The 124,689-nt window shown below is 39.3% G+C and overlaps 2 protein-coding genes across 5 annotated transcripts; one reads left to right on the top strand and one right to left on the bottom strand.

The window, feature by feature from the left end:
- Positions 1-7,587: 7,587 nt before the first annotated feature.
- Positions 7,588-15,120, bottom strand: FPGT (fucose-1-phosphate guanylyltransferase). 2 transcript variants are annotated; one of them, XM_065554060.1, is made up of 4 exons: positions 14,984-15,120; positions 12,614-12,781; positions 10,938-11,030; positions 7,588-9,697 (listed from the first exon to the last, which is right to left on the bottom strand). In XM_065554060.1, the coding sequence occupies exons 1-4, from the start codon at positions 15,060-15,062 to the stop codon at positions 8,250-8,252; spliced, it is 1,788 nt and encodes a 595-aa protein (XP_065410132.1). In that variant the 5' UTR covers positions 15,063-15,120; the 3' UTR covers positions 7,588-8,249. The 2 variants fall into 2 exon arrangements, with proteins under 2 accessions (XP_065410132.1, XP_065410131.1); XM_065554059.1 differs by having other exon boundaries at positions 14,548-14,987.
- A 22-nt stretch (positions 15,121-15,142) lies between these two features.
- On the top strand, positions 15,143-83,699 carry LRRIQ3 (leucine rich repeats and IQ motif containing 3). 3 transcript variants are annotated; one of them, XM_065554058.1, is made up of 8 exons: positions 15,143-15,266; positions 22,078-22,375; positions 25,765-26,088; positions 30,126-30,259; positions 56,003-56,171; positions 62,159-62,300; positions 74,035-74,234; positions 82,353-83,699. In XM_065554058.1, the coding sequence occupies exons 2-8, from the start codon at positions 22,115-22,117 to the stop codon at positions 82,422-82,424; spliced, it is 1,302 nt and encodes a 433-aa protein (XP_065410130.1). In that variant the 5' UTR covers positions 15,143-15,266; positions 22,078-22,114; the 3' UTR covers positions 82,425-83,699. The 3 variants fall into 3 exon arrangements, with proteins under 3 accessions (XP_065410130.1, XP_065410128.1, XP_065410129.1); XM_065554056.1 differs by having other exon boundaries at positions 74,035-74,752; XM_065554057.1 differs by lacking the exon at positions 82,353-83,699 and adding an exon at positions 77,782-82,346 and having other exon boundaries at positions 74,035-74,752.
- Positions 83,700-124,689: the final 40,990 nt, after the last annotated feature.

The raw sequence follows: 124,689 nt of genomic DNA, 5'->3' as shown, positions 1-124,689 counted from the left end.
AGGTTGCCACCCACTTCTACTTCCCCTACCAATTTTTCCCTGTTTGTAAGCAGCAGGTCAAGAGGAGCACAGCCCCTAGTTGGTTCCTCCAGCACTTGTACCAGGAAATTGTCCCCAATACTCTCCAAAAACTTCCTGGATTGTTTGTGCACTTCTCCCCCAGCAGATGTCAGGGTGATTGAAGTCCCCCATTAGAATCAGGGCCTGTGATCTGGAAACTTCAGTTAATTGTCCAAAGAAAACCTCATCTACTTCAGCCTTCTGTCCAGTGGCCTATAGCACACGCCCACCACATCATCACCCTTGTTGCTTTCACCTCTAAACTTAACCCAAAGACTCTCAACAGGCTTTTCTCCAGTTTCATACTGAGCTCTGAGCAATCATACCGCTCTCTTACATACAGTGCAACTCCTCCATCTTTCCTGAACAGTTTATATCCATCCATGAGAGTGCTCCAGTCATGAGAACCGCCCCACCAAGTTTCTGTTATTCTAATCACATCATAGTTCCTTAATTGTGCCAGGACTTCCACTTCTTCCTGCTTGTTTCCCAGGCTTCTTGCTTTCGTGTACATGCACCTGAGATAACTAGCCGATTGCACTACTTTCTCAGTATGAATAAGGAGGCTTCCCATTTTGTACCCTCCTCTTTGTGTTTCCTCCTGGTATCCCACTTCCCCACTTACCTCTGAGCTTAGGTCACCATCCCCCGGCAAATCTAGTTTACTTGTTTTAGCTAGTCTTCTGCTACTAATCTCAGCTCACTTGATCCCACTGCAATCCATCTGCCTGTTCACATTAAAATGATAGAATTCATTATTTTTACCTCCCCCCCCCCAAATTAACATAATATATCTCAACTGGTCTTCACAGCAAACACAAACACAGGACCAGATTGTGAGCTGCTTTTCCACAGCTGAACATTTAGTCCCATGAGTCCCATTGGATTCAGTGGTAGTACTCATGTGAGTAATTACTCCGCTGTGTGAGAAAAGACTCAAGCTGGGCCACAGCAAACTCTCCCAGCATTTGCCTCCTCTCCTTTTCTTTGTTCCATTCTACTAATTCTTCAGATCGTAAAACATGGTGATGGTGAGGCTTTTACTTCTGTAAATTTCTATCTAGAGAAGACTGTAAAGGCCAAAAGGGCTGGAACCATGTGTTGTATTATGCCTGCAAAGCAATACAACACCTTCCCCCAACCCATGGCACTACCTCATTATAATATCAACAAAGAATAATCTCATCCCCAATTGAAGATGCTTAACCCCTAGACTATCAACAGAGCACTTAGACACTGGGTTAGTGTCCACATTCAGCCCCCTCTGGGGTATGGCTTTGTTTGTTAACTCAAAAATGGGATCACATCAGCCTGAGACCAAATTTTTTCCTTGATATTTTCCTCCAAGTCTCCTGTGTCCTTGCTCCTTACTCTAGTGAGCCACTCCGACTTCCTTAATGTTCCACAGGAAGTAAGGAGCTGCACTGGCCCCAATAAGTCAGTAGAGCTTCAGCTTTATACCATTTGCTGACAAGGTGGTCAACAGAAGCGCCATGAACCCCTATTACACTTTGTTTAAAGAAATCATATTCCTAATGTAGTGAAGAAACCTTTGATGCGCATCAACAAAATACCAGAGGTTAAATCCTGGCTTCATTGAAATCAATGGCAAAACTCCCAGCGACTTCAGTGGAAGCCAGGATTTCACCCAAGATATTAATGATAGTAGCTATTTTTTGTATGACTTTGCTATGGTTGAACACGTGGCACTCCCACTGAAGTCAATGAAAGGATATGGTTTTAAACAACCAAAAATATTCAAGAGAATCCAGCAGCTGGCAACTAACAGATGCTTTAATGTTTTTTAAATGGACTAATGGAGATCCCTTTGGGCATAGTCACGTGTATGCTTTTTATTCCCACTAATCATAATTTTTCATACAGAAATGTTATATCATAATTCCTTTTCTCCCCTTTTTGAATAATGCAATAATATAATAATCTGATATTGTATATTACAATAATTTCAATGTAAAGAAGTCCACATAAAATTATGGGTTTCTTGAAGAGTTACTGGGCAAAAATTTGTTTTCTATCATGACTCAGTTGAAATCAATGGATACATACGTAAGTGCTTATTCATAAATGATGGATACGGCTCCGTATCTGTCACAGAGGTCGCGGAAGTCACGGAGTCCGTGACTTTCCACAACCTTCATGACTTCTGCAGGGGCCGGGTGGCTGACCCCACAGCTGCCGAAGCAGCTGGCTCTGGGGCCAGCTACACCAGCTGCTGCTCCGGTGGCCCCAGGCAGCGGTCCCTGGCTGGCCGGAGAAGCTGCGGTCCGCAGCCCCTGGCAGCTGGTGCTGCTGGCCCTAGGTGGCCCCCCGAGCAGTGTCCCCCCTCCCACCTGATTTAATCACAGGTATTTTTAGTATAAATCATGGACAGGTCACCGGCAGTTAATTTTTGTTTATTGCCCGTGACCTGTCCATGACTTTTACTGAAAATACCCGTGACTAAATCGTAGCCTTAATGATGGATCTGCAATTGATCACGCAAAATATGTGCATCAGCCATATATACTTATACATGTACACATAAAGCAAAACACTGCATATGAAAAAATATTTATAATATTTTATTTGAAGTAGTATATGGAAAACTATAGTTTATTTAAAACATAGCTCTGTAAATGATTGCTTTTCAGAGGTATTACAGTAAACCTAATTGTATCTTAAATACTAGAAACATGAAATAAATACGTGAGGAAACCCAATTTTATTAACCGCAGCTCTATCGATCCCAATTTGCTTTCTGAAAACTCAAGGCCAAAATATATAGTGTAGAAAGCAATCATGGACTGCCACAAGCCCATAAAAAAGTCTAATCTTTCTCACCCCATAAAAGAAATCTACACTTATTCTGTTACAAAAAATCTGCTTTTATTAAGCTCTCTGCTTCAACATTTAAATGTTTTATTTCCTCTCAGGGCAATGCATTGACAAGCTACATGTTAAATGAGACCGGACATGAAACACCTCACTGGTTTGCAAAGGAAAAAGAGTGGACATTTAACGAATCTATTCAAAAGTGATAGGAAAATAGGAAATTACTTAGCCACAAACTGTTCCAGGCTATCACATATTTTAAGAGCTGTAGACGCAAGTTAACATTTGAGCAATGAATGCAACATACAGTATACAGTCAATTGTTTGAGCAATCTCTACTTTGGTAATAGTAGTACTACAAAAAAAAAAAGTAAAGAAGAGATCCTGCATAGGATTCCTCAATATTCTGAAGCCATAGTCAACCTGTGGAACTCCTTGCCAGAGGATGTTGTGAAGGCCAAGACTATAACAGGGTTCAAAAAAAGAACTAGATAAGTTCATGGAAGATAGGTCCATAAATGGCCATTAGCCAGGATGGGCAGGGATGGTGTCTCTAGCCTCTGTTTGCCAGAACCTGGGAATGGGCGACAGGGGATGGATCACTTGATGATTACCTGTTCTGTTCATTCCCTCTGTGGCACCTGGTATTGGTCAGTCAGAAGAAAGGATACTGGGCTAGATGGACCTTTGGTCTTACCCAGTATGACCATTCTTATGTTATGAAGCACGATACAATTAAGTGCAACTCTTTTTTACTGTGTCCAGGTAATGGGCCAAGTTCTGTAAAACTGAATAAAATTATATGCCAGACAATAATTTCAGGCAGACAGGTAAAACTAAGCCTATCTGTTACTTTTCATGGGGGATGAACCTGTAAAACAATTTTGAAATCTTTAGCCCACGTTGTTTGAATTAAAAGCGGAAAAAGTAATTGTTGCAGGGTCAAGTGCTGCAGCATTCCTTTGTGGCCTGCCGTAGTACTACTCACCATGTCTCAGTTTCCTTCTGGTTCTTCAATAGTCAGCATCCGCCTCCAATGTGGTTAGGCCCCATGCTGACTTAGCTCTCCAGCTAAATCACACCGAAGTTCCTTTTGGGGTATCCAAGCTCCAAAACAAATACAACAAAACTAAAACTGACAGTCATCTGTCTTGGACCCAGGCAGCCCTTCTATTCAGTTTGTCTTTTCTAGTTAACACTCATCTGGGCTCCGTTTCAGCCAACTTTTCCTCACAAAGGCTCCGACAGACAGCAGTCTCACTCAGCTCCCAGGCTTCCATCACCCAGTACAAGTTGGAGATCTGCTTCCCTTCTCCATCAGCTATCGACTGAGCTAGGCCAACCTCGATGCAGATGTAGTGGAATGGGGCTGATTTGAACCCACAGGCTCTTGTAAACCCCTTGTAGGCCAGTGTGGGGTTTACACCCCTGCACAGAAATGTTAACACAAATTGTCAAACTGTTTAAATCCACAATTTTTTTCCCAAGGAACATGCTCAAACAGCTTGTGCTGTTGCCTTTCCCAAAAAATTCCTCTCTGATAAAACAAAAAACAAAGCAAAACAAAAAGAGGAAAGGATGTGTGTGGGCTTCAAAAATCAGATTTAAACTAGACACTGTTTTACAAACTATGCAATTACTGTCCTACCGTGACACCATAATCAAAATATACATATTTCCATGTTAGGAAAAAAATTAGGCACAGATTTGTGAGCATATTTTGGCAACAACAGATTTCAGTGTAACTTGGCCTTGATAGGTTATATCAGTGCTGTGATGAATTACATTGAGCCTGGCATCCCACCAGCTCTTACACCACGAATGCATTATTTCATAGCTAGTACTGCTAATAGGATCCTGACTGAACAGCTCTACATAATAAGAAACCTTGTTGGGGACGATTATTTTCTTTGTCATTATCAACAGTTCTGCTTGTAAAACTAACTAGCAGAAGCAAAGGAAGCTGTGTGGATTATAACAACACAAAGGAAAAACAGAGATAAGATCGACCTTTAACCCTGCAGTGTGTTTTAACAGACACCCTCCGGCTTTGTAAAACTGCTGGGTTCTTGCAACCTGCCTAGTGCAGGGAAGCATGCGTAAATGCCGGGAACAGAAATATTATTGAACACAGCAAGTAAGCAGCACATTCGTGCTTCCACATTCTGGGACAGATAGTGCTTCCTCTTCTTAAGTGGAAGAAGAGTCCTCAGGGAGATTTTTGCTTCCGCATGCACCTGTGGGGGGAGTGAAAGGTGGGCTACTACAGATATGTGTACTTGGGATATGTGTACATTGCAATTAAACACCCACAGCTGGCCTGTGTCAGCTGACTTGGGCTTGTGGGGCTCATGCTATGGGGCTGTAGACATTCGAACTCCAGCTCAAGTCCAAATGTTGTGGAGTGCTCCGAGGCACTCCACAAACCACAGAGGCAGGCTGGGCAAGGTGGGGTCTGACCAGGATTCTACTCCTTCTGTCCTCCCTGTTGGGAGGAATACAGACTGCAGTCTTTTCAGAAATGCTGCCGCTCCATTAAGAACTCTTCAGAGACTATTTGGTCAGTGTGCCTCTCTCTTACCTCCTCATCCCCAAACACCAGCTGTGGATACAAAAACCCAAATCTCTGTCTTTACACTAAAACTAATTTCAGTGAACAAAGTGGTTATTAATGCATTATGTTTGGGGACTCTCTTAAAATAAATCTTATAATAGTTACGAATGAATGAGTCTGTTAAAAGAATACAATTACTGGTTACCGGGAATTTAAGTCTTTAAATTGATGAGGCAATTCAGCATGAAAACTATCTAGGAGCAAAGTCTGGTCTCTAATTGAAGATGCAAAGTCTGTATGTCAAACATTTGTGTTTTCCACAATGTTTTGTATAACATCACAATAGTTAATGACACAAAGATTATGCAAATTTGAAGATAGATTAAGCATTCTCATGACTTCATGCACCATGTTCTATGACTCTTTTTACTTCTTGATTTGTATGGTGTTTGATTGTAAACTTTAATCTCAGTCTTCATGAACATATGCCTCTGCAGCCATTTAAAAAAACAACAACATTTCACTAACATTTTATCCTGTTGCCTAAGACCTTTTTTTCCTTGGCATCCATCCTTATCCCCATTGCAAATTAAATTCACACTCTCAACCCCCCCCTTGCAAGTCTCTGGGGGGGGTCTAGTTCTTCTGTACCGATTCACATGCAGAAGACTTTTAACTCAAGTAGAGAAACCTTCCAAAAGAAGTAGTGTCTTACCAGCGACACATGATGAAGGTTAAGGAAAACTTTGGTATGAAATAATATTGGTGAGACATTCCATTGCCTTGGAACTGGCATCAAGAAATATCAATAGGAGTTAAGAAAGCAGCCTACAAGCACTTTGTTACTGTGAGATATGTCAAAAAGGTTGGTACAAATTTAATCTGATAATATTTAGTCTTTGATTACAACTCACAAGCACAGGAGCTTTTGTGAACCATGGCACTCACTCATTAGGTTCCCTCCCCTAACAAGCCAAACCTCAAATTCCACATTATAACCCTATGCTTTCCCTTCATCTAAAACCTCTGGAGAACTCAACAAGGGATAGTTTTATTACAGATAATTCCATGATATGATCAACATTATTTTGCACTCAGTATACATTGCCTTGTTTAGTCATTAAAACTATTGTTAAACATTAAAGATATTGGGCTCAATTCTGATCTCCGTTTTACTAGAGTAAATCCAAGGAGTTCCTCCAGATTTACACTAGTGCCAGAGATCAGAATCTGGTTCCATGCTTATAATAGAAAAATAATTAATTTTAGGGGACTGGAGTCTGACAAAAATAAAATTCATGTTTGACTTCAAATATATTTTTCATGAGAAATGCAGTTCTATTTTTTGCTCACATTTCCGGTTACTGAACAAATACCTTTCACTTATGCATAGCAGAGTCATATGTTGGGTTAACTCATTTGCCCTAGCATTGTGACAGCTTAATGGGCACATTCTAAGGGGAAAAAAGTTAAAATATTTTAAATTGTAACAATGTAATAAAACAATCTGAGAAAAAAATATAGTTAAAATTACTTTGTGGAGTGTGCAGAGTTAATTAGCGCAGCATACAGACACAAAATGGACAGCCAGGGCACAGGATCATCCACAGTCAGCACAAGAATAAAAATGCATGATGGAAGGGGTGATGTGGGTTGGGAAATGTGACTGCATGTTCCCGGATGATGAAAAAAGAGCAGGCATATTCATCAACTAAGAAGCTTCTGGAAAGTGTGTAAGGTCTAAAGGGGGCAGGAAGAGTTGTCGGAGAGGAGACTGTGTATGGTTACAACATTCTAAATTCTGGGCAAAACAGCTATGCCCAGTGCCACTGAATATTGTGAATGTCAGTATTATAGAACGAAAAGGGACGTTATTTTGAAGGAGAGACTGCAGGTAGCAAGCGGACACAGCTGAACATGGGACAATGAAGGGGACATTACCACAGTTTGATACTCAATGTTGATACTGAACCAGAACATTCTATTGGCCCTGGTCTCCTTTGAGAACTGAAGTTATGAAATGACCACAAGTTGTAAGAGTCCTGAGAGCACCATAAGGGGATTCAAAGAATTGGAATCATAAGTTAATGAGCCATTAGATTCTGGAAAGCTTTGATTCAGAAGGGACCATGATGCAGAGATATGGAAAGTGCATTTACGTCAATTTACTTATGATACAATATTTCAGATCACAGCTTTTTAGATAAATTCTTTCCACAAATTATTCGGTATTCTGCAAGAAGATATATATAGCACACATACACAAAATTTCCCATTGCTTGTAAAAATGATGACGAGCTAAAGTTTAAACAAATATAAAAAAATCTTTTGTTTTGCTTTGCATAATGAAAAATTACCTTAGCCTCTTAAAATACCCATTTTAAAAGGATACCATGAAAAGAGGGAAATGTAACTCATTGCTATGCCACACTATGTTGCAAGAGCCAATATTGAAAACTACTTAAAACTTCTTCAAAGTACAATCAAACTCTTAAGTAATGTTCATTCCATATTCTTAACAAAAACTAAAAAAAAACCCCACCACATAATGGATACCCCAAGAAAATTCAGTTTTTTCATAGATTTCAAATATTTCATTAATTCTTTCATCAAAAGAATAGTTTATCTGTGTTTTTTGCATTATTAATGTTATGCTACAATAACACAGCTAATGCAATTTCATTATTTCTACTTCAATGAAATCAGAAAAGATGTGTACTTTTTGCTTCTGGGTTTTACAAGCTTGAAAACAATCAATCATCTTCATATTAAAGAAAGACAAAAGGGTAAAAATACTGTACATTTACAAATCAGATTTCTCTTTGTTTCTTTGTAGAGTGATTTCTCCGTAAATTTGCTGCCTGAACTTCAACATGTCTTCTACATCTTTGTAGAAGAGCATTTCTTCAATAGACAGGAGCTTCCAGCCATTCAGTTTAAAAGCTGACTTGTTTTGCACAGCATTTAACATCTTTAATGACACTCTAACTGAATCACTTAAAGTAGAACAAACAGGGAAAATCCGAGCAGTCCACAAACCCAAACTTGTCTTGTCACCAGAGAAGAGTTGGTCTGAAACTCTCAGGTCCCAGAGGTCCAAGCACTGCAGTAAACTGATTCCAAAAAACTGAAGGGAATGTATGTCTGACAACAATTTCACATTCTTTTTCAAGTTGTCTTCTACACCAAGCACCATACTCACATACATTACTTTTCCATTAACCCTGATGCTGAATGAACTCACAAAAGAGTTTGGTGGTACATCTATGTTAGCACTTATGCAACAACCACTGACAATGCTGTTTGCCCCTACTGAAACCTCAGGTCCCAGCCTAGAGTATTCAATAACAGAGGCAGGTGCTACAACACATCTTGAATCCAGTACGCTTTGAATGATACATGCCGATATATCTGAGTTTTCTGCTTTATCTGGAAAGATGCTAAAAGCTTTAGATAGTAAGCCAAGCTCCAATTTCAATTTACTATCAGAAGTAAAATGAAACAAATACTCTTGTGTAGTCCCAATATGATAGAACCTGGAGTTATTTAAGACTATAACATTAAGTGATGTTCCTTTAAGAAGACAAAATAGCTTCTGCCTTATTTCTCCTAACTGTGATCCTTCTTTTGTGACATTATCTGTGATTTTTGTGTAATCATGAGTTGCTCCAGGTCCCAGAGCCTGGAGAAAATCACCATATGCATCTATTTCACAGGAAAGAGTATCCAGCTGCTTAAAAAATGTTAGTAATTGTTTTGCAATGCTATGATCAATGTAAAATAAGCTGTCTGTATACACATACTTGTAGTCCATTTTTAAGTCATAGTGTTCTCCAGAGGAGTTTGGTTGAGAGCAATTCCTCCTTATGCATACTGCACCAGACTGATGCATCTTTTCAATATTAGGTTTATGTAGGAAATGATGACAAGATCTGTATTCAAGCTCTTTTTCTGATAAAGCAGATGAATCTAACACAAATACTCCATGAGTGGTACCAATAGTCAAATCTGAAGGGTGAGCTAATGCAGTGAACCCAGGTTTATCAAACTTGATGACGTCTGTTGCTCCAATACTATAAAGTTCAATATCATCTGCACAAGTAATGAGAATTCCTGGATTCATATGGGTAGGAAAATCAATGTACATTGCCAACTTCAACTCCAACATCTGGTAAATAGGGTCACCAAAAGGCAAAGCTGTGAAAATTTTTCCCAGTGCACTTGCATGTGGTAAACGTTGACTATAACCACCTTAAAAAAAAAAAAAAAAAAAAAAAGATAGTTTTATTATATACAAGTTTCACACACACACACGCTCCTCTTTAAAGATCTCTCTTATTGGTATATACAATTATCAAGAACTAGTTATGAGTTACAATATCGAAGTGGCTATTTTACATATGCACGTGGCTGTATTTTAAGCATGCCTTTAAAAAGAAAAATTAAGATTTAAAGAACTGATATTTCTAATGTCAGTCAAACTCTTTCAGACAGAACTAATGCTGGATCCTGATCTTGATCCTCAGAGTGTCCAAAAGACAGTATGCGTTAAAGAGAGCATTTCCTAATTTATTGACTTTATCCTCTACAGCAGTGTTTCCCAAACTTGGGACACCGCTTGTGTAGGGAAAGCCCCTGGCAGGCCGAGCTGGTTTGTTTACCTGCCCCGTCCGCAGGTTCGGACGATCGCGGCTCCCAGTGGCTGCGGTTCGCCGCTCCAGGCCAATGGGAGCTGCTGGAAGCGGCGGCCAGCACGTCCGTCGGCCCGTGCCGCTTCTAGCAGCTCCCATTGACCTGGAGCAGCGAACCGCAACCAGTGGGAGCCGCGATCGGCCGAACCTGCCCAGCCCGCCAGGGGCTTTCCCTACACAAGCGGCGTCCCAAGTTTGGGAAACACTGCTCTACACTTTGTGCTCACAGTAAACTAGGAAAAGGACTTTTTGCATACAATGGAAACAAGAAAACTGAATTACTTCCATTTCATCTTTGATTTGGTAGATAAACCCTCCCACTCTCCTGTCCTTTTCTCCCATGTCACCATTTTTTATATTTACTTCTCCCACTCCCTTAAAATCAGCAAATATCTGGCATAGAGCCAAACTCTGTCAGCAAGCGACTGGCATTCAAGTCTCTCTTCTTTCTACATGTAAGCAGTCCCTTTTGCAATTTCAAGCCATAAATGAGCCAAACAACCCATCTCCCCCAGAGGATGTTGCTGTATGATGACATAAGGCTTCTTTCTCTCAAAAAGCTGAGGTTGCTGTTTCACAGCCCTTCCAGACTCTTTTAGCTGAGATAGTTGGACATGAACTGCAAACCCACATTCAGATGCCATTCGACTGCCAAGTCAGCCAGCCAAATCTGAGCTTACTTAAGAGAGATCCCATTTGACAACTTCTTCTTCCCAAAACCACCACCACATTTTCATTCAGGGAGAAAAGAAAAAAATAGCATAGTGTCACAGAAAATTTAAAACAGGAAAAGGATTTACCAGAATGAATTAATATGATAGTAAGAGAAGTCCATTTATCACCATACATTTCTTCCAAGCATTGAAGGACATGAAGAGTTGATCCACCATTTCCTACAAAATATTCAATATATAAATTAAGAATATAAACATTAGTTACATAAACATGTCAAGTGTATTAAATTCATGTGCTATCGGTACCAGGGGTTGAAGTGGGCTGCTTGGGGAAGCTGGTCACGTAAGTGCTTTTTAAGATGCTGACCTCTTGCTCCAGAGCATAAATTGTCAATTATTTTTAAATGAAGTCTCTAGTCCTCATGGCTGCAAAGATAATTTTTAAATTGTGTACTGTCTATTGATGCAATGATATCTACCTGAGATTGCATAAAACAACTCTGAAAGGATGGTACTATTCATCTCCATGTCAATACCGTTGATCAAACCTTGCAGGAAGGAGGTTGGGCAGTCACCTAATGATGCTCTGCACAATCCACTATAAAGAGCATCTCAAATGGGCAGGTCTTGGGGGGAGAGGGTGGAAGAAGAACATTTCCCCCCCCTCCAATTCATCCCCTGAGTGACATAATTAAAGATCTGTCATCAGTTCCAGAGGCTATAAAAATTGGCTCTAACATGTAACCTGTCACACAAAATCTCACTAATGATTTTAAGCAAGTTTTCAAGAGACCTTTTTGACATGAAAAGTACAGAAAAGGAAAAAAAATAGATGTTTACCAGTATTCTGATATTTATTGTTCTACTATAACATAAAATGATTTCATTTCTGAAAATTAATGTTTGGAGATTATACTATATATATTCTAATCAGATTTGTTACTTTCTAAACAAACAAATGGCTGAGCTAATGAAATTTACAAGATGACACTGTGCATGTGCATGCTCAGTGGCTACTTTTCATTAAGACTCTTGCTGTGTTTTCAGTGTTATGGATCTAATAGGTGTAAACGTATTCCATTATAGACCATAATGGATCTGTTGTGATGTACAATATGAATATATAAGAAACAAGATGAATCAGTGACATTCTGTGTTATGCACTTATATTATTAACATACAATCGAAGTCTAAACCACCATGATATATACTGTGAATGCTCCTTAAGGGCAATATATAAATGTTACTAGGTAAATTTTAATATATCTGCTGAACTGATATGAGGTCCAAAGGAGCACCAGACTCATTAATGCTAATAATTACACATTTGAATCAAAATACACTGCTTAATGCCATTAGAACATTTTTTGTGATTTAATTAATATAATTGTGCTTCTAACAGCTTTCTGGAAATCTTTCGCTGTAAGAGATACAACTGTCATAATACTTACTACAATGAGCACTTTTTGTCTGTCTGAAAATTAGTCAATTTATAGTGAAATCTTAAACTATGAACCTTACCAATGGCTGAGGTGGCTTTTGCATCACTGGAAATTTTTAATCAAGATTGGCTATTTTTCTAAAAGATACATACTAGTACAAATATAAATTAATTGAGGGAAGTTCTATGGTCTATATTATACAGGACAGACCAGATGGTAACAATGGTGCCTTCTGGCTTTATACTGAACGTAGTCAGAGATTGGCTAAGTTAATTTCTTTGACTGATTGTCAGAAAAAGGTATGTATCAACTGCTATGTCATGTAAGAGAAAACAGAAAAATTGGCAATAAAATACCCACCAATTTTTGGTCCAGGAGGATCCACAAAAACATGGTAATGAACTCCAAGAGGGAGTTCCTTTCTTTTCAACTTTTCTGATAGCTGTTGCTGATAAGCCAATTCCTGTTTTTTGTCAGCTGCTGTAATTACAACAACATCCCAGAATTCTCCAGTTTGTGTGACTTTACCTATTTGAAAAGTGAGTTAACCAGAGAGACCATCACAGGGTAGAATAGTGAGAGATTAATGACATTCTCCGTAGTACGACATACAAAAACTACATCAAAGGAACTTACATTTGTAAAATCAAGCACCCAAATGTTATTAAATGTCCAAATAAAAGTGGCAATATACAACGTTAATTTTGTTGCCTCATGAATATTCATTATGACAGACTTTCCCAACAATACTTAGGAAATCCAGAAATCTTAAACTTCCTACTACAAATTCCCTCGACTGGCTACATTAAGATAAAACAACAGTGTGCCCTATTTACACTAGGGGTGAAATAGGGGCCTCACTGAAGACAATGGGAGTTTTACCATGGACTTCAGTGGAGCCAGGATTTCATTTTAGGATTTTATGTATGTATCTTGTTATAAAAACCTTAGTGTGCTTAAGGAACTGTTAGTGTGTGTCAGCAGTAGTAGATTTATCCCCCAGCCTGCTGCGAACTAAGTGTTGTTGGTATGGACAAGCCCTTAGTCTAGACATGGCCTTATAGCCTTATTCATGTAACAATTCTAGCCACTTTAACACTCTGTGGTGTACAGTGTTGATCTCGCTCTTTATGGGTGCATCAAGGAAACTGCATACTCTTAACTAGACCCTAAATAATAAAACAATACTATACTACATTTGTTCCTTAGAGTTAACACGAGTGATGCTCTCAGCTCAGAGCTATCCATCAACCCGCTGTAATTCAAATCCCATGAAAATTAAATTATCCTTTGTCTATATAACGATCACTCTTAATGGAATAATTGTTTTATAAAACATGGGTACATTCATATAGGGCAGTTCATATATTCAATATGCAGCATCTCTCCTGTAATCTGAGTCTCCGTAAACCTTCTCAGATTCAGAATTGTAACATCATGTTGATCTGCAGAACTAGCAGTTGTAGGAAACACTATTTCTCCACTCCTTTTTAAAAAAATTGACAACAAAATGGAGAAATTTAAAAATAATCTGTAACCCTCCCTACTTACTCTTCCCTTTGTCCCCTAAAACTCTTTGTAGAATCTGCTGAAGTTTCCCCCTCAGAACTCATTATTTCAGACCAGATCTGAACCTTTTTTCTCCCCTACTTTAAACACCACACTTCATAAAGTTGTGAATGAGCCAAAGGATCTATATAGCAGAGTCAAATCGATGTAAGAATCTACCATGTGGATTCTTTTGAAGGACTGGGGAGTAAAACAGTGAATATAGAAATGGAACTAGGAATCAGAAGACCTGGGTTCTATCCCCATCTTTACAAATGACTTGGGCCTTGATCCTGCAAACATTGATGCATGTGTTTAACTTTAAATATGTGAGCAGTTCAAATGAAGTCAGTGGGAATCAGGGCCGGCTCCAGGGTTTTGGCCGCCCCAAGCTGCCAAACAAAACAAAACAAAAAGCCGCGATTGCGATCTGCGGCGGCAATTCGGCGGGAGGTCCTTTGCTCCGAGCAGGAGTGAGGGACCGTCTGCCGAATTGCTGCCGAACAGCTGGACATGCCGCCCCTCTCCGAAGTGGCCGCCCCAAGCACCTGCTTGGTAAGCTGGTGCCTGGAGCCGGCCCTGATGGGAATACTCCCATCCTTAGAGTTAAGCATATGTGTAAGTGTTTGCATGATTGTGGTCTTGCTGAGTGACCCTCTGGGGTGCTTACTTGGACACAACTCTCCACCTCTCAATTTCCCCACCAGTTACAAAGAGCAAGAGCCAGTGTCGGGGATATCACTTACCTTCCATGAAAACAGCTTGTCTTTCACATTTACAGGTAGAAAACGCTACACGAACAAACGCCGGATCCTGCAAACACTTACACACGTGCTTAACTTTACGTCTCATGCTTTCAGCTGAGATCAATGGGGTCACTGAGGGGAGTCAAGTTCAGGAGGCGCCCAAGTGTTTCAGCTGGGGGGGGCTGGTTAACGCCGCCCAGGGGGACACGGGTCTCTCCTTGCAGGGTCAGGGCCTATGCTTGGGACTCTTAGTCTAAGGAAGGGGAGCTTGACACTGCGGTTCCGGGGTGACTCCCCTGGGCGTGAGGCCCCGCTGCTGAAGCAGGGGAGGGGAGGGGAGGGGAGGGGGGGGGCGTTGCCCAGTGTCGGAGCCTGCGGGGCAGCGGCTCCACCCCAACACCCCGCCCCAGAGGCCAGCAGTGACCCCGGCCCCTACCTCTCAGCTCGTCAAACTTCGCCAGTCTCCGCCGAGTGGCCTCTTGGAGCAAAACATCGAGTTCTGCCTCCGCGCGCATCTCGCCGGAGCAAGGCCTGGCCTAGCAGGGGCCTTCCGGGTTCGGTTAGCGGCCCCGCCTCCCCGCACGGCCCGGCCCGGCCCAGCTCCGGGGCTGGGAGTAGTGGGCGGCTCTCGGGCCGGTTCCCATGGTAACCGCCAGACAAACAAGGCCGCAGCTCCCGGCAGCTCCGCTGCCGGCCGGGCTGGGAGCGGCGGGGCGCGGGTGAGTGCAGTGGGGTGGGAACCGAGGGAGCCCCGCCCCGCCCCGCCCCAGGGTTTCGCCTAGGCGGGGGGCTGAACCCGCGGGTCTCTTAACGGACCCGGAGGAGGGCGCTGAACCCCGGGGGACCAAAGGAGCCTAGTCCCAGGGTCTCGCCCGGGCGGGGGGCTGAACTCCAGGGTGTCGGACAGGCTGGGATGAGTGAAGATTTAAAGCAGCGCCCTCCTGCTCGCTAAGGGCTAAGTGTGTAGTCCCGGTTGGTAATTTCTCACTACAGAGTTTGGGGGCAAATTAGAGTCTGTATCTGAAAATTTCACCCTTAATATCGAAGTCTGCCACTGAAACTGACAACACATCCCAAAGATTCCTTGGCATGTTTTGGAAGAGTCAGGTTGTCAAACTCCATTCCCTGGCTGGAGTCCCACTTGAGTGTCTGTGGCATAGCTCCCTAATTCCCAATATACACCGTCCAATAGCTGTGGTGTTCTTCACCTCCTGGCTCCAGCAGCAGTGTCCTGGCCCAGAACTGGCTGCATGTCAGTAGTGCACAAAGTCATCCGTGTGTCTTGGTTTAAGTTTCTTAACACTTTGTCAGGGTTCAGAGTAGCAGCCGTGTTCATCTGTATCCGCAAAAAGAACAGGAGTACTTGTGGCATCTTAGAGACTAACAAATTTATTTGAGCATAAGCTTTCTCTAAGATGTCACAAGTATTCCTGTTCTTTTAACACTTTGTGTTATAAAATATGACATAATACCTGATGGTCTGTGTACTGTACTGAGAAGTATAGTAATAAATGATGTGTTAAAGTAGCACAGTAACTTTTGTCTTTAAATTATTATTATTTAAATTATTTGATTCAGAAATCTTTTATAATACTTACATACATCTCAATATTTTGGCCCAGTCTTACAACTGGATTCATGTGGGTGCACTTGAGTGCACACGGACACATAAAAGTCTGCCTAAGTGGTTCAGAGCCCTAGTTTTCTGTTTTTACTAGTTGAATTTCAAGAACAACATGAGTAGATTGTATGGTTCTCTTTCTGACGCACACTGATAGGAAACTTGGAATTTACTAAAATGTGTTCATGCTGTGTTGTATCATTTATTTTCCCTTTGTACTTGCTCTTTGTTATTTATTGAAAAAGAAAGGGTTGTTTCTTTTGCTATGTTCTAGTGTCTAAAGATGTCACAATTGATAAAGAATTACAATGTTTATTCAGTTTGATTAAAAACATCTACAAGAAAAAAACAAACTATGCATTTAAATCATAAGCATTCTTCAGTTACTGTATACCAAACTTTTGAATAATACTGCTCAACAATTTGTATATAAATGCACTTTTTAGTGGTATTTTGGTTATTCACTGGAACCAAGGATTATCAATTAAAGAGAAAAATAACTTTCCTTCCAGTTTAAGTAATGGGTGGACTTTGTAGAAACCTATGAATGTATCTTCTGTGCTTAGGCTCAAACCTACAAAGGCTTGGGGTATGTCTACACTTAAAATGCTACAGCGGTGCAGCTGTTTATGTAGATAATCCACCTCCTTGAGAGGCAGTAGCTAGGTCGATGGAAGAATTCTTCAAGGGCAGTGCTGTCTACCCTGGGAGTTAGGTTGGGATAGCTACATCTCTGGCTATGTCTACACTACCGCGATAAGTCGACCTACGCTACGCAACTCCAGCTACATGAATAACATAGCTGGAGGTGACGTACCTTAGGTCGAGTTACCATGGGGTCTACAACGTGCGGGGTCAATAGGAGAAAATCTCCCATCGACTTACCTTACTCTTCTCATCGGGGGTAGAGTACAGGGGTTGACTGTAGAGTGATCTGCAGTCGATTTGGCGGCTCTTTACTAGACCCACTAAATCGACCACCGGTGAATCAATCTCAGAGCATTGATCCCGGCTGTAGTATAGACTTACCCTCTTAGTGGTATAGATTTTTCACATTCCTGAGTGAAGCAGCTATCCTGAAGTAAATGCCTAGTGTAGACCAGGCTCTGGGCACATAAATAGCTTTATTCACAGGAGTAAACTTACTCACAAACCTAAGGGTATGTCTACATGTAAAATGATACAGCAGCACAACTGCTTTGCTGTAGCGCTTCAGTGTAGACACTACTTACACCGATGGGAGGGGTTCTCCTGTTTGTGTTTTAGGAATCCCCGAGAAGTGGTAGATAGGCTGATGGAAGAATTCTTCCATTGATGTAGCACTGCCTACATCGGGGATTATGTCGATTTAACTATGCTGCTCAAGGGTTTGGATTTTTCACACTCCTGAGAGACATAGCTAAGACGACTTAATTTTCTAGTGTAGACCAGATAGGCTAGTTTTAATTTTCTAGTGTGAACTGCTGTTGATTTATCAACACCAGTCTAAAAGAAATGCATCATCATTGTGAAGCGGGGTTGTTTTGCCCAGTACTCAATTAGTAATTTATAGGGCTGTCAAGCCATTAAACGCACTGTTAAACAATAATAGAATACCAAAAATAGTTTTGGATATTTTCTACATTTTCAAATATATTGATTTCAATTACAGCACAGAATACAAAGTGTACAGTGCTCACTTTATATTATTATTTTTGATTACAAATATTTGCACTGTAAAAAACAAAAGAAATAGTATTTTTCAATTCCCCTAATACATGTACTGTCATGCAATCTCTTTATCATGAAAGTTGAACTTACAAAGGTAGAATTATGTACAAAAAATAACTGCATTCAAAAATAAAACAATGTAAAACTTTAGAGTCTACAAGTCCACTCAGTCGTACTTTCTTGTTCAGCCAATCTCTCAAACAAGTTTGTTTACATTTGCAGGAGACAATGCTGTCCGCTTCTTGTTTACAATGTCACCTGAAAGTAAGAACAGGCGTTTGCATGGCAATGTTGTAGCCAGCGTTGCAAGATATTTATGTGCCAGATGCCCTAAAGATTCATATGTCCCTTCATACTTCAACAACCATTCCAGAGGACATGCGTCCATGCTGATGACAGGTTCTGCTCGATAACAATCCAAAACAGTGTGGACCGACGCGTGTTCATTTTCATCATCTGAGTCAGATGTCACCAGCAGAAGGTTGATTTTCTTTTTCGGTGGTTCGAGTTCTGTAGTTTCCACATCAGAGTACTGCTCTTTTAATACTTCTGAAAGCGTGTTCCACACCTCCTCCCTCTCAGATTTTGGAAGGCACTTCCGATTCTTAAACCTTGGGTCGAGTGCTATATCTATCTTTAGAAATCTCACATTGGTATCTTCTTTGTGTTTTGTCAAATCTGCAGTGAAAGTGTTCTTAAAATGAATAACATGTGGTGGGTCATCATCCGAGACTGCTATAACATGAAATATATGGCAGAATGTGGGTAAAACAGAGCAGGAGACATGCAATTCTCCCCCAAGGAGTTCAGTCACAAATTTAATTAACACTTTTTTTTTAAATGAGCCTCATCACCACGGAAGCATGTCCTCTGGAATGGTGGTCGAAGCAGGAAGGGGCATATGAATGTTTAGCATATGTGGCACATAAATTTTTGCCAGCTACAAAAATGCCATGCGAATGCCTGTTCTCACTTTCAGGTGACATTGTAAATAATAAGTGGGCAGCATTATCTCCCATAAATGTAAACAGACTTGTTCCTCTGAGCAATTGGCTGAACAAGAAGTAGGACTGAGTGGACTTTTAGTTTTATAAGTTTTGCTTTGTGTGTAGGTATGTAACAAACAAGCAAAAATCTACATTTGTAAGTTGCACTTTCACAACAAAGGGATTGCACTACAGTACTTGTCTGAGGTGAATTGTATTCTGTGTTGTAATTGAAATCAGTATGTTTGAAAATGTAGAAAAACAGCTACAAATACAGTAAAAGCTGTTTTACCCGGTACTTCATCAACCAGAAAGCTCTATAAACCGTCATTTCTGATTTTCATTGAAATTCCGGTTTATAGTCTGGTTGGCACTGGGCCGACAGAGGGTTGGGGCGCAGGAGTGGGTGTGGAGCGCGGGCTCTGGGATGGAGTTTGGGTGCAGGAGGGGGCTTGAGGCAGCGGGTTGGGGCACGGGAAGGGTGTGGGGTGCCAGATCACCTCGGGCAGCTCCCCAGAAGCGATGACCTGTCCCGGCTGCTCCTAGGCGGAGGCATGGCAGACGGCTCTGCGTGCTGTCTCCACCCACAGGCACCACCCCCTGCAGCTCCCATTACACACACAGCTGTCCCCTAACCTACAAACAGTTGTTCAGTATTGATATAACCCATGTTGCTGAGAGTTTTTCTTGCCTCATTACTTTCTTTTGGATGTTATGGCTCCTGATCTGCGATCTTCATTTGTTTTTCTGAATTTGTATGTGTGTATATATATCTCCTCAATATATGTTCCATTCTATATGCATCCGAAGAAGTGGGCTGTAGTCCACGAAAGCTTATGCTCTAATAAATTTGTTAGTCTCTAAGGTGCCACAAGTCCTCCTGTTCTTCTTTTTGCGGATACAGACTAACACGGCTGCTACTGTGAAACCTGAATTTATATTCTGCACCTGTAGAATCTAAACAGAGGAAAACGAAATGGTGGTATCTTTTGATAAAGTCTCACCATACACAAATCTTGCAATAAAGGAAGCCTTAAAAGTAATACAAAAACTGCTATAAAGAATTTAGGAAACAAAGTATGTCATCATGAGAAAAGTATCCTAGTTCTACCAAAAAGCCAATTTTTTATCACCTAGTTATAAAGCCCTAAAAGAGGTGTCTTAGAGAGTAAATGCTGATGGACCCTAAAATATCAAAGTGCCACTGATCTGGAATTATCAAACTTCTTCAGTGATCCATTAAATACAGTTTGACATCACTATGGCAATATAGATTGGAAAAGCTTTTAAAAAAATAATTTAAAAAATTACTTGTTTTTGCTCAGTATAAGGGATCCTTTTGACCCTTCTTAGTTTTCCCACATTACTGAGTAAACGTAGGTAAAAGATTGAAGTGCTTTTATAGAATGCATACTTATTTATTTTTCCAGACTCCTATTGAAGCCAATAGCAAAACTTCCTTTTACGTCGGCGAGAGAAAGTTTGGATCCTTCATTAACTGTTGCAGATATAATTATACAATTTGTTTTTAATTAAGGTGAATATGCCTGCAGTTTTAGGTTCTTGGTACCATTTTCATTCTGTTCTGCTAGTTGGCAGAAATGTAATATTATTAATGGATCCCATTAATTTGCCATGTTTCATGAACACTGTATCCTTGTTCAAAAGTACATTGTACAAAATGGATTAAAACATGTCCCAGGTAATAGATAAACATTTTAAGTAAAAAGCTAGTAATAAGTGCCTCTTGTAACAGTGTAGGACCCTCAGCAGATAGCCAGCAAATTTTCATGTATTTTATTCTCTCCAGATGGAATAGTTCCTTTAAGAGAAAATTCCCATCCTTCTGAACTGGAGAATGATTTGCAATCCTGTTTAATACTTTATCGTAGTCTTTCATTTATTTAACCCTTGTTTCCTTCACATACACCTCTGCCACATGTACTTCACCTAACTGTATATAATGAATAAAGATTGAGAGTAGAGTGGTGTCTGTTGTAACTAGTATGCACTATACTCTACAGAGGCATAGTTTTCACAGTGTGATTAAAAATGTATAATAATTTACAAGGAATTTAGGAAACTGCTGAAGATATAAAACTCATGAAAGGTTTACTGACAATAATATGATTTCTGTTCAACTGAAATCTTTGAATCTATAATTAGATCCCTAATATTGGAGTAAAATATTTCTGTACTTATTTTTTATTTTTAATAGTGTGGCATTAATTGAATTTGATAATTCATACATTTATGTGTGCATTCCTTATGTTACAATAATCAAAGTCTAAAAAAAATTGCTGAATCCAGCTGTTCTTTGCAGTTACATTTTTTTAAAAAGATAATTTCAATTAAAGGGACATTCCTACCTTTATCAATAAAACCACATCAAATTGTGCCTAATTCCAGCAAATGTCATACAGTAAGTAGTGTTGGATTGTCTCAGTATTTGAAAAGAAAACCTTCTTAGCTGATGCAGCAAGTGGTATTGATGATTCATTAAGAAACACTAGCGGCAGGGACATTTGTGCTGCTTTCGATGCTCTCTTTTGGATAAGATGTAAAACAGAGTTGTTCACCATTTGTGGTTATTAAAGAATTCATAGAAGTTTTTTTGTAAGAGCAGGGCTGTTAGCTCTTGTGTCCTAACTAGACTGTAACTCAGGAAGTTGCATTCTGCCAACAAATTTCTCCATGCAGTTTCAATGGTTCATGTTATTCTTTGCTTTTTCCAGTCTAATTTATTGTGTTGTGTTGCTGTGCATTCTTAAACATTGCCTCTCTTCCAAAGTGACTGCATTTAGCAGCTGATGAATTCATCCCTACAACCCTTACTCATGTTAACAGGGAAGATCAACTAATAAACAGCCAGTACATTTATGTATGTACTATTCATTGACTGCTTGATTGAATGAATACAAAATATAAAGGGTTGCATAATCAAGCCTCAGTTTGCAAAGCACTTTTTGGGTTCCTTTGGAATAAAATGTACTATATACTAGTAACATGCACGTGCACTTTTTCATTCACTTTTATGTTTTCAAATTAATCCCATAAGAGATTCCCCACTCCCCCCCCGCCGTGACTGTGTAAAATTTTACAGAGCAAGCAGTGTTGTAACAAACAGTTGTATATTTATTTGGGGTATTTGAAGTTTTTCTTTTGAAAGTTGAATAAGTGCAACCTACTGTGTAGTCCTTCTTCTTTTCTTAGATCTCTTGTGGATGAACCACAAAGCAAATAACCAGCTATGGAGGAATTAATGGAACGCCTTGTTTCTACTTCTGAAAATCTGTTACTCAAATATGGACAAACTACCAGTCAAGCCCACGTAAAGAAGCTCAAAGATCTTGTTATAGTTCAGTTAAATGGGCTATATTTAAAGAATGTGAGACATTTGCAATACTGTGTTTTGCTTAAAGTATGCATCCTGTCTAATAATTATATTACAGATATTGATGCACTTGAATGTTGTACTCATTTAGTTAAGCTGGATCTCCATGGAAATCAGGTAAACAGTTGTTTTGGAGCTATGCAAAACAGAATAGTTCAATGAAGTAAATTTATCTGTAAACTTGTGTGTTTTCCCAGTATTTCTTAGAAGCAATTTAGATTTTAAATGCAGACTTTAACAGTATTATTTGTACATAGCAGTTGCTCTTCCAGTTTAATATTTTAGATTTTTACTCTAAAAATATCTGTTCAGGAACAGTTGGTATAATCTTGGCTGCACTGAAGACAATTGGATTTTTGCCATTGACTTGAATAGGGCCAGGATTTCACCCTATGTCTACCTTTTTCTAGCACAACACCTAGCACAAGGGGGTTCTGATTCTTATTGGGGCCTCTGTACATTACTGTAACTTAAGTCTTAAGTAATGATAATAGCTCAACACATCTGCATATGAATTTATAAAGGTATGTCAAGATTATATAAATATAGAATTTGGTTGACTGAAGAGTGATAGCATGAAATGGAGTTTTTCCCAATAAAAATTTCCCATGCATTGTCTAATGCATAGATGTTAGCAGTGGAAAAGACCCGCTAAGATAGGCCATTTAGGGTATATCTACACTGGAATTAGACACCCTCAACTGGCCCCTATCAGCTGACTCTTGATGCGGAGCTGTTTTATTGTGGTGTAGATGTTCCGGTTCAGGCTGCAGCCCAAGTTCTGGGACCCTCCCACCTTGCAGGGTCCTAGAATTTGGGCTTCCGACAGAGCCCTGCGAGCCAGAATCAGGTGGCATAGGCCAGCTGTGGGTTTTTAATTGCAGTGTAGACGTACCCTTGGTTTTCTCCCAGTATTAAAGGATTGTTCCCTGTTGTATGTTAACATGCTTTGTCCAGTCTAGTTTTAAATTATTAAAACATTAGGGCTTCCACTGCTTTCTTTGGGAGGCTGTTCTTTAAAAAGTGGAAGATAAATCCCAGTGAGGAAAATAGAAAGGAGCATAAACTTTGGCAAATAAAGTGTAAAAATATAATTAGGAAGGCCAAAAAAGAATTTGAAGTACAGCTAGCCAAAGACTCAAAAAGTAATAGCAAATTTTTTTTAAGTACATCAGAAGCAGGAAGCCTGTTAAGCAACTTGCGGGGCCACTGGACGATTAAGATGCTAAAGGAGCACTCAAGGACGATAAGACAATTGCGGAGAAACTAAATGAATTCTTTGAGGGGGTCAACAAGCATGGACAAGGGAGAATCCAGTGGATATAGCGTATTTAGATTTTCAGAAGGCCTTTGATAAGATCCCTCGCCAAAGGCTCTTAAGCAAAATAAGCAGCCATGGGATAAGAGGGAAGGTTCTCTCATGGATTGGTAACTGGTTAAAAGATAGGAAACAAGGGTAGAAATAAATGGTTAGTTTTCAGAATGGAGAGAGGTAAATAGCGGTGACCCCCAGAAGTCTGTACTGGGCCTAGTCCTATTTAACATATTCATAAATGATCTGGAAAAAGGGGTAAACACTGAAGTGGTAAAATTTGCAGATGATACACAACTACTCAAGATAGTTCAGTCCCGGGCAGATGGCGAAGAGTTACAAAAGGATCCCTCAAAACTGGGCGACTGGGCAACAAAATGGCAGATGAAATTCAGTGTTGATAAATGCAAAGTAATGTACATTGAAAAACATAATCCCAACTATACATATAAAATGGGTCTAGATTAGTTTTTACCACTCAAGAAAGAAATCTTCGAGTCATTGTGGATAATTCTCTGAAAACATCCACTCAATGTGCAGTAAGAAGCAACAGAGGGTCCTGTGGCACCTTTGAGACTAACAGAAGTACTGGGAGCATAAGCTTTCGTGGGTAAGAACCTCACTTCTTCTCTTGCATCTGAAGAAGTGAGGTTCTTACCCACGAAAGCTTATGCTCCCAGTACTTCTGTTAGTCTCAAAGGTGCCACAGGACCCTCTGTTGCTTTTTACAGATTCAGACTAACACGGCTACCCCTCTGATACTTGACATCAATGTGCAGTGACAGTCAAAAAAGTAAACAGAGTGTAGGGAATCGTTAAGAAAGAGAGAGATAATAAGACAGAAGATATCATATTGCCTTTATATAAATCCATGGTACTCCCACATCTTGAATACTGCATGCACATGTGGTTGCCCCATCTCAAAAAAGATATATTGGAATTGGAAAAGGTTCAGAAAAGGGCAACAAAAATGATTAGGGGTATGGAACGGCTGCTGTATGAGGAGAGCTTAATAAGACTGGAACTTTTCAACTTGGAAAAGAGACAACTAAGGGAGGATATGATAGAGGTCTATAAAATCATGACTGGTGTGGAGAAAGTAAATAAGGAAGTGTTATTTACTCCTTCTCATAACACAAGAACTAGGGGCCATCAAATGAAATTAATAGCCAGCAGATTTAAAACAAACAAAAGGAAGTATTTTTTTCATACAATGCACAGCCAATCTGTGGAACTCCTTGCCAGAGGATGTTGTGAAGGCCAAGACTATAACAGGGTTAAAAAAGAACTAGATAAATTCATAGAGGATAGGTCCATCAATGGTTATTAGCCAGGATGGGCAGGGATGGTGTCCCTAGCCTCTGTTTGCCAGAAGCTGGGAATGAGCGACAAGGACTGGATCACTTGATGATTACCTGTTCTGCTCATTCCCTCTGTGGCACCTGGCATTGTCCACTGTCGGAAGACAGGATATTGGGTTAGATGGACCTTTGGTCTCACCCAATATGGCTGTTCTTATGTTCACATTATTATAGAATTTACTTTTAAGATTTGTTTGTTTATATTTGGTCTATATGCTTCCTTTACATGGTTCTATTCCATTAATACTCTTAAAATATAATAGATTGGAACTGGATTTTTTTTTGTTTTTTTTGGAAATAGAAAAATCTATTCTCCTTGGGTTGAAAAAGTGTCATCTACTGGGAATAAAGCCTTTGGCATGTGGCATTGGAAATGTCTTTTCAATTCATGGAGCAAAAGTTTTCAACTAGATTTGGCCTTCTGATCTCTTTTTGTGTGCTGGAGATCTGTTGAGACAAGCCACAAACAGAAAGATGCTGAAAAACAAAGTTCAGAAGAAGCAAATCCAAAATTGCTGCCTAATGTGGTTTGTGGGGACTTGTGGTTTGATAGATATGTGAACTTATGATCCTGTAAATAATAATTAGCTTCAAAATGTTTAACCTTTTTACATTGTTATAGCTCATAGCCGTGATGCCCGGGGAGGGTTACGTATTTGGTGACATCCTGGTCACATCATGCAGTAGCTCTAAATAATAATTAGGGTCCAGATACAGCCCCGGTATAGTTAGTGGAGTTTCAGCTACTTGCATAGTGTATTGGTCATTGTGGCATTTTATAATTTAGGATCTAATAAACTACACAATTCAAAATTTCATTTTCATTATTTCAGATACAGCATCTTCCTGGCCCAACATTTTGGGAAGGCATGAAGGAATTAAATCTACTCTATCTTCATGACAATGGAATTGGAAAACTGGATAATGTGCATTCGTTATCTTTCTGTCCTAATCTGATAGGCCTCACCTTGTTTGATACTCCACTGAGTCTAAGAATAGCATATAGGCATATTGTTGTTAACAGCATTTTATCACTCAAAGCACTGGATTACTATGTAATTTCTGATGAGGAAATTGTTGAGAACTGGAAACTTCCCCCAAAATATAAACCATTTAGCCCTAGCTTTTTCCTTGATTTTTGCCATGCTTCTCGAAAGGTAAGCAATTATGTTACATCGAATTACATTAGATATTCGTTAATAAAATGTTAATGTTTTATATGACTGTGTTACACTGATTTATACATTTTATGATAGCTGTGTTAAAACTGTGTTCCATATTTTTTGGGTAGAATAAAGCACTTTATATATCAAAACAGTTGTATGTGATCAAAATGCTTAGTCTATCTATATAGTACACTCTCATTGGTTTGCCATTGTATTCCTATGCTTTCATCAAAAACAAAATTCAGTAATCTGTCATACAGTATATGAACATTTCAAACAGGTTGTGTTGCTCCCCATGAGTACCAGGGTTGTGCAGCATCTCACAACTACCTGCCCTTAGCATAGTCTTGTCTGTGCCAGCTGTAGATCAGCTCCCTGAAACCACCAGTCTTTGGCAGCCCAAGTACTATCTTTCAGGTCTCCCTCTCTCTGTACAGGTAGCGACAGGCACATACTAACCCCTGAATATTCGGTGTGTTACCTGTATTGTCCAGCCCCTTATCCAGTGAACACTCACAGAATTACCAGGGTTGCTATTCCCACAGGAACAGTACACACCAGCTCATAAGATTCAACACTTGACTTTACACCACAGCACTTAAATATATCTATAGTGAAAGCAAGAACAAGTTTATTGTTAAAGAATAGAGATTCAAGTAATAGTGAGTAAGAATATTGAAAACAAATGATTATATGTAAATCAAAATCATAACATGCTTTCTAGAGACTAAACTCAACTAACAAGTTACTGTACTCATCTGTCTAAAGAGGCTTAACTCACCCAAAATGCTCTTTAGCATTTTCAAACCCCTTTTGCATGATGCAAAAACACTGTTCTTTTTCTTCCTAAGTAAAGGGTGCCAGGATGTCTATTTTGTCTCTCAAATATAGTCAAGCAAACCTCTAATGTACAGTTTACGATAAGGTTCTCTTCCCCCACTGTATTTCTCTTCCTATTAGATCCTTTCTGAAGTTCTTTCTTATCCTCCTTACTTCGCATTCAATCAAGACTGGTGATGGGGACTCACTATGAATGAGACAATACTTAATTTACACATAAACAGATAAATGCAGAGATATGTTCTGTCTGACAGTAAACAATATGTTTTTCACCTTTGCTGGTGACTAATACCTTGATACGAACTTTAAGAATATATTTTAGTATACATGCATAAATCCTTACAGTCTACCTGTGCATACCTTTAACAATGATACTGATGACCAGTATGACACCAACTTTCATTTGAGACCTCATATGACATTCTTTAGTGAACAAGAATATATGTGCTAAAATCAAGAGAGTCCAGCAACCCCTCTGCACTTGTCAGTTGGCATTAAGAGGTTCTTCGGTCACACAGGTTAAAACTTGACGCACGTATTTAAGAAAACCTCTCGATTAGTACCAGCACATAGGACAATAAGCACTGATTTGCCATACGAAATTTCTAAATGCACAGTGGCTATGGATAATAACTGCACCATGTCAGAAACTCATTCATCCAAGCTAATGTCTTCTGAGGTTGATGACTAATGTTTTGTAAATGACTGTTTTACTTAATTTTATTATACCATATACCATTGAACTAAATCTGTTGCTTATGCAGATAATTTCCAGAGTCTATTTATAATCAATCACTCATTTTTTCCCTCTGCAATGTGCATCCTACTGGTAGTTAAAAATGATAATTCTTTGAAATTTTCACTTGAAAAGTAATGGAAAATTGTGTTATAAGAAACACCACACTTTTGTAGTAAAATAGCACAACACTGACTTCATAAAATAAATCTGTGGTGCAGAAATGTAATAATCATGTATTACATTATATGACGCAAAAACTTCAATATCATTTACTATTTCAATAGGACAATTAGCTGCTGTATCGCAACAAAAATTGAAAATATAGTCATATATTATTCAGCAATGGTGCTGAGCCAAAACCCTAGAGCTGAACAACATTGAACTGGGGTAGATTTAAGATTCTTATCTGAATCCAAATATTATAGTTTGTTCTCTTGCACTGTTGCTATGGAACATGCGCCACCTCTCATTTTGTGAAAATAGGTATTGAGACAGTGGATCGGACCATTAGACCATGTAGTTTACTAGTCTCTCTCTCTCTGACAACAGTCAGTACTAGATGGTGCATGGATGTTTCTTCCTAGCTCCCCATCAATTAGAGGTGGATTTTTGCAGTGGGAGACAAACATGTTAAACCCAACTAGAAACATGAATATTTTCATTACAATGCACTAGAAATTAGGTGCAACTTGGAGCTGTGATGATCAGAGATGTGCATAACTCATCTGTACTAAAATAAAAATAGATTCTGTCTTCCTACAATATTTTTTGCCTAACATAAAATTTATAACTTTAAAGAAATTGATATATGCTATTAGTTAAAGTGGTTTTTGAAAACACAATCTTTGCCTTAAGAGGAATAACTTTCAGAGGTGGTTTTTGATGCTCGTAAACCCTGCATTTCTGAAGTTCCAAAAGCATAGAAAGAATCCCAAAGGTGACAAAATATATTTGGATGAAAACAATATGGGGAACTTAAAGTATTAACATATCTTGAGAAAAAACATTCAGTAAATGCAGACAATAGGAAAACCCCTCAAGAATGTTATTTTCCCCTCCTCCTTTTGGAACTATTTTAGTGGAGATGGGACTATGTCTTACTGAAGGTGGTAGCAAAAGGTTATAATGATAAAACATTTGTGCAGTTAACTTCACAGCTTCTTTGGATGGTTTACAATAGAAAAATTAAAAACAGTAGAAAATGTAACCTTTCAAACACCAAGCTACTGAACGGGGTGATACCATTTGATTTCATTGGCACTACTCACATTAGTAATAGCTAGAGTATTGGGCTCTGAAATAGGAACCAGTTCTATTTTTGGGAGGGATAGACACTGAAAATATTATCTTCTATCATTTTTTTCTAAATTATACCTAGGATATTGTAATAAAACCATGGTTGAAAATGTTTAATGTGCTTTTATATTGAAATCTGTTTGAAACCCACCCATATAAGGCATCTTTCTGATTTAAGAGACCTCTTCTAAGCATATCTAAATGTACTATGCATAATTCTACTCCACTTATGGTAGAAGACCACCTCCATTAAACAACCAATTTTGTCAGTCCGTTTGAGTAGCTGCTGAAGATATGTTTGATTGTAGTAACATTTTCTGAATTTGAATGTTTGTAACTGCTGCAGGCTGTATAAAGTAGCAGCAACCTGTATTTTAGGCCAACTCCGTGTGGGTTTAGGCATAAACAGTTTAGTAGATGGAGCCTTTAGCTGAGAAGAGAGAGAAAATTTTGTGAAAAATGAGAAGTATATTTTTTTTCATTTTAGGCTTGATGAAGTAGTATAGAAAAGTGAGCTGTGTCTTGTTTTACATTACTTTTTATTGTATTTATAATCAAACTATATTCTCATGTTCATAATTCCTAATAATTCATAACCCGTTCAGTTATTCAGATATTTTACTAAAGAAAGAAAACAGTATTTTTTCATTGTCCTACAGTAACAATAATATTGTAATAATGTAGGGTTATCTTTATGTTCATAGCGCTAACTGGCTTTTCTGTAACTTAAAATGAATTACATTTCTACAATAAGAACAGGAGTACTTGTGGCACCTTAGAGACTAACAGAGTGCCACAAGTACTCCAGTTCTTTTTGCGGATACAGACTAACACGGCTGCTACTCTGAAACATTTCTACAATAGGCAGAATAGTCTCACCGACAGGTGTTTGTTTTATATGGGAAGGAGGGTACTGACTCAGCTTCTGGTTATGAATTATTTCTCAGCTCTGTTTCAATAAAAATTGACAGTTTTTTATTCTGCTTTTGTTTTAAGTTTTCTTCAAGCAAAATACATTGCTCTTCCCCTTCAATTGTTAGCTATAGAATTAAAATAATAATCGTTTTTAAATACATTGTTTCAAAATTATATATTAGAGAAGTACAGATTTTAAGGCACAATATTCAACATATTTTCATTTGAATTCATACAGGAAGCAACCGTTGAGGAGGAGATAAATGTGGTAAAAGATATCATTGCAAAAATCAATCATATTCTAGCTCATCACTCACCAGTTGTGATTGTTCAAAGATGGATAAAGGGATATTTAACTAGAAAAAGATTTGGGTATGTACATTTTTTTTATTTAATTTTTTCAGGATGGAAATGGAGATTTTTTTTTAATGCAGAAGAATAAGTACATATTTAGAAAACCTATAAAATACTTTATCACAGTTGTAATCACTTTATATAGCAGGTAAATATTTAAGGACAACCAAGGTATAGTCAGGAATGATATACCTATGGCTATTCCAGAAATAAAAAAAGGTTCTGTGTGCTTACAATATACAGTATTTGAAGAAATCATTCAACAAAATTCTTCTGTGTTGCTTGATGGCTAAAGTGCAGAGTCTCCGAATGTATCTTTAGTTTACTGTATAACAATCAACTAAATGTCATAAAGCACAGCTTTCATAAATAGTGTTTTTGCACTGCAAATAAAATTTCTAGTGCATTATTTATTTCTATTCTATTTTCATTTTATCTTAATCTCTATATATCTTACATGTTGATTGAACGTTCCTGTAAGATGTAAAACAAATTCATTTTCATATAGAGTTGTCTATACATCACATCTGTACAACCCAGCCAATCAATAATAATGATAATAAGGACAAGATGTTTGGTACTTATATTGTAGAATGTTCACTTGGATGATTGTGCCAAAAATAAGTATATCAGGGGTTTTGTCATTATGCAAGTGAGCCAGGCTAATTCTGAAAGTATTCACAGCATTTATTCACAATTGTTCATTTTTACTATCTGCTGAAATAATCTGCTCTCAAATCATACTCTCACAGTCTGATTCTACACCTGCTCTGAATCGATAATGGTTGGAAATTGCAGCCTAACCTGGAAAGTGTTGACAGAGCAAATAATGCCCACCATGCATGTCTCTTTGGAAAATGGTCAAAGAAAGAAACTGTAAAACATGAAGCACTAAGGTGGCAGAAGTCTTTTTATTTTAAATGTGATTGTAAAATGTGGGTATTATCTGAGAAGTGAATCATAACAATATCTGTATTACGAGAGAACAAATTATTTTGATTTAAGCACTTGTTTTTTAAAAATTTTGTGAATCCAGTATCCCACATATTGGAGGACATATCTCCTTGATGTGGGTCTGCTAGAGAGCCAACTCTTCCTCAGTCTTCCAGAGGTATGGAAGGTTTTGACCATAAAAGGAGGAGCGGATTTGGGAATCCAATAATGGTGTATACCTCCGGCCTGCCACAGAGTAGAGTCCTGTGTGGAACTATTATTTTTAATCCCGCTCCTGTCTTGCCCCGCAATACCCAGTCCCACCCGCTCCTCCATTGTTTCTTCCATTTTATTGTACTCCCACTTGCAAAAACCTTAGATCACGCAAATCATGCAAGAGAGACAGATTCCCTCATGCTACAAAAAACCCCCACAATGTTAATGTGGTTAATGTATCATGCAGGATAAGCTTTATCTGGCATGTTGGGTGAATGGGGGGTTCTGGTTAGTCAAAAATTCCAGTTAACTAAGAGTTAAACTTACGAATGGAGGGAGGGAGTTTGGGTGCGTGAGGGGATTTGGGGGAGGGGATTGGGGTGCAGGAGGGGTTTTGGGGTGCTGGATCCGGGTGGCGCTCACCTCGGGCAGCTCCCAACAAGTGGGAATATGTCCCTGCTGCTCTTAGGTGGCGGCGCGGCCAGGAGGCTCTGCACTCTGCCTCCATCTGCAGGCGCCATCCCCACAGCTCCCACTGGCCACAGTTCCCAGCCAATGGGAACTGTGGAGTCAGCGCTCGGGGTGGGCTCTGCCTAGGAGCAGCAGGGACATGTTGCTGCTTGCAGGGAGCTGCCTGAGGTGAGCACCGCCCGGATCAGAAATCAGAGATATTAGAAATGCTGGTTTCTAGAGCTTTCCAGTTGGTAAAGTGCCGGATAACACAGTTTCTACTGTGTCTATTGTGTTCCTCCTCTATCTTGGTGGGTCCTGCGCTTATTGGCGGATTTTCTTGCCTCAGAGATTTAGCTTAAAGAACTAATGGCTCACCCCCTCCAAACCAGGCTCAGTTCAATAATAAAAAGCAACATTACATTTAAAAAAAAATCCTCATCAAACCAATGAAAAATCCTGAACAGTTACATGAACCTTGCAGTGTTCCCTAATGGTTAACAACTTGGGTTCTGTCAGGCCAAGTGTAGAAGTGACTTTGAGAATCAAGCACTATTTACAGAAATGCCCTGCTATCTGTCTGTCTCTTCTAAATCACATTAGAGCTATTAGAGCATCCCAGTGATCACAGCTTTAGTAATATCACAGAGGGAAAGAGGCCCTTGGGCTGCCTGGATCCAAATCAATTATGACTTTACATGTAAAAGCCAACACCTGAAATTCTACCAAGAAATTAATTGGAAGCCAGTACAGCTCATTCATGTATTCTCTGTGTGAGGCATTTCTTAATAAATGAGCATCAATATTCTTCATGAACCTAAGTTTCCAAATAGTCAAAAAGTTCATGTAATTGAGATATAGAAAACTTTCCCCCCACTAATTTCAATTTGAGAAGAAATTGACAATGTTATTGTTTGGCACATTTCAACATCTATTGATAAATTTGGGTGAGTAGTTAAAGGTTTTTAAAGACTCCCTAGTTAAAATGCTTTCATTAGAATGAGTGGGAGCATGCAGACTTTAAGATGACCAAGCAGTTCTTAGTCCTGAATCAGTGAATTTACACTATCCATTGGTATTTGCAATGGTATTTTTAAGTTCCTGAGTTAAAAGAACTGCAGATGTTGTTTTTTTCATTGTTTCCTTTAAAAAAGTGAAATAAAATGCAAAAACTAGTAATTGTGCATTGTTGAAGTTAGATATATCGAGTTAGGAATTTTCAAAAACTAAGCTTGCTTCTGTAACATTAACTCAGCCGCATTGCACATATGCAGTGTTTTCTATTCCCATTTCATTTGTTAAATGTAATTTAACTTATTTTTGTGTGTTAATGTATACTATAATTACAGCATATGCAGCATGGCAGAGTTTATGTTTTAGGAGCACAGTATATGTTGTAAATTCTGAATTTTGATATGTTCTTCGAGTTTCATGTCTCCTGGCAGAAGAAAGGAAAACAAGTTGCTAACAGAAATGTTTTAATTCCCACGGCTTTTATTCTAACTCCACAATAATTAATAAAAGAGTTGTCTGTAGTATGGAGTAGTACTATACAAAAGAAAACAAAATATTCATGCAAAAATTTGGCATGCTTAATTTAAATACCAATAGCCCAATCTTTCTGTCTGTGGATAATGGGGAAGGAATTTAGGAGAACTATATCAATAGAAGTGTGTGTATGTGCTGTGGGGATAGAAGTTTCAGTCTGTAAACTAAATAAAAATAAGTTAATTTTAAAACAAAACTATTGGTACACCAAATAACCCCTTTCCCCCAACTCTTCCAATTTAAAGTATATATACCTTATTTTAAAATGGAATTCAAAGTTGACTGTTTTCTCCAATGGGAAACAATTCTCTGTCTCACTAGAGCTTTCTGACACAAGGACATGTCAGCCATGCTGAAATAAATAGCCATTTTTGACATAGAAACATGGACATTTCCACAAGTATTTCTTTAACGCTGTTTGTTATTTTTGAATGTTACTTATTTAGGCAAAGTCAAGTTTATTAATTTAGAACCTTAGCTTTAGCAAAATAATTTTTTTTAAATCAACACAACTTAGTAAAATAAATAAAAACACAAGATTGGCCCTTCTCCAAGAATCAGTTACATGTTTTAAGAATGCTCCCACCCCCATCAACATATGAAAATAAGATGATAAAGGTTAGAAATTCATTGGTTCATTTAGTTTATAAGGAACTTTTCCTTCACATTTTTTTTTTTCTAATTTTTGCTGCCGATGAGGCAAATAGAGCGACAACCCATATAACCAAAACATTTTCATTACATAGTGAGTATGCTAGTTTTTGAGCTGGTGTAGCGAAAGGCTTCTAAGGGTAGGTCTACACTTACCTCCGGGTCCGGCGGTAAGCAATCGATCTTCTGGGATCGATTTATCACGTCTTGACTAGACGCGATAAATCAATCCCGGATCGATCCCGGAAGTGCTCGCCGTCGACGCCAGTACTCCAGCTCGGCGAGAGGAGTACGTGGCATCGATGGGGGAGCCTGCCTGCCGCGTCTGGACCCGCGGTAAGTTCGAACTAAGGTACTTCGAATTCAGCTTTGTTATTAACGTAGCTGAATTTGCGTACCTTAGTTTGAAGTGGGGGGTTAGTGTGGACCAGGCCTAAGACAAGTTATGGAGGTAAAACGAAAGTAGATCTTCTGGTAAATCTTCAACTTGGCCAGACCCACATGGGCAAAAATGATTTTGTCTCTCAGTTCCAGTATACCTCCTTTCTAAATAGGCCAACTGCATAGGTAGAAAATGGAGAACTGTAAAGGCCCTCTGTAACATATTGTTGTTCAAAATAGCCAAATGTTCTTTAGAGGAGGAAGCCAAGGGGACATATTTATATTATGGATGACTGACATATCCAGATGTATGTAAATATCTTTTATTCTAAGCTTAATTACGGATTTCACACTCTTGCACACAGTCCTAGTCAGGTTCTGAGAATCCCAAGGAATGGGCTTGCAAAAACCAGAGGAAGTCTAAAGTTTGTGTCTCGTTAAGATGTTCCTCCAGATTTTACCTTGTTAGGTGCTCTAAATTTATATGCAGAATACACAGCCTGTAAGTGCTATAAATGTATTGAGCTTTGATCAAAGTAGTGAATTCTCTTACCTGTGCCCTAAGTAAAGCAGGTGAGCTGTAGGTTGGGAGGCCAGGCATTCTTCTTAAAAATTTGTTTTGCACAAACTGTTAGCAATTAAAATCTCTTCAGCCCCAGATTTCCTAACCATATAATATTTGGGCACTGACTTGAACCAGCCACTGCAATTAAATTGCCCCCATGGACATGGATGAAACGAAGCACTGCTTACACATACCTTAAGGCTCTCCTCTGTTTGTCTCATTGATCATTATATTTAAAACAAATATCAAAAAGGTGGGGAAAAAACGGACCTGTTCAATATAATGTCCATCAGTCTTCCATTTATCCTGCTTTGGTCTGTAGACTGTGGCCAAAGGAAATTACTTTAGTTTTCTTATAATTTATGGTCAGGCAAAAAGCTAAAATCCCATAACATATGCTTCAAGTCCTGAGGAGTTTGGGAAAGCAAAATCCTGTCATCTGCATAAGGAAAGATTGGACACAAATCAGTCCAAAATTTTGAGGGTAAACAACTGTAACCCTTCTAAAATAGCCATAGCCTCTTAAACAAAATAGAAAGGAAAGGGGCCAATAAATTGACCTGGTGGACACCCTTTGTGATGGGATCAGTTAGGTTACCTTTGCTATGCTAGCACTCTATGCTAACTCTGGCCATTGGCTGTGAAGGGTTCTCAAAAGATGGAGGAAAACTCCCTGTACTATTTATATTAGTAAATAATTTTGCTACAACAGGTCCCACCAATCAATATTGTCCTTGTAAGCTACTGCTAGGATAAAATCCTCCCCAGGAGCTTTGTTATAGCATTTTTGGTTGATCAGTATTCTAGCTTCCCTGGTGGAGACTGGGGCCATTCTAGAGATGATGAGGTTCACTGAGATAGATCATAACAAACGATTGATAGAGAGAATGTCATTACAAAAGGCAGAAAAATGTGGGACTCCCAAGCATGTTTGGTGTTAAGATTGAATCCCATTCCCACCAATTCCAAAATAGAGATGATTTTTTTCTTTGAGGCAGCAAGTTCAAATTCCTTCCAAAGGGCCCTCTAATCCAATTTTTTTCCCAGCAATTTTTTATAGTCCCCTCTAAGGTTAAATAATTTCTTAATAGAATCAGCAGAACCATTGTTACTAACTGTCCTTATATTCTGAACAGTGTCTCATAACAGAAGCAATCCAAGTCATAGCACATTCTTCTATCTTTTGAATGATGGAAAATATCCCATTTTTTCTGGTCAAGTCATCCTGTAATTTTTTTAATAATCTCAGTGAATATGGTGTGGGCTTGTGGGTCATTAAGGTCCAAAAGCTGGTTCTCCAAAGCTAACAAATAATTGGATGTGAGTTTCTCTCTGATTTTAGACTTGGATTCCACTTAATTTGGCTTGAGTTTACAGCTTCAAAATCAGGGGTGAGATACAATTTATATGAGGCTAAAGTAGTGAAAGATCAGAAATGCACCCACATAGCAGTTGATGATCACTGTCTGGTTTAAAAGCTACTATAAAGTTGAGAAACAAGACCATTTTAAAATAGAACTGATTGATTATATCACACTGCTCACTCTAGAAGAGATGCATGCGAAATAACCTTTCAGATCATCACCTCTTCTATTATTCAAAACCTCGAGCCAAAATCTATTTAAAATTAAAAGAAATGTACATTGTGGGATATATCTCACCCTGTCCATAAGAATGACTAGGGAAAAATAAAGGCAACATCCCATTTACTGAGCTGGACGAAAAAATAAAAAAAAAATCCTTATCTCCAGGGCCTAGTTAGGCATTAAAATTTCCCCAAAGCACAAAGATTGCTAATGGAAACTTTTCCAGAAGCAGTTTAATGAGAGATTCTAGCTCTGCTGACAGACTCATTATAAAAAGGGGAAACCAAAGAGACCAAATAAACATGCAGGACTAATAGAATAGATTAATCTGGGAAAATATTATTGTAGGCCTGAAAACATGGATTGTCAGGTGTTAACTTGCTAGTTATGACATTTAATTTAGTAGAAATCAGAAGGCCAGACCACTTACTGGTCTACCCCCTTTGCACGCTTAATACCCCCTCTAAAAAGAGTCAAAGCCCAATAGCTGAAAGCCAAATTTCCTGGAGAAAACTAAATCAAATTGAGATAAATACTTCCTAAATTCCAAATCCTGGGATTTACTTTTAAGTCCAGTAATATTCACTGAGACAATTTTGATAGGAGTTTTACTGGAATCCAAATTGGGTCCATCTAATCAATCGACCTCTCTCTTTCTAGGGCCTCATTACAAACCTCTATTCAAGATTTGATAGAAAAATACTTGTACCTTCACTTAAAGGCAATATTGATAAATGTTATGCACAGTTGCTCTTATGGTTCCTGATAATGTGAGGCAATATCCAGTAACTTTTTTCCTACATAGAGCAATTGATCATTGTGGGTACTCTCTGAAATATAACAGCCATCTCACCTTGATTTATCAGAACTATTCACTGGCCATTGTAGTGAAGAAGTATGAGTTAATTGATGTAAGCTCTGCTCTCAGAGGAAAAGTTGACAGAATTCCCTGTTCCTTACCAACATTTGAATTATTATTGATGGGTTAGGGAAGCTGTAGTCTAGAAATGGACTGAGTGTGAAGCTGGAAGTTAGGAGACTGGGTTTCTACTCCAAACTTTGCCACTGATTTGCTGTGTGACTTTGGGCAGGTTACTTAATCATACTGTGCTCCAGCTTTTTTCTCCATTTGTAAAATGGGAAAAACTACCTACCTTTTTAAAGCACTATGAAATCTATGTATGAAACTGCAAAGTATTATTATTAAAGGAAAATTTTGTCCTCGGTTACATCCATGAGATCCCAACAGACTTTGGTGATGGATCACGTGGGTCATTAAGGCAGAATTTGGTTCTAAGCCATTTGACTTCTATCCTTCTCTACTCTGGCAAAATAATTGTTTCAATTAGTAGATACTTTTTTTTTTTTTGGCTTAATCACTTCTTCACTCAAGTCTGTTATGGAAATATAGAATGCTGCATCTTTTTTCTCTAGATACTACATATTTTGGTTTCACCTTGTTGTTTGTGTGTTTTATTTGTGTTTTTACAAGGCTTGTGACAATTTGGATTCATTCTCTTACTCTTTGTGTTCTTGGAGCAATGATTTTAGTGAGCCTTGAACTTTTGCATAGTTGGCATTTTAGCACACAGTTGTTCTTCTATCATTGTCATGATGTAGGTTATATTCTCATTGTCTTCTAGAACAGGGTTATACCTTTAAAGTTTTTATTTATCATTTGTGATGTCTAGAATAAGAATGTATTCATGGATCATCAAAGCAATATTACATCAAAAGGGAGAAAAACTCTTCTCCCTTGAATGTTTAGATTATATTTCTGAAGAAAATACATTTATCCAGCAAGAAACACAAGGAGCTTCAAAGGGACTAGGTGCATCACATAGAATTTACTACTTGTAATTCTCATAAACTTTCGATTGCTCTTACATATTTATGCACTCTTCCCTGCCTGCTTATCTCTGGAATGAAAAAGTGTTCTCCTGAGATGTTTGAATGAATGCAATGTCAAGTACAATAAACCATAGGTAGGCAGTTCTTATCCAGGTCATGATTTCATAGACAAAGACCAAAGGCAGGCCCTATACAGTAGATACAATATTAAAATAGTGAAACACAGACAAATATAGGTTAGTTTTGAGACTAGACAGAAAACAAAACAAACAAATCCTACACATCATCCTGAATGGCTTAGTTCACTAAGCCTCAGCTTTGAATATAAAGACTCTATAGATTTCCAGTTTCAAATTACAGTGGGGTCAACTTTGTTCTTCATCTTTCTGTAGTAGACAAGATGAATAGTGTACTCTCTGTGTGATTTTAAAATGACATATTAAAAACCATGATCCTGTTTGCTGTGTATGGCCATAAAAGAGCCCATGGCATCTTTTATAAGAATAGGAGTTTCCCACAGTTGTTTTTTTATTATTTGTATTACAATAGCACTTAGGAGCCATAGTCTTGAACCAGTTTACAGTTCCTTGCAATTAGTTGTAAATCTGTTGGTTACTGCTCTCCAATACACAACTGTCTAGAGAAAAATGTGTAGTAATAACATTGCACACTCCAAGACCTTTTTTAGGAATCCTGAGCTCTTTATTGCATTCTGGAGGACTAAGATGATGGTACCACACATGCTATGGCATAGTGCCATCTTATGGGAACTGAATGTATCTATAAGGAACTACAGAGGCAGAAGGAACTAGTATAGAGACATGAAGACATTCCGGTTAAATTCAGGTCTCATGGAAGTCAGTATTCGGGTTCCCAAGGCCTTAGCTGCCCTTCTTTCCCTTTTTGTCTTTCTACCCTGTCTGGGAGTGGAGAACAAATCTGGGGATATTTCAGAGAAGATTGGGGGTTGACAGTCTGCTGTGGATGCCTCATCAATTTTAGGGTCCCCATCTTTCTCCAGTCCCCCTACTGGGAGTAAGTTTCCAAACCTTGGGAAGTCCCTCCCTATGAGCACTGGGTATGGGAGTTTAGGGACTACACCTGCTGCTACCTCAGTAGTGTTCCCTTGGATCTCGATTTTTACTGGGATGGTGGGGTAGTAACTAACTGTCCCATGGACGCATGTTATCCCCGTACATTTAGCCTGCAGCAGCTGACTACACTTCACGAGCTTCCCTGAGATAAACGTGATAGCACTCCCCGAATCAACCAGTGCCGTGGTCCCTACCCCATTTAGTTTCACTGGTCTGGTATACATATGTGGGGTTAATGAGACCCCCACAAGGTGGATTAGGGAGTATGGATCTGCCCAGTTCCCCAGGTTACACTGCATAGGCTCCTCAGCATTGGGACACACTGCAGTTATGTGTCCCCACTCCCCGCAGGCATAACATCTGTATGGAGCCCTAGGCATTCCCCGGTCTCTCAGTTTGGGCAGTCTAACATCATGATCCTCTGCTCCCTCAGTGCTCCGACTCTTTGTGGCCTCTAATGGGCCTTCAGCCTCTCTCTCTCACTGGGACCAGGATTTCACCATTGGAGTTTATGGATTCTCTGAGTAAGTCACTGAATTTGTTCTAGGCCCTGCATTAAGATTCAGGGTAACTACTGCTGATATCTGGGTCCAGATAGTTCCATCCTTATGAAGAGTGACAGATTCTGTGTGATTTGGGACATAGATAAAGTTTTTCTCTGGGAAGGTGACAGTTTCCCATTTTTCAACTAAGAAAAAGTCTGTGGACTAAGCATTCCCAAAACATTAAAATGATGGAGCTGGTGGGGCTGGTGTAGTTAGGTATGCTTTAGTGTCAACCTCTGCTATATTGAGAGTCTCCGAGGGACACAAGTGTGGTCGTCCATGTTCCTCAGAAGCTGAAGTTGAAATGAAGGAAACAAGTTCTCCTTCTCTTCCCTTTTTGGATTTATGGCTTTTTAGTAGGTGAATTGTGTGTAAACTTAACAAATGTAATTTGTTTGACCCAACATAACTTTAAAAATGGCATTTTGACAGTTTGGGAAAAATTGTTTTACTATGGAGAAATAATGCTTCCTGTGCTGTAACAGGCCTCATGATTTTGCTTCCTGTTTTGTGTCATCCTATAGTTATTGGTAATTATTGTATCCAGAGTAATCCCAGGTAACAATATTTATTAGCTCATTATTAGTAATATGGAAGATAAAGCATATCACCACTATAAGGCTGAAAAATAACTACTACACAAGATTAGTACTGAGTTTTAGTGAGATTTTTATTACACGAGAGCTCCAAGAACTTTATTTTAAACCAAACTTTGGATAATTTCCTCCCCATTGCAATATGCTAGAAAGTAAGTTTAGCAAGAAGAATCTGATACAACACCAAGGTGTCTTTATGGTACAAGAATAAATGCATGTCACTGAGGACCTTATAATGATTAGCATGGCATGAACAACAAAAGGCATGAGAACTGATTCACTTAGTGGTGCTTGTAGTGTGCTTGTTTATTTGGACATGTTCATCAGCCCAAAACTTTTTTTAGCTCCTTGGCCATCCTCGGATCCATTCTCACATCTGTCAAATTCTCTCTTAAGTCAGTTTAGATTTTAGTAGTCCTGTACTAATCTTTCCCTCTTATACCATTTAATAGATTCAAACATAACTTGTTCTTCCTAATGCTGTCAGCTAGCACGCTGTCCTCTCATACTTGCTTCTGCAATTATTCTTTCGTGCCCTAAACAACTCACTGAACCTTGTCTTAGTTTCTTCCTCAACTATAATTTTGGGTTCATTTATACTATGTAGGCCACATTTAACCTTTCCTTTCTCCCCTTGGGGCCATATGTAACTGAACCAAAAATTAGTAACATACAAAATAAAGCCTGTTTTAACTGATTCTGGGATCAGAGGGCAATACTTTTGCTCAGATAAAATAAAATACTCCCCATGTAGTCTTACTGAAATAAGAGGGACAGCTTTAGGTGTAAGGCACTATTCTTTTTGAGTAAAACTGTCACAGTGTGGCCTTTTGTGATAAAGTTAATTACCTTAAAATAGTAACTTCCATCCCTCTTACACAGGTTCTTTTTTAATCTAAACATCATTAATAGCCAAGGATTCAGGGGTTAAATCAGGCTCATCTAATATTCTTATTGGACTCAGAGAAACTCACACAAGGTACAAGACCCAGTGCCTCGCCCCACCCCACACTTGAGGAACAATGGCAACTGTTGCCCCCTGACAGCATCATTTATCCAACCTTGAAAAGAGTGGCAGAACTGATATATATCTGCCATCTCCCTGATCACTTTGCTTGGACTTGAACAATCTGCTCTATCTTTTCATCTCAGCTTTCATTTTTGGGCGGTAGGTTTATTTTTGTCGTCTTAGATTGTAAATTCTTCTAGATCAGGAACTTCCTATATGTCTTAATAGTGGGTTGGGGCCCAAGCCTAACTGGGACCTTTGGAAGTAATGAAACACAAAAGATAACAAGTGCTCTGTAACTGAATTGATGTTCCCAGTCAGCAGGAATGCACAAGCTGTGTGTTACTTGAAGACTCAGGAAAAAAAACACTCAGGTTCAGATCCTTAGGTGTTCCAGGCTTCACTTAACCCTGGGTTAAGTGGGGGGGGGGGGGAAAGGTAGCGTAAAGCTATCTTCATGTTTCCCCCAGTGCCTGGAATACTTGGGGTGCCTTGATGCAAGTTGGAGTAGCCTTAAGGCTCATATAACTTGCTCTGGCTTCTGATGGCCCCTGTTCAAGTGGAATTCCCAACTGCCCTTCAGATATTAATCCACAAAAAGAAAAGTGAATGATTTAGCAAATGACCCTGCAGTCATTATGGTGTTGGAGGAATAAAGACTTTTGGCAATCCATTAGGATCTACCTGTAGGGGAATTCAGGGAAACTGCCATCCCAGTTACAGTGCATCAGAAAGTCTGTACCACAATCTTTTCAGGAATCTCTAAGGAATTATTAATTATTCTGATAGCTCCTAAAAGCCCCAGTCAGGATGAGGTGCTGTGTACTGTACAAACATATATAAGTTACAGTCCCCACCCTGAAGACTGCTGCTTCTCCTTCCTGTTGCAATGAGCTGTTGACTGTCCATTCCCAGCTGAATATCAGAGCAGCAATGTGTGACCAATTAGCCAGCAGTGTGGGGGATAGCACAGTGCAGCACTTCTTCAGCCCATCAGGGACTTGCCCTGGAATGGGGAGAAAGCAGTGGAAATACTGGAAAAACAAGAGGAAAGTCAGAGGAGATAATGAGAAAATTAGAGGAAAGTGGGAGCAGGAAGAGCCAGGAGATTTAGGGAAACCAGAAGAAAGAGTGATGGAGCCAAGACTTGTGAAATAAAACTAGGGGGACCAATGCTAGGAGACAAGGGTTCAGAAGTCAGCCCTGGAACCAGTCAGCAATAGGTAGTGGGTTAGGATAGAACCAGCCCACAATAGGGTAATAGTTTATGATATAATCTATTAATCAATCCAAGTATCAGAGGGGTAGCCATGTTAGTCTGAATCTGTAAAAAGCAACAGAGGGTCCTGTGGCACCTTTAAGACTAACAGAAGTATTGGGAGCATATTATGTATTGGGAGCTACCAATACTTCTGTTAGTCTTAAAGGTGCCACAGGACCCTCTCTTGCTTTAATCAATCCAAGATATCTACAAAAAGAGACCATTGCGATAATCCAATCTGACCTCCTCTATAATGCAGGCCATAGATCTCACCCCCCCCCAAAAAAAAATTCCTGAAGCATATATTTTTTAGAAAGTCTGATCTTGATTAAAAAATTGCCAGTGATATAGAAACCTCTACGGCCCTTGGTACATTTTTCCAATTTTTAATTATCCTCACTGTTAAAAATGTATGCCTTATTTTCAGTCTGAATCTGTCTAGCTTCAGCTTCCAGCCATTGGATCACATTATACCTTTGTCTGCTAGTGTGAAGAACCCATTATCAAACCCCCATAGCATTATAGTCTGTAACCAAGTCTCCCTTAACTTTCTCTTTGTTAAGATTAATAGATTGATCTTCTTGAGTCTATCACTATAAGACATATTGTCTAATCCCTTAATCATTCTCATCATTCTCTTCTCTGAACCATCTCCAATTTATCAATGTCCTTATTGAATTGTGGACACCAGAACCAGTATTTCAGCAGCAGTTGTACCAGTTCCAAATACAGAGGTAAATTAGCCTCCCTACTTCTACTCAAGGTTCCCCTGTTTTTGCATTCAAGGACTGCATTAGCCCTTTTGGCCACATCATCACACATGTTCAGCTGATTATTCACCGTGACTCCCAAATCTTTTTCAGTCAGTGTTTCCCAAGATAGAGTCCCTCATCCTGTAAATATGACCTACATTCTTTGTTCCTAGTTCAGGGGTTCTCAAACTATGGTTTGGGACCCCAAAGTGGGTCATGACCCCATTTTAATGGGGTCGCCAAGGCTGGGGTTAGACTTGCTCGGGTCCAAGGCCGAAGCTGAAGCCTGAGCCCCACCACCCAGGACTGAAGCCCGAGGGCAGGGGTACTAAGGTTACATGCCCTCCACCCAGGGCAGCCAGGTTTGGGTCCCCCCTCCTGGGGTCATGTAGTAATTTGTGTTGTCTGAAGAGGGTCACGGTGCAATGAAGTTTGAGAACCACTGTCCTAGATGTATACATTTACACTTAGCTATTTTAAAGCACATATTGAGTGCTTGTGCCCAGTTTACCAAGCGAGCCTGCTCACTCTGTGTCAGTGACATGTCCTCTTCATTATTTACCACTCCCCCCATTTTTGTGTCATCTGCAAACTTTATCAGTGATGGTTTTATGTTTTCTTCCATGTCACTGATAAAAATATTAAATAGCATAAGGCCAAGAACTGATACCGGTGGGGACCCCACTAGAAACACACCCACTGGGTGATCATTCCCTGTTTGCAATTACATTTTGAGACCTATCAGCCAACTTTAATCCATTTCATTTTATATTGTTCCAGTTATTTTAATGAAAATGTCAGGTGGTACAAAGTCAAACACATTACAGAAGTATATTACATCAACACTATGAGCTTGTCACTGTGCAAGGCTTCTTCTAGCTCCAAAATATATGCTGCCACACCCAGACTCTTGCATGGAGGTTTATTTTCTTAATAGAAGGAAACAGAAAAACAGTCTTAACTCAGTCCTTACTTTCAGCTCCTCCCATCAGGGGCCTCTAGCAGCTTTCCCATTTCAACCAGCTCTACTCCCTCTCTGGAGCAGCAACCTCAGAGCTGTCTCCATGACCACCTGGCCCCTTGTTCCAGGAGACCTACCACACAAGTTAGTTCTGCTTCACTATGGCTTTTCCTACCCCCAGCACAGCCTGTTTCAATCAATCCCTCTTTCTTTTTATGTATTATCAACCCTTTATAGGCCCAGATGTAGGCCAGCTCCCTTTAATTGGTTGGATTGGATTTATCTGCTCTGGTCCAGGGGAGCTCGGTTTAGTCTGTCCACAGGGACTACCTACCCTGTGACAGACCTTTATCAACCAAACTTGTAATCTCATCAGAACAAGATACAAGTTAGTTTGACAGGATCTATTTTTCATAAACCCATTGATTGGAATTAGTTATATTATCTTCATTTAATTCTTCATTAATTAAGTCCTGGATCAGTGCTCCATTATTTTGCTTGGGATTGATGTCAGATTGACAGGCCTATAAATACCTAGGTAATCTCTTTTGTCCTTTTTAGATATTGACACAACATTAGCTTTCTTTCAGTCTTCTGGAACTTCCCTAGTGTTCCAAGATTTACTGAAAGCAACAGTAATGGTCCAGCAAGCTCCTCAGCCAGCATTTTTTAAAGTTCTGAATGCAAGTTATCTGCACCTTCTGATTTAAAAATGTCTGACTTTAGTAGCTGCTGTTTAACATCCTCCTGAGATTCTGGTGGTATGGAATGAGTGTTGTAATATGATATAATTACATCTTCTGTTTATGTTCCCAAATACAGAACAGAAATATTTATGGAACATTTCTGCCTTTTCTGGATTATTATTGATAAGTCTACCATTTCCATCTGGTAAGGGACAATACTATTGTTAGGTTTCTTTTTGTTCCTAATATCCTTAAAAAACTCCTTATTGTCCTTAACTCTGCTGGCCACAGATTTTTCCTTATGTCCCTTGTCTTCCCTTACCAACTTTCTACAATTCCTAGCTTCTGATTTATATTAATTACTATCAACTTCTCCTTTATTCCATTTACTATATAATATAGCTGCCTTTACTTTCCCTCTAAATCAGGTTGGTTTCCTCAATTGTGGGATTGTGATTTTTTTGGGTTTCTAGTGAAGACCTCTTAAACAATTTCTAATTATCATCATATTTTTCTAATTCTTCCTCCCAACTGATCTGGCTCATAATTGTTTTCAGCTTTGTGAAATTGGCCCTTTTAAAACACTAAGTACATAGATTACCAGTCTGGACTGCTGTTTGCACATTATAAATGTGATTGAGTCATGATCACTTGTGCCTAAGCTACCGTTAATTCTTAGTTCTGTGATCAGTTCCTTTTTATCTGTCAAGACAAGGTCTAGTACAGAATTCCCCTGTGTTGGATGTAACACATTTTGAGTTAGTAAATTGTCATCTATAATAAGAGGTGGAAAGAGAGAAGAGGCAGGGTAGGAAGGCAGCCCACTTTAAAGTTGTGCTTCAGAGATCATCCACATGTCATTATGCCCCAGAGAAAGGCTATACAATTTAATACTCTTTTGCAGTGTAATCTATCTCTGCTAGTAAATACCCAACTTAGATTACAGTAGCATTGCACATCTCTAATGAGCTACATTGGGAGCTTAAAGAACATACCAGGGCTGTATATTTTCATTCCCATGCTCTCAAAACCTGTACATTTTTTCCAAGTCTTTGCCTCAAAATGTTCTATTTTATTATTTATTACAGTTTTGTATTTTTTTAAGTAATTTCACTCTCTATTACAAAAGGACACTGTTGAGTTACTTGCTTTTCAGCATTTTCTGGATGGGTTTCTTATTGTTATTCTGGAAGAGAAATGCTCTGAAGTGGCTGCAATGTCCTAATCATTTTCAGATAGAGACAAGTAACCCTAATGCCTAAACACATAATAGCACAGCTGTACTCTCTTAAACTAATAGCCGTTCAAAGTATAGACCTTTAAAAATTTTGTCCTTCATGCTTATGCATTTTACAGGTTATTAATGGCACATTACATATTACCATAAAAACTTCAATGTCTCCATAATGGCTTGAAAACTCTTTAATTAATATGTTAATATGAAGCCCTTTGCAGATAATGTGTTGTCAATCTTTTTAAAGTACTGTATGTTACATTCTAAAAATTATACACTTATTCTTTGTACCAAGTAATTACTGTGACCAGCAAGGGTTTCCTTAAGATTTGAGGATCACTTTCAAACAGTGTTTCTTATAGTTAAATTCCACCCCCAACTTTTTTTTTAAAAGGCTAGTGTCAAAGTTGTCAGGCCTAAAATTTTCTCAATTAGATAAGAAACACAAGTAAAAAATTAAATTAGAATGGTGGCTGACTCTATAATAACAAACCCAGTGTTTTGTTGGAACATAGGATTTTCTGTGCTGTATTTGACCAGTGGTCCAACTGTCTTTTATGATGGCCTGTACCAGGTGCTTCAGACAAAGATACAAGAAACCCTGAAAGGCGCAATTATGGAATTACTCACCCACAGGAGACGTTTCTTCCCAACCACCCATCAGTTAGAATTGGGTTATTCCTTGAAGCACAAGGATTTATATCCCTTTCTGCCTTTTTCTTTTTAAAAAATCCTATATAATATAACTGGATATTCTCATTCATATAAATGTCCAAACCTTTTTTGAATCCTGCTATGCACTTAACATCAACAACATTTTATGACAATGAGTTCCACAGGCTAAATTATACATTGTTTTAAAATAACAGCATTTCCTTTTATCAGTTTTGAATTTGTAGTATTTAAACTACATCATATGTTTGCTTTTTCTTGTATTATGAAAGTGATTATGAGTGCTCAGTCTACCTTATCTATAGCATTCATCATGTGAATTCTTCTGTTATGTTCCCTCTTATCTATCTCGTTTCTAAACAGTTCCAATCTTTTCGCTTTCTCTTCATTTGAAAGTTTATCCATGGCAGGTGGAAACCGGAGGGCGACTTGTTGGTCAGTAATAATGTGCTTGTTTGAAATGGTAGGTGAGGATCCAGACACTTTGCCATTCCCTGGCCGGATCCAGAGACATGAGGTGTTCATGTGTGGTCCATAGTGGTTTTCATGATTTCAGGCATTGTTGAGATATGTTATCCATTACCTGCTGATGGGAAGATTTGGGTAGTCTTCGGTGTGTTTAAGTTCTGCACTGTGGCTATATTTCAGTGGATAGGTTGGGGTTTGTTATTAGCTCATACAGAAAGCCATTGTAAAGGTGTTGATTTTAAAGTTCCCATGATGATTCACATGGTCAGATCTAGATGCCTATCCACAAGTTGGGTATGGCAGCTTCTTGTCCGCCCCGTGCACAGTATTCTGCAACTGAGTACACCAAGGCCAAGGTCGATGTTTGTAGCATTAGGGCAGTTGATTTCCAGCTTGTTCCTGCTAATTTTTGAATAATGTTGCTACAAGTCTTCAGTTTGGAGGCTACTTTCTTGAGGTGGTCATGAAAGTTCAGTGTGCAGTCAAGAATGACACCAAGATATGTTGGCTTTAGGTCATGATGCACAATTTCACCACAAAACTTGACAGAGTTTTTGTGCGATTCTACTGTCTAGGTGGAAAGCAGAGACTACTGATTTGCTCAGATTTGGTCTCAGCTGTCACTTTTGAAAGTACTCCTCCATGATCTTAAGGTCAGATATAAGGTTCACTTCAAATTCTTTAAAACTACAGGCCTGAATTGCAGATGACAAATCATCAGCATATGCTTACTTCTGTGCTATCATTTCAGGCATATCATTCATGTATCTAGAGTGTCAGAGCAAGTACAGAGCCTTGTGGTAGCCCATTATTCCAAGTGCACGGTTTGCTGGTTTGACCTCCAAGGTAAACGCATATCCTTCGGCCCCTAAGAATAGTGTTCAGCAGCCTGAGAATCCACACACAGTGGATCACTTTGGCCAGTTCAGTAGCAGACCATCCTTCCAGACTGTGTCATATGCTGCTGACAGATGGATGAAAGCAGTACAGTCTTGAGTTTTGTTGGAACCCAGCCTCAATGTTTGTAGTGAGAACCAGGATCTGGTCGCAGCAAATTCTGTGTGGTCGAAAACCAGCTTGCTCCTTGGGTAGGCTGGCATCCACAGTGGACCTGACTTGATTCAGAATCATGTACTCTATCACCTTGTATATGGTGCTTAAAAGGGACAATGGCCTGTTATTAGAAGGGTGATCTGCAATTTTCCCGGCTTTAGGAGTGCAATGACCTTAGCTTCTCTCCACACATGGGGGATTTCACTGGTCTCCAGGATGTTGGTGAAAAGCTGAATAATAGGACTGAAAGGGACCTCTGGAGGTTATCTAGTCCAGTCCCCTGCACTCATGGCAGGACTAAGTATTATCTTCTAGACCATCCCTGACAGGGGTTTGTCTAACCTGCTCTTAAAAATCTCCAATGATGGAGATTCCACAACCTCCCTAAGCAATTTATTCCAGTGCTTAACCACCCTGACAGTTAGTAAGTTTTTCCTAATGTCCAACCTAAACCTCCCATGCTGCAATTTAAGCCCATTGCTTCTTGTCCTATCCTTAGAGGTTAAGAAGAACAATTTTTCTCCCTCCTCCTTGTAACAACATTTTATTTACTTGAAAACTGTTATTATGTCCCCTCTCAGTCTTCTCTTTTCCAGACTAAACAAACCCAATTTTTTCAATCTCTCCTCAGAGGTCATGTTTTCTAGACCTTTAATCATTTTTGTTGCTCTTCTCTGGACTTTCTTCAATTTGTCCACATGTTTCCTGAAATGTGGCGCCCAGAACTGAACACAATACTCCAGTTGATCAGCATGGAGTAGAGCGGAAGAATTACTTCTCATATCATGCTTACAACACTCCTGCTAATACATCTAAGAGTGATATTCACTTTTTTTGCAACAGTGTTACACTGCTGACTCATATTTAGCTTGTGGTCCACTATGACCCCCAGATCCCTTTCCACAGTACTCCTTCCTAGGCAATCATTTCCCATTTTGTATGTGTGCAACTGATTATTCCTTCTTAAGTGGAGTACTTTGCATTTGTCCTTATTGAATTTCATGCTATTTACTTCAGACCATTTCTCCAGTTTGTCCGGATCATTTTGAATTATAATCCTATCCGCCAAAGCAACTCCTCCCAGTTTGGTATTGTCCGCAAACTTTATAAGTGTACTCTCTATGCCATTATCTAAATCATTGATGAAGATATTGAACAGAACCGGACCCAGAACTGATCACTGCGAGACCCCACTCGTTATGCCGTCATCATCCGCTTCCATGCCAGTGGACCCAGGTTATATAGAAACTCAGGATAGATATCATTTCTTCCTGTTGCTTTTCCCAGTTTCATGTGGGAGTTTTTATTGTTCATAGTCATAGTGAAAGTGGCTCTGTATGCTTGTTAGAAACGCCACTGGTTTTGAGTAGAGAACTGGGATTTGTATGCTAATACGGGTCAGTGCTGGCTGTTCAGAAGTCATTGAGGACAATCCACAATGCAGCTATAGGTGTGCCTGTATCATCTTTAGAGATGAAAGTCAGGTCAGGGCAGTATCCTGTAGAATAGAAAGTGATGCGCTGTGTTGTATCAAAAAGAAAGAACATATTATTTGCCAACGCTCAGTGTGTCAGTTCTTCACCTGCAATGTTGTTTGCGGCATAGCCCCATTGCCCACAAATATAGCAGGGTTCCTATGCATTATGCAGAGCTGGTTGAAACCACTATGTACCAGCTGGTTTATATGCATTAATGATGGTTAGCTTGCTGATGCACACAGAGATTGCAATTGGTTCTTTGTGTGCTGTAGGAGGTAGAATCACATATTTGTTGATCTCCTGTTTTATGTAGTTGCCAGTCCATATTTTGGGTGGAAAATGATGACCGTCATGTGATCCACCCTGTTAAGTGAGAAACCATGACTAACGTCCAGCCGGTGACCAAATGTCAACTGTCAACCTTCTGGTCAAAAGAGCAACAAAATAAGCCTAATGCTTCCTATGACAGAGTAGGAATAGCCTAAGGCTGACTCATCAGTTTGTAAGCTAAATTTGTGGGCTAAATTGGGAGATAATTGATTAAAGATTGGTTGATTAACTAGTTAACAAGGGAATCCAGCTCATCAGCTGGGGTCAGTTAAAAGGGAGACAGGAAGGCATAAGGAAAAGGAAGGGCAACAAAGCCCAGGATCTAAGGCTAGGTCTACACTACCCGCCTGAATCGGCGGGTAGAAATCGACCTCTCAGGGATCGATTTATCGCGTCCCGTCGGGACGACACAATCGATCCCCGAATCGACGCTCTTACTCCACCAGCGGAGGTGGGAGTAAGCGCCGTCGACAGGAAACCGCAGAGGTCGATTTTGCCGCCGTCCCTACAGCGGGGTAAGTCGGCTGCGATACGTCGAATTCAGCTACGCTATTCACGTAGCCGAATTTGCGTATCTTAAATCGACCCCCCCTGTAGTGTAGATGTAGCCTTAGACAGGTGGGAATCCCCCAGCTCTATGTATAGGAAGTAGGGTGAAGCTTGGGGAAAGTCTTATGCTGTGGGGACACAAAACTATACAAGACATTGTAAATAAAGCACACTGTGGTGAAACTACACAGGAGTGTGTGAGGACTGCTTGCATAGTAACATGCAGGGTGTGGGGCATGCATCCAGCAACAAGAATGATTAAAGGTCTTGAGAACATGACCTATGAAGGAAGGCTGAAAGAACTGGGTTTGTTTAGTTTGGAAAAGAGAAGACTGAGAGGGGACATGATAGCAGTTTTCAGGTATCTAAAAGGGTGTCATAAGGAGGAGGGAGAGAACTTGTTCACCTTAGCCTCTAAGGATAGAACCAGAAACAATGGGTTGAAACTGCAGCAAGGGAGGTCTAGGTTGGACATTAGGAAAAAGTTCCTAACTGTCAGGGTGGTTAAACACTGGAACAAATTGCCTAGGGAGGTTGTGGAATCTCCGTCTCTGGAGATATTTAAGAGTAGGTTAGATAAATGTCTATCAGGGATGGTCTAGACAGTATTTGGTCCTGCCATGCGGGCAGGGGACTGGACTCGATGACCTCTCGAGGTCCCTTCCAGTCCTTGAATCTATGAATCCTGTAGCACTTCCTTTGTTCACTAAATCAGTTAGTTTTCAAATGCAAAACATGTTTTGATAAATGTTTTTTCCCCTTACATATCCCACACATTTAAGGTAATTTTATTTAACTAATACATTTTTTTTTGAAAATGCTGTTTTTGTTCATTTTTAATTGAATTTCTATTTCCATCCAAATGCTTTACACAAATTGTCAGTAAAAAAAAGTAAACATCATCTAGTAAATAAGAAATGCATCATTCTCCATTTCCTAACATAATTTATAAAATCTAAAAATTAAGAATCTGAATAAATGTATATTAAACTGTGTAATTGCTTAAATAAAGATGTATAGATATAGCATATCCTGTTGGTTAGCAAAAAGAAGTACCAAAATGAGTGTAAAGGTTATATTAAGTTGCAAATCAACATGTTTTAACCGTTACCAACCAATGAGAATCAACATTTTTAGTTTAGGAAAGTAACTAAAATGTACAAATGCAAAAGAATATGAAAATAAATTATTTAAATCAAGATTTCCTGCTTGTTGTTTTAAATCATGATTTAAAATTTGGTTTAAATCCTTCCACCCTACATTGAGCAGAGGTGTTCATTGACACAGTTACACCTAGGTCTTTCCTAAACTGTTCCAGTTACAGGATTGGTCCTGCTTTGAGCAGGGGGTTGGACTAGATGACCTCCTGAGGTCCCTTCCAACCCTGATATTCTATGATTCTATGAAACCAGTAAAGTTTATGAATAGTTCAGATTTTTCCTTCAAATATGCATCACTTTGCATTTATCAACACTGAAATTCATCTGCTGTCCATTTATACATCTTCGATAGGTCCCTCTGAAGTTACTCACAGTTGTCTGTAGATTTTACTAACCAAAATAATGTTTGGTTGTCTGCAAGTTTTGCCACCTCGCTACTTCCTGCCTGTTACAGATCATTAATAAGTCTTTGACAAAAGTTTTGTGTATATCCAAGTAAATGATGTAAATCAGTTCTCCTTTACGTACTATTTTGTTGATATGTTTAGAAAATACTAATAGTAAGTAGGGAGGCTTTTTTTTTCTTTATCAGAAACTATTTTTCTTTGTCCCTAGCATATCATGATCATCTAGGTATATTATAATTCTGCTTTTAATGATTGTTTCAACCAGTTTACCTGGTACTGAAGTAAGTCCCACTTATCTGTGATTCCCAAGATCACCACTTGTGCCTTAAAAATAGGTAGAACATTTGCTATCTTGCAGCTCTCCTGTATAGCAGTTGATTTTAGTAAGAGATTGTTTATTTTTGTTAGCAACTCAGCCACTTCTTTCTTAAGTTCTTTCAACAATAAATGTGTTAGTCTCCAAGGTGTCACAAATACTCCTGTTCTATCTGAGCATTGTAACTTGTTCCTCCTTAATTTATCAATTTGTTTTAGTCCTTCTTTTGATATTTCAGTCAGATACTACCTCACCTTTATTACCTGAAAAACGATGTCCAGGGGAGGTATTTCCCCAATGTCAGCTATAATGAAGACTGATGCATATAAGTCAGTTAGCTAACCTGCAATGTTGTTGTCCTCCTTTTTTGTCCCCTTGACTTGTTAGTTTGACCGCACCACACCTTTAAGCAGGGGTGAGGGGGGTATTGTCTGCTTGCTGAGGGAGAGGATGCTTTATGGGTATATGTGTGTGTGGGGGGGAGGGGAGGTTACCCACACTGTACAGTTTTAAGCAAATAGTAAAGTTGCAGCCTAATTAAAACCATATCAAATGTCTCCTGTCCTTCTTTCAGTATAGCCGGACAACAACTGAACTACCAATTCTCTTGCAGAGATCCAATGCCCGATATACTGAATATTTTCTTGGTTTTTATACCTTTGGCTTTTTGCTCTTTAAATTCCATTTTAACCCCCCTAATTTCCATTTTACATATTGCCTTAAGCTCCACTAGTGTTGGATTTCCATTTTTGTAATTATACTTGTTTGGCCTGAATAACCCTCTTGAACCTTGCCATTTAGTTATACTGTATTTCTTACCTCTAATGGTATATTTATATCACCTCAATGCTGGGTCTAAGGATTTTAATTTCCTAGTGCTTATAATCACCTCCTCCTATATTACACCCTTTTCTACATTAACAGTAGTCATTCCTACTTGTGTTATGATTTGTATTGTATAGACATCTACTAAATGGCTCTTGGGAATATCTTCACTGCAAACAAGATATGTTTTTTATATTAACATAGAAAACTTGAGATAGCTATCTTGTTGTAAAGTCCTAGGGTAGACAAGGCACATGTAGTTTTACCTCAGTGTAGTTGAGGTCAACACTATATCCCCCATCTGTGACTTATCAACTAACTACAAATTCCAGGTGGGGGCGGGGTTTAGAGGTTGATTTTGACTAGCTACATTGACATGAAGACTTCTTATGCCTTGTCTACACGAGGGTTTTGCATGAAGATAGCTATCTTGATGTAAAAATACACATTTTTTTTTGCAGCAAAGACATAACCTTAAGTGCTGATATAAAATCCCACTGAAGTCAGTGATAATGGATGGTGCCCCCATTTGCCCTCTGTTATAAAAAGAAAACCAGTAGCAAGCAAAAGCTTGTTTTTTCTGATCCTACGATTCAACATAAATATTACATTTTCCATTCCAAATCCCCTCTTCATTCCCCACAGATGTAAATTAATTTGTCTCAAGCCTATGCCTCTGAAATACTTCCTTTTTTGAAAGAGTTCAAAATTGTAACCCTGCGCCCTATTAGCAGAGGTAAAATATATTTGTTCTTGTTTTCTTCAATCCATTAAATAGAAAACTCACAAGATACCATATTACTGGAATTTGTACAGTTATTTGGAGATCTTTTTCCTAGTTAGTTAGATGGGCGATGTAAATTGCTTGCTTCCAGAGTGTGAGTTGGCTTTTATCTAAATATTTATTAATAAAATTTAACAACACTTTGGGCTTTATTCATAAGAATTTGATTTTTGTCACAGGTATTTTTAGTAATAGTCATGGACAGGTCACAGGCAATAAACAAAAATTAATGGAAGCCTGTGACAGGAGGAGGGACAAACTTTGGGAAAAGGAGCTCATGTGTACAATACACAGTGAGTCTGAGTTTCATTTACATTACAGCCCTTCACACCACACTGACAGTATAAAGTATCCTTAAAGTGAATGTAACTTGGAAGGATTAGATTTTTTTTGGTAACTATCTGTAAACATTGATTTTCACTGTACATACACAGACAAAAATATTTCCATTGATAATAATCAAAATTTACAGGTAGGCAAAGTTAGAAAAATGCTGCTTGAGAATTTATTAGAATTAGATTTAAGGATATTTATTTGTATATTTTGATGTGATTTTGACAGTTTGTGTTAACATTTTAATTGTTGTAAAATGTTAACTTTTTGAATTTCAATGTCTGTCACTAAATTATTTTCTGATACCCCCCTAACTTTCTGTAACTATGAAAATTGAAATAGATAAAAATCTAAAAAAAGTTTAAAAATAAGTTTAGAAATCAAAATGATTAAAAAAACAAATTCTGCCAAACCTAAATGTAATTAAAGATATATAGCATGGAATTGAGAGTTGTAGAGTCATTTAAAAATCAGTATAGAGAGGAAAAGCAGAAAAAAGTCAGAAATCCATGTGTATATCTAAATGTATATTTTAACTAGCAATAAAATAAATTAATGTATTTGATTTACAAGTTTAGCTAATAAAAATCAGGGAATATCTATACAGCTAGACACCACTTCTAAAGATCCAGTTTTAAAGATACAGTTTTCCTAGTTTTTTTCCCTTTTAAATACACTCTTAATACAACTGCGAGACTTGCATTTAACTCAAGGGCCTTTCCAGCTTTTCTTATTTTATATGTAGAAAAACATCTTATTTTACTGCATATATCAGCTAGGGAACCGAATTAAGTTAGAAGTGGGAATCAAACTGTGCATTTTTTGTCTTTTATGCCAATAAGATTTCAACCTAAATATTTAATTAACATTGTTTTTGGCATATAATTCCCTTTCTTTTTCTTTCTTCTTAAGTAATAATGATGTACAGGAGGAAATTATAAGTATTGCGGTTCACTTTGTTCTTTAGCAACAATAAAAGAATCAACTGTCCAGATTATTCTGTCATTCAGAAGTACCTACATTTTTATTTACTGTGAACTAAAGTAACAGAAGTTCTGTTTTTACAGCAAAATTCCTTTGGATGAAGTTCTTCCGCAGAGATATTATATCAGAGATGGAGCGAAACAAATTTACAGTCAAAGCACACTTCCAGTATGTTATAGTAAAAGCTTTATGTATCACATCATTAAACCAGAACAGAATACTGAGGACAAAAAGCTTATATCTGGGAAACAAGTAAGTGTACTATTAAATATAAATTTAATAACTATTTTCAGAAAAATCTGGACTCTGCATATAGTGCTGAGGATCATTCTAAATATTCCAGGAAAATCTGTTACGAATAAAGAGCATCTATTGAAAAACTTTGTTCTTGACATTTAAGGTTCTGTGTTACAAGCAATATTGCAATCCATACAACCTCAAAGACAGGATGGTCTTTGTCTAGACTTAGAGGGGGAAAGGAGTACTGTCTCCTTTAGGGGTTCCCCCTCTCTTAGGGGTTGGGAGAGAGGCAGGGAAGGCATCAACTGAACAGGTGGGCAGGTGAGTGGGGCAGGTAAAACATTGGCCCCAGCGCACCCAGGGGAGGGTATTTACACCCAGTCCTTCCACCAGGAGCCCCCTTCTTTAGGGAGAATGAGGTACACCTCTCTGACTGGGGAGTGGGTATATTTTTGGCTGAAGTTGGTGACAGAAATTTTAACTATCTGGGAAACCAGCTGAGGGTGGGGAGGGAAGCAGCCAAGCTAATTACTGATATCTCCTTATGTCCAGTGCAGGTACTTATTCTATAGGGGGACCAGTTCCCTGATTAACTGGAATTGAAAGTAGATGTAGGGTATGCTGATGTCTGGTATTATGAGGAGATAGCCCCATAACACATATTTGAGGGCAGGGTGGTGAGGTCCCAGCAGCTGGCTGGGGAACAGCTGTGGAAGGATGATGCAGCCCTCTACAAGGTGGAAATGATTAAGGAAGGAATCATCACCTGTATTGTACAGTATGCTGCTGGATAGTTCCCAGATGAACTAAGTTGACAAAGTTATGGCCTAATTAAACCACATCCCTCACCTCTTGTCTTTCTTCCTGCTTGTCCAGAACAAATAATGTAAAATGACGATGTGTGATACAAATGGATGATAAAGACAGGAATGCTAATGTTTAGTGTACATGCTGTAGCTCTAAATATTATATTATGTTGATTGTTAGTGTTGTGCAATTTTGTAAAAACTACATGCCATTCAGTGCACTTCCATTATTTAAATATCTTTTTCATATCTTTTCACACAGTTTAAAGGTAAAATGCTGCTATTCTGTGAAACAAAAGTACAGAGCATTAGAAAACCCACTTCTACAAATAGAAGAGCATATTTGTTTCCTTTTTGCAAATAGAATTTTCTCTGTTTTCCTGCTTTCTCTGTGCTTTCTTCCTTTTGTTAGATACTACATAGGATTCCATGTCCCACTTTTGCACGTAACTGCAGTTTTCCTCCTCATAGAAGAGAATCAGGCATCTTCTCTTTTTGGAGTTAAAACCAAAATAGCCTCTTTTTATACAATAAATATGGTTGTATGTTACCACTTTAAATATAATTGCTGAATGAATTTAATGTGGAAAAATTTCTTAATGTTATTTTTGATTAAATTTAAACCACCTATTTTGTTAATTTGAACTTTAAAAAAAAATCATACATTACCAGAGGTGGTTCCAATCATAGCTGCAGGCACCCCAAGAGTCTGGAAAGGTATTTGCCAATTGCCAACGATCTGATATTGGCTGTAAATTTCCTTATCTGATTCTAGCTTTTTGTGTTTCTTTTATCCTGAACCTGACACAGAGCTCCTTTAATAACCAGTTTTATAGCCTTAAACAATGTGCTTTCCTTGTCATCTGTTTTCCAGTGAAAGCCATAGATCTAATCCTTTCCTTTCTGGTCACTGGTCTAGGAGCAGTAATTAGAGAAGCTCACACAGTATTTCCATCCCTAGTAGTGTGAGATATCCCACCTTAAAATCTGCAGTTAGATTTTTAACATGATTTTAACAGATAATATCTGGTGAACATGTAATACAGTTAATGCTTTATTGGTGTGATCCTTCTTTCTTCAAGATCTGTGGGAATTTGGCCTTTCAGTCAATGGGTCATGCTCTATAACATTTGAATGATAGGTTCAAAGGTTTCAGATGTATACAACTCCAATTTTAGCTTTTAGCTCTTGCAATATTTGGTATAACTGGTGTTGAAATAAGGGAGTGGAAATGAAAGGAAAAGCAAACAAGTAGCCAGAATAATATAATTTCAAGTTCCAGGATTCTATGACTTGCCGGCATTGATATATAACAGTGGAAAAAACATGCCTATGATATACAGCATTAATTTCTAGCTCTGATCATATGTGAGTTATTGAACTTTAAAACTGTCACTGATCCTTTAATCTAGCAGTGCTTTTTGCACTGGTCTAGAATGAATATTACAAATCTCCATAGAAATGTCCATAAATAAATAAAGTTCTGAACTTTGGAAAAGGAAATTTTGGACCACAGAGGAAACTGCTCCTGAAGGTTGTGTCTTTCAGCAGAGTGGTTGCTTTGTTTGCACTCCAGAAATAGATACATTTTAGTGGTGGATGATATGATCACTGTACATAGAGGACCCAATTCTCATTTATAGTAAAGTTCTTTAAACCACGCTAAAACTCTTTTACCATGCCAGGGCCTGAGTGTAAATTAGGCTCAGGCCCAGAGTCTAAGGCATTTTGTCGTTTCTTAAGTCTATGAAAAGTACTATTCTAAATGTATACTATTTTACATTGTTACATATTTTTTCTGTTAAATGGCATGTCTTATTTTTTTTCAATATTAATCATCATCAGCACAGGTCAGAATGGAAAACTCCATAAAACAGTGTGAATGTAATGACAAAGTGCAGTGAATTTCAAACACCCTGAGCTGATGATTCTTCCACAAGTGTTGATGAGTCAGACTCTTAAGGCCAAATTCAACCCTACTTTAAGCAAGTGGAATTCAACTGACACCAGCAGAATTGCTTCCTCTTAAATTGGAGCTGAAATTAGCCATTGGAGTTTTCGTTTCTGTTACAGTACTTTTTAGTTCTGCTTATGAACCTATAAATGTTGATTTACAGAAGTCTTCTAAAAACACTGGCCTAAGAATCTTGAGTTGAATGGCTTAACAAATGGACATATTTAGGTTAGTGTCTGTACACACAATTAGCATTTTGTTTCTCTTTAAAAAGTGTAACAAAATTAAACATTTAGTTTACAACAAATGTAGATGAGATGCTAATAAAAAGTGATTTTAAGAATTAGAAAGAAAGAAAGGAAAACTGCACTCATTTTCCTTAGCCTAATATTTACATTTTTAAGAGGTAAAAATACTTTTCATCGCAAATGAACTATAAAATATTGTTTTTTAACAGTTAATTAAGATTGACATTTTATAGAATAATGCTAGAGGTGGACATTTTGTTGAGAACATATCATTTTTATATTAGTACTGTTGGAGCCTGGTGTAAGATTGCACATAATTTTTTCAATTCCCTTAGAACATATTTATTTAATGTTTATACATATTGAAATAGTTCTTGTGATCATTAAGCCATTATTACAGCAGATCACAGTCATCGTTATTGCAGATGACACTACTTTTCAATAACATGGCTGCCTCCACCACTAGTTTCAGAAATACTGATTGTTTACAAAATACGTATTTCAGTTTATTCAGTGAGAATTGATTCTTACCCTGTGAATTTGCATACTCTGGGGGTGAGGGGAGGGGAATTTTCCTTTTAGAGGAAGGAGGAAATGTTTCTCCAGTAAGAAGGATTATAAAAGCTAATGGCTGTTTGAAACTGTTCAATCATCTGGAATTTGGGGGAGCAGGATAAACTAATTATCACCCTGCTGTGCAATTTATGTGGCTATCACTTCCATATGTGTTGCAAACATAAAGTAAAAGAAAATATTACAAAAACAATTTATTAACCAGAAAAAATATTAGTTGTTAGCTATCCTAATATTAAAAACTCTTACCAACAGCCTCTTGAAAGGGACTTACTAACAATTTAGTTGCTCTGGGAAACTCAGAATATCATAATAAGATTCCAACCTTGATTAGGCTATTGAGAAGTCTCTGCTCTCTTTCCTGTACAACTTAACCAGAGAATCTAAACTACCAACATACCCAAGCCAGGGTAAACACTCAAGGTCAAATATAGGCTTGGCTTGGTGTAAAAGAATGTAGCAACCATTGACCTTGTAGTGTTCAGGTTTGCTTTTCAGCCTCTGAATACTTCTGCATCAGTTGGACTCAAACAAAAAGATGCTTTATACCATGTATCACTTAGTTGTTCTGGAGACACTGTGCACACATCTTCAAATTCAATGCCTATCAGCAGGACATGCTTTCATTACTTTCATATCTTGTTATTCAGCATAGTGGTGATGCCCCACAAGTTTTACAGTGAGCAGTTTGTAATGCTATTCCATATTTTCTTCCTTATTGCTGAATCTTTTATTGAACTTTTAAAATGTCTTACTTCAAGCTTATGATGATTTTTAATTAAAAAAATATGTACTGTATCTTATCAAGTTGTGTTTAACTTTTGTTTTTAACTAGTTAAAATGTATTCCTAAATAAAAACATCCTTTATGAATTTAAGTTATGGCACCTATTAAATTGTCCAGGAGTTGTATTTTCTTAGTACTGTGGAAGATTAGAACTGTGAAGTAAAATATTAATCTGATAATGTTAAGACTGCTCCAAAATAATCATACACATAAATTGTAATTTCTTGAAAGAGAAGGAATATTATAAGAATATGAACATGATGAAGGCAGACTTATCAATCTAATAAAGCAGTGAAGCAATAGTGACAGAGTTCTGAACAAATGGTTTAAATTGAGAATAGCATCCTGTGGTATTCAAAGGAAATATTAGTGATTATGGTGAAAAATTGTGAGTATTTCAGAAGTAATCTAGGAAGCTAACTGGATCACATTAATAACTGATGAAACTCCAGGAGAAAGAATGAAACTCAAGTATGTACCTGCCATCAGTCTGTTGATATAATGTAGAAATATGCAAGCATTTTGTCTGATTTTACAAAACCAGTGAAATATGGATGCAATGCTACTGATAGGCGTTCTGTTCCTGAAAGCGTTTTAAAGGCATAGGCACCTCCTTGCAGCTCGGATTTAGGCACCAATCTCTGAGAGAGGGGCATGACTTAGGACACACTTCTCTCGTTTGCATCTCCCACTGGCTAGTTTAGGAGGCTGTCTGCCTAGTGTGTTGGCTTTTGTGGATTGCCTATGTCTCCCCATTAGTGTATAGGGAGCCTAGGCACTTAACTCAGGCTTTGTGGATTGTAGTGTAGTTCCTGTGATTTTCTAGGTGCATCTGGGCCTAACCCCTACAAGAAAAGAATCATGGCTCTAAGAGAGAAAAATGTTATCTGATAGTTGTTTGGCAGTGTACGTGAAATGAGTTTCAGTCCAATTTCCAGTTGGCTGGTATCTACAGCATAAAATGCATCACCTCAGTTAGTATCAATTGGCATCCTTGTATGACAGTCTCAGCAAAAAAGCCAGAATGCCGGTGGGCACAGAAACAAAAACCGCCTCTCACCCTAGAGTTGGAAACAGTAGGTCAAGGATTAGACACTTTTGCATGACAACGTGTCGTGAACTGCTACTGTGTATCATGTACCAGTTCTGTGGATAAATAAAGGGTGTGAGCTTCAAATGTGTTTTACAAGCAAGCACTGTATTCACTTAAAAAACTGAGAATATCGTAAACTGTTCTTTAGGGCTCCTTGTTTGTTCACACAGCTAAAGATAAGGTGTCCTTGTCACTGAAAAACTACAAAGGAATGCATCTTGGTATAACAGATGATGAGTGAAGAGTTGTTTAGACTAAAAGCTGGGATTTTTTCCAGGATTACAGAGGTGTGGGGTTGGAACAAGTATTCACCTAGCCAAGCAAATAGAGACTCTGCCTAGTAACAAATAGTCTTGCAAAAAGGGGGTAACAGCCTACAAAAAAAGGAAGGATTTTTTTTTGTCAAATCAGTAAAAAAGTATATAGAATATCTAATTGTTTATAGGAAAAAGTAGTATATGCTGTATTATTGCTACAAATCTTCATTTTCTTGGTTATAATGGCATGTTTAATTAAAATAAAATTTGTTTTGTTAACAGGTCTTATATATGAATAATTTTAAAAAGCTTCCTGTTTTATGTCTGAGAAGAAAAAAACAACCAGTTTTCTCCATTTCATCCACATTGAGGAAAAAAGAAAAAAAGAAAAAACTAGAGGAACAAAGAATTCCAGTGAGGAAGGGTTAGTAATCTAATCCTTTTGTAATACTTTATAAAATAAAAAAACTAACTAACCATAAATGAGAAAAAGCTACTTGGAAAGATTTTAGCAACGATATTACGGTAACTCCTCACTTAACGTTGTAGTTATGTGCCTGAAAAATGCAACTTTAAGTGAAACGATGTGAAACGAATGCAGTTTTCCCATAAGATTTAATGTAAATGCAGGGGGTTAGGTTCCAAGGAAATTTTTGGGGGGCAGACAAAAGGTATTATATACTGTACTGTACTGTGGCGGGGAGGTGCCCCTGGCTTACCCCTGGGGCTCAGGGCTGGGGGTGCAGGGTCTGGGAGGGAGTTAGGGTGCCGGAGGGCACTCTGGGTGGGGATGCAGGAGGAGGCTCAGGGCTGGGGCAGGCAGGAGGTGCAGAACACTTAGCTGGGGCAGCTCCCGTTTGGTGCAGGGGGTGTGCAGGTGGCTCTGTGCAGTGCTGCACTGCCCCCATGGCCGCGATTCTGGGAGCTGCCCCGCCCCCCCAGCATACAGGGCCACCCGGAATGCAGGGGCTTTAGGGGCTGCAGGGCCCTGGGATAAGGGGGCCCCGGGGCCCTGGCCTGCAGCTCTAAAGCCCCTTTCGGAATGTGGTCCTGCGAGCACGGGTTGGAGGACTCAGGAGGAGCAGGGGCAGCCGCGCAGCCAGCGGCCGGAGAGAAGCGGCGCTTTCCCCTTCAAAGCCGTCCAGAGAGAACCGGCGCTCGCAGGGCCGCATTCCAAAAGAGTCTTTAGAACTGCAGGCCAGGGCCCCGGGACCTCCTTAGCCCAGGGCCCTGCAGCCCCTAAAGCTCCTGCGTTCCAGGTGGCCCTGCCTGCCGGGGATGGGGGGGGCAGTTTTATCGCTCCCTTCCTCCCTCTCTCCCTCCCAGAAAGTCCTAAGTTATAAGCAACTGTTTGCACAAGTTCCTCTTCTCCCCCTCCTCCCCCTCCCTTCCTCCCTCCCTCCCAGCTGTTTGGCGGTGGGGGAAGCGCTGGGAGGGAGGAAGGGAGGGGGAGGAGGGGGAGAAGAGGAACTTGTGCAATGCTCCCTTGTAAAGTCAGCCAAACGACATTATAAGGGAGCATTGCACAACTTTAACCGAGTATGTTCCCTAATGGAACAGCGATGTAACTTCGAAACAACGTTAAGCAGGAGGACGTTAAGTGAGGAGTTACTGTAGTTATTTATTATAGGCGGGGCTGGTAGTGTCACTTCTAATTAAAGTTGGTCGATACTTCACATTATCAGACCCTATTTTCAGTTGCTTATAACTTTGCCAAACTTTAATTATTTAGGCTTTTTCCATCCATGTGTCTGACTCAAGCTGTTTTTTTTTGTTTTTTGTTTTAAATTTCATAAGAACATAAGAAAGGCCATACCGGGTCAGACCAAAGGTCCATCTAGCCCAGTATCCTGCCTACCGACAGTGGCCAATGCCAGGTGCCCCAGAGGGAGTGAACCTAACAGGCAATGATCAAGTGATCTCTCTCCTGCCATCCATCTCCATCCTCTGACAGACAGAGGCTAGGGACACCATTCCTTACCCGTCCTGGCTAATAGCCATTAATGGACTTAACCACCATGAATTTATCCAGTTCTCTTTTAAACTCTGTTATAGGCCTAGCCTTCACAACCTTCTCAGGTAAGGAGTTCCACAAGTTGACTGTGCGCTGTGTGAAGAAGAACTTCCTTTTATTTGTTTTAAACCTGCTGCCTATTAATTTCATTTGATGACCCCTAGATCTTGTATTATGGGAATAAGTAAATAACTTTTCCTTATCCACTTTCTCCACATCACTCATGATTTTATATACCTTTATCATATCCCCCCTTAGTCTCCTCTTTTCCAAGCTGAAGAGTCCTAGCCTCTTTAATCTCTCCTCATATGGGACCCGTTCCAAACCCTTAATCATTTTAGTTGCCCTTTTCTGAACCTTTTCTAGTGCCAGTATATTTCAATCAAACCAGTTCAGCCATTTGCAAGAACGAGTCTAGGGAGCAATACATTATTTTGCCTATGTTAAAAAATCCTGGTGACCCTTTCTTTGAACAGCACTAGTGCCCCCATTCTTTGGAACAGGCACTTGAAATTTGCCTGGGGGTGGGGGGGGGGGGGGGGAAGGGTTGGCCTTTGTATCAGGAATGTGCATTTTGTTACCCCAACAAAAATCCACCAAAATTGTGCCAATTTATAAGCCTTTGGAAAATTTCAAGAAATTGTACTTTACACATGCTCTGTGGAGACTTGCTAGAGTTTAATAGCTAAAATCTCTGAAAATTCCATCCTCTCTGAGCATGCTTGAGTCTTTTACAGCTGCTAGCACTGACCACACTGTGCATGCATCATCCCTACAGAGCAACGGAGCATTCTCCATCCCCTCACAGCTCCTGTGAATGACTGAGCACATTCTCTCCAGCCCAGGGCTATAGGAGCAAAACAGGTCTGTCCCAGTAATGACTGCTCTGAGCTGAGGATGGGCCAAGCAGTGGAACTGGGAGCATGGAGCCTGCCTTTCCAGTGTTCTCAATGACTCCTCCCAGACAGTGTGGAGGAGGAGACCATTTGATTCAAATGCAAAGGGGACAAGAGCCAGACTTAGGGTGTTGCAAGGGAAGGCTGGGGGAATAGAGTGGAACAAGGAGCCTGGGTAGTGTGGACTAGGCCTGGAGACTTGTGGGGGTGGTAGAGACTGGGTCTGGGAACTAGGGGGACTGGCTGGGCAAGAAGACTGAGCCTGGGAACCAGTGGTGCACTGAGGGACAGACCTGGAAAGAGGCCAGAGTGTGGGGGAAGAACTGGAACTGGCTAGGCAAAAAGATTGGGACAAGGAGCAAGGAGAGGCCCGGACAATGGGACTGGATGAGAAACCCACAGAGGGAGACTGGTCTGGGAACCTGACTTTCCCTGTAATTGCTGCTCTGAGTCAGACTGGGGCTGGGCACTGGGAGTGAGAGCAAGTAGTCTATGTCTCCTGTGCTCTCAATGACCCTCTCACTGGCACTCTGGCAGCATAAAAGAAAAAGTTGTCTGGTGAGACTGGAACTGGAGGTGAGAGGAAAGAAACTGCCTGGGAGCTGGGAGGAGAGGCTGAAATTAGACTTGACGAGGCTGGGATAGGTTGGGCAAGGAGACTGGGACTGGAATTCAGTTTTGCTAGGGGAAACATGGAAATTGTACAATGAATTGGGGGGAAGGGGAGACTGTCTGGACAAGGAGCCTGGGACCAGGAACCAGTGTGTGAGGGAATGAGAATGAGGGCAGGAAGAAGGGGAGACAGATCTGATAAGGAGTTAGGATGCAGGAGCAGACTGGGGAATGGCTAGGCAAAGAAACGGGAGAAGCAGCCAGGGAAAAGAGAGGTCAGGGCAACAAACTGAGGATGAGGTGGGTGCGGAGTCTGAGACGGGATGAGGAGCCTGGAGAGGGGAGATTAGGAGTGAAAGCCAGTGTGGGAAAAGAGACAGACAAGATGCAGAGCCAGGAGGTAGGAACTGAGACTGGGTGTAGGGAAAGGGAGAAACTGGGAGTGTGTGTGTGGAGGTGGGTTGGTGGGAATTGGAACTTGGATAGTAAGCCAACATGGGGAAACTAGACTAGATGGTCAAAGATATTGGGATTGGGATGAGAATCCTGAGGGGTGGAGATTGGTTAGGCAAGGAAAATGAAACTGAAAAAGGGAGCCAGGGGCAGGGACAGAGACAGGTTGGAGGGGAAAAGGGCAGGAGGGATCAACCTTAGGGGAAACAGGCAGAAGAATCTGTGCCCACTAGAGCACACTTCCATCTAGAGCTTTAAATAGAACCGAAAGTTCCGGAGTTTCACTATTGCTCTGCTGTCAGCAAACAACTGACAAAGTGTGTCTCTCATCACCTACTAGTGCTGGTCCATGAGAGCGGTCTGGTGCGGCTTTACATTTGTGTGTCCTTGTCTGTGAGGAGCTTGCTTTTGAAGATGAGCTTGGAGAGGTTGGGGGGTTATTTGAAAGCTAGAAGGGGTTCAGGGAAAGATTTCTTTCAGGATGGGGTCCACATTTAGCATGGGTTGTAGTTGTTTGATGATACCCTGAATGGGTTCCAGTGTGGGGTGGTAGGTAACAACTAGAGATATGCATTCTCAGAAGGGTGTTTATCTCTGTATGAAGCAGGTTCTCTTGGGGTATTTGAGTTGCCCATTCCATGATGTGACCTACTTCTCTGGTGGAGTGTCCTTGTTTGGTGAAGGTGGTTTTGAGTGTGTTAAGGTGTATACAGGGCCAGTGCAAGGAAGTTTCACGCCCTAGGCGAAACTTCCACCTTGCGCGCCCCCCCGCCCGGAGGTGCCCCCCCCGTGGCAGCTCCTCCTCCCCCCCCGGGATGCTGTGTGGCAGCTCCCCACCCCAGCTCATCTCTGCTCCGCCTCCTCCCCGAGCACGCCGCCTCTGCTCTAATTCTCCTCCCCTCCCAGGCGTGCGGCGCCAAACAGCTGATTGGCGCCGCAAGCCTGGGAGGCAGGAGAAATGGAGCGGTGACCGCGCGCTCGGGGAGGGGGCATAGGAGCGCTGTAAAAAAATTGGGGGTACCGCTTTTTGGCGCCTCCAAATCTTGGCGCCCCAGGCAACCGCCTAGTTCGCCTTAATGGTAGCACCGGCCCTGGGTGTATATCCTGGACTTTCTATTTGGAGCATATTCTGTGTAATTTGAGTGGTTGGTGGCAGATAACAGATTTCTTGGGGTTTTTGGGGTGGTGCTATGGATCTATGAAGGTAGGTGTGGTGATCCGTGGGTTTCTTGTATACACTTGTCCATAGGGTTCCATTGTTGAAGCTGATCGTGGTGTCCAGGAAAGTGGGTGAACAATTTCCACAAAGTGATCACTCTATATCTGACCTATCAGTCCTCATCCAGAAGGGAAACCTGCACAACACTTTCAAAACACAAGCTTGGGAGCTTAAATTCATAACTTTGCTAGACACTAAAAATCATGGTCTTGGTAAAGACACTGGATTTATGGTTTATTGCAACAATCTGCAACCCACTAACTCCCCTTTTTGTCCTGTGTCTGCAGAGGTGCTAATGGGCTACTTCACCTTGAACGATCCCTTAAAATATGTGCTAACTACTTATGCTAAACTATCTGTTTGATCGTGTATTTAGCTGACACACTTAGGCTATGTCTAGACTACGCAGCTTTTAGCAACACGACTGTGTTGTTACCGCTGTGCCGCTAAAAGGCACGCAGTGTAGCTGCTGTTTGTCATCTCTCCTGATGACAAAAACTTCTACCACCAAAGAGCGGCGTTAGCTGTGTCGGCAGGAGAGTACTCCTACTGACAAAGCGCTCTTCCCACCGGTGCTTGTTGTCAGCAAAACTTTTGTCTTTTGGGAGGGTGTTTTTTTAACACCTCTGAAAGACAAACATTTTGTCATTCAGTTGCCAGTAGACATAGCCATTGTGCCTTTCCCAGACCTTAACAAGAGCGCTGTGTAGCTTGAAAGCTTGTCTCTCTCACCAACATAAGTTGGTCCAATAAAAAATATTACCTCAACCACCTTGTCTCTCTTAATATCATAATCTTTAATTTTTATTTGAATGGTGAAATTATGGAGAATATGGTGCCTTATAACATCAACAATTTTTATCTTCCTCAAACATGGGTTTTCAGGGGACTTTTTACTCAGTCTAATGTCAAGTTTGTAAATTATTTAAAGGACCTTGTCAGTACTTTCACCGGTTGCATTTTGAGGTGCTTCTTATTTTAATATAATTCATGATATTTAATTGTATTTAATTGCTCCCCAGTACAACCTACTGTTGCTATTAGTTATTCTGCAAAAAGAAGAACAGGAGTACTTGTGGCATCTTAGAGACTAACAAATTTATTAGAGCATAAGCTTTCGTGGACTACAGCCCACTTCTTCGGATGCATATGTAAGTGGGCTGTAGTCCACGAAAGCTTATGCTCTAATAAATTTGTTAGTCTCTAAGGTGCCACAAGTACTCCTGTTCTTCTTTTTGCGGATACAGACTAACATGGCTGCTACTCTGAAACCTTAGTTATTCTGTTAATTCAAGTGACTAATTTAAGTTACGATTGGTTGTCTGCAATGTAGGCCTAGCGCTTTCATAAGAGACTTGTGCAACCATAGCGGTGTGATCATTCCAGGAAATCAAAATAATGTCTATAATAACATCTTGTTACTGAACAAAGTCTTTAAAGCATTGTAGACATTTAAAAAATCTAGTATACATAAGGAAATGTTGACTCAGTAAGTGATGTGCTAAATAAACACAGGGAGCCACTCTGTCTCCCTTATATGTATGTTGGGAGTCCCTCTTAACAATAAAAAGAAGAACAGGAGGACTTGTGGCACCTTAGAGACTAACAAATTTATTAGAGCATAAGCTTTCGTGGACTACAGCCCACTTCTTCGGATGCATCCGAAGAAGTGGGCTGTAGTCCACGAAAGCTTATGCTCTAATAAATTTGTTAGTCTCTAAGGTGCCACAAGTCCTCCTGTTCTTCTTTTTGCGGATACAGACTAACACGGCTGCTACTCTGAAACCTCTTAACAATGAATAGAATGATTTCAAGAAAAGCATTTTTGAATTCCCACATACCTCAAAGAGTAAAAGAACATCCTAGTAGACATACTGAACTATTCCAGTTGACATAGTCAAAGGATTATTGTATTCAGGATGGCAGGGGGGAAAATATCTGAAAAATGAGACATGAGCTTGATCTACATTATTTGCCACAAATCTTAGGTAAAACTCATGTATTCTATTACTGACATGTAGTTATATACCCTTTTCAAAAGGAAACTTAACGTAAACCTTTCTCCAGTTTTCACCCACAGAAAAACCTTTTCAGCTTGAAAAGGGAGAATGTTTATGCACATTTCTTATATGATTATGATCAGAAAAATGATTCTGTAAAATGACATTTTGGTGTTTGATATTTATTCTCCTTAAGTCACTCTGTAACAAAATTGCTCAATTTTCAAATCAAAACAAGATTTTTTAAACTGACAGAACTTCAAGTGTCTTGAAATCAAGGCATTTTCTTTTTACCCTCATACATTGTCAACAATAAATATTCTACAGTCAGTATATGGCTTGTTTTGCATGATGATGCGTGAGGCAGAACAAAATATAGCATGCTCCTATGCAACTACTGCATATTGACTCTGCAGTTCTTACAGTACTTAAACTTATTTTATCAGTTAATGAGGCAATCTGACTGGCACACATGTAAGAAGTGGATTTGATCAGAAAACAGGTAAAACAAAAAATACTTTTGTGACCATGGCTTTATATTGCAAATGCAATTATTGCATAAAAATAAGAGTAAGTCCTTAAATGAAAGCCACAAAGGCCAAAAAATTCACTTCATGCTTCTTACTATGTTCCTTGGCACTGTAAAGCTTTGAGAGAAGTGCATGAGCTGAACATAGAATCATAGAACTGGAAGGGACCTTCGGAGGTCATCTTGTCCAGTCCCCTGCACTCCAGGCAGGACTAAGTATTATCTAGACCATCTCTGACAGGTGTTTGTCCAACCTGCTCTTAACAATCTCCAATGATGGAGATTCCACAACCTCCCTAGGCAATTTATTCCAGTGATTAATCACTCTGACAGGTAGGAAATTTTTCCTAATGTCCAACCTAAACCGCCCTTGCTGCAATTTAAGCCCATTGCTTCTTATCCTATCCTCAGAGGTTAAGAAAAACAAATTTTCTCCCTCCTCCTTGTAACAACCTTTTATATACTTGAAAACTGTTATCATATCCCCTCTCAGTCTTCTCTTCTCCAGACTAAACCCATTTTTTTCAATCTTCCCTCATAGATGATGTTTTCTAGACCTTTAATCATTTTTATTGCTCTTCTCTGGACTTTCTCCAATTTGTCCACATCTTTCCTGAAATGTGGCACCCAGCACTGGACACAATACTCCAGTTGAGGCCTAATCAGCGCAGAGTAGAGCAGAAGAATTACTTCTCGTATCTTGCTTGCAATAGTCCTGCTAATACACCCCAGAATGATGTTTGGTATTTTTGCAACAGTGTTACACTGTTGACTCATACTTAGCTTGTGACCCACTATGACCCCCAGATCCCTTTCCACAGTACTCCTTCCTAGGCAGTCATTTCCCATTTTGTATGTGTGCAACTGATTGTTCCTTCTTAAGTGGAGTACTTTGCTTTTGTCCTTATTGAATTTCATCCTATTTACTTCAGACCATTTCTCCAGTTTGTCTGGCTCATTTTGAATTATAATCCTATCCTCCAAAGCACTTGCAATCCCTCTCAGCTTGGTATCGTCTGCAAACTTTATAAGTGTACTCCTCTATGCCATTATCTAAATCATTGATGAAGATATTGAACAGAACCGGACCCAGAACCGATCCCTGTGGGACCCCACTCATTATGCCCTTCCAGCATGACTGTGAACCACTGATAACTACTCTCTGGGAATGATTTTCCAACCAGTTTTTCACCCACCTTATAGTAGCTCCATCTAGGTTGTATTTCTTTAGTTTGTTTATGGGAAGGTCATGCAAGACAGTATCAAAAGCCTGACTAACGTCAAGATATACCACATCTACCACTTCCCCCCATCCACAAGGCTTGTTACCCTGTCAAAGGAAGCTATCAGGTTGGTTTGACACGATTTGTTCTTGACAATCCATGTTGACTGTTATGTATCACCTTATTATCTTCTAGGTGTTTGCAAATTTATTGCTTAATTATTTGCTCCATTATCTTTCTGGATACAGAAGTTAAGCTGACTGGTCTGTAATTCCCCGGGTTGTCCTTATTTCCCTTTTTATAGATGGGCACTATATTTGACCTTTTCCAGTCTTCTGGAATCTCTCCTGTCTTCCATGACTTTTCAAAGATAATTGCTAATGGCTCAGATATCTCCTCGGTCAGTTCCTTGAGTATTCTAGGATGCATTTCATCAGGCCCTGGTGATTTGAAGACATCTAATTTCCATACCAAGATGTGGCCCTCAGGCCAAAAAGTTTGCCCACCTCTGCTCTACATTGGATTGATCCCAGGGGCATGTGAAATTAGATTTGACCACCTCTGAAGTCCTGGAGAATCCCTTGAAGAATTTTCTGCCTTACTGAGTTGGTTTTCATCATATACATGTTTATTTTTGTGTTTCATGTTTGTGTCACAGCTTGTTTGGTGTTTATTGAGTTACTCTGACTTTTTATAGTCAGTTGGTAGTGTTTCAGATAGAGCATGTTCCAAGAGAATAGCTGGATTAAGTGACCTGGCCCCTGTATACATAGACTCGGGGGAGAGGCACACAAATTTAAACTGATTACTATGTGCAGCATAGAGTCTTGCCATTTGCAACAGATGAGGGAAGGGAGCACACCTGTACTAAAGCCAGTGTAGTGGGTTGTTGTGTCACTGTTAGGACTTGCATAGCCTGTTCCAAAACGGAACCTTTCGGAACCTGATGGATGCTTGCTCAGGTGAACCATTGCATGGGGAAGGTGGGTGTCCAGCCAAATAAGCCACAGATCAAGAGAGTGTCATGATTTTTGCTGAAACCTGTGATGGCATGGGTCATCAAGGCACATGGGTCAGGCTGCAGTTCAATAAGGATCACCCTGTCTAATTTAGTTCAGTTGATTTGATTGAATTAGTTATTAAATAAAAGCTTATGCAAATTTGATACTATGTCACATATCTGCCCTTGTCATAACTATAAAGGGAAGGGTAACAGCTCTCCTGTGTACAGTACCATAAAATCCCTACTGGCCAGAGACTCCAAAATCCTTTTACCTGTAAAGGGTTAAGAAGCTCGGGTAACCTGGCTGACACCTGACCCAAAGGACCAATAAGGGGACAAGATACTTTCAAATCGGGGGGGGGGAGGGGGGAAGGCTTTTGTTTGTGCTCTTTGTTTTGGGTGTTTGTTCGCTCCTGGACTGAGAGGGACCAGACATCAATCCAGGTTCTCCACATCTTTCTAAACAAGTCTCTCCTATTTCAAACTTGTAAGTAAATAGCCAGGCAAGGCGTCTTAGTTTTACTTTGTTTTCTCAACTTGTAAATGTACCTTTTACTAGAGTGTTTATTTTTGTTTGCTGTACTTTGAACCTAAGACTAGAGGGGAGTCCTCTGAGCTCTTTAAGTTTGATTACCCTGTAAAGTTATTTTCCATACTGATTTTACAGAGATGATTTTTACCTTTTTCTTTAATTAAAAGCCTTCTTTTTAAGAACCTGATTGATTTTTCCTTGTTTTTAGATCCAAGGGGGTTGGATCTGTATTCACCAGGAGTTGGTGGGAGGAAGGAGGGGAATGGTTAATTTCTCCTTGTTTTAAGATCCAAGGGGTTTGGATCTGTATTCACCAGGGAATTGGTGAAAGGTTTCTCAAGGCTCCCCAGGGAAGGGAATTAGCTTGAGATGGTGGCAGCGGACCAGAGCTAAGCTGGTAGTTAAGCTTAGAAGTCTTCATGCAGGCCCCCACATTGTACCCTAAAGTTCAAAGTGGGGATACAGCCTTGACAGCCCTCATTTACCATTTGCCACAGATATATCTCATCCCATCACTTCTTTCTACCCAGGTCATTCCCTTGGACACTTATTTGTTTTTGAACCTGCTCTTGAACAATAGTTCCCACTACCTCCAAGTTACATCAGTGGAAAGTCCAAAAAAGTAGCAGCAAAAAACTTTAAAATCCACAAGAGGCAAGATAATCATTTATTTTATTTATTTTATTTTATTTTTATTTGAATTTTCTTTTTTCTTACCATCCAACAAAAAGAGTATCCATGGCTTTGGAACATGCTTGAAATGAAAGGCATTTATGGTACTCAGACAAGCTTTAGTTTCATTTTGTGCTTTATTCTCTGCAAAAACTATTAATTGCCTTGTATACACCTCTCCTGTAAACATTTTCATATAAATAAAACCAATGACAATATTTCAACATGTATTATACTCCGAGTATAAAAGGGAGGAAGAATTTGTTGTGGACATGAATATAGAAGATGGAGTACCCAATTGAATAGGACTGATATTTAATTTTAAGAGGCACAGTGAACTAGAGGTTGAGCAAGGGATATATTTTTTAAAATGGGAATAAAAATTGATATTATTTCTAATAACATTATTTAACTGTTACATTATTTTATGCTGTGATTTTTTTTAATATCAGCAGGTTAAAAAATTCTGCCTTTAAAAAGATAGCTGGTATAGGAACTTGTGAAACTTTCAAAAATATCATAATTTTCTTTTGATGAGTAATAGAGCTCAGTAGATCTAAAACTTATTAAAGTAAATTGAAAGATTCTGATTGAATTCATTGAGGGGTTGGATTAGGCTCCAACAAGAATAGTAGATGATTTTTAAGTTGGCACTTACTACTATTATTAATCAATATTTTAAAACTTTTGCACAGCCATTTTGACACAATAAAAAGCAGTCTATTAGACTTAACTCTGAGCCTTTGCTTATCATTATTAGGTGTGTTGAACAAGCACATTTTCGCAGATGATAATACTGTACTGATATGACAAGATAATTTAAATTTTTATTTCAAAGTAATATAATATTTAATTCAAACTCACAAGAGGATAGATTGACTTAAATAGGACATTTATCATCAGTAGATATTGAAATCTAATAAAGAGTCTGAAATAATAAAAAATAGTAAATTTTTATAATCAAATACGCATCACAGATTAAATATTGCATTCTTTGTATTGTAGGTTTCTTGGACATGGAGAAACCTAATATGGAGGAGCAGGTAGAAACTAAATTTAGGCTTTCAGTTTGTAAAGCTGCTTTTCATTCCGTGAAGGATAAGCTGATGATATTTCAAAAGAAAGAGGAAGAAATTTGGCATGCTGTACACCCATTTCATTCTCTTGTTCATCCTGCTCCAAAGCTTAAAGCTGTGAATCACCCAGTAAGTATAGAGAAGAGGATTTTTGCTAGAATGTATGGATCTGTAAGACTCGAACCATTTTATGTTATTGATAAAGCCTACAGGGAGAGTAAGAGATGTGAGATCCAAACTAAAAAGATATGTGGGGTTATGCAGATGCAAATTGCCAAAGGCGAAGCCGACTACTGTATTAAGGGTTTTCTTAAGGAGAAAAAGAATGGTGTTCAGAAAAGATGCAAAGAAGAAGACATTAGAATTCAAGAAGCTTTACAACAACATCAATTGAGAAGATCAGGATTTATTGAAAAAGTAAGGCAAAGGCATGCTCAGTTTTTAGAAACCAAGAACCAAAAAGCATCAGAGTATTCATTAATACAAGACTTCAGCATTCAGCATGCTTCTTTGACACAGAGTTTGTTTAGACTTGACAGATTGAGGAAAAGTGAGGAAACCATAAAGGAAAGAATGAGTATTGTTAAGGAAAACAAAGAAGATATGGAAAAATGGAAGGAGCTGATAAAAAATTTTCAGGAGCAGAGGTATGTTTCTCTTAATACTCAGTAGTATAATATGAATGCTGGATTGGATGTGGATCATTTTTCTAGATTGAAATACATCCATATGTTAGGATGTTTTGGATGCTTTTTTGTAGAATAAACAGAAATACAAATAAATCACATCCTTGCTCAGTTCCAAAAACAAATCAAATATTAGAGTTACAGTATTGTAAACAAAGTGTTCCTCTAGAAGTAGAACCACAAAATCAAGGGGAACTTTAAGTACATCCTTAATACCTCTCTTAGCCAATCCTGTCCCTTGCACCGAATCTGAGTACAAGTGCTAGGTACATGTGCTGGGTACTTGGGAAGGTGAGGAGACCTCAGGCCTGAAGTGGCCTGTATAGTGAATTGTTTGCCTCCCAGAGGGAAAATCCAACAGATCCACAAAGTAGTGGAATTCAGAACCACCTTCCTCAGCTTACCCAACTCAGCATCAGCATGGAAGTTCCCTGTGTGCACCACATTCCATAGCTAAGGAGGACAGAGCAGGATTTGTCCATTTACATAAAGTGAGGAAAGTGACCATAACCACATTTCAATACTAATGTGATTTTTTTAAAGGGAAAATTCCACAAATAAAACATTGGGGCTTTTTTTTGTCCACAAAAATAAAGCAGACAGTACATTGTTCTTACTATGCAGCATCACCTGTGCTGGATTATACTGTCAAAAGTCCATAGAAAGCAAACAAAAAGCATCAAAGTATTCATTAGTTCAAGACTTCAGCATTGTGTTTAAGATTTCTCATTCTTTCCTTTGAGACTTTGCATAGTAGAAAATATATGCTTGCTTAATTATGCCCTGTTCAGATAAGACACAACAGCAACCTTTTTGTCTTACGATGAGGTGTCTTTGTGTGCAGCACAATGCCATATTATTTTTACTAAGCAGAGTCAGATTGAAATCAGTGGTGCAAATAAATCTTTAACAGTTTTATTGCCTAAGACAATTTTGGGGCAAAAATTGAATCGAGGATGTCAATGCATTCATTAGAACTCAGTTTGATACAATTTGGAATAGTTGAGCCTTGAACCATGAAAGTTAGGATTTTGTAAATGTATGGGAAAAGTAAATTCTATTGTGCAATGTAACTATTCTGCCCACATACTAACTACATTTTTCAGGCAATTACATTATCTATATTAAAGTATTTTTTTCCAAATCCCTAAAGACACCCATTCACATTAAAGCATAGCTCTGCTCTGAAAAATGACTTGTGAGGGTCCATGTTTATTAGCTTCCAATGACATCCATATGAAATATGCTTAATTTACAGTAAAAATGTTTTTCTTTAAATACAAACACAACCTCTAATCTGAGAGGTGAGTGAGCCAATTTCCATATTTACCACAAACAAAAGTTCTGCCAGCCGTATTAAGCCCCCAGTTGCACCTGTGTAACCTTATTGTCTCAAATTATGCCATTAGTGACAGCTAAGCAATTCCATTGTCTTCAATGGGTTTGCACTTGTGTAACTGATTGGAAATTTAGTAAATGATTCTGTTGATGATGCACAAGATGGAATAGAATCTAGGTCTCTCCCTCTTAGTTATTGGCTTTGCCATGCTAAGGGGAATAAAAAACAATAATGGAATGAAAAGACCATATCTGTTCTATAGAACGATCTGAACTGCTTGGTAAAATGGGCTCACTTGAACAACATGCATTTTAATATAATAACTGTGTACACCTAAGAACAAAGAGGTATAGGTCACACCTACACGATGGGGGACTGGATTCTGGAAAGCAGTGACTCAGAAAATGACTTCAAGGTCGTGATGGATACCCAACTGATCATGAGTTCCAAGGATGATTCAAGGTTTGAAAACTTGCCTTATGGTGAGAGGCTAAAGAAGCTCAGTCTATTTATTTTATTCAAGAGAAGATCGAGGTAACTTGATCATGGTTTGTAAGTACCTATATGTGGGGAAGATTTCTGATCAAGCTCTTTAATCTAGCAGACAAAGATATAACTAGATCTAGTGTCTGGAAGCTGATGCTAGACAAATTCAGACTAGAAATAAGATACAGCTTTTTAACAGTTAGATTAATTTGCCATTGAAACAACTTACTTAGGGATGTAGTGGATTCTCCATCACATGAAGTCTTTAAATCAAGACTGGATGTCTGTGCTCTAGATCAGACAGAAATTATGGGCTTGATACAGAAATTACTGGATGAAAATTTCTTGTGTGGTGCAGGAGATCAGATTAGATGATCATAATAGTCCCTTCTGGCTGTCAAATCTGTGAATCAGTAAATGCTTATTTTTAACTCTAAAGTTAGCAGATGTGATCCTGATTACACATAAGAAGTAGATCTGGTGGTGTCATTTTATTACTCAGCCAAAGAGGTAGTTCATGGCCCAAATTTGGTCCCTCTGATATCCTTGCAAAACCCAGTCACTGAGCACATACAGTACCATCTCAGGCAGTAGTCTGCACTTCATTCAGGACTGACCTCTTGGTACCGACATTTGTGCACAAGGTGCTGATGACCCTGGCACCCATGACGCCGGTGCTGACCACTATGGTACAGGTTCTCCCACCACTGATTTCTCAGCGCCAATGTTGTTTTTGGTACTCAGTGATGTTGCACTGACTGTGCAACCTAAATCACCACAATTGTCCTCAGCTGTGGGGCTGCCCTGCACTTAAGTATCAACTACCAGTAATGTTATGGTATTAGTGAACTCTTCAGCTCCAGTGGTGGAAGGCTGGGGAAACTTAAGCTCACCCTAGAATTCTGAATAGGGTAAACCTACCATTAGAAGAGGAGTACTCATTTTCTTCATACCCTTCTGAGTATAGCAAGGAGGTATTCTCCACATGCTTATCTTGTTCCCATTCATCTGATCCCTACTGATCTGACAGGGAATCTAAGAGCCGTCACTATAACCACAGACCTATGAGATCTTAGAGAGAGCACATACCTTGATATCTACCTCTCTGGCCCCAGCCTTTTACCCCAACTAGCGTTACATCACCTTCTTTTATGAAACTTTGTAGAGTTGCTTAAGAGGAGACGCTGCCACAGGCTCTCACTATACCACAGGAAGAACAGGAAAGTGATGAAGAACACCTGCTCAGGAAAAGTGCTTGATCCCAACAAATATCTCCTCTTCCTCACTGGATGAGGATCTGAGTTGCCAAGGAAGAAGGGCAATACAGAAGGCCATCTACCTTTTCCTCCTCTACTACACACTGTCCATTTCATAATAGCAAATTTTATGGCATCAAAGCTATAAATAGCCTTTGAACATTATATAGGCTTTCCCACCCACCCCTATCCCTCTTAGGCAACCACTGTTTTATTGTTGAGAGGCCTGGAATGGAATTACCTCAAACCACACCATTTTAGAGATTGTCAGTGTGGGATATTCCATTCAGTCCCCATCCCTTCCTAGCCCAACTCCGTCCTTGACCCTCTTTAAGGATCCCTCTCATAAGATGTTGTTAAGACAAGTAGTGGATTCTCTTCTGAATGTTGGAGTAGTGGAAGATGTGCCCCTGGAGTTCACAGGGATGGGGCTTTACTTTCCTTATTTTCTAACTTGGAAGAAGAAAGATCTGGAATCCAATCCTGTATTTGAGATATCTCAACAAGTCAAAGTAGAAAAAAATCAATGGTTTGTTTTCTTTAATTTAAATTGTTTTTTTTATTGAAATACATAGTTTTTTAAAATAAAATAAACTTATTTAAAATTAACTGAAATTATGACAACCTATGTTAAGGACTAAGCTTATTATAATTTATTACAATTATTTAAATTAATTTTAAAATAAAATCAAGCAGTCCATGTTTGTTGTCAAGTTTTAAAGAAAGTCAAACCTCCAAACTAGTGGAGGTCAATAGCTAAGCACCTGAAACCAGAGTTTGTTAAAGTGCGAAACCACCTTTTGACAGCAGAGGCCTCTACTACAGGTTCAGAGAGAATATTTTCTTCAAATCAGTTTATTTAGTTAGCTCAGTTCAATGACTTGTACATTCAGAGTTAAGAAACCAATTGGGAACTGAAAAAGCAGGAACGCTTGTTTTTCTTTTCCAATCTCTGAATAAAAACCTAAAATGTGAGAGGGTGAGATCTACTCAAGGACATTGTAACTGGAAACAATGAGTTCAGTTCACTAACTACAGATAATCCTTTGTTTAATACATTTTTAAATTTTGTTTTGATAACCTTTTTGTTAAACTTTTTTTCTTATGTATCCAGCATTGTTAAATAAAGCTACCTAATTAATAAAAATACCATTTTAAAATTCTGTTTTGGTTCACTTTTAACTGAATTCTAATGTCCATAAAAATAGAGCTTGACACAAATCACAAGAAAAATAAATGATCATTAGCAAATGACAAATGCATCACTGACCATTTTCTAACGTAATAGAAATGTAAAAATTAAGAAAGTGAATAAATGTAAATTGTCATCTAATTACGTAAATATATAGTATAGGTAGATATGCTTTAACAAAAAGAAGTACCAAATTTAGCATAAATGCTATTTTGAGTTGCAAATCAACATGTTTTAAAGGTTATCAACCAGTGAGAATCAACCTTTCTGTAGGAAATAACTAAAAAGTACAAATGCAAAACAAGATTAAAATTGATTATTTATATCAAGGTTTCCTGCTTGCTGATTTAAGCCATAATTAAAATTGGTTATTTAAATCACTGATTTAAATCAATCCACCCTGCAACAGGTTCATCTGTCGTGTCAAATGCAGGATGGTAAGGTTGGCCTCTATAATCCAATTCTTAAATTCCCAAATCCCTAGGCCTGCTTCCTGGCTCACTATTTTACAAGACACTTACTTTACATATCAGCTCAACTGACACACAGAAAATACCTGAGATTCCAAGTGGGAGCATCTACCAGTATAGAGTTCTGCTCTTTGTCTTTCATCAGCACCAAAGGTATTCACCAAGTGATTGGCAGTTGTGGTGACTCACAGAAGGAGACAAGGGATCCAGGAATATCTGTTCATTAACAGTTAACTCATTTGAGGAAAATCACCACAAAAGGTGAACTATTCAGTTCACCTAATTCCACATCTTTCCTCTACTCTGAGTCTCAGGATCACACTGTTGCCAACGCAGAGAACAGTTCATGGGGCAGTGCTAAATTCCACACCAGCAAGGGCTTATCTACCACAGGAAAGATTCAAGACCATGGTAGGTTTCATCAGCAGCTTACATGCTTATCCAGAAACATCTGTGAGAGTATGCCTCAGGCTTTTGGATGTGGGCCTCATAAAGTAACTGTGATTCTTCAAGAAGCGTTGTCCACATGGATTCCACGATTCTTTCCTTACTACTGTGGAGTCCTATGCCATCTGGATTCTATATTGGCAAAGGAACTGAAGGACAATTGAGCATGCTTGTCCCTTGTTATAAATTCTCCATTCAAAATTTGTATAGGCAAAACTCCCATTGCTTTCAAGGGGAATTTTGCCTAAGTAAGGATTTCAGGATTGGGCCCTAAATTAATACTAAAATATGTAATGATGTTGTTTCTTAGATCGGATTTGGAGTTTTTACTTTGTTTTTATTTGTTTTGGGGGAATATTTTTTCTGTACAGCAGTGAAAAAAGATCTACATTGTGTGTGGACTGGGGAACCTACTTTATGCACTATAGCTAGAGGCTTAATTGATTTATTTTTTACATTTCCTTAAAAATATACTGGCCTCTTTTGGAAGCTAAGTTGTCTACTGATGTTCAGTTTGATGAAATGCACTATGGTCAAATTATAAACCACATAAATTGGTTGATAATAGAGATAGTTGGAGACTTTTAACCACAGCTATACTGCTTAATCAAGTTTAAAAACTAGAGCACAATGCAACATTCTAAATAAGTGCAAGTTTTAATAGTTTGACCATGAGGATTCCTCATAAACAGGACAATACCTACTCTTTTTGGGTGTCTTTTTAATTTCACTGATGGTAGAATCCCTCCACTTGCATAAAATCCAAATAAAGGGGCTCTATGCAAGTGGAGTGCAGTAAGGTTTAAGAAGGTGAAATCCATAATTTGCAGCTAGTGAGTGATGCTATTGCAGTCTTTGTGGTTATTGTTCCTATGGCCTCGAATAGTTAGTCACAGCCACTTTGTGCTCATGGTGTTCAGTGCTGGGATTGTTTATAAGTGTCAATCCTGTGGCACCATTCCTGGCCTACCAATGTCATAGCATTCTGTACCAGCCTGTGGAATTGGCACAGAGACCCTCTCCATGGCTGTCATCCCTGTGCACAGCCCCCTCTGTGGTGTCTTTGCTCCTGTGCAGAATTTATGTCATGCACTGCAGTGGTTCTCATCCTACTGTATCCCTTTCAGCTCACTTAAAAACTATGGTACTTGCTTACAAAATCAGACATAAAAATACAAAAGTGTCACAGCACATTATTACTGAAAAGTTGCTTATTTTCTCATTTTTTACAATATAATAAATAAATATAAATATTGTACTTACATTTCAGTATGATACTTGAGCCAGTTTTTCACTTGTGAGCCCTGCCATGCTGGGAGGCAATGAAGTGACAGCAACAATTAAGTTTTTCTCCACGTTGAGTCTGTTCCTACTCTCTGGGCCAGCATTAGGGAGTGACAAGCAGGGCAGTTCCCCAGAGCGCCACGCCACAGGGAGCCCTGCAAAGCTAAGTTGCTCGGGCTTTGGCTTCAGCCCGGATGGCACGGCTCGGGCTTCAGCTTTCTGCCCTGGGCCCCAGCACGTCTAACTCTGGCCTTGGCGACCCCATAAAAATGAACTCGCGACCCACTTTGTGGTTGTGACCCAGTTTGAGAAACCCTGATATAGTACATAGAGCAGTATAAACAAGTCATTGTCTATGTGAAATCTTAGTTTGTACTAACTTTGCTAGTGCTTTTTATATAGCCTTTTGTAAAACAAGGCAAATATCTAGGTGAATTGATAGACTTCCTGGAAGATCCTTTGAGAACCCCTGGTGCAGTGGACCTTGTGATAGTCCTCTGCACTGTAGGCAAACTTCAGCCTACAGGGGCTAAAATTATTCCTACGGCCTGTCTAAATTATATATAAATTAATTACTATGGGAAAGGAGGTGAAAGAAGAGAAGCATGGATGTAGTACAGTGGTCCTCAAACTTTTGTACAGGTGACCCCTTTCACATAGTAAGCCTCTGAGTGTGACCCCTGTTATAAATTAAAGACACTTTTTAATATATTTAACACCATTATAAATGCTGGAGGCAAAGCGGAGTTCGGGGTGGAGGCTGACAGCTCGCGACCCCCCATGTAATAACTTTGCAACCCCCTGAGGAGTCCCAACCCCCAGGTTGAGAAGCACTGGTGTAGTATGTCAAATTTGAAATGTAGCAGAAATTTTCATTAAAATGAATTTAATTAATCTAGCTTAATTGGAGAACAAAGACGCTAGACACAGTTGTAAAATATAAAGAAGAAGCCAAGAGCATATACGTATGAAAGAGTCTAAGTTTTAGAGACAAGACTTTTATCAGGAAATTTGCTCAGCTGATCTGTGAATGGTAAACCATGGCTGCAAGTTGTATGAATAAGTCTCTTCCTTTATTTTTCTCCAGGCAATTGATGTTACGAAAAGAAAACTTGGCAGAAAAAGTGGTTCTGGATTCCATTGTTTCTCAAAAGACTAGTGAGAGATTACAACAAGCCAAGGCAAAAGTTGCAGCTGTAAAGGATCATCAAGCCGATATGAAAGTTATGATCAGGCTGCCATTAAGCTGCAGTGCAATAAAACATGTATAATAAACTCCAATGTTTAAGATGCTAACTTGCAACATTGTAAGTGAATATAAACCAAACTGTGTCTTTTTATTTGAATGCTAAATGTGGAAGTCTATACTCTCATCATTTAAACTGAACTTCCAGGCCTTCATTTAAGAAAAAAACATAATGAAGAGAGACAGTTATGTATGTTTACTTCTAGAATGTATAAAAGTGTAATGTTAAGTGTACTTTCAACCCTGGTCTATTTTAAAAAAATCAACATTTACTATTAGATACCACACTCTAGTGTATGATATAGCTCAGTATTTTCCTAACCTTAGAAGTGACTGTGATATTTCAGATTGCATTGTGTGGTAATTGGTGGTAAATGTTTACTTTTAAATGGCGAGGACTACAAGTGTGCATACAGTTATCATCTGTACTTACTCTGAAAACTAAATTATTCAGTGCGACAAAAATAATAGGGTTTTTATGGCTGCTAATGTACCAAATAGCAAGAGTGCAATTAAAATTTTGACTACAGTTATTGCAGACTGTGTTGCTGAAGCTTTGCGTCAGTGCTGCCTCAGTAAATGTAAACATACAACAATGCCATAAGCATTTAGCTCTAGATGGGAATATATTTTCTGTTTCATTCTGGCAACCCCTGATGCATTTTCTCCTAGCTGCTAACTTTCATTATGTACTTTGATTCGTCTCATTAGCTGCTTTTGTACATGTAATTAATTATGTTTCTAGTTTATTCTACTTACATTCTTTTTATACATAGTTCTGTGTATGTGTACATGTATGTGCATGTCTATATAAAATATGAGCGACAAGGTGGGTGAGGTAATATCTTTTATTTGACCAACAGAGAAGCTCTCTCACCAACAGAAGATATTACCTCACCCATCTTATTTCTCTGATATCCTGGGACCAACACGGAAACAACTACACTGCATATATAAAATATAGTCATTTTTATTATTATTATAATTATATCTATCTTGTGCCAGTGTTGGCACGCAGGGCGGAAACTAGTCTCTTCCAGTCCTCTCTTATTTGCTGCTGCTTCTGCACTTTGATGTGGCTGTTGGTCCCAAGCCTGGATAAAGTTGGGAGGATTGATAACACAGCTAACCACCTAGCCTCATAAAAAAAAAAAGTCACTGGTTAAAGAAACAGAATCAGGCTACCATTCTGACAAAAATGGCTACTCAGTAGGGAACACTGCTGATCCTTCATGCTACATAGTGGTAAAAGCCAGTTTTGGGAAGTCAGGACCCCGAAAACTTTGATATAGCAGCAAGAAAACACTTTAAAGTTTTTTTTTGAAAAGTGAGAACAATGTTTCGGACATAAACAGTCTCACGGGTCATGAGGGAGATGGATAACTATAAACTTGAGTATATTAATTTTGCTAAATAAAGATCTTGTGGGTAGGTCCCCTAAAACAAAATAATTATGATTGCTTAAAAAAAAGACAACCTCGTTACTCTACCATTGTTTACTATGTGAAGTTATGCAGTTTTCTTTCATTCTCTTCTGTCTCTTTCCTTCATTCCATATGATATTTCCTATTGCCAGTTCTTCTCTTCCTTTAGTTGTGCATAGGCCACAGCTATATAGAAACAATCTTTTTTAATACTCAGGTGTTAACTGGTAAGATAGAGCAGAAGGGCACTATCATGCCCTTATGTTCTTATGTATGAACACTCTTTGAGCTAGTCCTGTTTCAAAAGGGCTAGATCAAAGCATTCTAATGAACTGTTAGTGTGTGGCAGCAGAGTGCACAATGGCCATTAGATCCTGGCAGACAAGTGCAGAGTAGATTCACACCCCAGATCACCACAATCTAGTTGTTTGTGTTGACAAGCCATAAGAGTCCAATATGAGTACTAGCTAGGGCTGTGATCTCTTAAGCTAAACAGGATGAGCCATAGTCAATTCTTGTGTGGGAGAGTGATGAGGCAGAGAGGCCCTATACCAGCAGAGAAGGGGTTAATGAGAGCCCTTGCTCTGTGCTAGCCCTCCTTCGCTATACCTGCAGCCAATGCCAAGCCTTGAAGGAAAATAAAAAGAGAGAACCTGTTCCGTTCTGGCTAGGAAGGAGCTCTACCTCTCTGCCTGAAAGGAACTTTGCTTGCAAACTGTTTAGGAACAGAAGGAATTTTGAAAGGAAAGGAACTTTGCATGCAGAGTTGTGTAGAGAGGCCCCCGGAAGACAGGGGGATGGCCTAGTACTGAGTTACATTTGCTTTTTGTTGTAGAACAGCGGTTCTCAAACTTTAGCAACCTGAGGACCTCCATTTTGATTTAAAATTTTTCAGAGACCTCCAATCCCCCGCTCAGCCCCCGCCCCCACCCCAACTCAACCCCTTCCCCCAAGGCCCCACCCCTGTCCCACCTATTCCCTGTGCCCTCCCCTGAGCACATCACTGCTCCTCCCCCTTCCTCCCAGCGCCTCCAGCATGCCGCTGAACAGCTGTTCCCCGGCATGCAGGAGGCTCTGGGAGGGAGGGGGAGGAGTTGATCAGTGAGACCGATGGCCCCCTGGTGTGAAGGAAGCACTGGGAAGGAGGAGGAGGAGTTGAGTTGATCAGTGGGGCCCGTGGACCCCCTGGAATACTGTGGGCCCCAGTTTGAGAAATGCTGTTGTAGAACATTTTTGCAGCAGCCACTCCCCTCAGGCACTCCCACAAGGAGATAATACTGAAGGGACAATTAGCTGTTGGGGCGGAGCCCACCTCAGTGGACATTAGAAATAGAGAATTCTTCCCACCCAGGGAGAACTGTGTTGACAACAGGCTGCCCAGAAGTTCCACAAGGACGCTCTGCTCCTGCCACACTGCTACAGGGGGACTTCCAAGGAAAACCTAGAGTGAAGTAGGAAGTGATGCCAGCATTTATGTAAGTCCCACTTTTTTCTCTGAGACTGACTGGTCTAGCTGCCCAGTATCATGTTAGAGGTTGTTGGATGGGAGGGCCATCTTTTGGATTACATATAAAGGAAAGCTCCCAACAATGTAATGTAAAAAAAGATCTAGACAATTTATAGTAATCCTAACTCCATATTTGGCTACAGTTTGTTGGGGGGGGGGAAGCTATTCTTGTATGCACATATAGACCCCAAACTTGTAAATATTTATGCATATGGTTATCTTTAAAGTTATGTATGTGTGTGTTTGCCAGAGAGTGGGATGAGGGTATGTGTGTGTGGGGATGAGTAGTGGGGTGATAGCAAACTGTTTAGGGATCCTTTAGGACAAAAGGTACTGTATAAATGCAGACATCCATTAAGACAAAATCCTTGGGGATCTAGAGTCTGAGTCAGAATCAGATCAGGAGGTATTGGGACAGCACAGTTTGCTTTGACTGGCCATTTAACTGGGATAGACTGCGTGGGTTGATTCTTTGATGAATAAGACCATGATCTCAGCAACAGAAGAAAGAAACATTGAGTGGAACTGGGAGAGTCTGTGACTGGTGGTATTTTTCTGGATCTGTGCTCTGCTTAGCTTTAATTTGTCCCTGTATAAGTGGGATTAATTCTGAGCTAATTGGAAGCACTTGTCTTTCAGTCTCATACTTTGCAACCCACCTGTGATTTGGGGGTAGCTTGTATATATTATTCCTTATATAATATAGAAATCCTCTCTAAGCCTTCTTAATAAAAGGCCAAATTTCAAATAGTCTTACATTTTGTACACCCATTTCCTGAGGCTACTTCAAAATTTGTCCTTGAATAGAAATTTTTTGAAATCATGATGCTCAGTAGCATCAATTAATTAATTAGCAGAACACAGAAATCATCCACACACACACTGGCAGTTATAGAACATAGAAATCATCCCAAATAGGCAGTTATAGAAAACCGAGATTCAAATTGTTTATAAAAGTCATGTTTTAAACCATTTTAAAAATAATTTTGCAAGCATTTAAACAGTGCTTGAAACTTCTAAATTCTGGTTAGTAACTAGTGGAAAGTAATATCTGTAATTTATTGGAGAGAAAAAAGCAAGTGAAATACCCAACCTAAGAAAAATGGTCATTTTAGCAGGAGTGTAGAATTAACTGATTAGGATAGAAACATTTCATCATATCTGCTGTTCAGCTTTTACAGCGATTTTAGACATTTATGTAAAATTTAAGTAGCCTGTCTCTGATAGTGTTTTCACTCTTTGATGTGGTAGAACAGTTTTCGTTCATCTTTCTTCATTCGTCTAGATTATTTTCTTAGGCAAACAATATTTCTAATTTCTGTTTTCTGATCTGCTCAGCGTGTACGGCTATGTGTTGAGTTAAATTGCTAATGAATCCCATAAGGAGAAGATATATTAAATCACAAGTATATTAAAACCTTGTCATAAATAAAAACATGAGAAGGTCTGTCTCTAAAAGCTAAAAATACTCTGTTAAATAATAGAACTTTTTATAAAACTGTGAAAGCCTACAGTGGTTCTTATTCATTCATTACCTAGAAATTCCTTTGACATATGTCAGGGGTGATAGTTTACTTTCCTGAAGTAAAATGTGTGGATATGGAACAAAAAGCCAGGCTGCTTCTTCGAGGTTAGAGTAGTTTGGGAAGCCATCGAGGATACAAGGAGTATGGCCTTCTGATTCCATGGATGACTGAGATCAGTGGGAAAAGGAAGCACCCACTTTGTGGCAAACTGTCTCTCTCCACTCCTCTTGATGTCCCTGCTCCACCTTGGTAGGATAGTTCTATAAGCAACTGGCTTGATCACCCTCCCCTATGCTTCCACTGTACTCTCTCTCCATGTGGGGACATTAGCATATAGGATGATTTAGTATATGTCTGTGTCTGTATGAGACTATAAACTCCACTTTGTTTGGAGAGTGCCATTTTGATTGTACAATTGTACTGGGCCTTCCTTTTTACCTCCATCTTGGACTGGGATATCTTGAAGTATTGACAGAGGGTGAACAGTGCAACTAAAGGTCATTAACCTTGAGAGTCTCCTATTCAAATAGAAGCATCGATAGACAATGAGTTAAGTACCATCCAGAGAAACCCTTTCTCCCAGGTGGCCTTGTACCAAGCAGTGGATCGTTTAATGAGGGACTGCAAGCAGCTCAGATTGGTCACCCGAGAAAGGGGACAGCAACTTTATAAAAAGTGGACTCTCTCAACAACCATTTTAGAGAAAAATGAACAGAAGCAGGTAAGAGAAGAAGGAAGAGAGGTGGGTCTTAAGACCCTGAAAATACACTATCCAAATCCCAAAGGGTTCTTGGAAGGGAAACTGAGGCAAAGATTTAGAGCATAGGTTCTGTTTTTTGTTTCTTAGCACAGTATATATCTAATGCTGCCTAAGAATTGAGTGTGGGTGCTAGAAATTCCTTTGCAGAATCTGTTATTTGCTTATGCTGCCATGTAATCCTTGAAGAGGAAAACAGTAAATCAGAGAGGGTCCAGAGCTTCGGCAGAACTCTAGGAATATGCTAGTTTCAGGGCCAACACAATTGGACTGTGGGATTTCCCACTGCCAAGAGATGTCAGCCACAACGGCTGCACCAGGATGTGTGTCTAGAGGTTTTGAAAATTCAGAATGTGTGTGTGTCTGTGTGAAACATTTTATATTATGACATACACACACAAAGGTAAAAGAATGTTAATATTGCAATTCCAAGCACTTTAAAGTTAGTAAATGACATAAAAGTTGCCTGTACAACTTTCTCATACCCTTTATGTGTATGTATTATGATAATCGTGCCCAACATCATAGGAAGTTTGTGTCAGAGCCAGAGAAAAAACTCAGTTCAGTGGCTTAAATGCAAGATGATATACTTTCTCTTGTTGCAAACCTCTGTCTCATCTTGTGTGCTGAAAGAGACAGGGATCTTGGAGAACAAATAATATGTGATCATGTAATTAAAAACTGTATCATAATGTATATGCATGGAGGGCAAATTAAGGGTGAATGGTCAGCCTTTATTCTAGAATTTCTAAATTTCTGAATGCTTGACTTTGCAATCTTAATAATATTCTTTTAACCTACTATTCTGTGTTTAATTTTCTAGGTTTAAATAAACCAAACACACAAAAAAGCCATGAGAAATTCCTTTAAATGGAATTATGTTGGCACCTCTCATGTGGCATCCGTAAGGTTAGAACCCCGTTCCTTTAGAGCTACAGTACAGGCCTTTATCACATGAGATAAACGGGTAACTGGTAGCATTAGTAGGCTGCTATAATATATGCAAACTACTCACTGTAGGGGGAGAAAGACAGCCTGTTGCACCTAAGTACAAGTAGCTGAAAGCCTGTGCTATCCCATATGTGTAATTCATAAAGTCAGAATGGTTTTGGTACTCAAGTATATTGTTTTACGGGAAGTATGAAAGAGGGTGAGTGAGTCTATGTGTTGTCCTGTTAATTTTTTTTTTATATGTGTGTGGAAAATGAGAGCTATGCATTGTGGTGAGAGGTTGTGTGTGTTTGGGTTTATTGTGTGGGTGTTTGTGTTGATTTGTGTCAGTAGTTGTATTGTGCAGGAAGATTTGTGTGAGTGGTAAATGGTGGTGGGGGCTGCAGTCAAGTGGTACATGTCCTGGGGTTGTTGTGTTTGCTGCTTGTGTTGTGTGATTGATTGTGTTGATTTGTGTCTAGAGGGGATTGTGCTGGAGGATTCTGTGTAGATTAGGAGGAGTGAGTGAGATTTGGAGGGGTGAGTGCTGCATTGAGGGCTTTTGTGTGTTGATGATTATTATGCATGCTAGTTCAACAGACATAATAGGCTTCAGAGTCACACACAGAGTGACAATCCCGGAATCTTATTATATAGATTTGCTAGGTAGCAAAGAAATGTTAGGAATCCTGGGTTTTATTCCTCACTCTGGAGGGGAGTATTGTCTAATGGTGAGTCAGTATGGCCAGGCACATACATTTGACGTATTCATTCTGAGGCAGTATGACTAAATGGTTGAGTCTTTGGTCTGCCATATTAGAGACCCAGTTCCTATGCTTAGGTCTGCCAGAAGTGACCTTTTGTAATCTCTCAGTTGTCTAATTTCTAAAATGGGTGAATGATTGTGGACTGCCTCCAAAGGTCAAGATAGGAGATGGTGCTCAATAATAAGGGCTTTGAAGTTCACAGGATTATTAATACTATTTATCAAGAGAGGTAAATTTATAATTCATGGTCTCATCTTGGCTCCTAATCTGGTTCACCTTTCCATAGGCCAAAGTGGCTATTAATGAAGCAGCATTCACTATTCCCCCTTCCTCTAGGGCTCTAGTTGTATGCCTACCAATTAACAGGATCTGTGGGGGCTGCATGCTCAGCGCAGTCAGTATGTAGGAAGCTGGAACATGCTAAGGGCTGCTTAAAAGTTTGGAGATTTTAGCAACAAGCTCTACTGATACTGTGCAAATGGTGATATCCAGAGCCTTCCAACCCAGACAAATCTATGGGCAGTCCTGGGATCACATATCTTATGCTATCTCCTTTCAAAACATCAAGTTCTTGCTCAAAAGCATGAAGGCATTAGAACTTTTTAAAAACAAACAAAAACCACTTAGATTTTTTTTTAATATTAGCAAAAAAAAATTCCTATAACTTCTTTCTCAGATTTTTGAGACTGAACCATTTTCACTGACAGTTTCATGAAACAGAGCAAACATGGACATTTTCAGCCTGATCAGCTAAAGTTGGACAAAATTACAAGCAATTCATTTTCTGCTAGCCAGGCCTGTAATTATATGTGTGTAGAGAAGGTGCAAAGAACCTGAAGCTTCATATCTGGGGCGTAATTAGAAGACCAGACATTCAGCTGGATTCTCTAATCAGATCCTATCTCTTTGTGCCACTTAGGAGGTACAAAGGGGCTGGAAACTGGCCTCTAAAGCCCAGCAGAGAATTCCCCAATCCTAGGGATACTTCCTGCTGGTGCAAACATTCTGATTCTGGGCATAGAACCTACCACCCTCCCCTCTTTCACTTTTGGCCCAAAGGATGACAGGGCCTGGGAGGGCCCTGGGGAAGCCACTATATCTATTCTCCTTTGGGGTGTGTTCCATTTAGCATTTAGAGATGCCTGTCAGGATGTCTACATGTTGTTGAAGCCAAACCTGGCCCCCTGACAGGTCCTTTGCCACTCCCATGCTGAGCTGAGCAAAAGTTTTGGAACACAAGAAAATCTGTCCCGGTATCTATAACTTTTAATAATTTTCTCTTTCAGTATATTGGGATTGTGTTAGTAATATTAGACATACATTCTAAACAAATGTCACCACTTCAAGGAGATTTTCATTTTCTTGTTTTGGTTGGTCTGTAGTTTAATCACTTGATTCATTAATTTTCCAGCTTTCTTGCCTGCCCTATATCTGATATCGGGTGCTGAAGGGGTGAGGCAGTGCTAATATCAAAGGAGTAAAGCATCTTGAGGAAAAAGCAGTAAATCATAGTGACCATAGATTCCTTAGATGCAAAGTGCAATAGAATGTGATTTTCTTTATTAATTATTATATTTTATTTATTAAAAATTTAAGTTTGCTGTTGGACTTTGTAATATGCAGGCTTGTGAATTTGGGTGCTTCCAGCCATATGTGATGGACAGACTTTTGTATTCAGTGTCATTTCATAGTTAATTTCATAGTTATATTTTATTTAAACATAAACAAGGAGTGAAGATTTTTAGCCTTAAACTTGACCTAGCTCAAATTTCAACAAAAGCACATTTCCTTTCCACTCAAACTGCAAAAACTCCTTGATATTTCCCAAATGAAAAAAGAAAATTGATAGGAAAAAATCAGCATTACGAACTATAATGAATTTTAAAAACAAAAGTCAGAACTATTGTTTTTTTTCGTTTGGGCAGATCTCTTTTAAGTCTGTGTAACAATAGCATTTTAATAAACCCCTGATCCTTCAGGAGTTCTGCATGCCCAATTCTCACTGATTTAATTCTGCCAATGGGTGAAGTTCAGCCATGTGCACTGTCCACCATACCACTTCAGCCCAACGTTAAGGGATTTCATGATGCAAAGTGTCTTGAGCAGGTCACCTGCACTAGACCCCTAAAAACCCAATAGATGTATAAAAGTTACTCACATGAGGAATCCCATTGATTTCAGTGGGACATTGTTTGAGTAAAGATATCTCATGTGCGTAAAGGTTTATGTGGAATTGGGTTATGGTGCTACTTATATGAGTAATAATTACTAATTTTTGTAAGAGCTTGGAGATCACATGGGGTGAGATTTTCACCCCACCACATCCCCTGTATGTTGCCATAAAAACCCCATATCAGTTTTGGGGAGAATTCCCCCAGTGTTGGCACTGGATAAGACAGCTATAAGTTGCTGTACACAGGCCCCCTCACAAAACCTGGCATACGGGTGTTCCAGGGGTGACATCAGAGGCTGGCGGGGACATGCTGGGGGTGGAAGAGTAAAGTATGTGATACTGTGGGGATTCTGAGCAGCACCAGCATTCATGGCTATTGAGGGCTACCAGAAGTGAAAGTGCCCAAAGTTGGATTAAAACCCTTTGAAGGCACAGTTCAAAATATTCCCTGGTTTTCAGAAAGGGACATAAAAACATCTCCTATTATTGCCTTAAGGGACACTGAACCAAGTATCTTTTAAAGTCATGCAGACTGCTTAATATAATTCCTTGGAAGCGTAACAATGAAATCTGCTGGGATTATTTTTTTAAACCAAAATTGTATTTCCTGCACATCATGTACAGGACCAATCTGATACATTCAGTTCTTTCACTAGCACTGGTCTTCTAGCATTGATAGAATGTCAGTGTTGAAGAGCAAGAAAGGGCTATTCTATTGACATATGCTAGCAGCCAGTCCAGATGGATCTCATTAGATCCAATCTGTGGTGTAAAAGGGTTTGCATGTTCTTCTATGGGGAATGAGAGACTGGGCAGTGAGGAAAACTCTTTAGAAAAACCAACTCAGGAGGAAGCTCAGGCTACAATGTATGTTGTGTTATTCTTCAACTGGGAATAAAGTAGAGCCCAAGAAATGGGGCTGGGCATTTGGATATTAACTCAGCATATGTGTGCTGTGTAGAGGGTAGCCTGGGAACTCTGCTTGTTCACACTGGTATTATTGGCTTGAGTTTATTAACAGAAAAATAATGCTGAACTCTTTGTTTTGGTGCAGAAGTTTAATTTGCAATCAGATATAAAGTAGATTAACTTTGGGTCCTACTAACCTTGACAGTATCACTTCAATATTCTATCTGAAGATCCCTTTCCAAATAAAAATAAAGGAAACTGACAATGTAAAATATGTTTCTTATTCTAAAATATAGGCTAGGAGATGACTCTGGAGTAGATAGAAGGCTGTAGTTTGCTTGAAAGGCTCTATAACAAAATCTCTGGAGCACAGCTCAGGAAGTTCACCTGTATTACATCTCATCCATCTCTCTCTCTCATATATTTTGTCCATCTCTCTAAGAGTACTAGATTGTTCTGTAATTTTGATCAGTCCCCTTTGGAGTGCGTACTTTCCCTTCTACAGTGCTTAGCTTAATTTGTGCCCAGGGCTTGCCACTGCTGAGCCCCAGCACGTCTAGGCTTCGCGGTTCATAGCCCCGCCACCTCGGGGCTTGCTGCATCCATTATGAAAATAAAAAAAATTACTTCAGCCCCAGCACCTAATTCATTACAAATTAAGCATTGTCCTTCTACTTTAATATCCTCATATGATTTTATTTAATGTGAAATTTACATTGTTCTTCAGATCAAAACCCTGCAAAACCCGACTTGATACCTTCCTATATTTGGAGATTACCCCCAATAGTAATTACTTGACTCTTGGCCAATTTATTTCCCCAAATATGTGCTCAAACCCTACAGCCTGTTTCCAACTTCTTAATAAGTTTGTCTTATTGTATCAAAAATGTACTCATGTCAAGTTAAGTTATATCTACTTCATTATTGCTGCCCAATGTTACATAGAACAAAACATTTTTAAAGGCATCAGTTGAAATTTGTTTGACAAAACCTGTTTGATTAGTCCATGTGCTTCCTTGCCAGCATCTCTTCTCTGTTGCAAGACAAATGTTTACATTGCGATTTTCTTCTTATTAGTTCTAATATCTTACATAGAACAGAGTTAAATTAACTGGTCAATACTTCCCCCCTTCTCCCTTTTGGAAGATTGGAACCATGTTGGCTTTTCTCCTGTCAGGTGCCTAATCTGTCTTCCGACATTTATCAAAAGTGATTGCTAATAGTTCTATTTAGTCTACTCTTGGGGATATCTTGCTCTATCCTGCTGATTTGTATGTTTAATTTTAATAGATATTCCTGTACCATCTCTTTATTGCTAATTTGCTCTGGATCACTTCAATACTCATTTAAGTTTGATAACTCAATAATTAACACTTTAATTTTTATTATAATCTGAAAAGAAGTATTATTTATTACTTCAGCTTCCCTGGTACTTCTTCATCTATTATTCCATCCTGAAATTTATTTAATAGACCCTATTCATTCCTCTAATTTTATCGTTTTTGTGGAATACTGTATTTGTAGAAATTTTCTTATTTCCTTCAGCCGTCTTCATTAGCATGATTCTACTATGCTTTTTTTTTGCCCTTTATATTTCTTGTTTTTACTTATTCCTCCTTGTTTTTATATATTCCATAGTTCTATTTCTGTTTCATTTGTATTATTAACCTTCTTAGCTTCGTTTGTCTTACTGCTTTTCTTTTCTTTTACACCGAAATGCTTGCCTTTCTCTTTTTTATGCTATTCCTCAACATATCTATACTAAATTAGCACTCTTTTTCTCCTGATAACTGTACCACTATAACAGGACCCTTCTGCTAACTAACAATTTTCTGTTAATGTTATTGAGGCAATGGTGTTCATGTCACCATATGCAACAATTCTGTCAGGTGTCTGTATTTTCTACCCAGCCCAGGTGAATGCACCTCACCTCCCACCACACCCAAACTGAGCCTGGATGCTGTGTCAGGGAAAATGTGCAGCTGCTTCCCCGAAAGATGAGAGGGGTCACGAAGCAATACTTACAATCTATGCTGGACCTTGGGGTAAATGAGGAATCCGATAGTGATTGGAGAAGTCCAGTCGTGTTGGTCTGTAAGTCAGATGGAACTACCCGATTTTGCATCAAATTTAGAAAAGTCAATGCCATGTCAAAGCTTAACACATAATTCATGCTGTGCATTGATGAGTGAACAGATCACTTGGGTGAAGCCAAATATATTACCACCTTGGATCTTACCAAAGGATAATGGCAAATTCCACCCATGCCAGAGGCTCAAGAAAAAATGGCCTTTGCTGACCCCTTTGGCTTGTATCAGTTCCAGACCATGCTGTTTGACTTACCTCGTGCTCCAGCAACATTTCAAAGCTAATGGACCAACTCCTCCATCCCCATAGTAGTTATGTCACCACATTCCATAATGATGTCATGGTTTATAGCCAGAGCTGGGATGACACCTGAAGCAGGTTGCTGCTATATTCTGGATCCTCAAAGAGGTCATACTAACAGCAAACTCCAACAAATGCAACATAGGCAAAGACAAGACAATCTACCTGGGGCATACCTTGGGGAAGGGCAAGGTATGACTTCTGGTGGACAATGTCCAGACCTGAAGGATCTGCCACACTCTGACTTCAAAGAAGCAGGTGCAAGAACAAATGGATATAAACTGGCCTCCAACAAGTTTAGACTTGAAATTACATGAAATTTTCTAAACATCAGAGGAGTGAAGTTTTGGAACAGCCTTCCAAGGAGAGTAGAGGGGGCAAAAACCCTAAATTGTTTCAAGACTGAGCTTGATAAGTTTATGGAGGGGATGGTATGATGAGGTTGCCTACAATGGCATATGGTCCATCTGTGACTGCTACTAGCAAATATCTCCTATTGCCAGAGATGGGACACTAGACAAGATGGCTCTAAGTTATCACAGAGAATTCTTTTCCAGATATCTGCCTGGTGGTGGTGACTGCCCCATATGCCCAGGGTCTAACTGATCACCATATTTGGGCTTTGGAGGGAATCTTCCCCCCAGCTCAGACTAGCAGAGACCCTGGGGTTTTTCACCTTCCTCTGCAGTGTGGGGCATGAGTCACTTGTAAGTTTGAACTAGAATAAATGGTGGATTCTCTGTAACTGGAAGTCTTTAAATCAAGATTTGAGGACTTCAGTAACTGAGCCAGAGGTTATGAGCCTATTACAGGAGTGGGTGGGTGATGTTCTGTGGCCTGTGGTGTGCAGGAGGTCAGACTAGATGATCATGGTGGTCCCTTCTAGCCTTAAAGTCTATGAGTCTTGGGGTATGCAGGTTTCTGGGAATGGTGGGATACTACCACTGGTTTGTATTGGGATTCTCATCTACTGTGGCCCCTCTCACCAATCTGCTCCAAGATGGTAGCCCAAAAAGATTCACTGGATGAAGGCCTGTGAGAGAGCCTTTCAGACTCTAAAGGCTCACCTCTGGAGTGATCTCATCTTCTACAGCCTAGATTTCACCAAAAAATGTCTCCCAGACTGAAGTCCTCTGAAATTGGGTTGGGAGCATTCTTTTCCCAAGTGGCTGGCAAGGACCATCCTGTCCTCAACCTATGCTGAAAATTGTTCCCAAGAGGAAAAGCCTACTCTGTGTTAGAAAAAGAAAGTTTGACTGTGACGTAGGCCATGGAGGCACTCAGATGTTACCTCGTAGGCATAAACTTCACCTTAGTCAGCTGCTGCCATTATGGCTCCATGCCATGAAAGACACCAATCCCTGACTCATGATTTAAACCATGCCTCCACTGTTGCTGCACATGGTACTGCAGCTACACTGCTATTTATCCCTATTTTGCTACCACAAATATGTGTATGCGAGTAGGGGAATTACTCCTTTATCTCGTAATGTAGACATAGTCATAGTGGTCCTTTGGCCACCAGTGGTCTCTGGACCACAATTTGGGCACCATTGAATTAGGGCACTAGTAGATGGAGTCTTCCTTTTAAATAGGACAATGGGGACCTGTTATGTGCCCCATCCAGGACAGCAATAGAAGTAGAGACATCTTTATTCGCCAGTGGGCTCATGTTATTATCCTACAGAGCTATCAGCCTTACACAAAGCAGCATACACTCTACGCAGTGGTTCTCAAAGCCGGTCCGCCGCTTGTTCAGGGAAAGCCCCTGGCAGGCCGGGCCGGGCCGGTTTGTTTACCTGCCACATCTGCAGGTTCAGCCGATTGCGGCTCCCACTGGCTGCGGTTCGCCACTCCAGGCCAATTGGGGCTGCGGGAAGCAGCGCGGGCCGAGGGATGTGCTGGCCGCCCTTCCCGTTGGCCTGGAGCGGCGAACCGCGGCCAGTGGGAACCGCGATCGGCCGAACCTGCAGACGCAGCAGGTAAACAAACCGGCTCGGCCTGCCAGGGGCTTTCCCTGAACAAGAGGCGGACCTGTTTTGAGAACCACTGCTATACAGCATGTGGCATTGGAGCATGATCGGTAAATATCACACTAATGGAAGTGCCTCCATGAGCTCTCAGCACTGTCTGAGTCTTGGTTGCATGCCTCTTTCACCTGCCTAACATGTCCGCATCTCTCAGGAAATTACCGAGCAGCCCAGGTGTTCAGGTAAGACCTACCAGTAAGGCTGAGTGGAAAGGGAAAATGCAGAACATGATTTTAATGTTAAAATACAGAAACTGAATCTTCATTATTTGCTCAGGCAAAACATCTGCAGAATTCACGTCATGTTACACGGGCAAGGAATGAAGCCTCAGGTTCACAGCTGGAAAGGATATTCTGTTACAATTGTTATTATTTAGTGAGACTGTTTTTGCTGGCCATATTTGTTGGACAGGTGCAGTCTCTGAAACATTAATAATGAAGAGAACCCACTCAGGAAAGTGGGGTAAAATCATGAGACTTTCCCATTTAGCAATATTATTGGGGGGGTTTTGTGTGTGCCTGTAGATTTTTTTGTTTGTTTGTTTTGGTTTGGTTTGTTTAGATTTTTGTTTCTTTTTGTTTTTTTGTGGTGGAGTTGTTTAAATCTCTGGGGTTGTCAGCACTGTAAATAGTCAGTAGGCAGGCTGAAAAGCATGAATCCCAGATATTATTCCTTTAACTGAAAGCTTCTGTAAATATTCTAGGAAATAACATGTCATTTACTTATTTTTCCTAATGGAAGAGTAGATTATATTGATTGTATCATTAGACTATTTACTATTGTGGCTATTCCTAAAGGGGGAAATTGGACCAGCCCTCTTTTGTGCTCGGTGCTGTACCTGTGCATAGAAAGGGACAGTCCACATCTCAAGGAATTTCTTTGCAATAGATTTTTAATTGTGTTTTTTCCAATATAGTTTGCACTAATTTAGGCCCCAGTCATGCATACACTTCTGTATGTGCTTAATTTTAAGCACCTGAGTGGTCTCATTGACACAAAATAGCTACTCATGGGAGTAAAGTTAAGCTTGTGTTAAGTGTTTTGGTGAAAATAATTTCAACTTTGCTTGATTAAGTAGTACTTTCCAGTAGATGGCAGCATACATTCAATCTTTTTTTTTTTTTTTTTTTTAAAGAAAATCCTTTGAATTTAATAAGTGGGAAAAAAATGTGAAGGAAAATCTTACTGAAGTCCACAAAACAATATTTAAGACATTGTTTGCTAAGTGCCTATGTTTGATGTAATCCCCAAATATTTGATTTCTATTTGGTTTTAGTGTTAATAAATACTTTGAGAAATTGGTGTAGAGAACCACACTCCAGGAGCTCAAAAGGAAAATTCAATGTAGTCTGCAGTAAATAGAAATGAGTCTCCCTTTGTCTGACTGTAGACTTTTGGTTTTTTTCAGGCCTGAAGCTGTGTAAAAAGGTTGAACCACAAGAGAGGAAAAAATTATGTTAGATTTCATAGATTGAATTTACTTTAAAAAAAATTGACCTATGACCCATGCTGTAATCTAAAAGTTACTATTCAGGAAGGATTTAATTGAAAGAGAAGAATGTAATTTGTAAACTGCTTTGATATATATATTTGGTACCTTTGGTTGCAGTATTTTTCAGAAATGTCTAAAGATTCAATTTCTACCAATCCAAGAATGAATTATTATAATGACCTACATAGTCGCCTAATTCTACTGATTAAAAACATGATTGCCTGCACTGGAAAGATAAAAATATCCTTTCTTCCCAGACAGACGGGCATGAAAAAAATATTTTTCTGACAATAAACAAGTTCACCTTGGACTAAATCCTGTGAGGTGCTGAGCATTCTCAACTCTTGACTCCACTGAAAGGTCAGGATATTCAACACCTCACAGTATCTGGCCTCTTAATTCTTGCAATAAGTATTAATATTTTATGGCAAAACTTTATCTTATGTGATTAATATTCTATAGCAACAATGTATGAAGAAATATTCTAATGCAAAGAGACCCAAAACATTTCTTTGCATTGCTATTAGGCAATACTTAAAGGTTTATTATTATTAATTACTTATTGATTCAATTAAAATGAGTGTCAAAAATAAGTGAATTCTGATACCTTTTCTTTAATCTTTTAAATAAGTTTAAGATTAGTCATTTTTTTAATTAATCCAAAGGCTCACAAACAAGAAAAGCATCCTGGGATAAGAGGGAAGGTAACTCATGGATCAGTAATTGGTTAAAACATAGGAAATAAAGGGTAGGAATAAATGGTCAGTTTTTACAGTGGAGAGAGTTACATAACGGGGTCCTCCAAAGATCCGTATTCAGACCAGTGTTGTTCAACAAAGGGGTAAACAGTGAGGTGGCAAAGGTTGCAGACAATACAAAATTACTCAAAATAGTTAAGTTCAAAGCTGACTGCAAAGAGTTACAAAGGGATTCACAAAACTGGGTGACGGGGCAACAAAATGGCAGATGAAATTCAATGACGATAAATGCAAAATAGTGCACACTGGAAAATATAATCCCAACTATACATACAAAATGAAGGGATCTAAATTAGCTATTACTACTCAAGAAAGTGATGGTGGAGTCATTGTGGATAATTCTCTAAAAACATCTGCTCAATGTGCAACAGATATCAAAAAACTAACAGAATGTTAGGAACCATTAGGAAAGGGATAGAAAATATAATGCTGCAATATAAATCCATTGATTATTGCATGCAGTTCCAGTTGCCCTATCTCAGAAAAGATAAATTAGAATTGGGAGAAGGGCAACAAAAATGATTAGGGGTATGGAATAGCTTCCATATGAGGAGAAATTAAAAAGACTGGGACTTTTTAGCTTAGAAAAGAGATGACTAAGTGGGGGATATGATAGAGGTCTATAAAATCATGAATGGTGTGGAGAAAGTGAATAGGGAAGTGTTATTTACCCCTTCATGTAACACAAGGATCAGGGGTTATCCAATGAAATTAACAGGTAATAGATTTAAAAATAACACAAGGAAGTACTTCTTCACACTGCTCACAGTTAACCTGTGAAACTCGTTTCCAGGGGATGTTGTGAAGGCCAAAAGTATAATTGGATTAAAAAAAATAAGTAGAAAATTTCATAGAGGTTATGTACATCAATGGTTACTAGCCAAGATGTTGAGGGACTCAACCCCATGCTCTGGGTGTCCCTAAGCCTCTGTCTGCCAGAGCCTGGGACTGGATGACAGGATAGCTCACTCAAAAATGGCCCTGTTATGGTCATTCCCTCTGAAGCATCTGGTACCAGCCACTGTTGGAAGACAGGATACTGACCCAGTAGGACTGTTCTTATATTCTTAATCACATAGTTCCCAGTTCTACCACCGTTAGTCACAGCGAGTACATTACTCCACAACTAGTCCCACTAATATCATTCCATAACCTATTCTTTGGACTCATGTCTTTTCTGGCTAATGAAAGTGGGGAAGACAGAGTCCATTGCTTGTGGAGGTAGTCAATGCAGCCCTCAGGATAAGCATGTAGTCAATGTCTCTCATGGAAGTTGCTATGAGGTTTTCACCCAAGAAACCATTGCTAATCCACTGGCATTGCTAATCCAGCCAGCTGTCTAATTCACTGTCTACAATTTTGATTAAAATTATAGAAAGGACTGGAGAAGACAACCCTGAGTACTTACATGCCTTCAATTATCTTGACCCATGTCAGTGTTAGTACAGATTTTGGTCAACATCAAAGACTGCATCAATGGTGTTAGTAGCTGGTGTCCTCATTGCATTGCATATTTCTGATCGTGAGCTGCTGTCTTACCTGTGGATTGTAACAAGTGTGGATGGAGCTACTCTCAGTGACTCCATTCCATCCTTGCTGAGTCTTTGCTGAGAAGGGCCTTGGGCAATTGTCTTTATATGACAGCACCTTGTTCAGCATGTATATGGTGCCATTGGAAGGGTTAGTGAGGAGGTATGGGTACGATCATCTCAGTATACTGATAACACCCCGGTCTATATTTCAGTCTCATGTGATTATTGCTATTGAACAATTTGTCTGGGTGAGATTGGGCATAGGTGAGAGCTAGCTGGTTGAAGCACAATCTGAATAAGTCATGATGCTTGTAGGCTTGTAGATGAAACTAGAAGACAGAATTCCTGAATCATGGTGTATGTGGTATTTGTTAGTAAAGTTAATATACTCAGGGTAATAGATCCCCAGATGCTATTAGATGCCCGTATAGTAGCAGTTTTGAGGAAGGCTTTTCTCCATCTTTGTCCAGCTTGAAGGATATTTTTCATATGCTAGATTTGTTACTGTGACTCATCCCTTTGTCACCATGAGATTAGACTACTGTTATGCACTCGACATAGGACTACACTTTAAAGCAGCGTAGAAAATGAAGCTGACGTAAAATGCAACATCTCACTTGATAAGCCCTGTTTTCTTGCCAAGAGCATGTGACATCAATGTGCCATGATTTGCATTTGACACAAAGTCCTGTGTGGCTTGAGTTTGTCTACTTGAGAAGCCACATCTGTGATTAGTGGAGGTGCTCAAGCTGGAGCTCCCTCAGTATAAATGAGAAGAAGTTGTCTGCATGGCATTCTCTATGAGGGTCCTACAAGTTGGTTCCTATTCCACCTCTTGCTCCAATATACCCTACGTTTGTTATGCACCAGGGCCGGCTCTGGCTTTTTTGCCGCCCCAGGCAAAAAAGCCTCCCGCCGCCCCCGGTGGGGAGTACGGCAGGGGAGGGCGCCGAGCCCAGCTGCGGCTCCACTCTCCCCGGCCGGCCAGAGCGCCGGGGGGAGGGTGGCGAGCCCACCGCGGCTCCGCTCTCCCCGGCGGCTGGAGCGTCGGGGGGAGGGCGGCGAGCCCGGTCGGGGTCCCGCTCTCCCCGACTGGCCACAGAACCGGAGGGAGGGCGGCAAGCCCGGCCGGGGTCCCGCTCTCCCTCACCGGCTGGAGCGCCGGGGGGAGGGCAGCGAGCCTGGCCAGGGCCTCGCTCTCCCCGACCGGCCGGAGCGCCGCCCCCCCTCCAGGTGCCACCCCAAGCATCTGCTTGGTCGGCTGGTGCCTGGAGCCAGCCCTGTTGAGCACACTCCCAGAATTGCGAATATACCCGGGTTTGAGGGGATGGAAGAGCAAAATATGATCTGGTTTTTGTAGGGGAGGGAATTAATTATTTGGTTTGATATGCCATGGTTGGTTATTTTCTGGCCTGGGGTATTGGGAGCAGCCACTGGCTTTATAACTGATTTTTATTTTATTTCATTTTAGAGCTTTTGACAATGGCCTAGAGATCCAGATAAACCCATTTTGTATATATTATAAACAAACTATGCTCTTCAGTGTACAGAACACAAATATAATAATAGTCCCTGCCACGAGGAATTTTTTTCATTTCTAAAAGAATGTCATGTATATTACCTAATTTACCTACACTGTGTCCCATGTGAGGGAAATTTACAAATAGGAAACCATGACACCAAGTTGAAATTTTGGCCCTGTGGAAGTCAACAGGAGTTTTGCCAGAGATTTTAACCCAAGAGATTAAATAACTTGCACAAGAGCACACATGAAGTCTGTGGCAGAACCAGGAATTAAACCCGCTGTCCTGCATCTCAATTCAGCCACATAACTATGCTTTCCTTCTACCGTCTTATAGTCAAAGAGGGCATGATCATCAGAGGTTCAAGGACAGTTTCTAATACATACAGGCAAGACCAGACAAACTGGTGAATCAAGTGGACAGTGCCAGGTTGGAGATATACCTATCTCATAGAGCTGGAAGGGACCCTGAAAGGTCATTGAGTCCAGCCCCCTGCCTTCACTAGCAGGATCAAGTACTGATTTTACCCCAGATGGCCCCCTTAAGGATTGAACTCTCAACCCTGGGTTTAGTAGGCCAATACGGAAACCACTAAGCTATTCCCCGCAAGGTTAAGGGCTTTTGATTGATGAGGGTTTTTTTATATATAGTTTTCATGAACTTGCTGTCTTCTCATCTAAGATGATGTTGGGTAAGTTTGTGAGCATTGTGGCCAAAGTGAATCTTTAAGCTTTCTGTTAAACAAATGATTAAATAACCATATGCAAACAGATGGTAACATTTTCAAAAGAACCTAAGTTGCATTTCCAGAACAATCTTAAGTTCCAAGCACCTAAGTCTTAAGTTTACTAAGGCACAGATTTTTAAAGGTATTTAGGCATTGCTACGCTCAGCGTTGCAACATCTAACTAACTTTGGTGTCTAATTCTCATTTTCAAAAGGGCTTTAGGCAATTAGGAGCCAAAATCCCATTAACTATTAAGCACAGCAATGCCTAAATATCTATGTATTCAGGAGCCTAACTCCTACTTCTGAAAATGAGACATAGGGTCCTAAGTCACATAAGTGGTTTTGAACATTTCACCCTGAATCTAGTGCTGCAAGTTTTCTGTAATCCTTCTCTTCATACACTGAAGAAGTCCGACTCTCTTCCATCTCTAATTTGGTTCTTTTAAACTAAATGTGGAAGGCATTTTATTTTGTGTAATTTTCCATGGGGAATGTTGTCCTCTTGCCACTTAGATTTCCTGCTAACAGACACTTGGAATCTGTCCTGTACCCAGTGGGCTTCTTTAACTTGTGGAACCAGCATGTACTGTACTGTATGTGACAGATAAGCCAGGTTCTTGCTGAACTGTTCTTGAACAATTTCTGTAATGTATTAAGCAGAACTATCTTTCTTTCGGTGTCAGGCATGTGTGTCTTATTCTAATTATTTTTTCCCTCCAACATTTTTGTTCAAATTGCTGCCACAAATAATAGTTATAATAGTCTCTTTCCATTGTCACTATAGAGAGGGGATATTCTAGAATTATTGCTTAAACTGATATTTTCTCATTGAAAATGTTAAAATCTATGTAGATGCATAATTATATATTAACTGGTCCACCCAGATATTCTATTTTAGTTCAGGTGAGGTAAGGATGCTATTCTTCCTCTCTTAGGCCATGTCTACACTACAAAATTAAGTCGATCTTACTTATGTCAGCTGCCGCAGTAATTACATCGCTTGTGCATGTCTACACTTTGCACCTTTTATTGGCTGTGTGCATCCTGACCAGGAGCACTTGTATCGATTGTACCATCAGTGTGGGGCATTGTTGGACGGCTCCTGAAAACCAGTAACAGTCGATGTAAGTAACGCAGTGTCTACACTGACACTATGTCAACCTAACTACATTGACCTTGACTCTACGCCGCTTGTGGAGATGGAGTTATTAAGTCAGCATAGTGGAGCAGATATGTTGGCGGGAAATTTAAGTGTAAACCATTCCATAGTTAGGTCGATGTAAACTGCCTTGCGATGACCTAACTCTGTAGTGTAGACCAGACCTTAGTCCTCTATCACCTGAGTTGCTCATGTGATGACAACACAAATAATAAAAGAGATGTCATTGGATACTCAGTGACAAAGCACAGACGGATGCAAGTATGCTAGGTGCTGTATTTCTCTTTCCACCCACAAAGAGCTGTGAGCAACTTGCTATCCTACCTGAAGACGCAGATGTTCTTGTTTCTTATTCTTTGGGGGGTAGCTAATCAGCATCAGCCTTACCTCTTTCTTCTACTACTCTTCAGTAGTATTTTGTTTACACTCCTGCAAGGCACCTAATAAGACAATTTTCATTAGCAGTTTCTTTTTACTCCAGGGGTGAACCATCTGTTGGCATCTGTTGCTCTAAGTCTCTCACTACTGTATTAACTAATATAACAATTTAAAACTGTACAGCATGTTTTAGCTCCACACTATGCAATTTTAAAATTGTGTTGCTTGCATGTTACAGAACTATATTTGAGCACTGGTGGAGATGGGGGTTAAGCTCAAACACAGTTGGACTAATGCAGTTCACTACCCCTTTGGGAACTATATCGAACTCACTAAACAGTTTTGAAAGCTATTTCAAAGCAAATTATACTTAAGGCTGGGTTAGCTTACTGCCAAGGTGGACATGACTTATGTCAGACTCTGGATGGACTTGTAATGCTATAAGCAGTTATAAGCTACTGCGAAAGTCACAAACTGAGCAAACAAAGCAACAAAGCCAAGCATGTACTTCAGCACCAAAAAGAAAGTGATGTCAATAACTCTATCGGATTGCTTTTTAGAAGACACTACAGAATGATGCCTTTAGAAAAAGGAGGCAGAACGGCAATGGACCAGACTGTCACGTGATTGACTCTGCTATGGTTGTTTGCAGCAACGATTGCACTGAGCTACTTCAGCCTTTGTGTGCATTTTTCCCTGGGGTTTCTGTTAGAACTTTGAAAATTCTCCTGTTTTTCTTCACTCTGCAGATCTCGCAGTCACCTTATTGAGTTTTCCTTACCCAGAAATAGGATTCCTCTTGGAACCCGAAACCTTGCTCATTAATTAGTACCAAAGTCACCACTGAACAATGCCAGCTACATCTTTGCAACCTCAGCCTAGAAAGCAAAAGTGTGGGAACAGGAATTAAACCCAGGTGTTCTGCATAGCTCTGCAGTGCACTACCACTAGGCCACAGGACTGCAAAAACCAATTGTCTTTTAGAGCAGAGTGGTTTTCAACCTGTGGTCCGCGGACCTGAGGGGTCCACAGACTATGTCTAAGATTTCCAAAGGGGTCCACACCTCCTTTCAAAAATGTTCAGGGGTCCGCAAACGAAAAAAGATTGAAAACCACTGTTTTAGAGTAATTGCTGTACATGTGCAATTTTTGGAACATGTCAGTAATTATGGCACTGGTGGTATAAAATCTGTAGATACTTTTCATTCTACTTACTCATCTGTATTAAGTTGCTTTATTAGTAAGCCAGATGAATAGATAGTTTGCCTGCACTTCATCTGTACTTTTTCCCTTTTAAAGCGGATTCAACTGTCCTCCAGTCTAAATGAGAAAAATATACCTAAAATGGCTGCATGCCTGTAAATAGAGACTGGACTAACCACAATGCAGCTGTTGGGTCTCCAGCACTTTTTGCCTAAATATGGCTGTAGGAGCCTAATTTTAGGCACCCAAGCAGATTAGATATTCTGAACAAGTCAATACTAATAATACAGTTTTACTGCTATCAAAAATAAATGCTCTTGGAATTTCTGCATCCCCATTTTTGTTTTTAAATTAGTGACTGAGACAAGTGTCATTTAACTTCTGTCTATGAACCACGAGGGTTCCATTCTAAATCCCTTCTGTGGTCATAGGTAGGACACAATCAGCAAGATCAGGCACTGGCTGGAAGAAACAGATAGCTTATTAATTAGGTTTCCTTTGGTGTTTGAGCATAATTTCGTGCTATTTTGCATGAACTTTTTTGAAACCCAGGCCTTGCCAGATAATTAGATAGAAGGCCACTCCTAAAAAGAAAATAAGTAATGGGGAAACATTGGCCTTGGCCTTGTTGTCTCAGTAATTCAGTGGAAATTATACTTATTGCTCTTAAATTGAACATATGATGAAGTTTCTTCTGCTGGTCACTTTGTTGCTTGTACCAGAGAATTACAAAGAGGACTAATTCCTCCAAAAGGTTCAGTCCAAGAATGTATGTATTAGATATCTGAGGCACCTAGTATTACTATAAATGGAGGAGATAGGAAGGGAAAAGTCTCTTTCTTTCTCTCTAACTTTAATTTGTTTACTTTGATCAATTAACAGTGCTTTGTCTGGGATCCACATGGCTACAACACTGTATAGTGCTTTGTGTAGTCAGTTTCATTGTTTCCCTTTTAGAGTCACTGTCCCCTATACTTTGGGTGGGTCTTTCAGACTGCAGGTGGAGAGAGAAAAGCATCTTTAAAAGTAGGGAAATGGAATTGTAAAACCAGTGGTGGCCCTGAAACTATTTTAAACTTATTTTATAGAGATAGACTAGATTTCAAATGCCGGAGTATCTTAAACCATTTTGTTGTCATTTTTTGGGTCTCTTTTGTAATAAAAAAGAAAAAAAATAAGTATAGCATTTGAAGAACAGGAGTACTTGTGGCACCTTAGAGACTAACAAATGTATTTGAGCATAAGCTTTCGTGGGCTACATCCGAAGAAGCGAGATGTAGCCCACGAAAGCTTATGCTCAAATAAATTTGTTAGTCTCTAAGGTGCCACAAGTACTCCTGTACTTTTTGTGGATACAGACTAACACGGCAGCTACTCTGAAATATAGCATTTGAGGAATGAAAGCTGTGAGTGCAAGTGCTCTTCGTGATTCTGATCCATAACTCAGCTGAATGAGGGGGATTGAATGTTAACATAGTGATTTTCCTTTTGCTGGTGCTTCAAAATGAACCATTTAAGTGACTCTCTCCCTTTTTAAGAATGTCCTTCTAACCACCCTGAACATCCCTAAAGTCCTAGTCTTGCAAACACATATGCATATGAACAACAGGGAGTCCGGTGGCACCTTAAAGACTAACAGATTTATTTGGGCATAAGCTTTCGTGGGTAAAAAACCTCATCTGAAGAAGTGAGGTTTTTTACCCATGAAAGCTTATGCCCAAATAAATCTGTTAGTCTTTACGGTGCCACCAGACTCTGTGTTGTTTTTGTGGATATAGACTAGCACGGCTACCCTTGATACTTGACACATATGCATATGAGTAATTTTGCTCTTAGGAGTAGTTGCATTGAAGAAAATGAGACGAGTCAAATGAATCAAATTACTTATGTGCCTCAATGTTTACAGGATTGGGCCCCGAGTTACTGTCTGCAGCAGCTGCCTTTTGTTTGCCATTTTATTAGTCATACAGGACAAATAAAAGTTACTAATACTAGAATAGATTATGCAGATTCCTTCTTTTGATCTGGTGACTAGCTCTTGTGTAAGGAAAATATATTCTTTAGAAAGAGACACTTTATTTGAGATCCAAAATAAAGCGAGCTAAGAACCCTGACAACAGGACCGAACACAGGATTATTTTTGGGTGGGGGGTATCCTAGGCCCGTGACGCATTTTGATATCAACTGCTTTTTAGTCCAGTTTTACTCCCACCTGCAGCACCACAATTGCCCAAACAAAATAAAAATAGAGCAAACGAGTGTGGCCCAAAGTCAGTAGTGACTTGGGACCCAGTCTTGCAAACATGTATTGAGGCCAGTCCTATACTTGTGTGGGTAACATTACTCAATTGTGTATGTGTTTCAGGATTTGGGCCCCAGGAGTGACAATTTTCATGAGTTTTATTCACTTCTTATACGTTGATGACTACCCATGAAAATCATGTTGCTGCCATAAAACACCATATTTCAATTACAGGGAAAAATAAATATTTTCTGAAAGAGTTCTGCATATTTCACATAAAACACGTTAATTTATAAGATTATAATTATGCCAACAATTAAAAAAATCTCTTTAATCAAAGTCATGTAATATGAATGGTTCTTCGGTATCAAGATCATATCGAGTTGGATTTTTCTCTTACCTGCACTGTAACAAAGAAATTCCTGATTTACTCTGGTGAAATTTAGACCAGAATTGGACACCATGGTATCTGAACTACATGTTACATCTACAGATTATGGTCTAGCCAGGTCAAGGTTGAGGACATTGGAGAGGCACATGAAGGAACTTGCATTGCAACTGCCTAATTGTACTTTCAGTGAGGATTTAAAATAAACGTGAAAAAAATTAAATATAAAGGTATTTGTATCTTAAGCCATATGTTTAATAAAAATGTAATGAAACTATGGCGCAATGGGTGAGTAGGAGTTAGATGTATAATTAAACCTTTTTCTGTAATATAGGGCACTGGAAGATCAAATTAATAATATGAAATTTCCTTTTCAAATATGAGATATATTGCCTTACTGAAAGCTGTCAATATTTTTAGACTATGAAAACTTTAAAAGAAATGGGGTTTTCAAAAATGAGAAAAAGTTATAATTCATTTAGCAATCTAATATTAATTCAGAAAAAGTGAACAAAATCAATAAAGAAATATTATCAATTATTTTGAGGACAAGAAGTTATATCTTTGGCAGTCTGGAGACCATATTTCTTAAATGTTGTTTAGTTCTAATGCCTACAAGGTGTTTTTAAGATTATTTCCAAGATTTAGTCCAGTAATGATTTATGATATTAAAAAAAAATGAAGGGTAGAATCATGTGATAAATGGTATTTTATATGAAAACACTGGATGTTTGAGTTTGCCCTTTTTATGACATCTTTAAGAAACAGAAAATAGGCATGAGGAGCTCTTCGCAGCTAGGATAAAGGAAATAAAAATCCAGCAAGACTTTTAAATACCATTCTATACAGATAGTCCCCACACAGTGCAAAGAGCAAAGCAACATTTCAATTACTGGGAAAAATAAATATTTTCTGAAAGAGTTCAGCATATTTTCCATAAAACATGTTAATTTATAAGATTATAATTATGCCAACAATTAGAAGACTGTGGATATTGTTAAAAGGCTATTATCCAAACTGAAGTGCTAAAAATAAATGAGGTCATACATATTTTATAGAACATACTATACTGCAAAATAACTTGTCATGTAGCCATGGCAATGACTTTTAAGCTGGGTGGCTTTATGTAGAAGCTCATATGTTTTTGATGTAATATTTTCGAAAGTACTCAGCAGCTCCCATTGAGAACGAATGTGTGAATGGGCAGTCTTGCATCCAGCTGGCCACTTGAATATATAAATACCCACTTTGCTTGCATGTTGTAATTACATGTGCAAATTAGGTGCACAATTGCAAATATCTTTGTATGTGCAGTGGGAGTTGTTGGGTGCTGAGCAGTTTTGAAAACCTTTATTTTGGTGTTTAAATGGAAGCTGAACTCTCCTGAAAATCTGTCCATTTATTTGGGTACCTAGCTGGGATCTGGGGAGTACTGAGTTTTGTTTTTTGTTTTAAAATCTGGCCATTTATCTTTCTAGTAGCCTTTTCTGTGTCACACAAAGTCCACCATCCCAGAGCAAGGATTGAGCAGCCATGCAGATGTTATACAGCTGCCCACTACTTGTCTCCAAGGGAATAATGCCCCCCAGAAGCAGCTACATGGCTGCCCAGCGCTTCTCGACACCCGGGATGGAGCACAGGCTCTGCTTTACTTGAGCGTAAGAGAGGAGATGACATTAGGGAACCTGAGTATGCTCTGAGTCCTCTCAACATCCCAGGGCTTAATCCTGTCAAAAACTGCCATTGCCTTCAATGGCAGGGGGAGGAAGGAGTCCTTCCCGTTTGAATTATAGCTGGGGGATCATTAAGGTGCCTGCATAGGCTCCACAGAAATCACCCAGAACACAGCTGTGAAACACAGCTGTCAGTCACAGAGGCAGCAGAAGCTCACTTTGAATAGTGGGGTAGGGGGTGGAGATGCACAGTGAAACCTAAATGTACTAAGAGTGGAGAGCAGGGAGAGTCGGGGGAGTGGGAGGAAGTTGGGGTGTCAGGGACAGAAGGGGGGTGCTCTGTATAGGGTGTGGAGGGAGTCAGGGTCCCAGATAGGGAGGGGAGTTTGGGGGTGCTCTGCCTGGGAAATGGGGGACAGTTGGTATGAGAGAGAGAGAGGGTGAGCAGGATGGGTGCTTTGCCTGAGGAGTGAGGGGATCTAGTGAGATTCAGCAGGGAGGACTGGGGGGCAGCCAGTTCCTGACTGGGAAATGGGGAGAGTCCAGGTAGTTTGCATCTTTCTTGCTGGGAGTAGCTGTTCCCAGCTTGATCACTGCAGTTTCTACCTTCACCTTGGCTGATCCCAGGCACCATGGTGGCTGTTCCAGCCCCTCCAAGTCCTGCTGTCTCCTCCTCTCCAACAGCCATGGAGTCCCGCCCAGCGTGAGGGTGTGAAATAACTTGCTTAAGACTTGGACACATGGGCGAAAACATAAATCAGCCCCAACAATATTTCCACTGTGGTGACGCTAGCCCCCACTGCCTACCTGGTTCCACCATCTCTGGTCAGCCAGTATGAGTCCAGGCCTCCCCTCTTCAAGCCAATTCGAGGAGTGGGTGAGGTTACAAATCATCATTTCCTTCTTCTCAGCATAAGGTACAATTGTTGTTGTACATGTTTGGTTACATTAGAGTCCCTAATGTGAACAAGAGTTAAAGAACAGGATCTAGAGAGGGTTAGTGGGAATGTGTGTGGAGTTGATTTGCATGAGTTCCTGTCTGACACATGGACACCTCAGTCAATCCCATGCCTAGCTCTTATGGATTGTATGCAGGTCAGCCCCATTTCCTCTGTGAACCTGGGCCGACAGTCCCCAGGGTCAGTCAACCGCTTTCTGTGTTTGGGGTACATGTGCCACATATGGCTGTTTCAAACAGGATTTGGCCCTTTCTCTGTTCATGCTACATAAATCTCTGTTGTAATACAAAACAGTATCATTGCTTGAAGTTTAATACAGGTACCAAGTACTTAATACCCTACTCAGTTGACTTTGTGAAATTGGTGTTGGCACAATGTTTAGAGTTCAACTTCTGACACAGTTGCAAAAAAGTTAATTCCTTTTGACTTCTGCCAGTTAGTATTAAACTTATGAGGCATGAAATCATCTAATTCTCGATAATAGGTTTTCTATAGAGCTCCCAGTAGAAAACATTTAAGTTTCAAACATATGTGCCTGGATCTCACAAACCACAGACACATTTATTTATTAACATCTAGACTGTCTGCACTTCTAAGTGCTCAGGAACTAAATACATTTTAAAGATGTAATGAAAAACCAGATTCTAATATTGTCATACCAAATTCAGGGCTGATGTCAGGGATTGTAGCTCAACTGAAGTAAATGGAGGTACACTGGCTTACTCTGGGTCTGAATTGGGCCTGTAGCTTTGATGATGTCTCTGATAATAAAGCCAATTGAGAATTCTGATATAGTTATGAATATAAAATTCACATTTTATACCTGTTCTCTTCCTATTTAATTTTTGATGTCTCTTTTTTACTTTTATAGTTTGAGTGTTGTCTTTGATGTCCGTGTCAAAGATCTGATAGGTTTTGGATGCCAGATAAGATCCAACTGAGATTAAAAAGTATTCTGATTTGCAGTACAAAAGGGATCAGTTTTAACATGTCAGGTTTCATAAAAAGACAAGATAGGTGAGATAATATCTTTTACTGGAGCAACTTCTATTGGTGAGAGAGACAAGCTTTCGAGCTTACACAAAGCTCTTCTTCAGGTCTTCAGAGCTCTGTGTAAACTCGAAAGCTTGTCTCTCTCACCAAAGCTTGTCTGTCTCAGAAATTGGTCCAGTAAAAGATATTAGCTCATCGACCTCATCTCTCTAATATCCTGGGAACCACACAGCTACAACAACACTGCAGAGGTCTTATAAAAGGCAGGAGGGATAAATGTGTTATGGACATTGAACTCTCATTAACGCTTTCTCTCATATACTACAGTAAATAAATGTCGCTTGATGATGGTGCTTTAGGTGGTGATTTGGAAGTCTTCTCTGTTTCAGAGTTTAGCCATGTATCTGTTCCCTTTACCACTTAAACAAACAAACAAAAAACTCTTAGCCCTTCATCAGCTTTGATTTTACAGGACGTAGTTGGTTCATGTTGTTTTCTTAGTGGAAAGTAGAGTTGTTTGTCCACATAAAACTTTGTTTTGCTTCTTACAAACTACTGAGCCTTTCAGCCATTTACCTTCCAACAAAGGACAAGATCCTTAGTTGATATAAATCTATATACTTCAACTGACTTTAACTGAAATATACCAGTTTACATGAGCTTATTATCCAGTCCATCACCTGGAATTTTGGGAAGAGCATCCCAAATGGAAGGTATTTCTAGGCAAAAATAAACAGTTAATTCTAAAGAGAGTAAGAATTGGAAACAAAATAGATATAAGCTTACTTTGGAGATGATGTCCTTCATAGAGATGCTACAATAAGAATAAGAACAGTTTCTATATTTGTGTTTCCCTCTTACTATTTTTAATTAAATGTAGCAGAAGGAGTGCATTTAATTGGTACATAATGTTCTATTTATGTTTGTTTATTTAATACATCTGTTTTGCTTTATTGTTAATAAATTGCTTAACTAATTTAGTAAGGGTATGTCTTTTTTTGCCCCCTCACCTGTGTGTGGGTTAAGCTATGCCTACCAAAGGCAAGTCATTGCAGTGTCAAATTTAATTACATACTGTATTGTTCACCTACTGTGCTAACTAGGTCAAAGAGAAAGGAATGAAGACTGGGTTTAACACTTGGAAGAGGGAGGGTGGGAATAGGAAGAGACCAAAGTACATAATTAGCCTCAGAAAAAAAGAGAAGAGAATAGGGAGGTGTTTTTTTTAACATTTCAGCAACTTACTACAAATACATGAGTAGTGTTACCACAGCCCATTTCATGAATGTTATTTTTCCAGCGTAGTGGTATAATCTGCTATAAATGTTTTTTTCTGCAATAGGAGAGAATTAGGAATCCTATGGATTCCAGGTGTTCCTAACAGAGGATACTTTAACTTTCTCAGGGCCAGACTTTGTTACCTTACTCAAGTTTAGAAGTACCGTACTACACAAGAAACCTCATTTAAATCAGTGGGGTCTTTGCCCAGTATGGTACTTTTCAATGTAAGAGTGTCAGAGTCCATCCTAAATTAAAATGCATTTATAGTTAAATGGATGAGATCAATGGTAAAGAGCTAAACGGAGTATGTAAAACTGGTACTTTCTAACTCACCATGCATATATTCCATGCAGCATTTAAATCCCATTTAACCCCTATTTTAAGGACTAAAGTGGTGCATAGGCCTCTCTACACAGGAACAAAAATCACCCTATATCTTCACGTGTGTCATTGAGTCCCAGCTGCATGTTTTATTAACAAAAATAAGATTTTTTGAGATTCTAGTCCTGCCTTGGGCATCAACATCAGAATTGTCATGTAAGTTCTGACTGTAAGTTTTTATTTCCGGTGATAAAGAATGTGGAAGTTACCCAGAGAGGTTATATAGGGGAAATCCACAATATCGTTTTTGGAGAGTCACTTTTTTTGGCTGTAATTGCACTTTGGGACAAGTTTGCATGTGGATAAGTGTGTGCAAGTACCACTGGGATAAATTCTCTCCATGTGCACGAGTGACATTAGTATAACTGAGATGAAAGATTGGGGAGTGAGGCACAGGAACCAGTTTTGTATTAAACTGGAATAAAAATGTTAGCTGCCTGGGGAAATGAACACAACAAAATAACAGAATTGTTGTTTCTGGATTTTGTTCTACAGTAATTGTAAAATAGAGAAAGAAACAACTTATTAATTATGAGGGGAGAGAGATTTGGGGTCAGATTCTGAAACCTAACTCACATTGATGGTTAGCTTTAATGGGACTAATTGTGGGATAAAGTATTATTCAGTGTGAGTAAGGGTTTCACAATCTGGCCTTCATTTAAACTAGCTACACAATATATTCACATGTATTGCAATGGTTTATGGCAGTGGTTTGCACCTGGTTATTTTCCAAATACAAAGAATGTGTCAATACATAGCTTCTTACAGTCAGGAATATATATATATATATAATACACATAATATATATACATAATATATATATAATGGGGAAAAGTTATTTTCACACACTCAAAATGAAAGAGGCTAATTCAGGTTCACATTTTGTTACTAGTTTTGCTTTGGTTGCAACATTTTAAACAGTTCTAGCTAAGATGGCACGTTACTCTACTCCATGTTTCTAAAATATTAGCAATCTAAATGACTGTCTATACCTAAATAGCACACACCCACTTATAAGGTAACATTACAATCATTTCATCATTATCACAATCATAATGCCTCAAACAAGCTTCAAGGTGACATTGTAGTCACTCAGAAATTACACAGAAGTATTATGAAGTGACATTTCATCCTGACACAACGGTGACATTAGCATCTAATTACCTGGTAGTCAATTTAACATCAGTCACATACTGTATTTCATGTACAGTACAACTTTGATTATCTGAATGTCCTGGGGGACACTACATAAGTTTGGTTAAACGAGGTTTCAGATGATCGAGAGACTATTCAATAAAATTAATAGGCACTGAAGGACATAACTCTGTTTTAGATACCAGGGAGTTTTAATTATTTGGGGTTTGGATAATCAAGGCTGATCATAACCGCAATGGCCAACCTGTGACTAGTATATCATATCATTGCATGGCAGACCAAAACCTAGTGCCTATGTAAACCAAGGGCTTAGATAAATTCTCAGATTTGATCTCTCCCCGTTTTTCCTGCTTACACACAGGCACAAAGTTTCATCTCTGGCTGTATCCTTTTTTGATTGTCCAGTTAAGTTAAAGGATGCATCTTTTCATCTCAATATATGGGATATATTCTTATTACCTCTGTTCATTACAGTGGGCCAGATTCTTCAGTCCTTACTTGAACAAAATTCCCATTGAAGCTACCTCCTTTAGGACAAAATATGATATACACGTCTTCAAGCTAGATTTCCTGCTTAAAAACAGACACTCAAAAATCCCCTTTCACTGGGTTACAAACAGAGAAACTGGGATCCTATATGTATCTTTTAAAAGCTGGAAGGTTCTCAGTCATGACTGTGGCATAAAAACTGAGATAATTTAACTATGATAGAAATGGGAGTTTTACTTGAATAGGACTCCAGTATGTAGCTCAGTAAGATTATAATTGGATCAAAGCGAACCATATCATTCTGCTGTCCCTATTCTTCGGGGCCATCACTAATTTTTCATCAACAATTGCCTATTTGTCATTACTGTGTCTGATTCTGACTCGTTACTGTTTTGAGATAAAGAGAAACAGAAATAATCAGATTTTATATTAACACATGAATAACAGTATTGGTTACATAATATGGCCCAGTCTGTAGCCTTAGCAAGATCTTCCATGGATGCATGGTTCCTCCAGGAGCTGTTCCATGGTTTGTGTTTCACTGCAGTTATATGTCTGGGTCATTTGAATAACCCCACATCCACATATTGACATTTGACTTGCCAACTCTTGATTGGGGATAATTTAAACATCTGCAGGTCCACCAATCCTTCTCTGCACCTAGGGGAAGCCATTCGGCAATGTCAGTGAGCATTTTGACATCCTTGTCAAGTATTTTGAGCTGTGTGCACCACATTTCCAGTTGTACAGCCATCGGTGATTTTTTTAAGCAATTCCGTTGCAGCTAGGAAGCTTTTCTGCAATTTCAGGCTGCTAACTGCCATGATGTGGCCATATAGCGGATGTCTGGTATCTTTGACCTGTTGCCATCATTCCATTTTGCCTGTGACCACTCTCTTAAGAACCGGCGGAGCAATTCCTGCAAGGCTGTTCATGTTTGTTGGTTTTAGACACCCTATGATGTAGCGACAACTGTTACTTAGTGCAGGCTCCAGCTTCTTTGAGTGAGCTGATCTTTCCCACACTGGACGGGTGTATTCAGCCATTGAATAGCAAAATGTGAGTGCAGTGGCTCCTAGTGTTGCTGGGTCAGTGCCTCATTTTGAATTTGCAGGCTCTTCCTAAGTATCTTGTTCTGGGCGCTAACTTTACCTTTTATCTTCTCTATGTGTGCTTTGAAGGGGAGATGCAGTCTAGCATCACTCCAAGGTAGACAGGATTCCAGCTGTGGGCAAGTAATACCCACTACCAGATGATGTTAAATTGTCTATTGGCCTCACAATCCTGAAGATGGCGGCTACTCGCTTGCGTTTTGGCTGGGTTGGCATGCAATTGATTCTTGGTGTAATAGACCGAGAGCCCAGACATCTCCAATGTTAATATAACTTTGATCTGGGTGAGATCTTTGGGTTCGGCAGAGATGCATAGCTCATCAGCATAGATAAAACTTCATGTGCTGAGATGGACTAGCTGCTTATTCATGTAGCTGTTGAAGAGCATGGGTGAGAGTACGTTTCTTTATAGTGGGCTGTTTTTATGTTGTTGCCATTGGGTCCACTTCCCGCATATTTTGATGTACCTACATCAGTTTTCTAGTAGAGATTGTATCAGTCATACGAGATGATGAACTTTCATCATAGTATATATTTTTGTGAGGAGCCTTTGGTGAGGGCCTATGGAAGAGCTTATGTCATATGCTGCTGATAGGTCGACAGACATGGTGCCTGTTACCATACCTAGTTCAAAGTCGTCTTTGATGTATCGAGTGATGTTCAGGGCTTGACCAGTGCATGACTTCCCTGGGTGGAATCCAGATTGCTCTGGGATTAGGTGCTTTTTCAGCAAGTGGTGATAGGCATTTTAAGATAAGAGGCTTGTACAGTTGTAGTAGTGTTATAGGCCTTTAGTTCTTAAACTCCATTGCATCCTTCCCCAGCTTCAGGAATGCCACAACCAATGCTCATTGCCAGATCTTGGGTACTCTGTATGTGGCTGAAAATCTGCTAAACAACTTGTCTTTGTTCTTTGTTGCTGGTCTGAAGTGTTTGATTTGTTCAGTATGAATGTTGTGTAGACCACTGGCTTTGACATTCTTGAGGGCATTAATTCTGTAAGTTTATTCAGTCATTGTGTACTGTGCTCTAAAATTATGTGTTTTGTGGTATTGGTTTGATCTTTCTTACTACAGTAGCAAGATCTTTGGTGAAGCCCTTCCATTCTGATTTCTTAAAATTAAAGCAGCACAGAGTGGTACTGCATTTGGCATTATGGCTGCATTGATCTGGATGGCTTTGGGCCAGTGGTGTGAATGTGGAACAGGACCCAGACTAAGTTTTTTACCTGAATCAGCTACATAGTTGCTGACAAATGCCAGATCAGGGTTGTAGCCCCATTTCCATTGGCTTCTGTTGAAAGAACTGGGGAGTTTGGGCTGTGAATTAAGCTAAAATGGTGTTCATCTGCCCACCATTCAACTTGTTCACCATTTTCATATTATTCATTAGCCCTGTTTGACTCTGTGACTATTAAAGTCACTGATGATAACGTTTTGTCATGTTTCAGGTTATGTGGGCTAGTGAACATGGCGGTTTGTAGGCGGACGTGATGCCACCAGTGTCTACAGTCAGGACTTCAATGTCATTATTATCGGTCATGGATGTTGTATTGATGATAAGATCAGGTTTGACAAAAATGGTGCTGCTGTATTGCTTGTGTGGCTTTCAATTGTCAAGTTCATCCTAAGTATCTGGGGGCAGTTGTTGTTAATCCCTCTGAATGTCTTCTGGAGGCACAACACCTGGAAGTTGTAGTCAGCACATATTTTGACTCTAAGGTCTTGTTTAGCACCTGAAAGTGCTTCAACATTTGCTGATGTTATTGTCAATGCCAGCCCTGATGAGGACCCATTGAATGACACTGAGGACTAAGTCGGGCTTCAGATAGTTGGTTGGTTATGCTGACAACTGTCTGCAGGCATAGACATATTATTTGGTTATATACACCTGACAGGGCTGCGACATGACTGCTCCTGCAGTGGCCCCCACTAGAGCCATTGGGAGGAAATTCATGAGAAATGTAGACTATAAGAAATCCAAAATGCTTTGGATAAATTATTTTCATTGAATAATTCAACTAGCTATATTGTCCTGGAGCCTTCACATTCCAACTTTCCTGTAGGAGATTTCTTGCCCAAAAGGATAAATTCTCTTGAATAAAATTGAGTTCCTCTAAAAAATATAATGCAATGCAGAGCAGGGCTCTGGGACCTTAGATACCACAATATTTCCCTATACTTAAAATAGAAAACAATAACCATATCTTAGAGAGAACTCACTGTGGGTAAAGGACTAACTTTTAATGGCAGCAACTGCCTCTCATACAATATTGTTTTTATTCAAACCCTACACACTATTGTAATAAGAAGAACAGGAGTACTTGTGGCACCTTAGAGACTAACAAATTTATTAGAGCATAAGCTTTCGTGGACTACAGCCCACTTCTTCGGATGCATATAGAGATGTCTGTATGCATCCGAAGAAGTGGGCTGTAGTCCACGAAAGCTTATGCTCTAATAAATTTGTTAGTCTCTAAGGTGCCACAAGTACTCCTGTTCTTCTTTTTGCGGATACAGACTAACATGGCTGCTACTCTGAAAACTATTGTAATAATATTTGTTCAAAATATATATGCCTTATGATGTATCATTTGAAAACTAATATCTTGCTGGCCAATAATACCATGGTGAAATGTATGTAGGAACATTATATGTAAAGTGATGAACATAAGCTGAAATCATGACTGAAGTGTGTTTAGCAGACAAATCTGGGGAGTGGGCAAACCTGTTTCTCAAAGACAAAGGACAAGCTGACACCTCTAGCCTGGTGTCATCAAAGCTGATGGGCAATCACCTATCAAGTGTCCATTTTTTGGTAAGGAAGGTGGGCAGAATCAAACAACAGCATGGAACCTCTTTCCCTGTCTCCGTCCCCACAGAGGGAATTAACTTTATCTAGGAGTAACCCTAGATAGATGGAAAATGCATTTCAAAGGGTGACTGAACTATACAAGTCAGGGACAAAAACACCCCAAGTTATATCTCCGTATCCATCTCTCTTTTTTTCCTCCTAAGAAGACTAAAGAAAAGCCCCTGCACTTTGGCAGAAGATCCTGACCTGAAACTTGGTCAGCAATGCTGCTGGGAACCCATGGTAAGAATTTCACCTTGAACCAAGTCTAGTTAGTTAATTTTATAAAATGTTTTATCTTTATTTCTCTTGTAACCATTTCTGACTTTAATCCTTATACTTGTACTCACTTAAAACCTCTCTTTTTGTAGTTAAACAAGCTTGTTTTATTCTTGAATCCACTGTTGTCTTTAAATTAACTGTGTGGGTAACTCCATTTATGGTAGCAAACTGTAGTATACTGACCCCCTTAGAGGTGCAATGGACCTAATAAATCTGGAGTGGCCTGAACCGTGCAGAACACACATTTTGGGGGGGAAATTTGGGACTGGGAGTGTGTTTGGGTCACCTGGCAAGTAGTAACCAAGGCTGCTGGAAGCCAGAGTGTGACTGGTGTGTTTCTAACAGGCTGCTGGGGTCAGAATTTCTGGACCAGGGCTGTGGATATACACAGACGCCCAGGGTGTGATCTGCATGCTGTTTGGCCATTTTAGAGGAGCCCAGGTTGGGAGCTACAGCAGCAAAGCATTGTGAGGCACCCCAGATTGCAGAGCAGGTGTGACAGTCCCTCACTGGTCTGGATTGCACCCTGGAGAGTTATAGAGAGCTTTCTGTTTCTGAATTACCCTATTTTCATAAACCATTTCTGATTCTGATTAATCTCTGCTGTTTATAACTGTTGTCCTAGATTCTTTATCTGAGAATATAGTCACATATTCCCATCCTAGTCACATCATATTAAGGTCCCATATCAGAAAAATAAAACTATAACTTTCCACCCCTGTCTTATTGCAGTTCTTTCTTATTCAGTTCAAAGTTATTCAATCATCCCAACACCAGGCCAGTCATTATATTGCAAAAGTGATCACATCCAAATGCTATCATATTGCTTACTACCAATCCTTTACATTAAATTTTAAATTGTTGTTAATGACATATTTAATAATGAATTTCATTGGCTATCAGAACTGTTGCCCCAATGTTATCAATCAGTTACTTCAATATTCGCAAGGGAAACCTTATCATTATTCATAGTGAGACAGAGAAACAAATATCAAATTGAATTGTGCTACTAGGCATCAGAGTCATAAACTTTATACAACAGTTATTGTTTTTATTACTTATCAATTCACTTATAATTATGCTACACTCACAAAAAGTTAAGAATCTAACAAACAGAAATACAGCTTTCTCTGCTGTTTATGTAGAGATAGATAATGAATGAAGACTATGATAGAAAGAATGAATATATTATTTGAATAAGTATATGTTACGTGAAAGGTTCTATTGACTGTTAGTGACACTAGTATATATCTCATTAAATGTGTTTACCTTTCAGGGTAAAAATATTATGTCTTATAGTCAGTTCTCTTTGCATGGCCCTCAATTCAACAAAGCACTTAAGCACCTGCTTAAAGTTAAGCAGGTGCTTAAGTATGTCCCTACTCAGAAAAACACATAAATGCATGCTTAAGTCCCATTGACTGAGCTTAGGTCAGATCATCTTTAGATTTATTGAGAAGGACCCTAATTCAGCAAGATTTTTAAGCACATTCATAATTTTAAGCATGTGAATAGTCCCATGTACTTCAACACGAGTGCCCATGTACTTTAAGTTTCGCATATGCTTAAATACCTCACTGAATCTTTCCCTTACTGAATAAGGAAGGACTTAACATGTGTTTAATGTTATACAGGAGCTTAAGTGCTCAGCAGAATTAGGGCTATATGAGTTTAATTGTGTATTTTCTAACTTTTGATGCTTTGATTATATAGTTTGGATGAGTTTCATTAACTTCTTTCATGAAGCAGGTTTATGTAGAAATATATTTGCTGATGTCATTTAAACTAGCCTCGTCAAAGAGCTTCAGAGGTTCCTTGTCTTTCATTACCATACTATATTTGATAATAAAAACATACCCATTGACTGATTGATCTTTTTACAAGCAACTGGATATAATCACTAGATATTTATACAATTATTCCTGTATCTTGATATTGTTATTTATGATCTGAAGTTTATCACACAGGGTAGTATATGTTAGATGTTCAGCTGCGGGTGTGTGTTCTCTCTGTGTGCTGTCCCAGCTCTGGACAGGCAAATGGCACAGCAGACCTCAATCGAACTACCCACAAGATCCGTTAAGATACGAAGGCATTAGGTCAGGTTTATTGTCGACAAAGCACGGTATTGGGGCCCTAAACTTGTTATGAGTACACTCAATGCATGTATGCCCATGACAATGGATGCAGCTCAGTTAATGGTGGGACTTTCCACTGTCCCCTAGGCTGGCCAAAGACCCTCCCTCTGAGACTCCATTTTATACAGCAATATAAACAAATTACATATTACTCCTCTGACATGGCTAGTTGCCACCCTCTGACATGGCTAACTACCACCCCTTATCTTGTACATGTTGGTTCGATCAAAACATCTCTATCCATCACACTATCATCCTGACCTTATCTTTAGGAGGCGTCAGTGCGTTCTCGTTATCTTTGGGGGGGACGGGAGCTTGTACCACACTTGGTATGGGGTGCTCTGGTACCCTTCTGAAACATCTTTACATGAGTATCTGGTGCCTAGCACTTCTCAGGAATGTGTGTATGTTGTTGCAATACCAGTCCTGTTCTTGCCAGGTTCTGTGAGCATGCACACAGGCAGAGCTTGACTTTTGCTCACAGCCTGTTTTTGGTTTATATCAGCAAAGCTTGGCCACTTCTTTACTTGGGGGTCTCAGGCCTCTGATATAAGGGCTTATATCTAGGCTCTCTTTCTACTACAACATATATTTCAAATAATTGTTATTAACATATTGTAGCCAACAGCTGAACAAATAATGCAAAAAAATATTTGTAAATTGCTGTTTGATTTCAAAACTGAAATTAGATTTAGCCATATTTGTAACTACATATTCAATTATGCTTGTTCAATGCTGCCTTAGCCCATTGTGGGTAGTAGTAGAATACAAATAAAAATATGTAATAACATTTTATTTAAAAATTATCCTCAGAATACATTTGTGAAGTATTTGCTCAGTGATATGAAACACAGGTAGTTACTGAGTTTCTGTTATATCCTGGGATTAGAGGAGATGTATCCATAATTTCCCATTGTAATTAATTGGGAAACTTCGGGTGGTTTTGATGCTCTGTGCTATGCTTTCAGAGATGTTTCCAATGGCAGACACAATATATGCCATGTTTCTTCTAAGTCAGTAACACCTATTATGTAGCTGTAGTTAGGCATCTGAAGACTTAGGGCTGGTCTACAATGGAGGGTGGGATCGATCTAAGATACGCAACTTCAGATAGTGTAGCTGAAGTCGACGTATCTTAGATCGATTTACCTCGAGTCCTCACAGCGTGGGATTGATGACTGCGGCTCCCCCGTTGACTCTGCTTCTGCCTCTCGCTCTAGTGGCGTTCTGGAGTCGACGGGGAGTGCGTTTGGGGATCGATTTATCGCGTCTAGACAAGATGCGATAAATCGATCCCCGATAGATTGATTACTACCCGCCGATCCGGCGGGTAGTGAAGACATATCCTAACTGTTAAGCAGACCAAGAAGCCATCTTATTTTGAAATGATTACAGTCCCCACAATAAGGCTTTCAATGTGCTGCAAAAAGTGAAGGGACACAGATTAAAATACTTAGGCTAAATGGCATTATACTTGAAACTACTGGGGGCAGGGGGAAGAAGGATAATTTTGTAATGTGTTCTTCGCTTTCACAATGTTGAGGCAAGCGGTTTGTTTCAGCATGTTTTAGATGTGTATACACTTGATATATATTATGTTAATAAAGCCAAGGAAAATTTAATAATCTGTGGCTCTTAACATTCTGATTTGCCATTATCCAGAATGTGCATGGAAAATGAAAATCTCAATAATTCATAAATAATGGTTTGGACTCTGCAGAATTCAGAAAGAATAAGGCTAATGCTGCCACATAATGTGAGTTCCCTCTCTGAAGTAAATCCCTTTAGGAAGACCAAACCTTAATAAACGAGAAATGTCTGGAGCCACCAAACTCTTCTGTTACAGACAAACAACTCCCCTGTTATTTCTTTCCAGACTCATTTAATTGTTATGGTTTCTGTCTCTCTCTTCAAGCTCCTGTATCCTCCTAAAATATCTCATGCTCTTGTTGATTCATTTATTTTTCTTCTACGTGCTCTGTGTTATTTCGCATTAACTTGGATATCCATTCCCTAACTCTAAATATTGCCCCTCAATTCTGTTTCTCTAACGAAATCTGTTTATTTGTGTACTCCTTTCACCCCTTAGTCCGAGATGTCATGATGCATTCAGAGAAACAATTTGTTGTTTTGCATGAGTGCATAAAATCTGCTTTAGCGTGACACAGAAGAGCTCCTCGTAAGAGGAGTAATGGAGTCCAGTAATTCTTTCCTCTAAAATACTTTCAACCATCCTACAATTACAAATTAATATGTTCCCTCTGTTGTTTGCTCATGACACTGTGATCCAATGTGATTCAGTGCTGTCTTCATAAAACAGTGTTTAAAATCAGAAACATTCTAGTTATACTGGACTGCAACTGTGTATTTTATTTCTAAATTTTATCTATATTTCTATGCATTACCTAGCAGTACATATTATATCTAAGTATCTCTGCATTTGTATTTTGGTCTTCTTATTCAATCCTCTGTATTATAAGCTGAATAGCACAAACAACTTAGTAAAAATTGATCCCTTAGCTTAGGATATAATGTTTTTCTGTCATTTTTAACACAGGGCTCAATTTACACTATTCTGCATACTTACAAAGCAATAAAACTATAACAAATTACCAACCTCATTTAGTTTGCTGCATAGTTTGTTTTGTAATTATAGAATGATGGTAGATACTGAATGGTAACTTGGGTTTCATTTTATGTGTTTCTGTTTGGAGAAAGGTAAGCGTTTCTGACTTGAAATTTAGGATTTAGTCATTCACAAAAAATGTGTGGCTTGGTGAAATTGTCTGCGGTCATTTGAACTGTGCAGAAGCAGCGAAGGAGCGTTGTTTTTGCTAAATTGTTTTGTTTTTCATATGTTGAGCTAATTATCCGTTATATATAAAGCTGTTACTTACTCAGAGGTATATAAGCTTCATATTTCTGGCACGAGTACATGATTTTAATAAAAGTATTTTTCTAAACATACGTGACACTCTTTTTGTCATCCTTAAAACTAAAATGGACTCTATTGTGATGAAAGTGCCTTGACTTCAAATCAGGGAGCT

The sequence above is a fragment of the Chrysemys picta genome, chromosome 8 (assembly GCF_011386835.1).
Source record: "Chrysemys picta bellii isolate R12L10 chromosome 8, ASM1138683v2, whole genome shotgun sequence".
Taxonomy (NCBI): domain Eukaryota; kingdom Metazoa; phylum Chordata; order Testudines; family Emydidae; genus Chrysemys; species Chrysemys picta.
Note: the sequence above shows the minus strand (reverse complement) of the source record. Positions and strands in the feature narration are given on the sequence as shown.

Excerpts from the sequence above, each read along its gene's own strand:
- FPGT (XM_065554059.1), bottom strand. The coding sequence starts at position 14,653 with ATGAGACGTAAAGTTAAGCACGTGTGTAAGTGTTTGCAGGATCCGGCG. Across the intron at positions 11,031-12,613 it reads TCCTCCTGGACCAAAAATTG|GAAATGGTGGATCAACTCTT; the intron begins GTGGGTATTTTA and ends AATATTTTGTAG. Across the intron at positions 9,698-10,937 it reads TATCATATTAATTCATTCTG|GTGGTTATAGTCAACGTTTA; the intron begins GTAAATCCTTTT and ends TTTTTTTTTAAG.
- LRRIQ3 (XM_065554056.1), top strand. The coding sequence starts at position 22,115 with ATGGAGGAATTAATGGAACGCCTTGTTTCTACTTCTGAAAATCTGTTA. Across the intron at positions 56,172-62,158 it reads AGCTTATATCTGGGAAACAA|GTCTTATATATGAATAATTT; the intron begins GTAAGTGTACTA and ends TTTTGTTAACAG. Across the intron at positions 74,753-82,352 it reads AAAAATTTTCAGGAGCAGAG|GCAATTGATGTTACGAAAAG; the intron begins GTATGTTTCTCT and ends ATTTTTCTCCAG.